Source organism: Rattus norvegicus, chromosome 10, assembly GCF_036323735.1.
Source record: "Rattus norvegicus strain BN/NHsdMcwi chromosome 10, GRCr8, whole genome shotgun sequence".
NCBI classification, from domain to species: domain Eukaryota; kingdom Metazoa; phylum Chordata; class Mammalia; order Rodentia; family Muridae; genus Rattus; species Rattus norvegicus.
The window spans coordinates 67,787,426-67,930,694 of record NC_086028.1 but is presented as its reverse complement, the minus strand read 5'-3'; the positions used below and the strand labels follow the sequence as shown (position 1 = coordinate 67,930,694).

Sequence of the window (143,269 nt, the reverse complement as noted above, 5' to 3'; positions counted from 1 at the left end):
GACCTGGTATGTGCTAGGCCACCAAAAATAGTCCCAATTTTCATTCATTTTTGTCTCGAGATATGGTTTCACTAAGTTGCCCAAGTGAATGTTGAACCCGTGACTGTCTTGCCTTTCAGACCCCGGGAGCTGGGGTTATAGGTTTGTGGCACCAGGCTTAATTGGTATTTCTCTCATGCCTCTTCCTATGGAATAGCTGCTGCCTCAGCTTCCCTGGAGAACATTCCCCTTGTTTCTACATAACCTTCTGGCTTGGTCAGATACTTCCTTGCCTTGCAGTCTACTTGGTCAGATGGGGTGGAGAAAGTCCGTTACATTTCACTGTGTGCATTTGTGGTGCTTTTCTTCCTCCCAACCGTTCCCCAAAGTCCTTACAGGCAGGAGCCCCATCTGCTTGTATTTACATCATTAACAACACACTGCAGATTGTCAGGGTGTTTGTTGATGGCATCTGTAACATTTGCATTTATGAGGATCAGGGCTTCCGTGTGGAACCCCTCCACTTTCGTCCATCAGATCCCTCTCCTGGGCCCCTTTTTGAGTGTGAAGCCACTGCTGCCATCTTGTTCTGCTCTGCAGCCCTCAGCTTTTCTTCATGGCCTCCCAGGTTCCTTTGCAATGCTTCAGTTCCCATTGCTTCCATGAGTTGGGGAGCAGCCATACCTCTCCCAGGAGCCCTAAACACATCTCCTAGCTGTGTCCCTGCTCTTGCTGCAAGTCCCCCATTCTTCCCAGCTGTGACTCGTTTACCTGGAACATACCAGGAGAAAGTCTCCCTGAGAGTATCACTCTTATAGATTGAAAAAACAACAAAAGAAAAGTGAAGAACAACAACAACAAACAACAAAAATCCCTGGTATTTAATGAGCATCTACTACACAGCAGGATCTGCAGCCACATTAGTTAACCATTACTCCTTTTAGAGGGCTGGTTGTAGCCTCCTTGTAAGGATGAGGAAATGGAGGCTTAATGGAGGCTTAGAATATCTAGTAGCTGACCTGCTAGGTGGAAATGTAATCCAACCCTCTATCTTACCTGGGAAGCCTTCAAGCCTGATTCCTAAACTCTCTCCTGTCTTCAGGGTGCTAAACTCATGGCAAGCCATCCTTATGCTGGCACTGATTTCCAGGAAGGCCATGTACACAGTTACCTTTGGCCTCTTCCCTCTCTGTTCCCGAGATTAGGAGTCTACCGACCATCTCCCATGAAGGCACACTTGCTAAGCTTCTGCCCTCCTTCAAATCTCATGCAACTCCCATCTGGGAATCCTGCTGGGTGGTACTGTCAGGGGAATTTTGACTCATTTTGATGCATTATAGACTGAACTAATGTTTGCATTTCTTCCTTTAGTTGCTGGTTGTTTAAACGCAGCGCATGGCCTTGAGGACAGCCTTCTGTATCCTCAGCTAGCACAGGGCTGGCAGAACAGATGATTCTCACAAGTGCTTAAGGTGGAGAGGGTTCTCCATGTATTTCATTTCTGATTTATCTACCCACTGCTCCTTTGAAAAAGCTGTAAGTGGCAGAAACTGGAGAGGGGACCAGGGATGAAGATGACGGTGGCAATGAAGGTTATGATAGCATTGTCTTCATCAAATCTGACTTCCGTACCAAAGCACCATAGGCAGGCTGAGTGCTCGTCAGCAAAAGATTTGCTTCTGTCTCAGTCATGCTCAGTGTTGGGGTGCAGCATTCTCGGGTGCTGAGGCATATCCTCTTTCAGGTCATTGAATACTGGCTTCTTGGTTCATCCGGGCAAAGGACTGGTGAGATGGCTCAGCACATAAGAGCACCCTACTGGCAGGCCTGATCATCTGAGTTCAGATCCCCAAGATCCACATGATGGAACAAGAGAATTGGGTCACAATAGTTGTCCTCTAATCACCACCCCTAAATAAAATGGGAGGAAGGAGAGAGCAGATAATCTCTCCTGGTTCTTCTGATTAGGGTGCTAATCCCATTCATGAAGGCTCATCTTCATGATCTTATTGCCCGAGAGGTCTCCAGCTTCTAATGCCCTCCTAATGGTGGGTAAGGGCTTCTGCACATAGACTGTGACCGTGAACATTGTTGATTAGGATGACACACTGCTAGTGAGCAAAGGGCTGGATTATTCAGATGGTTTAGAGGCTTCAGTCCTCACAACAACCCCAGGACATGATTAGCCTCATTTCACAGAAGAGAAATAGAGGCAAAGGAACTAAAAATTCCTCTGTAACTGACAAACCAGGAGTCAGCCTGGGGAGCCCTCATCCCTGGGTACATTTATTAATCCTTGGGATGACTGTGCCCTGAGTGTTTCATACTTACAAGACTCTGTGCTGGACACACTAGATATATTGCTTCATACTAGCCACACTAGATACATTGTTTCATAGTAGCCCCACTAGGTGCATTGTTTTATTTTAATCCTTTAGTTACTTTTTTGCTGCTGTGATAAAACACCAAGACCAAGGCACTTTGCTTTTGTTTGTTTGTTTAAGACAGGGTTTTTCTGTGTATCCCTGGCTGTCTTGGAACTGGTTATGTAAACTAGGCTGGCCTCAAATTCACAGATATCTGCCTGCCTCTGCCTCCTGAGGGTTGGGATTAGAGGCAATTTAAAGAAGGAAAGGTTTATTTTGGGTTTCCAGTTCTAGAGGAATAGGAGTCCATCATCGTCACGCCAGGCATGATGACAGGAACAGCTGCGAGTGCACATCCCAAGCATAAGCAGGAAGCAGAGAAAGCCAATTCAAAATGGCGTAAGTCTTTAAGCTCTCAAAACCTTTCCCCAGTGACACACTTCCTAAGCCTCTCATGACAGCCACCAACTGGGGATCAAATAGTCAGATGCCAGAGGCTATGGGGGACATTTACCATTTATCCCCCACCCCCTCTTAGTTAGGGTTACTACTGCTGTGATGAAATAGTATAGCTAAATGCAAATTGGGAAGGAAAAGATTTATTTAGCTTACACACCCACATTGTTCATCATCAAAGCAACTCAAACAGGGCAGGAACCTGGAGGCAGGAGCAGACCATGGAGGGGTGCTGCTTACCGGCTTGCTCCTCAAGGCCTGCTCAGTCTGCTTTCTGTAGAAAACCCTGGGGTGGCACCACCCCCATCAATCACTAGTTTTAAAAAAAATGCTCTACAGGCTTGCATACGGTCTGACCTTATGGACATTTTCTCAATTGATGCTCCCTCCTTTCTAATGACTCTACCTGTGTCAAGTTGACATAAAACTAACCAGGACACCCCCAGCGTGTGTGTGTGTGTGTGTGTGTGTGTGTGTGTGTGTGTGTGTGTGTAAAAGCATATATTTGTGCTTGTTTGTGTCCATGTGTGTGTGTAGATCCTTCCCAATGTCTTTTCACGTAATGTTTTAAGACAGGAACCTTCTCTGAACCTGGAACTCACCAATTTGGCTAGACTAGGTGATCAGTGTGCCCTGAGGACAGACCCTCCTGTCTCACTTCCCCAGCATGGGACCACTCCTGTGCTGTCATTCCCTGCTTTTGACAGGGGTAACAGGGATCCAAGCGCAGGCCCTTTGCCTGGCAAGCATTTTACCAAATCGTCTTTTAAACCCCAGTATTAAGATTCACATTTCACAGGTAAGGAAATGGGTTCAGAGAAAGTGAATTTGCTTGAGGTCACGAGCAAGGGCATCACAGAGCTGGGACAGAGCCCAGATCTATATAACTGCAAGGCAGTTCGCTACCCTGCATTGTGCTGCTGCTGCCAGCACCAGGTCTCAGACCTGAAGGAACCTCTTTAGAAGTTGCCCTGTGCATCTGTTACTTGATGGGCAAAATCATCCTGAGAATCCCTGATTGAAGATCTGCCAGCCCAACTTGAATACTCTTGGAGGTGGGACCTAATTCCCTCCAGGGTAACCCATCTGTGGCTGGACTAAGCCAAAAACTCTATTTTCTAATGTGTACAAAAGATGAATCCCCCCTCACCCTCACCCCGCTTAATCACAAGGAAGTCCCCTTCTTTTCACCTCCAGTTGCCTAAATCCTCTTTCTTAGGACTCCAGCTCTGTCTGTGGAAGGCAGAAGTCAAATCTCAGCCAGAAAGAGCGCACTGGCCTGCCCAAGTTAGTATGGTGGGGGTGGGTAGCCAGAGAAGTCTCAGGCCTCCCCGAGACGGGATGTGCAAGCGTTCTGGGCTTTTCATCTTAAGTGGTTTCCAATCTGTCTGGCTGAGCGATGGCCTGGAGCCACCCCTGTTTAACATTCATGCGGATTCCAGGCTGGGCTATTGCCGAAGTAAATCACTTTGCTTGCTTTCACCCCCCCTTCCCAACCCCAGCCCCCCAGGACAAGGAGCTCCTTGGTCTCCATAGCAACAGAGCCATCTGTTTCTAATGGCATCCCAGGCCAGGAGAAGTTCATTCTGTCTTAACTTCACTAAGTTAGGGGTAGCGGAGCAAGAATCAGGAGGGCAGAGATGGGAGAGGAGGGTGGGTGCACGACTTCTTCTTACTCTAATGCCATTCTGAACAAGGCAGCCGTCAGAGTTGGATAAGCCCACTGAGGTCGTGAACCCAGTGCATTCCCTTTGTGTGAGGGGAAACTGGGTTAGGAGAGGGAAATGGTAGACAGGAGCATTAGCAATACTGCCGGGTCCAGTGGGCAGCCGATAAACATTCATGGCATGAATCATAGAATCATAAAGAGTTAGAAACAGCCAACACATTATGCAAAACTCCTGTCCAGTGCAGGGAAGTGTCCAGAAATCATTCTCTACAACAGATGGCTGTCCAAAGTACCCTTGGATGCCTCTGGTGACGGGGAGATCACTCCTCTCTCTCTCCTGCTTCTACTGCCAGATACTTTGAATACAGGAATCTCTTCTGCATACTTGAATTCTTCTGGCCTGTTTCCCCAGATGGTTGTCCTTCAATCTCTTCATATATCCTGTCTCATTGTCTGACTTGGTAGGTTTCATAGGAGTCTGGACAAGGACAGCCCAGAGCTGGAAACTCAGGTGTCCAGTTGTCTGGGCCTGAGTAGGGACCAAGGAGAGAAGGGCTGTCTTCCCTCTTCACCTCAGGTTTCCAGAGGCTGGTTCCACCCACTTCTTGCTTTCTTCCCAACTGTAGAATATGTTTCTGATTTGTCCTTTTAACCTGCCCATGTTATAAATGTGCCCCACTCATAAATGCCTGCCTCTGCAAGTCAAGAAAGCACTTCTGGCCAACTGTGTGTGTGTATGCATGCACACTCATGTGTGTGCAAGTGTATGTGTGTGCATGTGTATGCATGCATGTGTGTAGGTGTGCATACATACACTCATATGAGCATGTGTGTAAATGCAGCTCTACATATGAGTGTATATTTGTTTCTTCTGCATTGCTTTGATAAACTATCCCATAGAACTGACTTACAGGAGGAAAGATGTATTTGGTTCACAATTTCAGCAGGTTCAACACGTGGTTGCTTCTTTCCATGCATCATGGTGGCTAAAGTATGTCACAGAGGAGAGTTGTTCTTGACATGAAAACACAGAGAGAAAACACAGGTTCTATGCTAGTATCTTCTCCTCCTTTTACTCTGTTTTGTTCTCCAGTCTATGGATGCTGCTAGGTGTGTGTGGGGAGGAGGGGAACAGGAGGGTCTGCAAACACCAGAGCATGCAGACTGCCATCCAGGGGGAGGCAAGAAGGAATTCCAGTTCAGCAGGACTCAGTAGCCACTTTGAAAATCTGACACCTGATAGCTTATTTTAGGCATATTTAAGCACAACACAATTTGGACAAGAGTTTCCTCGGGTGCACTCAATCCCGTGTGCACAGCAAAGCTGAGGACACTGATGTTCTTGTAAAGTACAAGTGAATCTTCCAATAAAATAGAGTCTATAGACTAAGGAAGCAGGCCCAAAGTAAATAGTACTCGAGGTCTCGAGGTAAGAGTCTGGGGAGCCAGTGTGGCCTGGGGAGACAGAAAGTACAGAGGTCATCAGGCTGTTAACCACCTCTGCTCCCAGTCTTCTCGGTGGAAAATAAGAGACCATCCCATGTGGTGAACATCCCTGGTTTCTGTAATGCTTATTTGTGAACACCGGTGTCCACATAGCTATACTATAGTTCACCCACATTCAGGGTAGGCCTTTTCTCCTTTATCCAGTCCTTTGAGAATGCCTCACAAGCATACCCAGATACGGGCTTTAACCTCCTCTGTGGCTTGAAATCCAGCCAAATGAAAAGCAAAGACTAACAGTCCAGGGCTAAAGATGGTTCTCAGCAATGTCCATACACCCAGTCATTGACTCCCAGCTCCCTAGTCATTGGGAGAACAGCCTCTGTCTAGTCACACAGCCTGAAGGAACCATTTTACAGCAGCAGAGAGATGGACTAGGCTCCTGTATGCCTCCTTGCCTTTCTTTTACTCCCCTGAAGCCTTGGATTTCCTTTAAGAAAGGGTGTCTAGGGCAAGCTGTGCTGGCAGGACCTGGAATGTAGTTGGCCTGGGGAACAGGGCAAGAGGAAAAATGAAAGGACAGAGCAAGAAAGGGCGGGGCAAGAGGTTTGAGTTAGGGCTGAGTAGAGGCAGGAGAGGAGGCTTTGGGAAATCTTTCTTCCTTTTTACCTGTCTTAAACTCTGTCCCTTGCTCCTGTCCTTCCAAGGAGTTTGGTTCTATTCAGTAGGCCATCCTTCCTAGCTCTCTAAAGGAGAGTTTTAGTGGGTAGATACCTGGGTTCCTTCTGCCTTAACTGAGATTTAGCCAATCCATGTGCATATGCAAATGAGAGCATCCTACATGGTCTTTATCCTGTCCACTCTAGCTGAGTCATAACCTTGGCTTCCTCATTGGCCCATCAGAAGACAGCTAGGGAGTTCAGGCTTCATTATCTTCTTTAATGGGCCAGTGGGCAGGGAAGGGAACAAAAGAGTGACTAATTAGAAAGAGCTGACAGCCCATTTCCCATGCATTACCACGCATTCTATCAAGTTTTGCATTCTGCTTGAGTTCAAGTCACACAACAGTTCCTTGACTTGTTTCCAATCAGGTGGAGTGGAGAGTGGGAGAGGGTTGGAGAGGTCAAACATGGGACCCGTAAAGTAGACATCACCCTTCTAACTGATCCATCATCCCACCTTGTTATTTCCCTTCTTTTTTGACTGATGCCAGCCTTCTGTTTGTCGCTCCCACCTCTAATATGTTCAAAAGGACCTTTCCAACATTTAGCATCAAGACCCCTTGGGTGTGCCCAGAGCATAGACTAGACTTGAAGATAGATTGTTCTCTGCAATAAATATCGACTGATTCATAAATCTGGTTGCCGGATTCGATAAGAGTCACTGCCTGCATAATCCGGAGCTGGGAGACGCTAGCTAATTCATGCTGGGCAGGCCGAATCCCAGAGGAAGATGTATAAACATAATGCTGCCCCACTGCCTGCAGCTGGGGGCTGTGTAAGAGATGGAAGGAAAACAAATGCTCCCAGCCCAAGAGGTCGGGCCTCTGAATGAAGCTGGATGGGCTGGTACAAAAGGGTTCACATTACATATTACTCTCCCTCCTTTTCCTTGGCTAGAACTCTCAACTTTCCAAGCTCCAGAAGACTCTACCACATCCATGCTCACGCTGAGCCTAGAGGGATGAACATCTGCAAGAAAAGTAGAATCAGCCAGCTCATCTTTCTCCAGATGTTTTTAAATACCCAACGCTCCATGCTAAGGGGTGGGGGTGGGGCAACAACAACAACAACAACAACCAAAGCAGCCCTTAGCACTGATGCTTTTCAGAACCTGGTGGTCCTTTAGTGTGTGTGTGCGGGGGCAGGGGTTCACATGTGTCCATATGTATAGGAGCATATACACATATATGGAGGTAGAAATCAGGTGTCTTCTATCACTGCCTGCTTTGTGTGTTGAAATAGGATCCTTGATAACTCTTTGGTAGAACTCCTCTTCTTGGCTTGGGGGATCCCTAGAGATCTCATAAGTAACCTCTCAATCCCTTTAGGTGTTTTGAGAAGTGTCTTCGGCGTGGTGGGAGTAACCGGTATGAGACAGAGTTGTCCTCACACTGTCCATTTCTCCCTCTAGACCCTTCACTCTTGTCGTCTGTCAGTCACCTTTCATTTTTCTGGCAGGAACCCTTGAGCATCTCCCATAGGGCAGTCCTGCTTTTCTTGCCTGCATCTTTCCCAGGACTCAGGACCATCCATCTGAACAGTTCACACCCCTTCCATGACTTACCCGCCATTACAGAAACTACTACAGGAAATCATCCGTGCCCTGCTCAGCCAGAAGCTGGGGCTCTTGGTGCTTCCTGACCAAGGAGAGACAGGGCTTCGAGGATTTCAAAGGCATAGGAGCCTGATGTGATTAGCCAGTATATAGAGAGGCCTGTGGCAGTCTCAGGAGCCAAGGGATAGGTTCTGAGAACTGCTGCACCACTCACATTCTCATGCCAGCTCTGCCTCCAGCTCTGTAGCCTTATGTGGGTTCTGGTCTTGGCCTTCCTGTTTGTTTCGGAGTGTGGAAACAGTGTCCACTTCAGGGCTTTTGTTGGAGAATATATTGGTTACTTGTCTCATTGCTGCAACCAAATACCTGAAAAAGGTGACTGAAGGAAGGGTTCGTTTTGGCTTACAGTTTTAAGAAATACAGTCTACTGCGGTGGGGAAGATACAGTGGTGAGAGCAGGAGGCCTCTGGTAACATTGTATCTTTTGTTGGGAAACATTGTATCTTCTGTCAGGAAGGAGAGGAGAGATTAGTGCCCAAGCCGGCTTTCTTTTCTCTTTCATTCAGTCAAGGACCAAAGCCCAGGGAGCTGCTTCATTCATATTTAGAGTGAGTCTTCTCACCTTCCTTAGCCCAATCTAGGAAATTCCTCACAGTCACACCCACAGGGTTCTCTCTACAGCCATTCTAGGTCTGTGAAGATGAGAGCCAGTGTTGACCGTTGCAGATGAAATGAGTTCACTCAGGGTTAGGCTATAGCTCAGTGGTAGAGCACTTGCTTAGCAAGCACATATGTCGCTGGATTCAGTCTCTGTCACCTACAACATATGTTAATACAAGCAAAAGTGTGACAAGTGTTTCCACCATCTAACCAATTCTTGGATTTTCTGACACCAAGTGTGGGTGCTTCAACAACTTCTAAATCTCACGGACTACCCAGAGAGAGCACAAGTTCAAGAGCTCAGTACTACAAGGTCCACCTACACTTGATATAACGGTCGGGCACTCTCACTTCTGTCTGTTGTGGCTACAAAACTCTCTATCCACAGTTTCATAAATTTCCACTCAAGGCAATACTGTACTGCCATTCCTTATTGATAGCAGGCAGCAGATGTGTCTCTGAGCTATGAGGAAAACTCCATCTCCTCACTCCGTGCTCTTCTCTAATTTGGATGTCACTAGAGCCCTGTTCTCACAGCTCTAGAGGGCTTTCCATTCAGATTTAATTGTGTAAGCATGTTAGGACTTTTTGGTGACCAACAGGCTTTGCATCTCTTTCGCCTTCTTAGAGATTGGAAAGTAGAACTGAAAGTTCTAGAACTTTTTAATCACCAGGGTTGCTCCTCTGGCTCTAAGCCTCTACCCTGCTACTATGTGCAAGAGCAGTCATAGTCTCTCTAGCAGGAGAGACCCAGAGATAGCTGAGGGTATCTTATTACAGACCAGCAAAGATGTGCCTATCAATCAGGAGACTCGGAAGGTTTTGGGAACTTTGTGCTGGGAATGAGAACCATGGTTTTTATTGTAGAACTAGGAGTGTGAAGACATGAGCAGGCTGTGCACTCGCAGGCTGACAGTACCTCTACTTTGACCCAGAACCCTCCATGTCTCATCCTGACACACGTATAGCACACCAATGTGTGCAAGGCCCCTGGCTGGCATGGAAGGCACATAGGTCAGCTTCAGAGTAAGTCTTTGACAAGCCTCCAGATGTTCACACTAAACCTAGCATAGGCTGGGACTGGCTGGGTCAGCATTCTGCTGGTTGGAGGCTTGGGGTTGGGTGTGAGGAGAGGCCCTGGTTGTTTGAAGTAGATTTGCTGCTGGGCTGGGAGGCTCTACCACATGGATAGAGGGAACACTTTGGAAATGAAAGCACCACAGGGAACTGGAGTTTTAAAAAAAAATCAGAGACGGTATCACATCCTGGACAGCCTAAAATACTGTGGGGGTCGGGGGGCTACAAACAGCCTTGTAGGCAGTGGGAGACACTGATGGTCCCAAAGGCAAATCTTGTTTATTCAAAGACACACTTCAGTGAGGTCTCTCTGCAGGGTATGTGTGGATGGGGTGAGAATGAGGTGAGCGGAGGAACCCTGGACACTCCTGGGTCTTGACATCATACATGGAATGGACAATGGGCTCTGTGTAAGGAAAGGGTAGATCCAAGGAAGCTGGAGACACCACATGGCAAAAGAGGGGCTGATCCCTGGGGCACACAATGAGCACCAGCAAGGAGCTTCTCCTCACTGGCACCTTGGAAAGAAAGGATAGCTATCGCCATCACTCTGAAGAGGCTCCCGGGGTTTGGAATGGAACCCTCACACACCCACATAATACTGGAGAAATACATGGATCACTTATATTGCGGGTGCCCCGAAGAGGTCAAGGGTGGCGAGGTGTGTTCGCATTGATGTTTCAGCTGATGAAGATCAGAGTCTGGGTAGTCACCGTTGTCCCCTGGTCCAGCTAAGGCAGGTGGCTTTCTCTGTACTAGGGCTTCCTGCTAGAGACTCTCAAGGGTCAAAGCCAGGTGACACTGTCCATATTTTTAAAGAGCCAGCACCTCTGCAGGAGAGACGGAGACAAACACACCTACCATACTCCCAAGAGACAATGGTACAGTGGGAATCCTAGCTGTGTGAGGTGCAGTGGCCCTGAAGCTCTGCAAGATACCCCAGGCAGCTCTGCCTCCCTTTCACCACCCCCCTCTATGGCTGTCATTGGCTCTGAATATAGTTATCAGGGTATTTTTGCAACACACACACACACACACACACACACACACACACACACACACACACACACTCCCATGCCCCTGGTATCAGCTTAGCTCTTCCTGACAGAACAGAAACATATGCTGTAGTAGAAACAAGTGTCAGGATTTAATCAGCACATTCGGGGAGGCTACTCAGTAGGAATGTCCTCCCTGCCTTTGCATCTGGGCTCCTACTTCCCTCGAAAACATTTGCAGCTGAGCAATTTTACAGGTGCCTGGAACTGACATTTTCTAGTGACGCTTAAGCACCGGCCCAGGTGGTGCTGGCCCCTGCCTGCAGGAAGCCACAGACCTCCATCTGTGATGACATACTCCCATACTGGGCTCCGGTAGAAACTCAGGGTAGCAATCAACATGGTGGACCAGACCTCTACCTCGTGAGCTTCTATGGGGAGACAACCAAACGCACCCAGACATCAGGACTATACAAGTTAGCTGGCCGGAGACAGATGTGAGAGAAAAGGCAGGGCTGTGGAGGTGGGACCATGGGGAGTGGGGTTTATTAGCACTCCCATGAAGGGGGAGAGAGTGAGGCTAGCACAGAGCTAGCGGGCTGAGATATCACAGGTTTAGAGGTCACACTTTGCCTGTAAGGTCCCCTGTGTCAGTGAAAACAGAGGCCGGCCAGTGAGCTTAGAAGCCCTGGGGGTCATGGGGCCAGATAGTCACTGCAGGAATCCTGGCCTTTATACTGTGTAAGCTCCAACTCCCAGGCAGTGTCCTTCTAAGAATGAAGCTCAAGACAGTGGCTTTATGTCTCACCCAACAGAGCCAAAGCTACCTTCCCTGCCTCCAATCACTACTGTCTGCAGGGGGGTAAAGTGTCTGCCCCCCACCACCCCATGCACACTATATGCATCTAGTTCCATTTTGAAGCCAGGGCCACCACTTCTACTTAGAGTGTGGTGCTGAAGAAATGTCTGATCTGCTAACACTGGTCAGGCGCACCCTTACATACACACAGATCTGAGTTCAGAGGGCACCTACCAAAAGTTTCAAGTTCCTGTGTCCCAGAACCGAGATTGGGAAAAGACATGTGGTCAGTAACTGTGATGGAGATGGTTTATGAAAGGAAACCACTTCTGAACTTGGAAATGGGCCAGCTCTGGAGAGAAGCCAAGAACCCAAAGAGACAGAGCAAGGGGCAGGTTGGGAACATTAATTTCTTTATGGTTCATTTACATACAGTGCAGTCTTTTTGCCCATGCTCCATTTTGTTACTCAGGGGTGGCGCGTCCAGTCTTCCTCGGCCATTTTGTTTCTCTCCAATCTTAATCTCGAAGTTTCTGGAATCCCTCTCTCCTCCCTACCACCCTCTTCTCCTGCCTCACCTTGGCTGTTTGCTTATTTGCATGACCAGTTTGCATGGCTGTGGCTGACGGTCTTGACAGACAGTTTTTCTCTGCCCTGGTCCTCCCATCCATCTTCACTTGGCCCCATCCTCAATTAGAGAGGAAGAGCTTGGGCTCTGGAGACAGGCAGTTTCCAGTTCTAGATTCTTATGCCTGCTGTGTGACCTACCGAATCTCTGGGTGTCTACGAGCATTGGTAGCCACTGATAGAGTGGTCAGAGTGACAGTGGTTTCCAATCTGTGCAACAGCTGGAAGGCTGGGTGTGACTGGCAGGTAATGGAGTAAGTGAGTAGAAATCTCCAGAGAAAGCTGTGTTTGTATTATAGCAGCAGCTGGAATGATGGCCCGTCATGGGAGCCTGCAGTGCAAAGTGTCAGGAAGCAAGGTTCCTAGAGTCATTAGGACTCAGGTCTCTGGAGGTTGGTGGGGCAGCCATTGTCCTAATACACTAGGCCAAGCCTCAGCTCTGTGGGTCATACAAGGACAGTCCTCTTAACTAAGCCAGTCTCTGTAAGAGCCTGTCTGGCCTGGTGTTGTTGATCTTCTCCAAGGTAAGGCTGCTTGGTCCAATCTCCCACTTTTCCTCTTTAGTGCATAGTTTTGGCAGGTTACAGAAAATGACTTTGTGCAGCAGGGTGAGGAGAGTCCAAACAGAAGGAGGTAGGACATTCAGGTCCTCACCCCTAATGAGCCTATGTGCCCTCGGGCAATGGCCTCCCCTTCCTGGGTCTCAGCAGTCCTTTTTGCTGAAGCTCCATTCGTGGCCCTGAGGACCAGGGATCTCTCTGATTGGAGAAAATCTATTCAGAGGATCAAAAAATAAATCAAAGCCAAGTTCCAGAGCCAAAGTTGAAAGCTGCTCATCTGTGAAAGGAAGGTTGAAATTACGCCGTGTTTTAAAAAGAAGCAGGGAGGGACATCAGAAAATCACGGGGTTGACAATAGGAAGCACAAGCCCATAAAGTTAGCCGGAGAAAGCCGAGGTTGCTGTGAGTGGTTGCTAAGCACATGGACGCTGTGATCCTAGACTGAAAAGGTCTACTATGGAGGGCAGGGGAGGAAGAGCCAGCAGGGAGTGGGGTTGGGAAAGCTGGAGGGGCAGCCAACAAGGTAGGGATTGGGTTAGTTGTTAGGTTGGGAGGAGAAATGTTCTCAGTCTAGGTAGAATGTCAGCTGGATGGTAGAAGAGGTGGGTAATAAGATCTAGTTACTTAGAGCATCCGTCCTGGGCACTGAGTAGAGGTAGGGAACAGACTGGGGTGATGAATGGGGTGCCAGAGCTAATGGTGGTAGCGGTGGCTCTGGGCTGGGTCAGATGGAGGACAAGCAGGTGACCAATATAGTATACGGGTGTGGAAGGGGTCACTGAAAGATGCTTGGGGGGCTGATACCCAATAGAGGATTAGAGAAATTAAATGATTCGGTTTGAACTATAAAAGACGAAGGTTTGTGGAGGAGTCCCAGGTTGGGGAGACAGCAGGAGTTGGAGCACAGAGGCTTGCACATCCAAGTGTGTGTGATGGAGGAGAGGCAGTCCAGTGTCATTCATGGCTTTCAGGTCTGCTGCCCTTTGCTAGAAAGACAGAGCCTCACACAAAGGTAGGCCTAACTCCATGGGGCGCCATACCTTAAGGGCACAGCCAGAAATGTTTGGGCCAGAAGCAAAGCCAGGCTAGGCTAAGCCCATCAGAGCTCTGTATCTGGGGACTAAAATTCGTATCCTGACAATTAGTCAATGTGAGGCAGTTAGCAGGTGAGCTGACAAGAAAGAGCTCAAGAAGCCAGAACCAGTGAACCAGTATCAGACAAGCAAGAGCCCTGTCAGCTCTGCAGATGAGGGTAGGTGGTGTATAGCAAGGAGCAGGCGTAGAAGGTGGTGTGCACAAGGGAGGGAGGGGACAGCAAAACTCAGGGACCCCATACTAGGACTTCCATTGGGTCATTATGTTAGCAGGAGAAAGTTTATATTCTTAGCACTTTAGGCTGTGATCTCTGGTCTGGTGAAGTCTGGTGAAGCTTGGTAGGAGGGTCTTCAGCAATCAGAAAGAAGCCCAGGGAGTTTGGATTACAATCGGGCAGGCTTTGAGGACCAGCTAGGTGAAGTTCACCTTAAGTCTGTTGGCTCGGGGAAGGGGTGGGGAGAGTTCAGTTGAAGTTGGATTAGCCCTGTAAGCTGCACTATGGTGGAGGGGAATGGGTGTCCTCAACAAGATAGCCCTGAGGATGGGGGACAGCTTTATCATGCAGGGTGCTCCATGCCAGGTGTGGATTATGATTCCCATAAACAAAGCGTCCCCCTCTTAGCAGACATTCTTTCCTCCAATATGATGTCCTCCTATCTGTGCTCCAACACATACCCGGTGAGCATGGGCCACCCATAGGTTCATCTTTGCCCAGTCTAGAAGCAGATGAACCCTCCACCCCCCAACATGAAACATTCGGGGCCCAATATGTGGATTCCCAAAGACCTGATGCAAATTCTGCCTCCCATTTGTAACTATGCAAATGAACACATCCTTCCAGCTGTTAGTGTTGCAGCCCACAGCTGGACAACACTCCTTCCTGGTTCTTCTGTACAGAGTACCTGTGAACGTTTGGCAAAGCGTTGAATGCCAGGGACCTAGCAAATGCCTTGTATACCTTACAGACTTAGTTCACCCCTACAAGGGGTAGGTGGGTCTAGCCTATACTGTTCGAAGTTTCAGAGAACAGTTTTGAAGCATGTCACAGTCACCCTTCTATTTTTAATGAGGTGCCTGGAACATCATGGAAGTTTAGTATGTGCTCAGTGGATAAACAGAAAAGTGTGTGTTTTCCAGACACCCGCCCGCCTCTGGAGGCTGCATCCTCCACCTACTTCTGAACCTCCAGGCTCACATATGAAAAGAGTGGTCTGCTCTCACAGCCATAGCACTGGCTTCTTTCCCTGCCCCATCCTGGTCCTATGGCCCTAGGCTAGTTCCTCAGAGCTTCCCTTACCTCAGTGGCTTCCACTTACAGGGGTGCAATGGATGACCTGTTCAGGCCTCACCCAGCTGACTCAAGGCACAGCTCTGAAAACAGCAGTTTAATGAGCCCACAAACACCCAGATATCCTTGCTTCAAAAGCCCCAGAAGCCCCAGTGTGTGGCTTAGAGCTGGGGCAGCCTCAGGGGTTTTCACTTCCCTCCTGGTAGGGTGGCAGATGGGAAGGGGACAGTAGAACCCTGTTGGGAAATGAGACTGCCCTGAACAGCCAGCCTGACCCATTCTTTCGCATCCGATCCCCTTCCCCCATAAGAGAGAAAAAGAACAAAAATAAACCTTGCCTCCATCGAGCAATTAAGTGGCAATCAAATAATCCTGAGGACAGGAAAGACGATTAATAAAGGAGCAATGAAAGCTCACAGGACCACAGGGATGCATGCAAAGGCGAGGACACACGGGTGGACACGGAAAGCAGCTCCTAGGGCTGCTGGGGGGTTTGGGGGAGGCACAGCTCTGGCCTCTGTAACCAGGAGGAGCCCAAGCCCAAGCCAGCAGAATAGTATACCATTCCTCACTCTAGTTTTTCCTTACCCCACCCAATGCTTGGTCCTGATGCACTAAGTAACCGAACCAGGGATGGATCCGATGTAAATGTGAATGCTACCACCTCACTCTGGCAACAGTTTCCACAGCTGGACCCTGGAAGATAGGTAAGTCAGCTATCTCAGTTTCTCTTACTGTAGTGAGAGAAAACAAACAAAAATAAAAAACGAAACAAAGAGCCCACCTTCACAAACAACAACAAAGGGCTCGTCCTGGCTCTCAGTTCAAGGATGCAGTCCACCGTGGCAGAGGGAAGTCAGTTCTGTGGGGTCTCATCACATCCAGAATCAGGAAGGAGAGGGTGCTCCGTTAATGCTCAGCCTGCTTTCTCAGTTTCACCGTCCTGCCAGGGACTGGTCCTGCTCAGGACTAAGATGGGTTCTCCCCTATCAACTCATACAATTAAGATTGCCCTTCCCCCAACACGCTCAGAGAGCCATCTACCAGGCGATTCTACATTCTGTCAAGTTGATGACACGAATCACACAACTGCCTTTACACCCCATACTGGGTATTAACTACCACAAGCCAGGCGGGTACCCTACCAGTGAGCTACATATCCAGTCCTCTTTTAAAAATATTTATTCTTCTCCCATACGTTGCCCCTTGACTGCAGTTTCCCTTCGCTCCTTTCCCTCTAGTCTCTCCCCCCACCACTACATTCCCTTTCCCCTCCAGATCCACAACCCCCTGCCTCCCCTCAATAAGAGCAAGCCTCCTAGGAGCAGCAACCAAATACTGTAGTACAATAAAACATCACATCAACGCTGAATGAAGCAACCCAGGAACAGGGTTTTACAAGCAGGCAAAAGAGTCAGAGACAACCCCGTTCCCACTGTTAGGAATCCCACAGGGACACCAAGCTTCTACAGGGAAACTGTGAGCCCAAATAAAGCTTTTGAGGTGACATTTTTTAAGGATTCATCCTTGTGACGAAAAACTAATACACGTGTTATGTCCCTGATATGTGTGGACTTACCAGGTTCACACCCGTCATCCCAGCTACTCCAGAGGCTGAGGCAGGAGGTGTGAATGCTCTGGGTCAGCCTGGTTAACTTTGCAAGTCCCTGTCTCAAAGATTAAAAGAGGGCTGAGTGTCACAGAACCAACTCATGGAGGCTCACAAGGATCAGGGAGACTGTAGGAGCCTGACCTAGTCCTCTGCATGGATGCTGTGGCTGAGTATGCCTGGTGATTTGGCTCCTCTATTGCCTGCTGGCCTGCGATGAAGCCAAGATAGAGGCGAGCTGCTCACCTTATAGTGGCCAGGAAGCAGAGAGCACAAGTCAGGAAGGGTGGAGACAAGAGACATCCTTCAAGAACAGGCAAATACTTCCTCCAACTAGACCCCATCTCTTAACAACCTTTCCAGCTATGATGTGTAGGTCTGCTGATGAAGATAGTATTCTCAAGAACTAGCAACCTCCCAATGGCATCATCATATGGAGGCCCTGCTTTCAACTCACGAGCTCTTGGAGTCATGGTATATCCCTGAGGCTAGGCCTTAATGGTCTTTCAGCATGGCCATCAGCTGTGTGCAGTAAGGACAGGTAGGGGGTTGGCACTGTTCAGCTCAGGAACTGTAGCAGGTTATAAATCATAAACTCTGAAGAGAAAGCTCACCAGAGTCCCTGGTCCCCAAGGGATGCACCCAGAGTGCCCAGCAATGCTCTATTGCATCCAGAGCTGCTGCTCAATCAACAGAGGGGACAGGGAACACATGGCAGAATCCACATCCAAGGAGATTCTTAGTGACTGTACCAAGTACAGAATCGGACCTGAGCAGTCTTAACAGGGACCAAGGGCCAATCCTACAATGAGTGGCTCAAGAACCACAGCTGGGGCCAGAAGGAGTGTCAAAGACATTGTCTTTGCAATGTCAGACAGGTGGTCCCATGTAGCTATTCTTTTTTTGAGGGGTTGGAAACCCACAGTCAACATTGTCTTGGGTTCTGTTAATACAAAGCCAAAAACAATGGAAAGTCAGTCCCTTGTGTAAGATTTAGGAGCACAGGAATGCTAGCTAGAGCCCTGAGACCTGTTTTTCTTGGAAACAGGGCTCAAGGTCAATCCTGAACGCTGGCATTTAGACACAGCGATGTGAAACTCCTTATTCCGACTGCATTCCAGTCTCCTCCGATCTCTGCAGTGGGGGAAAACTGTCAGGTGTAAAGACTGGAGGGCAGAAAATATCGTGGAGATTCAGGCCAGAGACAAAGAAGAACTTCCTCACTTCTTAGGCACAACAGCTAAAGGCTCACCCTCCCTCTCCCAGGCTTGTGCTAAGATCTTGGCCCACACGTGCTCAGGACGATCAGGCACGTGGCTCAGATGCCCAGAGTGCATCCCTCCCCAGAAGAGAGCAGTGCGGGCCAGGAGGGATGAAGGGCAGGGGACCCCAGCAGCCGCAGCTGGCACCAAGCTCTCCTTTTAATCGCTCCTTGGTCTAATTGGTCTTCCAGCCCCCTCACTGCCAGGGAGAGGCTTTTGTTTGCTTCCTGCATGTTTACTAAGCAAATGGGGTTTAAAAGCTTTCGCAGACACAGAGAAGCCATTTAGAAGGCTCGGCGGTTAAAATTATTTATAGAGATGAATTGCTATGCTCTCGTGTGCCTTCGGGAGATCGGGAGCCATATGCCAGAGCCGCCCAAGGCCCCTCCCTGCCCTGCAAAGGTCTGAATCAATCGCTGATCCTTCCTCCCAGCCCCGCAATCCGTCCTTCCCCTCTGCCCGACTCTGAGTCTCTCCTAGGACTCTGTTCTCTCTGGGTCCTCATCACACCCTTGCCATTGCTTCTCTTCACGTTTCTTCAAACTGTGCATGTGGATTTGGCCACTTGCTTATCTCCATGTTCCTTTCTCTCCAATGCACTCCAGGAAGCGCCCATCGCTCTGTGTCTCTGTCTCCCATTCTGTCTCTGCCATTCCTCTCTTCTCCATGTCACCCTCTTGATTCCTCTGTCTTTTCCCTTTCCTCTCCCTCTGGCTGTAGCCTGCGCACTCCATGCAGATACCACTTTGGGCTGTGGGTCTTCGACCTGTGTCTCTCCTCCAGGCTTGGGAGGTCTGGGACTGGGCCTTGGCTGCCTCTCTGGATAAGAAACTCATGAACACAGGTCCTTGAGGGACAGCCCTCTGTATTCTCGGCAGCAGCAGAGTCCAGAGCAGGGCAGCCTGCTGATCCAGGCCACTCACCCAGCACTGGAGGAGAGAGCAGGAAACCCTCCTCTGCTGACAGCCACAGGACCATGGTGGGCCAGGAGACTCTCAAAGGTTCACAGGGAAGCTCTTGGGTCTTGGGTTGAATTTGGACTTTCTCAGAGATCAGGCCCATCAAAACCTTTCCCACCTTACCTCCTCCCCAGCAGCCCAACCAAATGTCCTCAGCCTTAATACAGACCTCTAGTGCAACGTGATGCAGACCTTCAGGGACCTGAGCTTGTTTTTGAGACCTCCATGCCCAAGCAAGCAGCTAGTCTTTATGAAGCAGAGTTGTAACAAGCAGGAGCTGGGGAACCGAGAGCTGGAAGTGATGGACCTGATGGCATGGTCTCCACAGTGCAGGAGGCTGACAGGCTTGGGTCTGGGCCTGGTCCTGGTTAAGGTGTTCCTACCCACTAGTGGGGTGCTCTGACCTAGTCACATCATCCTCTGGAGCCGTGGTTTCCTTCTCTGGAAAATTGATTTGGTGATAATATATTCTTTGTTTGGGGGTAGGGAGGGGTAGGGATTGATACAATGTGGTGAGATGATCAGGACCCTAGCTTTGGCAGAAACTGCCACCATCTCATGGTGCCCTGCCTCCAGGTTATGTGGCCTCCTGAAAAATCTCACCTCTAAACAATGGTGACACAGAGCCCCTTAGAGTCAAATGTGGCTGTGCACAACTGTAGTCCCAATATTTGGGATCTAGAGGAAGAAAGATGGAGAGTTTGAGACCATGACTTAAAGTTCTTTATATCACGGAGCTATAGGAGGAACAGTTCAATGAGGTCTGGTATGCACAGTGCCCATCTTGGACAAGCCAATTGCTCTATACTCATTGGCTGTCTTGCAAGGGTGGTTGATAGGTTTAAATAAATAGCACATACAGTGTGTGGGGACCAGTGCTTGGGCGGAAAAAGTGTCACTTGTTTTCCTTAGCACAGTGTCTGACCTGTAATAGGCTGTGACCCACAGAAGCTCCAGTCCCTTGACTCTGGTCCTCTGAGCATTTCCTGATCCCAGCCAGTGACCCTAGAAGGTCTTGAGCCTTCCTGGTCTGGCTGTCTTCCAGAATTACTTGAGCTGAACCTAGAAGGGAGGAGGGCTGTGGTCTCCTAGGAAGCCTGGTCTGCCCTGCTACCCATATATTTCTCCATTTGCAAGGCCAGTAGAGCCTCTGCGGCTCAAGGTTCAGGGAGCTTCCCTAATCCTTCCTTCTGTTCCCTGCTGGCATGTGCAGTTCAGAGGGTCAGGTGCAGACAGGCTAACATTCTGAAGGCGGACTCTTCAGGGAGTGCCTTTTATCTCTGGGGAGGAAGGCTATTCTGAGAAGCTCCCTTCCTGCAGATAGACTGGGTCCTCTGAATCCTGTGGAAACCCTGTCCCCCTAAGGGGATGTGCTGGGCAGGGCATGAATGGGAATCTAGGGTAGCTTAGTTAAGTTTCTATTATGATAAACACATGGCCAAAAGCAACTTGGAGAGGAAAGGGTTTATTTGGTGTCCTAATCACAGTCACTGAGAGAAGCCAAGGTAGGAATTTAAGCAGGGCAGGAACCTGGAGGCAGGAGCTGAAGCAAAGGCCTTGGAGGGATGCTGCTTACTGGCTTGCTCTTCATGGCTTGCTCAGCCTGCTTTCTTATAGAAAGCCAGACTACTTGTCCAGGCTCTGATCCCAGAGGACTGGGCCTTCCTACATCAATCACTAATCAAGAAAATGCCCCCCAAAGCTAATCTGATAGAGGTTCTATTTTCCCAGATGACTGTAACTTGTGTCAAGCCAACAAAATAACCAGCTCACGGGACTTCTCTAGATATTTAAGCCCTTCTAGGGTTGCAACCTTAGTGACAATAGAGTAAAGGCCAACAGAAGGTGAGGGAGGGGCCCTCCAGCAGTCCTTCTCACCAGCAAGGACACAGAGTAGATGCCCATTAAGCCTTCTGGATGAATGGCTGACCGAGGAACCCATCAGAGAATCTGAAGCCCCCACTGCTGGCATCCAGAATCCCTTTTGGGGTTCAAGGGTTGCATGTGGTTGGGAAGACCAAGGACCCTTTGTGCTCAGATTGTGGATGAAGCCCTTAAAGAGAACACTGGCCACCACATGGGGAATATTTAAGAAGCGCTTGGGGAGTCCAGTCAAGCACTCTATACAGAAATGCAGTGAATGTACTTATCTCAGGAATTACTAAGAGTCCCTGTCAGATGTTGCCCATTCAAAGGAAAATCCAGAGTACCTCACCCAGATCAGTAAAGAAGTGATGCTGAGATGCACTGAGGGACAGGTCCATTACTGGTCATCTGGTCATTACCTGCAACAGAAGATGGTTGAATTCCACTCAGAGCAGGCCACAGTTCTGTGGAATCTTTTGCATCCATCTAGTTAAGGCCAGAATGCCAGCAGGTCAGGGATGTGGGGAAGGGAGGGTCCACTAGAGAAGACCTGGTAGTTTCATCTCCACACTGGGGACACTTCTTAGTGGGAGGTCTCCACCCTTGTGTGCTCAGGACTGTGCAACTGGCACTAGTCCCTAGCAAGTTGAATTAGGTGGCTTCTCTGATATCTGCAGTGGCTCGAGCACTGCATACAGGACAGTGAGGTAACCCTGGGGCCTTACACTGGTGGAAAAGGTATCCTCTTTGTGGGGAATAGAGGTGCTGGCAAGAATAAGTGGAGGCAGGGCTAAAGTGGGGGGCGGCGAGAGAGAAAGGAGGATGGAGGAGATTGGGCTAAGGGGAAGCAGAAGGGGGTAGGGGTGGAGTCTTGATGTTGTCCAGGCTTAGGAGCTTCTGCTGGTTTTAGCTACTGGGTTGGCAAAGGGGAAAGGAGGGAAAATCTACACAAGAAAGAAGAGGAAATGGGGCAAAGACATCAGTCTGAGCATGAGAGCGTGGACTAGGGTCCCAAGTTAGCACAGACTGCCAGGTAGATGGGGAAGCAGCCCGGTGTGCCTCAGCCTCCCACTTGCAAAGAATGGGTGACATTAGTGAGTCTGCACAGATCCCAGGGAATGCAGTTTCTTAGAGGTGATTTATGCCTAAGAAAGAGATGTCGCTGAACCTGGTGGGCACTCTCAGGCCTGGTGCTGTTAGTGTCTGGATCTCCTGGCTCCAGTTTCTTCCCTCCCTCCCTCCCTCCCTCCCTCCCTTCCTTTCTTCCTTTCTCTCTCTCTCTCTCTCTCTCTCTCTCTCTCTCTCTCTCTCTCTCTCTCTCTCTTTCTTCCTTTGAGTATACTCTTAGACCCAACCTACTACAAAAGCCACCTTCCCGTTAGTGTTCCCAGTCATCACAGATGACTCCTTCTTAACAGTTGTCATAGGAAAGTGTGGCCAGTGAAGGACAAGTACTTAAAGTCAGGTGGTCTGGGACTAACCAGCTCTGCCCCCATCGGCCATGCTCCTGCCTATGTCTAGCACAATGGAGAAACCCCTCTACTTCAGTACGCCATACCATGATGGTTCTAGAAGACGGTGCTTTTAAAGCCAAGACCTGTCCTAGGCAACTGTCAGATTCAATAAAGTTAGCTATTATTATGTAATTGGAAGGTAAGTGCTCATCTGAGATCCCCAGGTCAGGCTCTGCTGACAAGCCCTAGGGCTCCAGTCTATGTCCCAATAGACCGTAGCGGGTTCTTGGGAATTCCCATCAGAGTTAACACAGAAGACAAGAATAGGAACTAGGAAGAAAAAATAAGAAGAGGGGGACCAGGCTGGGCAGGGTGCACAAACTGTAGCTGCCAAGAGAGTGGGCCAGCACCCGTGTTGAAAGGCAGGGCCCAGCCAGGCGTTGGGAGATTTATTTCTCAAGGCAGGAGCACCCTCCAGGTGCAGGCTCTCCCAGACTCCCTGAGGATGGATGGAGATAGGAAGGGACACAGGTTGGGTTTTCCTTTTTTTTTTTTTTTTTTTTTTTTTTTAGAAAAAAACAAAAACAAAAAGGAAAGAAAGCATGGCATCCATTCTAAGCAGCACCCTCCAGAGATGCCCACCCTGTTTGTCTGAGATGGGGATATGGGTGGGAGTTGGGTATTATGTTAATGTCTTCTTAGTGTTGCCTAGGGCACAGAGAGGAGCAGCAGTATGGCTGAAGTCACACAGCAGGATGGGTCATGTGTAAAACACAGTCTTCGCATGGCCTCTTTCACAATTGCTGAGCTCTGGGAGAGAGGAGGAGAAAACTTTGTGTAATGAGAACATAGTTAGGCGCCAACCTAAGCAAACGGTGTCAACAGTAAGCGGTGGGTTCGAGGCTAAGACTTTGCCTGCCTTCTCTGTCTGGGAGGGGGCTGCTGCTGGGTCTTAGGTGAGGACTTTATTTTAGGATCGCTCGTGCTCAAGCTTGAGAGCCTGGAGTTCGGTGATGGTATGGATGAGAGACTTTGTTGTCAGGGCTCAGGCAGGGACGCCTCACCCCACTGGTGGCTGGCTGGGCACTGTCCCAGCTTCCTGGGCTGCTCTGGAAGTGGAGTTGTCAGAGGCTGCCAGGATGCTTGGCAGAGTGACGGCCACACTCTGGGAATCAGGAGAAGATAGGATTCGGGAAGCGCTGCTGGGCAGTGGTCCAGCATGCTGGATCTGTTCCTGGCAGGGCCCACCTGGATCCCGGCTGCTGTGAGCCTGTTCTGTCCCCACACATGACCACCATAGCAGCTCACTCCCAGCCTGGATGCTGCCAACAGGTGCACCTCTTTTCCACTCGCAGCTATCTTGTAGATGGGAGCCACACGGGACCCATCTTCAGCTTCCCCTGCCACTCTCATCCCCTGTCCTAGCTGCTTCTCTGTACTGTGGTTCTTCTCTGGCTCTAAATACAGAAGCTGCGAAGCCAGTGAAGGGTGGATAACCTTGTCAAGTAGGTCTTGAGCTTCCCTAACAGAGTGACAGGGTGAAAGACATTGTTCAGCATTATCTGTCAGCTGTGGCACCATAGGTTCTCTCTGAAGACCCAGGAAATCCTTACACTGTTCCCCTAGGCAAACAGGGCCACCATCACCCAGGTAGGAGACCCCCTTGGACTCATGGACAGGAGCTCCTAGGTGGTGGAGTTGAGACTCAGAGGCAGTCTAGAGAACATCATCTCTTCCCTCACCTCCAGATTCCTCAGAATTCTTCCTCAAAGTTCTTGGTGGGAGAAGGTACAGCGGCAGAGATGGCCACCCAGCAGGGTGCATAGTGGAAGGAAGGACAGATGGGCTCAGATTCAGAAGGGAGGCTCCGGGGATGATGTGATGGTGTATGGAGGAGGAGGGAAGAAGGAGGGAGGGGGAGAAAGGAGGGGAGAGAGACAGAGAGAGAGAGGCAGAGAGAGAGAGAGAGAGAGTGAGAGAGAGAGAGAGAGAGAGAGGAGAAAGAGACAGAGACAGAGAGACAGAGACAGAGAGAAGTGACCACCAGAGTTGGAACAGACAGAAGAGCATGCACACAGAGAGGAGTCAAGTACAGGAATGACTGTTCCCAGGAGCCCAAGGCTGGCGCTGTGAGTCTGCCTATTTCATTAATATCTGTCTCTTTCAACAATCTGTGAGCTACATAAGGCCAGAGGAGACGGGTATCTCATTGATTTATTTATTTTGCCACAATGACTCTAAATTGTGGCATACCGAGGCCAAATGCTAGGCGCTTGGAAATGATTTGTCAAGGCCTGGATGTGGCTCAGTGGGAGAGTACTTGCTTAGCGTGTATCGGGCTCTGAGTTTAAGCCCCAGCACAGAAACAAACAAATGAACCAATAAGCAAGCCAGCCAGGCAAGATAGTACACATCTATACTCTTAGCCTCGAGGAGGCTGAGGCAGGAGGATCGCTGTGAGTTTGAGACTACCCAAGGGTACAGAGATAGTCTGTCCCTCAAACAGCAAAGCAAAACAATAAGACAAAATAAAGCCTACAAGCAAACAAAGGTGTATGTGGTGTCATTGTATTGCTGTGACACAGTCCCTGACAAAATCAACTGAAGGGAGAAGGGAGGGAGAGAGGGAGGAAGGAGAGAGGGAAGAAAAAAAGGAAGGAAGGAGGGAGGGAAGGTAGGAAGGAGAGAGAAAGGAGAGAAGGGAGGGAAGGAAGGAGAGGAGGGAGGGAGAGAGGAAGGAAGGAGGAAAGCAGAGAGGAAGGAGGGAAGGAAGAAAGGAGGAGGGAGAGAAGGAAGAAAGAAAGGAGGAGGGAGAGAAGGAAGGAAGAAAGGAAGGAGGGAGAGAAGGAAGGTAAAAGGAAGGAGGGAGAGAGGGAAGCAAGGAAAGATGGGAGAAAAGAAAGGAAGGAAGAAGGAAGGGAAGAAGGAAAGCAGGCAGGCAGGCAGGCAGGCAGGCAGGAAGAAGGAAGGAAGGAAGGAAGGAAGGAAGGAAGGAAGGAAGGAAGGAAGGAAGGAAGGAAGGAAGGAAGGAAGGTAGGTGGCTCATTTTGTCCCACAGTTCTGGGAGTAAGAGACAGCTAGCCAACATTACACCTATAGTCAGGAAACAGAGCAGAGTCAGGAACACCCTCTTTCTTCTTCAGCTTTTTCTCCTTCACATTCAGTCCAGGACCGCAGCCCATGGAATGGTGCCACCCACAAGCAGGGTAGGTCTTCCCAGTTCATTTAATCCAATCTAGACAGTTCTTCAGAGACATGCCCAGGTGTCTCTGCTAATTCTAGATCCTGTCACTTGATCAAAATTGTCCATCGCAACAGTCAAATAACCTGTGCCTGCTTCAGTTGGCATGGAGACCCTTCCTCTGTCCTCTTACATTGGTGTAGAGCTTCTTAGTCCATGCTTGGCTCCTCAGGTAGCTGGGGGAGTGCTTGCCAGGCTCCTGGGCTGAAGCAGAGACTTCCTTACAGCACTGGTTCCTTCCTTGCCATCTAGGCCATCCAAGTGTACACAGAGCAAGGGTGTAAAAGAGACACCTACACACTGTAAGCCAAACGTCTAAAAGCTATTCATTCAGTGACTAGACTGGTAAACAAAGTCTGTTTACCACCCAACCATGCAAGAGTCCTTGTGCCATGAGAAAACTAGAATGCATGAAGAAAGTCAGTGGCAGACACCCACAGAAGACACCTGCGTGGATGTTCTTCCATGAGTGTCCTGGCAGGGGGAGTCCATGTTTAGATAACTCATGAAATAGACTTATGGAAGAAGCTAGACTGGAAAGAATAGTTATTATATGATCTTACTTACACGGAGGTCAAGAAAAGACAAAACGAATCCATGGAAATCGGAAGCAGAGAAAAAGTAGTATGGACCTGTCACCTTAGCTATTTAAGAGGCTGAGGCAGAGAAGGATTGCACATTCAAGGGCAGACAGGGCAAAACCCTGTCTTAAAATGGAAAATAAGAAGAGGGTGAAAGCCAAGCGTGATGGCACAAGCTTTAGTCCCAGCACTCAGGAGGCAGAGGCAGGCAGATCTGAGTTAGAGGCCAGCCTGGTCTACAAAGCAAGTTTCAGGACAGCCAGGGTTGCACAGAGAAACAAAGAACAGAGCAAAACAAAAAGGTAGAAGCGATCTGGGGATATAGCTCAGCGATAGACTCCTTCCCCAGTACTCTCCGGACCCTAGGTTTAGGCTCGAGTGCTACAAACAAACAAACAAACAAACAAACAAACACACAATAAACTCCCTGAACAATGGAAAACACCAGAAAAGTTCAGTTTAACTGCAAAGGGGTATGGGGAATTGTCTGGGTGATGGGGTCTTTACATCTATACTGGGAGGCTGCAGAATGTGTTTGTACTACACTCATCCATCAAGACACTAAGAACATGTTACTGCCTACAAACTAGACCCCTCCCACAGCCAAACCTAATGATGCCAGACTCACAAGAAATTTAGAACTACTCATTCCTAGGAACATACAAGACAAACATGCACCCTGCTTTCATGGTCATTTACTAACCACTGAACAATACTTTTTGGCAAAATTGCCAATTCTGTGATTAAAATTGGGATTTTCATATGCTTTGTGTTGTACTAATAATACAAAACCATCCATTCCAAAGTAAGCTTGTCCAGGGGGAAACTTGTCATAAGCGAAGCTACCTGTCAAGTTGAAATAGTCAAAAGGAACACCAGGAATTAGTTTTAGCAATGTACTGAGTCAATCAAAAAAGTTTAAACTGTTATTTCTGCAGGCAATCAACATAAAAATATCATTGTTGTTATCATTATTATTTTGAGATAGAGTTTCATGTAACTGTTCTCAACCTGCCCTGGAGGATTGCAACCCCTTTGGCAAACATCTATCTCCGAAAGTATTTACATTATGATTCATAACCGTAACAAAATTACAGTTACAATGTAGCAATGAAAATATTGTATGGTTGGGGGGTCACTATAACACGAGGAGCTGCATTAAAGGTCAGAGCATTAGAAGGGTTGAGACCCACTGGCTTCGTGTATCCCAGACTGCTTTGGAACTTACTATGAATCTAAGGATGACTTTGAACCCTGTCCTTCTGCCTTCATCTCCTGAATGCTGGGATTGCAGGCTTGCACTACCATGCCCAGGTAATACAAAGATTACTGCATCTGATCTTGTGCCTGTCTGTGTGTGTGTGTGTGTGTGTGTGTGTGTGTGTGTGTGTGTGTGTGTGCGAGCACGTGCTAAGAGAGTGTGTGTAGTTCCAAGAATAATGGATAATGTTGGGTGCCTGCTCTTACTATCCACCTTGTTTGAGGAGGGGTCCTTTTGTTCTGTGTAGGCCAGGCAAGGGGCTAGAAAATTTCAGAGATTCTCCTGTCTGTACTTCTCATCTGTATGTAGGAGTGCTGGGATTACAGACACATCCTCATCTGGGTTTATATGGTCTCTGAATATTTGTACTTAGGTCCTCACGCTTGCATATCAAATACATTATGCACTGAGCAATTGCCCCAAGCCAAATATAAGAACATTCTTATTTAAAGATGTACTTTTATTTGTGTATGGGTGTGTGCAGTTAAGTGCCAGTCACCATGGAAGCCAGAAGAGGGTGTCTGATGCTTTGGAGCTGGAATTGCAGCTCCCTATTGGGTAAGTAGGGAACTTGATAAGTAAGTCACCATACTCAGATGCTGGGAATTGAACCCCAGTCCTCTGCAAGAGCAGCAAGCATTCTTAACTGCTGAGCCATCTCTCTAACCTGTATGTCCTTTGTAAAGCACCAGATTTCTTAGTTATGGTGCATACTTTACATTTAGAGCATATCTCATTGCAAACTAAACATATTTCAAGTTCTTGATGGTCCATATGTAATCAGTAGAGTTGCAGAGGATCACTCAGATAAAGTATCAGGGAACAAAACACCATTTATCCTATGTCTAAAATTTGAATATACTTTCATTAAGCATCAAAGATCAAGTAATGGTAAAAAAAATTAAAAAAAAATCAGATCTCTCACATATGATTTCAAAATAGAATTCCAAATGAATTATTAAAATTAAAAGGCATAATTTATATTACAAGGAATTAATATCAACCAACTAAGTAAAAGTCATTTATATACAGCTGGCATTTTACTTTAAAAATTTAAAGACTTAAATATTATTAAATATTTTAGTAAGATGACAAGGTCCACAAGTCTTGCATTGAAAGTGGGATTTTTGGTTACTGTAGCAAATCCTATTTTCTACGTCTAGACCTATATATGCCCAACCCATATGATATATGAATTGCTAATGCTGCAAAGTGTTTCTTGGCTGTGATGTTGAGGGGAGCAGTGCTACAAATAATAACCTGATAACCCATGGATACTTCCAGAACCACTCATTAGAGCAGGAAGGCTGCCAGAAAATGGATACTTGGCATTCTTGACAATGATGCTTTGTTTCTCAAGACTGGATGACATTCCTGCTATCAGCAAGCAAGGGTTTGGAAAGCCAATGCATCGCTATACTTTCTTACCCCTGGGCTCCTGGGGCTCAGGCCCTCTCCATATGCTGGAGTGGAGCTGGTGTCACCAGCAGCGGGTCCTGGCAGCCTTTTTCTGCATTTGAACTCAGTAGTCTTGACATTAAGAACGGAGATCCAAAGATGGAGAGGAGGAGAGAAGTCATTCCCTGGAGTGTGAGCACTGTGAACCCTGAGAGCAAAATGCTTAGGCTACTGGATTATAGCATGGCAGAGCTGGGCGTAGGACCCTGTATCTGTTTCACTGAAGGTGTGTGTGCATGTGTGTGTGTGTGTGTATACATGTATGTGTTTGTATGTCTGTGTGTATAGTCTCTGTGTGTATGTATGCGTGTCTGTGCATGTATACATGTGTGTATATCTGTATGTCTCTGTGTGTATAGTGTATGTATGTGTGTGCATGTATGTATTTGTATGTATGTGTGCATGTACATGTGAATGTGTTTCTGTGTGTCTATGTGTGTATATAAATGTGTGTTTGTATGTCTGTGTGTATATGTGTGTATAGTGTATGTGTGTGTATATATGTGTATACATATGTGTGTTTGCATGTCTATATGTATAGTGTATGTGTGTATATGTACGCGTGTCTGTGTGTATACATGTATGTATCTGTGTGTATAGTGTATGTATGTGTGTGCATGTATGTGTATGTATGTATATGTGCATGTACATGTGAATGTGTTTCTGCGTGTATGTATGTGTGTCTGTGTGTGTGTATACAAGTGTGTGTTTCTCTGTCTGTGTGTATAGTGTATGAGTGTATATGCATGTGTATACATGTATGTGTGTTTGTATGTCTCTGTGTATAGTGTATGTGTGTGCATGTATGTATGACTGTATAGTGTATGTTAATGTGTGTGCATGTATGTGTGACTGTGTGTAGTGTGTTTATGTATGTATGTGTGTGTGTATGTGTGTATATGCTTGACGTACATATGGGCATGTATGTATGCATTCCAGCAGATGGTTTCTTCTTTACAAATAAATCCCTAATGGAGTACACTCCTGCCCATTTGTTCAGCTGCCGTTTAAGGCTGGTTTTGCCCTGAAAGGATGGAGTGATTCCAGTAGAGACCATGTGACATATCAGCTGGCCCTTTAACAATCTGCTGATCAGAGCCCTTGCTTCCTGGCTCTTAGTGATTCCACTTTGAAGAAGGTTCTTTGAGTTGAGGCCTTCTGTCCATGAGTCTTGACAAGCTACTTCTGCTGCAGTTGCTGGCAAGGCTCGAGAAAGGGGTTCACAAGGTTCTCATCTCAGCGCTGTGAGTTTTGTTCATATCTCACATCTAAGAGGCCAAGATTCTGAGAGCAGATGTTCAGTCTACGAGGCTGGCCATCTTACCAGTCTCAATTCGGTACTGAGGGCCTAGAGGGTTCCTGGAGTTATTCTTGGAACAGTGAAGAAGTTGGTTCTATTACCAGTGAGGGAATGTTGCCGCGTCAGAGTAGGCACGCTTCATGGTGAGAATGAAGGCAAGCAGGCAAAAAGGAAAGCTTCCTTCTTTTGTATCCTTTTATCTGGGCTGCCAGCATAAGGTGCCACCCACGTTTAGGGTGAGTCTTCCTGCTTTAAATAATCAGATCAAAAAATACCTCATAGGGGTGCCGGGCAGCTTGTGTTTTAGCTGTTGCAGATGCAGTCAGGTTGACAAGCAAAGCTAATCATCGAAGTCTGCAGCGACTGGGACAATGGTTTTCCACTAATGAGCGCAAAGGCAGCAAGGGGTTATGAGAACGGTTCACTTTCACTTTCCACTTGTTGCTAGCCCTTCATCATCTACTGGAAAAGGCAAGAGGGAATTCCTACAATCCCGCACTCATCTCTTAAAGGGCACAGCTGCTACTGAATCTGGATTTTCCTTTGGTCCTGGTGTCCTGGATGGTGTTGGGAATGGGCAGGAGGCCAAGGGGAGCCAGGCCCCTTGTCTGTTGAGGATCCCAACCTATCTGTGGTCAGTGTGGATGTAAGAAGCACTGTGCTATGGGGGAGATGTTTACCCCTGTAGCCATGGTTACAGGGGCTTTTTTGCTTGTTTCTATATCTGTGCCCTCCATTAACTACTTGATTCTTTGTTAACTCCTTGTATTTGGCACATGGTGGCACTGGAGATTGTAGTCATAGTTCTTTTTAGCTCACTCTGTGTGCCAGGCCAGGGATGGGGAGACACTAATTTAGAGGGCCTGTGGCAGGTGGGCAGGACAGAGAGACCAGCAGACTTTCTCCGTAAGGACAACAGCCTCAGGGACATGTTCAATCTGAGGCTTCCAAGCAAGGCTCCATAATTCAGCCAGAACAATCTAAGAGCCTCAGCAAAGAGCAGACAAATGGAGCCTCTGGTTGAATGAAAATGGGAACCGATGCACCTCACGCTCAAGCTGAGAACCTTAAAAATGAGGGACAGGATTGTCTCTGAAGTTTTCAGCAGAATTGCTATAAAACATCCCCCAGAGAAAGCAGGATAGGGGAAGTTAGCAGGGAGGTCAAACATGGACGGTTGTTGAATGCTGGAGGACTCACTGAGGCCAGGCACAAATGACTCCCACCTGCCCCTGCTGCTCCTGCAGAGAAAGCTTGAGCCATAGCTTAAGGAGGCTGCTGATCTCGGAGCAGGAACTAGCAAGATGAGCTGTCTCTGCTTGAGGACAAATCTCTTTTAATTTTGTTCTCTCGAGGCGAGAGTGGGGGTGGGTCAGCACGAGAGCAAGAGATTGGCTCAATAAGTAATGGTCCTGCTGGTTCCACTAACACCCCAGCTGAGGGATGAGAGGAAAGCCTTTTCACAGCTTACTAATGCTGGGCCTAGCTGCCAAGGAATGGGGAAGGACCAGTTGCTTTTCCCACTTGCCCTCTCATGGGACATGCAATGGGGGAAGGTTCTTAAGAACCATTCCATAGGGAATGTGAATGTGGCCTCTGTGGGGCTTTAAGGACAGTCCATCTGGCATTTCTCAGTGCAGCCCGGACAAGAACTAACAAGAGCTGCTCCATGGAGTTCTCTGTCCCACTTGTAGGCAGCTCCATGGTAGAGCCTCATCTGCCCTAAGCAAGTGTTCTCTGCTTATGTATCTTTGGAGAGAACCACCGCTGTAAGGAAAAGAGAAGGTGGTGGGGAAAGCCAAAACCCAGAGCAGTTGGCAAATGCAATTTGTAGGAGCCATTGATTTGTACCAAGGTCGGGTACTGGCCCTGTAGACCAAACCAATATGGAGTTACTCTGGTTAAACCAAGCTAATGAACTTCGGAATGCAGTCATGTAACAAACAGCCATGTCTCCGTCAACTGTAGTAGTTGAGTGGCAGTCACTGCTGGAAGGCCAGACATTTCAAGTCAGGCCGAAGAAGTCATACCAATAAAACTTTGTATCTCACTTCTATCTCTATAAATCCCTTCTGCTTCCTCTCCTGAAATTCCTCCTGACTACATGTAGTGTGGTGTTCTTTAAAACTGCTGTGGTTCTGAGGGCTACTCCGTTCTAGAGTCATGATTAGGAGACAAGAAAGATCTTTATGCTGAACTTGTGGTAATGCTGACTTTGGACAAGTCAAACTTCACTTGGTCTCTAGTAGAAAGTTCACTACTTCTGGTGGCTTCACATTCAACGTCTTGACTTCTTGATGGTGTAGATGAGGTATGGAACCACTGGAAAGGCCTCTCTCTCTCTCTCTCTCTCTCTCTCTCTCTCTCTCTCTCTCTGTCTCTCTCTGTGTGTGTGTGTGTGTGTGTGTGTGTGTGTGTCTGTGTCTGTGTCTGTGTCTGTGTCTGTGTCTCTCTCTAGTCTTGACAATCTCATGTATCCCAGCCTAGCCTTGAACTTGCTCCACAACTGAGGCTGGCCTTGGACTCCTGATTCTCCTGCATCACCTTCCAAGTACCCAGATTACAGTCATGTGCTGCGCACCTGACGTATGGAGTCTGGGGAACCAGTGCAGACCTTTTACACATTAGACAAGTGAGTGCTTTATCAACTGAACCACCTCCTCAACCTGAAACTGTACTTTGAATGTTGATGTTTGCCCAGTCCAGAGACATGGACTGGGATATACTATCAGGATGCTGGACAGAAGCCAATGCTCCCAGTTAGTCATGAGATCATCAGGGGATACATGACACTCTCCTCTGCGTGGTGTGCCAGGACATAGCATTTGGTGGATTAAATGCACTTTCATTTTATGATGTTTTCAACTTATGGTGGGTTTAACAGGACATAACCCCACTATAGATGGAAGAACGCCCGTGACTTAGTCCTTTCCTGGAAACACAATGCATCTGGCATGTGTATTTGACAGCATCTGCTGGGGGGTAGTAGACTTTGATGTGGTAGGAAGCAGGGAGTTTTAGCTTTAGATGTGTTCCAGCCCACCCCTGCTTGCACTGGGATATGAGTGTTTCCATACTGATGATACCAAGGGGGAGGGGGTTCAGTGTTCTTAGGGACTGATGAGATAGCTCAGTGGTTAAGGGTGCTTGCTACTCTTTCAGAGGATCCAAGTTTCATCCCCTGCACCCATGTTGGACAGCTAACTAGCCATAACTCCAGAGAACCCAATGCCCTTTTTCTAGCTTCCAAGGCTACCGTCATCCATATGTGACACACAGACACACAAGCACACACGCAATTAAAAATAAATCTAAAAAACACATATAGGGAAATGATGTGACTGGAGTGGAATAGACCATTCCACATCCCAGAGCAGAATTCAGTGGCAAAGTAGACACTGAGTGCTGATGGGGATGACTGGCAGGCTCTAGATGAGGTGCTTATATAACTGGTTCTGGCAAGACTGCAGGAATGCTATAAAAATGGAGAAGACTGGGGTCTCTTCTGTGGAAAGGACAGAGAGGCCAGGCTTTTGGGACACTGGGGGAAATAGGCGGTTTTTCTCCAGGATCTTCTTCTCGGAGAAAGGTTGTAGCATGAACCATGGACTGTGAGTTTCCAACATTTAGTTCTTGAAGGTGCAGGTACCTCTGCTGAAGGTCTGACATGGTGTACACCCTTGGGAGTCCTGTCCATCCTGGTCAGCAGGGAAATCAGTCCTGTGCTGCCTCCCACCTCCTGGCCCTGTTCACAGGCTGCTGAGCTGGGCTGGCTGGGCTGCTCTCTGCAAGGCTTTCCTGCTTGCCACTTTGCTGCTGAGCAGATGGATGGCTTGCAGGCCCCATTTTTCTCCCATAGCAGCAGGGAAAATGAATCTCGCCAAGTGTTGCCGACACCATCCTACCAGGTTGCACATCCATCGCAGACTGGGGCCACTGACAGAGCACAGGCCCATCCTTCAGCCCCACACTGAGGCCCAGGGGACAGACTGGTGAACATTTAGCATCTCTCCCTGCTGCTGTGGTCCTCCCCCATCCCTGCTGACTGCCTCCACAGGCCGGGGTGACCATGATAGCTTTGCAAAGAGCTCTTGCAACATAGGATAGGTAAAGTTGGGTTTGGCAAAGTTGGAAGGATGACAGTGGTCCAGCCCTGCTCCCCTTCGTAGACAGCAGAGTGAAGGGTGATATCCACTGACTTCTCAAAAGCCAATTCTGCAGAGCACAGTGGTCAGGGGTCCTGACTTTGAATCCCCGTTCCTTTATTCTACAAATGCTAGTGCTATGGACCGGTCGCTACAGGCTCAGGGTCTCGGTTTCTTCCAGTACTGGAATGGATTCTTTCCACTGCTTATTCCAGACTAGTGGTATGTGGGGCATTTAAAGGCAGGACACTAATAATCCCGTTTAGGAAGCACTTTACTGTGTCTAAGTTTGTATGGAAATGGCCACTGGTTAACATAACCTGGAAGGGGGAGGGGACAGCCCTGTTTTATAGATTAACTAATAAAGATTCAAAGCAATGTGCAACCAATGGCAGAACCAAGACTCAAGGTCCCTTCTTCCTGCTTGGTGACACACCCTTAGCCCTTAGGGAACCTTCCAAAGAGTACAACATTAAAACAGGGAGCTGGGGAATCTGGAGATAAAGAAGCTCTTGGCCCTCCATTCCATGACTCAGTTAACAGTAGCGTGGCCTTGTTTCCAATCCACCCAACCGTCAATCTTTCCTCACACCATGGCCAACTTCCTGAAACCCAATGGGAGAATCTCCTCAGTCCACCCTGTTTTTACCAGCTCTGCTGGGCACACATTAGGTTGGGATAAAAATCTAAAGTCTTGGTCCTTGCTGGGCTAGCCTGGATCCTGTGGCTGTGGCTCTGGCTTGCTCACTAAGTTTACTAGGAGAATCTTTGTCTGCTTCTACAGTCCCTAGGTTCTTCTGCCTCTATTTACTTTCCCCTGCGGGGTGTGAGTCTTCCCTCCTCGGCCTGAATGCTATCCACAGGAATTTTGAGCCTTTCTAATGTCTTTTCCATGCACTGTCCATCAGATTTATCCCTTCCTGACCTACACACTGGAAAAGACTGCAGGAAAAAATGTTTCACTGTAGACCAAGTGTGGAGGCTTGTACCTGTAATCCCAGCACTCTGGAAAAGAGGTAAGAGGATGAGAGAGTTTGAAACAGCCTGGACACAAAGAATTCAAGGTCAGCCTCAGATATATAGAAAGACCCTGGCTCAACAAAACAAAGAAGGTTAAGGTAGTTTTTTTACAAGAGACAGACAGGTTTGAATAGGTTTGGCTGGCCCCCATAACTCATCTGTTTCAAAGTTTGGCCATAGGGAGTGGCATTATTAGGAGGTGTGGCCTTAATGGAGGAAGTATGTCACTGTGGGGGTGGGCATTGAGGTCCCACATATAAGCTCAAGCTACATACAGTGTGGAAGACAGTCTCTTCCTGGCTGCCTGCAGAAGAGAGTTTCCTCCTAGCTGCCTTTTGAATCAAGATGTAAAACTCTCAGCTCCTCCAGCACTAAGTCTGACTGGATGCTGCCATGCTTTCTCCTATGATGATAATGGACTGAACCTCTGAAACTGTTAGCCAGCCCCAATGAAATGTTGTCCTTTATAAGAATTGCCTTGGTCAGGGTGTCTCTTCACAGCATTAAAACCGGAACTAAAACACAGACGCACAGACTGTGAATGGCTCTGAGAAAGTCTCTCATTTGCTTGGAACTCACCAAGCAGGCTATTCTGGCTGGTCGGTGAGCCTGAAGGGTCCATCTCTCCTTTCCCAGTGCTGGGATCACAAACACGTATCGCCATTCATTGCACCATGCCTGGCTTTACTTTTATCCCCACCCCGACCCCTCTGGGAATTGAACTCGGGTCCTCATGGCACTTTACCAACTATCTAGGGTTCTTTAATGTTTTCTACTGCCATGCCTTAGTTAGGGTTTTACTGCTGTGAACAGACACCATGACCAAGGCAAGTCGTATAAAAGACAATATTTAATTGGGGCTGGCTTACAGGTTCAGAGGTTCAGTCCAGTATCATCAAGGCAGGAGCGTGGCAGCATCCAGGCAGGCATGGTGCAGGAGGAGCTGAGGGTTCTACACCTTCATCTGAAGACTGCTAATGGAAGACTGACTTCTAGGCAGAGAGTCTTAAGTCCATGCCCACAGTGACACACCTACCCCCCAAAAGGTCACACCTCCTAATAGTACCACTCCCTTGGCTGAGCATATACAAACCATCACACGCCATAATGACTACCTAGTGAGTGGGTTATAGGGGGCCAGGACATCAAGTCCTCCTGTGCCAGAGATGTGAATTCTGGAGGCCTTCCAGCCTGCATAGGCCCCCAGAAGAGGGGAACTAAGAGTGGGTGCCCCTCTATCAGATGGGCGGCATAGTAGAGTCTCTCAGAGTCTCAGTTTTGTAACCACGTTGCCTGGAGTGCATGTGGAATAGTTAGGGCTAGAGGTTTGACTGTAACTTCGACTCCCAGCTGAGACAAGAGAGTGGTCTCATTTACTCTTAAAAGGAGGCCCTCCTGATGTGACTTGGGAGGGATCCCTGCTCAGTTTTGGAACTGAAGAACAGGAACAAAAGGGGCCTGGGATAAGACTTAATGTTGTCATCCTGAAGCTGGTCTTTGTGCAGTTTGGGCCTTCCTAAGAATGGAATGAGTCAACACACACACATCTTCCTCCCTCTACACACCATTTTGGGAGGCTGTGGACTACTCAAAGCTCATCCCTTGGGCCTGCCTCCCTTTCAGATGCTCTGACTATATAGGAACCCCTGCATGTGACCCCTCACTCCTGTATCACCTTCTCCTGCTTCCCCTAAGGCTGACCATCGTTGGGATTCTGGATTCATACTGTCAGTCCAGATTGGTGGCAGGCTGTCCTTAGTCTTAGCACATCTCTGAGATACTTCACAGACCCAGAGCCACTGGGAAGATGGTGGACTGCTGGGTAGAGGAGCGTGGGTCCCAAGTCTTACTGATTGTGTTTCCATTCAACCCAGAGAGGGAGAGTGCTCCCCAAAGCTACACTCTGGCTGGAGTTAGAGCTGATCCCATGGTCCTCTACCTGGGGGTGCATGTGAAAAGTAGGGCCTCTGTTCTGGATCCCCATCCCCAGCCAATACACTGTGGCCTTGTCCAAAGCACACACATGGTGACATGCCTCTGAGTCCTGGGCCCCAAGGCTGATGGAGGATCCAGCATTGAGTAAAGAAAGCCAGTGTCCACAGGGAGTTTCACTCCAGTGTGGGAGTTTGCGTCAATTCCAATCCACCTGTGCAGCCCTTGTCTGCTGGATCTTGTCACCTGGCGTCAGAGGACCTGAAGGGACAGGATGGATTGCAGTCTAGTGCTGTGCACAATCGTACTTCAGTTTAGTGTACTTTTATACACAAATGTAACAAAGAGAGTAATGAACCAAGGAAGTTTGAGTTCAGAAAAACGTGATCAGGAAAAAAAATGTGTAAATAAACGCCAGTAAGCACTTACTAAATATTACCAGAGCAGCCCTTTCCCAGAACTCTCTCAGGACCGACCAATAAACACAATTGCCTGGCACGTACTATAGATCATATCTGGGAGAACATGAAAGCGAGGCAGAGGACCATACCCAGACTCAGGTACACTGACCAGATTGGGTTCTACAGCTGTGTTCGGACATCCAACAAGAATTAATGTGCCTTATAAATTGAATGTAAATGTTTGTCGCAGGAGGCATGAAGTCATGTCCAAGAACAATCAGGGAACAAAATGCACGTTAGGTAAAAGGCCCTATGCATTTTCTCCTTGGAGCCTCTCTCACAGGCCCCCGAGGTATTGTTCACCATGCAAAGTTCTTTTGACCCCATTCCAGCAGTAAGGGCAGTAGAACATTAGTTAAATAGAAGGTCGGGGTTGGGGATTTAGCTCAGTGGTAGAGCGCTTGCCTAGCAAGCGCAAGGCCCTGGGTTCGGTCCCCAGCTCTGTAAAAAAAAAAAAAAAGAAGAAGAAAAAAAAATAGAAGGTCGAGGCGGGGGTGGGGGTGGGGTGAGAGGGTTGGGGGGTGGGGGGTGTGAAGGCCTGCTGGAGGGTGAGTTGTGTGGAGGTCTTGGTGAAAGCCCAGAAAGGCCCCCTGAGGTATAACAGCAAGCAGTGGTGAAGTCACCACTTTTCCTAGCAGTTCCCAGGGCTTTGGGGCAGCACAGCAGAAACTGGGTTCAGTGGCCTGGTATGGGTCTGGAGGAGACAAGCAGGAGACAGCTTCCTGAACTGTCTCAGGGATCTTGAAGCCTGGTATACAGCCTGTGCATATCCATGGCTAGGAGTCGCATTTCACCAGGCTCATCCCCAGGAGAAAGGGTTTGTGGGTAAGGCAGATACTCCCTGATCATGCCCTGTTGTAGGGGAAAAACATCCTACCCCATTCCATCCAGAGCTTTTAGCTCCTGGTGTTATTCATCTCTTTCAGCACAGCTAGCGTGGCTGCAGAAATCCCTCCTCCTGGAAAGGCCCCTCCAAGAGGACTAAGATGCAGCTTTGGGAAAGGAGGACAGAAGGACGGAGTTAGAAGAGCTGGCAGCCTGCCACCAGACTGTGTCCTCACCAGCCTGTGAACACAGACCAGAGAAAAACCGAAAGGGAGAAGCTGCCCGGCTTGGGACTGGCCTTACCTGCTCCTCACCCCGCAGATAAGCATCAGTGCCCTCAGAGCCCGTGCCAGGCTGGAAAGGGGAAGGGAGCTGAGCGCAGTCCTGCATGACAAACAGCAGCTGGCCCATTGTATCAGAGGCCCTGGCTCTAAGTATCCCAGGCCTGTCCTTCCTAAGCACTGTTTCCTGTGATAGAATCTGGACTAGGAAGACTGACAGACTGTCCCTGCTCTGATTTTGGCTTCTCATTTTAGAGGAATTCCAGGGATTGAGGAGCTCAGAGCAGGGTATATCTTGAGGAACGCTTAAAGTAGACAATGTTACACCAGCTCACAGCCACCCTCTTTTGAGTCTAGGCTAACACACACACACACACACACACACACACACACACACACACACACACTGCGCACGCACACACACACACACACACACACATTGTACACACGTGCGTGCTAGCATACCATACCCCCAACATCTCTGTAGTAAAGTAAAATATCAGTTTCTCTCTTTTAGAGACTTCCAAAGTCTTCTGGGAACTGTTCGAGTTCTCTGGGAGACGACTCAGGTCAAGAAGGAAGATCTATCTTTAAATGCCAAGAAAAATAAATCAGCAGCATTAGGTAGATGCTGAGACCAGACCTCCATGTCTCCTCTTTCGCTTTAGGGATGCATCCTTCTTTAAAGATCATGAAGTGATCGTTGGGACTTACTGAGGTGATCTGGAGGCTTAGCCAATCTCTGTTTTCTGGGCACAATGAGTGACTCATTTAATTCTCTCAAGAACCCTCTGGGATGGGCATTTTATTTATGGCTAGAGAAACCAAAGCTCTGGGAAGAATCAGTCTGCTCCTCCTGTGGCCCAGTGAATTAAGACATACCACCTGGCAGCCTTTGCTTCTGTCAGCCTCACTGGGGCTCCCCTCCCAACAATCCTTTCTGACTGTTGTGCAAAAGACCAGGCACCCTGAAGGAGGGCTTCTGTCCCCAGGTTCCACCTCACCAGGCACCACCAGCCCTGAGTGAATCGTTTCATTAGAGTTAATAACACAGCCCCTTTAACTGCAATGTTTCCAAATAGAGGGCCCTCCAGTCACTTTAATGAACAGATAAGAATCTTTGTAATTAACTCAGTGATGGCTTGCATGAGAATGGCAGTCTTCTGAATGCTGGGAGAGCTTTTATTTACTGCTGTAAGTATGGGTTGTTTGCTTGGCCCACCCGCCCCTGCCTTCCACAAGCTCAGCACACATCGGGACCCCTGAAGGTTATTTATGCAGATGGGCTGCAGCTCCTGCCCATAGGAGAATACTGGAGCTTCGAAGGCTGCCCAATTCTACTCTACCTCCCCCACTAGACCCAAGCTTGTAGTGACCTGTGTCTTCACAAATTCAGCCCGACAGTGATAAAATGAGGGGGCAGCCACTGCTTCTTAGTACAGCTTGGGTGCTGTGAGGAGGCTCCCGATGCCTCTTCGCACACATGCAATTAGGACATGTGCATATGCATGGACGTGAGGAGTGTACGGGAGCATGTGAGTTGTGTGCTTGAGCGAGTCCTGTCTAGGACTGCATAGGAAGCTTGTACGCACATTGTTAAAGGGGTGCATGCTTCATACAGTCATTCTGAAAGGAGGAGAGGATCTCGGGAAACTTAGAAGGTTCTGAAAACTCAGGGAGTTGCCAGATCCTCAAGGCTCCTCCCCAAGGTGACGGAAGCAGTCACTGGGGCAAGTGAGAGGGGACTCTTCTTCCTGCTGAGCTCTGCAGGGAGATCTGAGGATGGAGATCCGTGCTACAGCTGCCTTTGAATGCCCCATTGGAGTGCCTTATGCTTGCTCAAGTAAGCTCAGTAAACTCACGGGCCCATCAAGCAGGATTGGGATGGAGTGGATTCCCATGCCTGCCATTGGCTCACTGTTTGGGGTGACCAGTCTCCTTTGTTCATACCCCCACTCCCAGGAAAAGTCACACAGCATACAAGGGTACGTGGGAGGGTGTGCACATGTGCATGCATGGAATGTGTGTGCTTGTGAGGGGTGTGTGCACTTGTGGATACACAAGGGAGAGGCACCCGTTTGTGTGTCTGCAACACTGGCCAGTGTAATGCACTTGTGCTCAGCTGACCAGCCCCTCATGTCTGGGCTTCTATCAAAGGCTACCTACTGTTTAATAACCTGACTGAACCAGTGGCTTCAAAGTGGAATTTTCTAAGGTGCTGAGAACCAAGCATTGCTGAAGATTTCCTAAAAGAGTTGCACTGCTGGAATGTTCTCTCTTCAGCCCCTGGGCGACACAGTCCCTGCACGGTGGACTAGCTGAGTTTCATCCTCACCCGCTCCAGAGCCAAGCTTCCCACAGGGTGGCGGAGGGGACCTGGATCTGAAGCTGAAGGGTATGGAGAACACAACGTCACTAGCGTGCAGGAGTGTGTCTGTGCAGGCAGAGGGAGGGGAATGACATTCCGGATTCCTGTCACTTCTGAGCAATGGCATCTCCTCTCCACCTCTGCCTCCTGGAGAGTGAAGTCTGTGCCCAGGAGTGGGTGGGGGGAGCTGGCAAATATCCAAGAGGAACAGCAACAAAGAGTAAAGAGGAAGCCTTAGCCGCCCCCACACCACCACCTTTTACTTCCTAGGTTACCTCTGAGAGGTGGGATGGCAGGTTCAGAGTAGGTAATGTGCTGTCCGGCTCCTCTGACTGAGTGAGGAGTGGGAAGCTCCCGGGACTGCCTCACTCTCCTTTCTCTGTCCTGTCCAACCCCTCCAACAGGCAGGCCCTTTCCTTATGGAAGTTGCCCCAGGGCCCCTATCCCAGCCAACTCAGAGGAAGCCCACTGAGAACATTTTTTACAGTAGGAGCAAGACACTGCCTGCTAAAATGACTCTCGGAGGACATCCTGTCTCGGAGGTAGGCCAGACACCGGAATGCCCAGGGTAGTCACGCCCGACCCACTTCAGCTCTCTTCCTAATGGGTCCTTTATCCAGCAGCTTCTTCCACTGGTTCCTCCTTCAGGCTGTGAATCAAGAAGGAATGGGGCTACAACCTGTGTCTAGAACGACATTTTAGCCATCCGTAGACCCCCAATGCTGTTTCCCACTCTGCTTCATGCTGCCCTTCTGGATTACCTGCCTGCTCTCTGCCTTGTATGGAGTTAGCATGGCCATCCCTATGCACCTCTTAGGATTCTCTGAAGGCTGGAGGTCATTTCCTTGGGATGGAGAACAGGATGCAGGGCTGGATGGGACTTGGGCTTCAAACCTTGGGGCCTGAGGACCAACAGAGGCACTGAAGGGACATCTGGGCCTGGGATTTTAGAGGAAGGTCTTGTCTCTCTGCACATGTGAATAGCACAAGGCTCATAACCACACAAACATCAATGAAGTAAGGATTCCTATTGCAACCATGTATTTCTGTCTGGTACCCTGGCCACTGCCAGAATGACTGAGCTCAGAGTCTCTCCCCAGGAGGCCAGTGATGTAAGTTGCCTGGGCCTCAGTTTGGTCACCTCTAAGATGGGTATAAGGGGACCTAGCTGACATGGCAGCTGGGAAGTTGGTAAAATGATAGTTCTAATGCACTGAGTAGGTAGCAAATCCCCAGCAAGTGTTAGTAACAATTTCTTAACCTCATTTCTTCTGTGCTCGCACCCTATGGGAGCTAGGACATGGTGGCACCCTCTACACCATTGTGGCAGGGATGGGAGTCCTCTGTGATGCCTTCAACTTCGACCTCCAAGTTCTGCCTTGTCCTAGTGCCCCAGGGAAAGGGCAAGTAGAGGCTCACTCTCAGTTACTTGCACTGGCATCTGCACTGTATCATCAGCTCCCCACAAGGGGGCCGCGCTGAGGAAATCCCATGGGGTACTCTGCCCTGATGGTTGTGTGGTTGCTGGGTAAGACACCCAGCTGAAAAGATTCCAAGGGGAGAGGGATACGTGTCCCTCAGAGGATGGTTCCAAATACTTAGATCTCTTCTGCCTATGCTTCAGGTGAGGTCCTGCAGCCTTACCCCACAGAGTCCATATCCATCTTTCCCTCACACCTCTCAACCTCTCCATCACAATCCTCTCCAGCTTTATATAACCACAGTACCTGCTGATGTCACCAGTTGCCTCGGGCGGGGGTGGTGGGGAGGAAGAAGGAGTTTCAAAGCACTCACTAGATGACATCTAAGCCGGAGACCTTGAGTAAATGCCTTGTCGCTCCTAAGTCTGATGCCCTGTGATGAAGCAGTAGGGACCTCTACTCTCCACTATTCTTGGTAGAGATATGCGTGTTGGACCTCTGGGGCCACTTAAGAAAGGGCAGTAGATATTGTCTGGTAGATATCTTTCACAAATGGGAAAAACGAGGGACCAGAGGTGGTGACACATTAGCTGGAGTTCACAGAGCAAGCACAGCTGAGCTATAGGGGCCCCTAATATACCTACCTGCCTTGGGAAGTTCGTTCCCTTCAAGGGTTTCCATGTTTTCACTTGTTGTGGTTGGAAGTTTCTACATTTGGCTTGTAGACCTTGCCTGAATGATCATTGTGTAAAGGGGAACACATGCTTAGTGTTTAGTGAACACCCAATTGGAGACAGGTATGCTCCATTGGCTGGAATAGGGGGACTCTGGAGCCTGTTGTTGGGAAGAAACCAACTGAGTGTTTTCAGCCCTGCCTCTCTGCTCTGGCTGCCTGAGAAATCACATTTTGCCAGTGAACTGGTTCCTGGGCCCAGTTCCTCAACATCCTTTAAGTATCCCTCTGTCAATAGCTATTCTGTACAAGGTGTCTCCATTCATTTTAGGGGTTGAAGACAACTTTTTATAAAAAGAGGAGTTCAGCGCCTGGGTTGTTTCAGAGCAGCTGTTAAACTTAAGGTCCTCACCTCATTCCTGTCAAATCTGCTCCAGCTTGAATCCCTCCAGGGTCATGCAAAGTGGTTTCTAGTGATTGCTTCTGAGCTCCTGAACGTGGACAGTGTGAGAGATGAGGGGAAAGGGTCACAAATTACAGGACAGGATGGCAGGCACAGCTGTGGGCTCGGTTCCAAAGCCTACTGTGTGGCTCTGGCCCTCTTTGCGTCCACTACAGGCCCTAGTGTCTTGGCTGGCAATACTGTGAACAAAGACCATTCTAACAGTGTCGGACTTGATCCTGCAGCAGCCTCAGCCCCGAGGAATTGGGGGAATGAAGGCTCTACAACAAAGTGGCTGCTCATTCTTCTCCCCAGTGTCTCTACAGGGGAGGAAGCAGTTGGTTAAGTTCTGATTCTGCACACTGCTGTATGCACCAACTCTATCCTTCTTGCCTGACCCTGGGCTATATTCAATCTGCTGCAGCTTCTCACAGCCTGGTCACTCTGTTATCCTTCCTTCATCCAGGAAGAGCTTACTGCCAATGACTTAAGGCCAACAGGAGCAGCGACATGGCTACAGCGCCGAGCAGTAGCTTGGGTCTCCATATTGACTGGGAACGTCTTTGACTATCCTCTGCCTTCACAACCTTCTTGATTGACCCAAGGCAAAACTCGATGGCCATTCCAGGTAGCAGTGGGGTGCAAACCTGTGGCACCATTGAGGACTGGTCCACATGGTACCCCAGCCTCCTAGCAGAGTCCAGCACACAGTAGGAAGTTAGTGTGTTAAATAACATTTAACACTAGTGACTTTTCACCCACCACTCTGGAATATTCTGAGGACGCGTCGGTGTCTCCCTCACCTCTCTCTCCCTGAGAGCTCCAAGGGGATGCCTGAGGCATCTGTGACTTCCTACACTGATAAATATGGTTCAGGACATCCCTGACTGTTGCAGGAATGCTGGCTGTAACACCAGTTAGTCTCTAGGAGGCTTGCAAGTTCAAAGCCTGCTCAAGGCCACAGGGTGAGTTTGAGGTCATTTTGGGCCACTTATTACTTCGTGAGGACCCTGCCTCAAGCAAACAAATCAAAAGAAGCATGGGTTAGTGGCTCAGCAGCAGAGGGCTTGCCTACTATGTGCGAAGTCCTCAGTTCAGTCCCCAGTACTGGAAACATGAGCCAAGCCCAGGATGATGAGCTGTCGCTGGGTGTGCATTTGAACTTTGTTCAGCAAACATTTGCTGATCTCCCAGTTCCAGGTACCATATCAGGCGCAAAGGGTTAAAAAAACAATGGAGACTCCCATAGTTCTCTAAGGCAGTGGTTCTCTCAACCTACCGGTGGTGAGCCCTCTGGGGGGTCCCGTATCAGAGACCCTGAATATCAGATATTTGCATTACGAATCATAACAGTAGCAAGCTTACAGTTATGAAACAGCACGAAAATAATTTTATGGTTGGAGGTCACCACAACATGAGGAGACCATACTAAAAGGGTGGCAGCATTAGGAAGGTTGATAACCTCTGCTCTAAGGATCCTGCATGAGCTGGATACAGCTAGGTGCTTATGCTCTGGCTTCTGAAGAGGAAATCTGACCTGAGCCCAAGTCCCACCCAGTGCTCGGCTTTTGGGGTGGGCCTCTCTAGCCACCGAACTGTTAACAAACACGTGGTGAGCTACTGAAATTTCAGTTTCCAGTCTCCCCAATCTGATTCACACCTGTCTCAGATGTTGGACTCTGGTCCCACTTACTGAGACTCTCTGAGCTTGTGATCTCAGCTAGGCGCAGACTACCATGTGCACTGGATTAGAGACCTGCCCAGACCTGCAGTGATTATGGGACAGAGACATGCAAGTCAACTGGCTTTCGGTGGTGAACCAAAAAAAAAAAAAAAAAAAAAAAAAAAAAGTTCTGGCAGTTACTGCAATCTCAGTTGCTTCCACAGGGCCTTCCCTTCTCAAGATGGCTACTATAGCACTGTGTATGGGCTGGCCAGCTACCCTGGCAGGATCTTCCATGTTTCAGGGTCCGTGCCTGGCTTGTTGCCTAGGGAGGGCCTCGGGGGCCTGGGGAGCTCTTGTGCATGTTCCCAAGCCCAGAGGAGCTCTGTGCATTCAGAGTCAGATCCTCATCTAACAGGGCTTTCCTGTCTGGCCTACAGGTAGGAAAAGATGTGCTCCTGCCATAGAGGATGCAAGAAAAGACTTCCACTACGCAGGCGAAGGAAACCGAGATGTTCTGGCAGGCATGCAAAGTCAACATACCTCTCTTTCCTGTCCCCTTCCCCCATAAAACCTCTTTCCTGAGCCAGCCTCAAGGCCAGCTCCATCCTGCGTTAAGCACTGAAGACTCCCAGAGAAAACCCGTGTTTGAAAGCCACCTTTACAGGGGAGTAGATCTGTTGTTTCCCCTTAGTACCCACGTGTCTTAAGAGACACACCATGTAGGGAAAAGGATACCCGTCCTGTGGTGAGCACACAAGGAGGAGACAGAACCAGCCTGTGTACCGTCTGTTTGCAGGGAGCTGCTGTCCCCAACCCAGGCCAATGCCTTCCATTTATTTATGAAAAACTGACACAGTGGTGGGTAGAACCCAAGAGGTGTGGCTGGGGAAATGGGCAAGGCGCTTGAGCAATAGCTTCCTTCTGCCTTCACCCACCCCATGGGCCCTTGCAATACTCCCGGTCGGGCCCCTCCGCCTCAGGGATGCTGGCTGTGGTTGCCTGCCCTTTGGTGTGGAGGGAAGCAGGAGTGAGCAGAGCCCAGGCTAAGGCGCGGTAGTGTTGATCTTGCTGTGGGGACAGGCTGTCCCTGCGCTTACTGTGTGGGTGGGGTTTGGCCAGAGAAAAATGAAAGCCCCTCCTTCTTGAGCCCTCCCCAAGTCAAAGAAGCAGTGGAAGCCACAGAAAAGTGCCCACTTCAGACTGGACCCTCTGCAGTCAGCTCCATGCTTGGGAGATGCCCAGAAACCAGCAGACATCACAACTGTCCCCCAACACTCAAATGTTCTGTCTGCAGCAAGATCCTCGGCAAGGCAGGCAGCCACCACTTCCCACCCTGCAGGACAGAAATCCCTGAATACTGACTTAAGAAAAGTCTTTGTGCAGCCTGTGACACAAGACCCCACTCGGGTCCCCTGCACAGGGGGCACCAATTGGGGACATGGGAGGCATAGCAGGGCACAGTGTGGGCCCACCTGGCCCCAAGTTTGGCCAATGGTGCCACAATCTTGGGGCAGTGGGGATGTCTAAGAAGGAATGAGGTTGGAAAGGGTGAACGGGGCTGAACGGTCTCCCTGCTTCACGCCGGGTTTAGAAGGAGCCTTCCACCTGTAAGGGGCAGAAGGTCAAAGTGGATCTGGCTGCAACCAGCCAGATCAAAGCTGCAGTGGCAGGGACTATAACATCCATTCAGCTGCCCCAAGTCCCTGTGAGCCGGGTGGGTCCAGGCTGAGTCCCAGCAGAGGCTACCACGTATGTGTGGGTTATCCCACCACCCCAAGTCACCATTATGCAATGTCTTTGATTCTGCGCATGTAATTGTGCAGGTCCGGGGGCGGAGTGGGCCTTGTGGTTCCGGCCACATCTGGACAACCCCAACCCAAGTCCTCTTCATCCTCCTCATCCTCTTCACCAGCAGGCACTGAGTCATAGGCCAGCTCTTCCGAGGGCAGAGTGGTAAAGGTCGTGAACTTGACCCTCTTGCGTTTAGAGGTGGGCGAGCTAGCAGGGTCCTCCGTCTGGTCCCTGGCTGAGCCCCCAGAGGAGCCGTCCCCACGGCCGTGCACCTGGCTCTGGACGCTGGTCTGGGAACTGCCGCTGCTGTGGTGATCACCATGGCAGCAGGCAGGCACGGTTTCCAGCGCGCTCCCTGCAGGTGGCGACAGTTCACCTTGCACCCGCAGTGGCTGCCCATTGCCCAGGAACACCCAGTGGTGAGAATGGTCCATACTGGTCTGGCCCTCGGGAGGGATGCGCTTGTGCCGGTATCGCAGCACGAACACAATGCAGTTGATGAGGAAGACAAGGATGGCGAGGCAGAAGACCCCCAGCAAGGCATACATACCAATCTCTAGGTCCGTCAGCCCCCGGGGCATTTGCAAGAAGCCGGTGGGCAGCGGCAAGAAGTCTTCTGTGGGTGGCATGGGGCCGGCAGTACCCAATCCAGGGACCTCACCAGCCGGAATGGCAGTGCCTGGTGGACCAGCTCCGCGGGCTTCATCCTCGCCCCCACCAGGCCCGGGTTGGCTGGGCCCTGGGTAGTCATATGTGGGGTCCTCCTCGTCCCGCCCAAAGTGTACGCGCAGGCCCACAGGAGTAGTAGCCAGCACACTCTTGCGCTTGGTTTTCTGGCAACTCTCCGAGATGGTGAGCTCCGCACGGAGCAGATCTCCTGCCCCCTCTGCCTCAGCCACTAGCAGTGGGAAAGCCTTGTCCTGGGTCACGGTGGCCACCCGCTCATCCAGGCTGTTCACCAGAAGTCCATAGTCTCGGGGACTGTATAGAGAGAGTGGGGCTGTGGTTCCATCACTGTAGGAGAGCCACAGACTCAGCAGGGCTTCCTGAAAGAAGAGAGTGGAAGGGAAGAGAAGGGGCAGGAGTCAAAGCCAGTCCTACCCTTCTCGGATAAATACCAGTTCTGCCCCACTCAGTACCGAGACCTTCTGTCCCCTCTTAGGTTCTTTGCATTGGAAATGCTAGGTCCTAGCTGAGACCCAGGACCATCTCTGAAGTATAATGTGAGGCCCCTTGCTTGCACTGTGTAGAGGGGAACAGAGAGACTAGGGCTTCGGAGTCTTAACTACCACACTGAAGATCCCTCTCTCCTCTTGACCTGAACATAAGCTCCCCCTTGGGGTTTATCTCATCAGCTACAAAGGTAACCTCACATCTGTCTTACCCTTGGCTAATAAAGCCCAGAAAAAAGAGAGGGACCTGGATCAAAGAGAAGGGGACAAGAGACTACAATGGCCTGACACCATCTTTCCACCACTCTCCTACAGCTTATACCAATATCACCTAAGTGGAGATCCAGGGATGAGTTTGGAAGGTGTGGAGGTGAGAGCCCTCTGAGAAACCAGGAGAGGACCCTTATAGGGAGGCTGGGACCCTGTTCACCCCTGTAAAGCTCCTGGTATATCTAAAGGACTAGTCTTTAGGTTGATGTTTAAGGATGGGGCAGAGCCTCCAGGTCTGATATCTGACATGCTGGTTGGGGGAGGAGTTTCAGGGAGTCAGTTACCTGCTTGACAGAGCTGAGGGTGGGCTGTGCAGCTGTGGTGGCCAGGATGGTGTGGCTGCTCCCAGGGCTGGGTCGAAGGGATAAGGTGAGACTGGCTACCACCTGGGCCTGCAGCTGTGTGATACTGACCTTCTCCTCCGTCACTGTCAGCAATGTCTCCCCCAATACAGCCTCAGTCAGGGGGGATACCACCTAAGACAGAACAGGTGGTGGGAGGCAGCTGGGAAACAGCTGCCTGGTTCAGGGTCCCACCCAAGGGGGATCTCTCAGCATTGATGGGCAGGAGTGCATAGTTCTCCTGGCTCTCCCACACATGTCTGTAAGAAGGAGCAATGGAGAGTCAAGGGCTCTGGGGGGGGGGGGCAGGCAGAAGTGCAGCCACAGATAAGAGAGGTGAACGGTGAATAGGAACTGGTGTGAGCTGAAGGATCAATTGTTTTATAAACAAAATACACCTGTAGGGTGTGGTCATTTATAAGCTTACAGATGACTGATTTCTACTTGGCCATCCCACTGTCAAAGGGGGAAGGCAAGAACTAAATTCTTAGACTACCCATAGATTTCTCCTTGTTACTCAGTAGCACCACTTGTCTCTCCACAGCTGTAGTCCCAGATCCTGTTCTGACTCCCCACCCCCACCCCCACCCCCACCCCCACCCCCACCCCCACCCCCACCCCAAGGATGGCTATGAAGGCTGATGAAGCTTGGATGAGAATTCTACCAAGACGTAAAAAGAGCTTGTCCTTGGAAGGTGCAACCTCAGGCAGAGGGGAAGAAGTGTTTCTTAGGGGCCACGGGGGTGGCTTTCAGAAGTGAAGGTCCTGGGCACACCCGGTTCCCAGGTCTACCATTTTGTACCTGGATAGAGCCCTTTCCTACCTTAAAGGGTGTGGTGCCTGGCTCCAGTCCTGCTAGCGTGTTGCTGTCCACCAGGTGGGCCACTCGGGGGTCACCCACCCGCATGAAGTCACTAACCAGGTCAGTGACCTCCACCAGCCAGTCGGGGCCCAACATGGTGACCACCTGCTCGGTGCCCTCAGAGGATGTCGTATGAAACTGGGTGAAGACCTGCAGGGTGGCATGCTGGTATTGCAAAGTGCAGCCTCTGTTGGCACTCTGTCTTCGCTCCTCTTCCTCTTCCTCCTCATCTTCGCTCTCTCGAGCTGACCTAGGGAATGCCGAAGTCAGGGCTAGGGGGTTAATAGTACCCAACCCTGGCTTTCCCTGGCTCACACACATCTCCTCCCTTGAACTTGCCCTGACCTCTTGGCCAGCCTACGCACAAGCCCTCCTTGGCTTGTGCTCTCTATGACTAGGTATAGAGCCAGCCATCCCAGCATCTCTCACATGGAGAGATTTCACCTTTGCAACCCATGCCTACCCACAGCTGGCAACCAATCCTAAGAGTGAGTGTGGCCACTTCTTCAGCACTGAGCATGCCCATGGCACTGTGCTGAACCTCACAATAGAGAAAGAAGGGGTCCTGGTAGCAAGCTCAGCTGATGATGTGCCCTATGGTCAGGAGTAATGAATGTGACCAAGTCTGATGTGTAACTGAGGAGATTTCCAAGCAAAGGGTAGAGGTCAGTTTCTTCTTGGTGCTTTTTATTTTATTTTAGAAGACAAAGGCAAGGTCTCACAGCTCAGGCTCGCTCTCCCTTCACCTACTCAACTCTGTCCTCGGACTGCCGGCACGCACTATCACACCTGGTTTTGTGTGGTGCTGGGGAGGGGATGCTGAAGCCAGGGCTTCATGCGTGCGAGGCAAGGGTTCTACTGCATGAATTATACCCCTACTCCCCTCTCGTTGCTCAGAGCAAGACAAAGAAAAAAAAGGGGGGGGGGAAGAAATAGGGCATTAAGCAAAGGGCAACCTGGACTTGATCTAGGAAAACCTCAGCCTACATTGCTTGGAAAAGATGCTAAAATCAGGGATACTCCCTGCCAGGAAGGTATGCACTAGTGCTTTGTCAGAATTAACCAACCATCCATTCACACAGAGGTCTCTTTTACCTGTTTTAACTAATTTAATCCTCACCGCAGTCCTGTAAAGCCTTATACTGCCCACTTCACCGTGAGGTTGTACTACTAGTGAATGAAACTAGTGAACTCAGGATTTAAACAAGGCTACTTGGCCAAAAGGCTTACTACACCCTCAGGACTCAAAGCTGCATGGCCCTAGCTCTGTAGCGGTCAGCAATGCCGCATCTCAAGTCTGGGCCCCTGCCCTTAAACAGAAATGGGCACTCGGACCAAAGCCCTGGTATGGAAAACCACATCCAAGCTGGAGGGCTCTGCTACTGTTCCTGCTTTTTGAGTCACTGCAGCCCTGAATGCAGCCTAGTTCTCCCCCTTCCCTCCCTGCTCCTCTCCATAGCCCTGGCTACCCATATGGGGCAGCTCTGAATGGCTGAGTGGAAAGTGGTAAGTATATATAGGCGTGGCCCACAGGCAGGCAGGCACTGAGATGTGGAAGTCTCCATCTTGGCCTGGGAGCTGGTCTGTACCTGTGTGTTATGGTGAGCCTGTGTCCAGCCAGGGAGATGTAGTGTATGTCTGATGTTATTTGTGTGGGTTTGTCTGCATGGGGGTCACGGGTGTAGCAAGTGCCACTGTGTTCGAGGGTGTATCCAGTCCCCTGGAGCCTTTGGGTCCCCAACTGGCCTCTATCCACTTGTTCTTGAAGACTTAGCTCAAGAAGCAGCATTTTTAGGAAGTCTGGTTTGATTTCTGGAGAAAAAGAGACTCCCTCCCTCACACCCCTTCATTTCTAGTCTACAGAGATTCCTATCATACTCTGGAATGTGTGTATGAGAGCCTGGCTGGCCATATTATTCTCACATCTCAAATGCTATCATTGCCCACAGACCGTGTGCACCCAGGGCCTTACACACATGCAGATAAGATTGCTGTCCCATGTTTACACTATGTGCTGGGGCTGTACCTTCTGTCGGGAAGGATAGGCACCCTCCATCCCTTCACTTGGCTGAGGCGAGCATCTGAGAGCTCGATGTGCAGAGGTAGCTTGGGGACCCAGACTGTCATTTCCAGGGGGGCACTGAGGACATCATAGCGGAAGGTGACTCTGGCGTTCATGGACCCTCGAGACTCCTTCCCGCTTACAAACACATAGTCACAGCTGCTGGACACCTGGGGAAAGGCAGGAACATGTAGCATGGGCATGGCTTGCCCTGCAGGTCCTCCTGCTGGGCAGTTCAGGGTACTTGAGTCTGACTAAAGGGGCCAATGAGGTTGCTGGTGAGGATATGGCAAGGACTGCTAGGGGAGAGGCTTCCCAGAGCTGTTCTCTACTGCAGCATGCTTAGGGGTGTGGAGCCAGAAGTATGAGATGGAGTCCTCCACCTTACAGGGGACATTTGACTCTTCAGAGCTGGAGTGAGGGACAGGTCCCTGCCTCCTCCATGCCATGGTAGCATGGATTTGCTAGGTGAGTGGGCAGCTGGCTAATTTCAAATAAAGGGCTGTTCCTGGAAGGTTTGGTGAAGAGGGAATGAGGAGAAAAATCTAGGATCAGGGAAGTATGAGCACAGGTGGGTGGATGGTGGCCATTGATATATATATATATTGCTTCTGCAAATGTGTGCCTACCTGGCTAGCAACCCCATGTCTAGAGGCTCCTTCTTGGAATCTAGATGCCTATTGGAGATGTGTTGCTGGGAGTAGTGTTCAATCTTTCCAGGGTGGTATTGTCAAGGTGTCAGGGTAGGTACAGGTGTCTGAGAGTACTTCAAGAATCCATGTACACATCCAACACACCTTAGAATGGATACACATATACCAGGACACTCCCATCAAAACACACCTTGGGGCACCTTTGTGAGTCTTGGGAAAGTTACCATGGCTACACTCCAAAGCCTCTGCAGTGGTAAGAGTGTTGGGTTATACCTTGCGGTGGTTGAAATGAGAATGACTCCCATAGGTTTATATATTTGAAAACTTGATTCCCCCATTGGTGGCACTGTTTGGGAAGGATTAGGAGGTGTAGCCTTGTTGGAGGAGGTGTGTCACTGGGGGCAGGTTTTGAGGTTTGAAAAGACTACATCATTCCCAGCCTGCTCTCTCTGCCTCATGCTTTGGACCGTATCTAAGCTTTCAGCTATTACCACAGCACCATATCTGCCTACCAGTTGCCATGCTTCTCACCATATAGTCATAGAATAACCTTCTGCAATTGTTAGCCCCACCAAAATTAAATGTTTCCTCTTTTAAGTTGTCCTGGTAATGGTGTTTTGTCATGGCAATAGAAAAATCAAGACTGCTCCCAATAAACTCTTCTATAAGTTGCCTTGGTCATGGTATGTTAGCATGACATAGAAGAGTAATTAAGACATGTCTCAGCCACATTTATGAACCCTGGACCATCCCAAACCCTTGGCAGTTACTTCTTGAATTATCTTAGCAGTGAGGTGGAGAGAAACAAGAAAGTCCCTTTAGTACCCTTGAAGGCAGGGGATTCCAATCACAGGCTAGGAAGTTCCACTAATGGCCTCCATAAAGAAGCCTTATTTCATAGAGATTCGTAGCAGTTCGTTTAGAAGTCTCTGAGTACTGCTGGTGTCCTAGCCATCACAGGATAAGGAAATGTGGTGGCTGAGCACAGACTCTTGGGAGGAGCTGAATCTGGTCATCAAGTCATATGTCCTGGGCTAAAGAGGAGATGGACAGAGCTGGTCTCTGAAGAGCAGCTGTGGGTAGGAGGGAGTCACAGACGGGAAGGGTCATAGGGAGGTTGTAGGTGCTGTGGTATAGCAGATCGACTCTTGCTAAGGCTGCCCTCCTTAGCTCCAGATTCTGTGAGCTTCCTGCCAAGGACTCAGGGAATATTTACCCACACCTTGCCTTATTTGAATCTCTCATATACAGGGCTTGATAATGACTTGCTGGGTTGAGGATACATGCCAACACTGCCTGTCTCCTTCTGGCCTGTCTTATTCTGCCAATATGTTCACCAGGTTTGGACGGAATAGTCCTTTGGTCTAGGGGAGGGAACATGAGTCTGAAGGAGAATATCCACGTCTGTGGGACTGAGTTGTTTGTGACACTGGGGTGCTATTTAGAATGGCAGAGAGGAGGGGCAACTGCTAGTCCACAGCAGGACAGAGGCACTGCCTAGTTCCAGGATGACCTAGAAGAGCTTGGGGGCTCTGCTCTCCCTGCCTGGAAAACTCACCTTGATGATGTCCTCTCTGTGAGACTGGCACTCCACGAGGTCAGAAACATCCAGGACAACACCAGTCACCTCGATAGCAATGACTTTAACGGGAATGGCTACAGTCCGCCCCGTCAGGATGGCAGTGTTGATGATCTCTGTGTCCTGCAGGGAGGGCAGGAGTGGTAGGTGTTCTGCTAGCTGCGTGTTTCTCTCCAGGGACACGTCACCCACTGCCCTGGTTCCTGGCTGCCACCACTGCTCAGATAGCCGTCTTCCTTTGGGGAAATGGCACACGTGTGCAGGGGCCTGCCTCTGCTCACCCTCAGGCTCCTCCTCAGATGATCAGCCCAGATGGATTGCTACCAGAAGCTTCACTCTGCATGCAGGGACCATCCCTTCCCCTGAGGCAAAGCTCTCAGAGTGACATGAGCACGTCCTCCTGGCTGCTTACAAGCACTCTGGGTGGGTCACAGACATGCTCCCAGCCTTCCATCCCACGGTGCTGCCTGCATCCACTGCCTCTTTGAACAAACCTCCCATATTCCTCCCCACGTGGTTTTTCCCTACGGGAGCTGGGTCCTTCTGAAGCACATCTCTCTCTTTACCTCAGATGGGACGAGTGTTTCCTCTGAGGGCTTCCAAAAACTTAAGGGATACCCATCGTCCCAACATGCCCTCCCAAGCAGCCCCTTTCCAGAAAATTCTTCTCTGATGACATCACCTGGGCAGCTCTGCATTCACCTCCCGTGAGTGTGCCCAGATTTACAGGCATTTCCTCAGGAGCGTTCCCTCCTCCCCGTTTCCCACCTTGCCCCTTCCATATGTACATATGCTCAGCCCTGCCCATGTGTGAATTCATAAACTGTGTTGGGGGAGGTGCTTCTTTTTCAAGGCTTGCTTACCATGGCTAGAGGCAGGATGGCTTGGACATCCCTTTGGATGACCGTCAGCTCAGTGACAGCCCGCTCCAGGTCGGGCAGGGCACTGTGGCCTCGGTAATCAATGTGCCACATGATCCTCCGCTTCACTGACTGGCTGGTGAAGTTCTCCATCTCAAAGTCCAGCTGCAGGATCTCCAGGGGTCCCTGGCTCTCCCTGCAAGGCCGGGCGGGAATGGAGGTTGGAGAGCCAGGCTCTGCAGCCCTCATAGGAATGTGCCTTTTCTGAGTAGCTGCTCTCCTCAACCTCTGGAGTCTCCCCAACCAACCCGAGTAACCCAACCCCAGAATCCCTCTTCCGATTTTCAGAAACTGACTCCCACCAGCACCGGGAAAGTCCATCTTTCTCCACAGAGGGTAGTTACCCAGCCCCCAGGGACCTATTCTGCAGAAATGGAACTCACCAGGGGGGTAAAGGTGTGCCCTGGGCCCAGGCCACATCCACAGTGGCTGTTGAATGCTTTGCCCCCGTCAGCAGCTCTGAAGTCACATGCCACTGGCCATTTCGGGACTTGGTGCCTAAGAGAGTCACACCCTTCTTGGCTTTCACCCTAGAACACAAATGAGAAAATGAGCCAGAGGTCAGAAAACGATCTGAAACTTGCTCGCTTGGTCACCAGCCCTAGGCTGGAGCTAAGTGAGCGAAGGGATCTGAACTTGGGGTTTACACTTAGCATTGGGGTGATCGGTTCTCTAAAGCTGAAACTTTGGAATTGTCATCCCTTCCGTCTTGTCCCTGGCCAAGCCTCTACTCAGTCTCTTCATACATTAGTAACCTCAGGATTTTCTCAGGAAGCCCATTAGGACTTAGAACATACCCATGCCTTTTATAGAGACAGAATCTTATGTAGCCCAGGCTGACTTTCAACTTGCTATGTAGCCATGGTGACCCTGAACTTCTAATCCTCCTTCCTTATTTTGGAGCCCTAGGATTACAAGTGTGCAACATGGTACCCAGTTTCTGGGTACTGGGGGTGAAACCCAGGTTTCATTCATGCTAGGTGAGTACCGGGCTAGCCCTAGAACCTCATCTTTTGGCTGACATGAGACACAGTAACACCCACTTCCGCTGGGGCAAGAAAGAAAGAAAAAAAAAAACTCATCCATCTTCACTGTGACAGCTTTTCAGATAGACACGGGGTGGAGGTGTCCTTTGAGTCTACAGCTCCAGAGCCTCCAATTTCTTTTTTACCATGACTTCAGAAGACCTCAAAGCCTCACCACCCCCCTCTAAATGCACCCCATGGGAAATAGGCGTCAGCTGTGCCCTAATTACCGCTGCCTAAAAGCAGGTTGATGGTCTGCTCCTTAAATCTGCATGCTCTGCTCCTGTTAATGCAGCCCAGGATGGTTGGTAAAACTCATTCACATTTAAGTCTCCATCACAGAGTCAGGTACAATACACTATAGAGATCTGTGAGCTTTGTGGGAGTGTGCCCAAGGAGGGGGTCCAGAAGGAAGTTGGGAAGCTCATGGTGATAATTCCGTTTCTAGACATATTGCTTATGCAGGGGAGCTGTCTGGTAGGACCTGTTTAATGTCTTCAGAACCCCCGATCTGACTCAAACCATATATTCCTACTTAAAAAATTATGATGTCCAGTGGAAAAGGCATCTCTGAATGCATGATGTTCTCTATAATAGACAGGGCCAGGCATCCCAGCTCCAGGAAGGTGTCCCAGAAGGACATCTCCTGTTCATCCCTAAGGCACCAACTCTTGGCTGTTCTCAGTTCTCCATGTGCTGGACTCATCTGTGATCTGGGCCAGTTACACCAGCTTGTGCCTGAGCACCCTTCCAGTCCAGATCCTGTCTTCCCCACAACCATGCTAGTAAAAGGGTTCATGTTTATTCATGTTTATTCGTGTTGCAAATCTTTCTCTGTGAGGCACAGAGCAAGAGGCAGAGGCTCTGGTCGGTAACTGGGGATATGACAGTGGATAGAGGTCCTTTTCATCAAGTCTATCTTGAATTGGTTCCCTAGAATCCACATGATGGATGACAGAAACAAAAACAAACAACAAACAAACAAACAAAAACAAAAAACAACTCCTGAGAGTTGCTCTCTAACCTCCACAAGAGAGCCATACCAGACAGGCCTCCCTCAGACAAACATGTTTTCAAAAGAAATTGTTGCATTGGACAGCAAGGACCAACAGGCTTTCAGAGATGTTGTGAGCTGTTTTGGTGAGATGACCCTGGAGATGGGATGAGGATGAGGATGCTGAGATCTTGCAGGGTCAGAGATGCACTTGACCTGAGTAGGGGAGCCCCTCCCCTCTCGTTCCCAGGACCCTTACCTAAGTGTGAAGTGTTCCAAGCTGGGGCTGGCAGCTGAAGAGGAGTTGGGTGCCAGGTAAAGGAGGATGCTGAGTACCTCTCCAGGCCTGAGTGGCCGGTCAGGCAGGCGGATCATCAGGTTGCTGTCTAGCCTGTGCTCCTGCATGGCCCTGCGCGGCGGCGGCCGGAACAGACTGATGCTGCCGATGCGCAGCAGCGGGTGCTGCGTGGGGCTTTCGGCGCGCGCGGCTGGTCCGGGCCCGGAGCCGCGCCGCGCGCTCCCGCAGCCGCCCGCTGCATCGGGGGCGTGCAGCGTGTAGTAGAGCTCAACCTGCTGGCTCTCCGCTGTCGCCTCCGGCTCCAGTCCGTCGGGGGACTTGCGGCGGGTGCTGGGCGGCGCGGCAGGGGCTGGGGGTCCGAACCAGGCCAGGGGCAGCTCCGCGCGCACCAAGCAGGTGGCCAAAGCCCCGCCCAGGCGACAAGAGCTCCGCACCTCGCGTGCGTCGCGGAAGGCGTGCAGGCGGACACAGGGCAGCCGCTCAGTGACCCCAAAGTCGTCCCAGTCGCGGCCAGCCACATAGAAGAGCACCTGTGCTACGGGCTGCGAGGCGGGCACGCGGGCGCGCACGATGAAGGCGCGCACTTTCCAGTTGACCGTCAAGCGCTCGGGGATGTCTAGGGTGCTGGACGGCTGCAGAAGCTCCCGCGCTACCACCTGGCTGGTGCTGAAGGGCCCCAGGGACACGTTGAGGACCGGCAACTCCTTGGTTTGGAACACCACGAAGGGCTCCGAGCGCTGCAGGGAGCCGTTCATCGCCGTGGGTGTCGGCGGCCGCGCTTCCTTTAGGAAGAAGGCCAGTCGAGTGTGCGACAGGCGGTAGCTGACTGGTAGTACAGGGCTAGCCTGAGGTCCAGGAGGGCTGGGGCTGGCCGGATGAGAGCGGCTGGCGGCTGTGGACAGAGAGCACAGAGATCCAGACAGGTCAGAGGAGGCTTCTGGGAACATATCTCCTGCCGAGAGCCTTCAGTGAGGTTTTATCCCCTGGTGTCCTTAAAACCTGCAAAATTATGGGTCCCCAAGATAGCTCAGGGGATAAAAAAACTTATTGCTAAGCCCGACAACCTGAGTTGGACCCCCTGGACGATCGTGGTAGAAAGGAGAGAATTGACTCCTGCAAGTTATCTTCTGACAATACTAACGCAACCTGCGCCCCCCCCCAAAAAAAACCATACAAAACAAACAAACCGACCTTGCAAAATGAGTAAACGGTTGCTGCCTCAAAGTGTGGGTTTGAGGACCTGCCAAAGGGTAGGTGCTCTGGCACAGGGGAGCGCTGACTTAGGTGATCTTTGCCACTGTATGCTGGGATAGCATTCAGCACTTGTCAAGCTTTAAAGTGTTTGATCTTCAGATCTGTCTTATGAATAGCATTGTGATCTCCAAACACTCAGTCACTTGATTTTACAGATGAAGATTACACATGTCACCCCCAAAGTACATGGGCAAAGCCAGGAGCAAAATTCAGACCCAGTGTGGGATTTTCCAGGAGCCCCTGTCACTCTGATTCCCTCCTAGCACACACTATGTAACAGGGAGCCTTTGTCCTTAGTCCCAAATGCAGTCCCTCTCCCATCTACTCAGGAAGCTACCTGGTTCTAAAAGTTCTGTCTTGGTCACTGCTGGGTCCTGTCCCCTGTCTCCCTTACCCAGTGCTGGTCTCATTATGTGCTGGTAATGAACCAAAGCAGCTCAACTGGGTTCCCGTTCCTCCCCTCACCCTGTCTCTCTCTCCCCTTCTCCTGGGCACAGATGGGACAAACCATGGTGTCCTTCCCTGCTCAATTCCCAGGACAAAGGAGGACGGCAAATAAAGGGCTACTGGTTGGAAGTCCTTCTGTATATCTTTCTGCAAGCTTTTTGAGTCTTGTTCCTCCCCACTTGAACCAAGAGGTTACAATACTGATGTGTGCCACTTGTCACTTGCATTTGAGAACAACAACAACAAATGTGGGATTTGTGCAACACAATGCAAATTCGTTTAGGTATTAAGGGTTTCTCTTGCTTGCTCTCATAATAAAACTCCAACTTACCTGGTGCCTAACTGTGACATTCAGTGTCTTTGACATGTGACAGCAGGGGTACCCTGGCCCTAGTGTTCCTTCCTAGCCTCAACTTGTAATGGGACACCTCCCTGCCATCCTCCCCCTACAGCCTCCCTTTGTTCACATCTTCTTCCATTTGACTCTCTCCTACACAAGCAAGGTCCAGGCTCCATGCCACCTTCTCCAGGAAGCCCTCCATGATGCACCCTCCACCCTGTGAAATTTCTTTCTCAGAAGGTGGCTCTCATCTCTTGCCTCATGTGGTGGTTACTTATGGGGCCTAGCCTAAGTAGACAACTACTTAGGAGCCTTCAACCAGTTACAAGTACTCTGCCATGAATGACTACAGGATCCCCCATGTCCGTCAGTAGAGACCCCAGTCAGTGCTTGGCATGCCATGCAATTCTCCCATATTCATCATTTCATCAATGTCCTTTAGACCTTGCCAGATCTACAAACATCCACACATCCTTACGGAAGCTGTGAAGGCCAAGTGCCATGGCTCTGGTGTCTCTAACCTACCTAAAACCTGCAGTTTAATTTCCTACTTCAAAGGCTAAGGTAACGGGACTGAGGAGATAGCTCAGTGGCTGAAGTGCTTGTCGTGCAAGCACGAGGATCAGAGTTTGAATCCCCAGAGCCTACACAAATGCTGTGCTCAGGGAACCCGCCTGTAATTCCAGCCTTGGCGGGTGAGGACAGCATCCTCAGGGCAAGCTGGTTAGTAGACTAACCTTATGGGTGAGTTGTGAGTTTGGTTGAGAGATCTTACCTCAGTGAATAAGGTGGAGGAATGACCATGGTTGATTTCCAATATCAACCTCTGGCTTCTACACATACATACACACATGTAAGCATGAACCACTCTTCTGTATGTGCCCATACACATGCAAACATGCATATACACACATGGATGTCACAGATACACAAATAGAACAAAAAAAAAAGGAAAGAAAAATGTTAAGGTAGCTGAATCTGATGTATTGGCTCTAATCCCAGCACATCAGAGCTGAGGCAGGAGGATGGTAAGTTTGAGGCAGCTCAGGCTATATAAGAACATTGCCACAAACCAAAAAAACAAGAAAACAGAAATGAAAGCAGCAAGGCTCTTGCTGGTTCCCAGAATCTGCTGTGGTGTGAGGGGCACTTGATCTCACAGGGCTTCTCACCAGCAGCCCATAGGACCTGCTGGGATGCCACTGGTCCCTGGAAGTCAGTGATTTCTTCAGTTCTCAGGGTTGCACAGAGCCTAGCAGCTCATCGCTGCTGGACACACTGCTCCCTGTAAGAAGTCTTGGTACTCACTGGCATAGATGATCTGAGATGGCGTCTGGAAGGTGTTTGTGGAGATGTGGGGAGCCCTTCTGCCTGGCCCTAGGTCCTCTCACACAGAGCTGCTGAGAGCTGGCTTCTAGGCAGTGTGGGAGCTCAGGGTGACAGCCTGAGTCAGGGCCCAGCAGCTGAGAACAACAGGAAGCCAGCGAACAGACACTGGCCTAGACACCAGTGGTTCTCAACCTCCCTAATGCTGTGAACCTTCAACACCATGTTGTGGTAGTAAACCATAAAATTATTTTTGTTTGTTACTGTTATGAATCATAATGTTAAGTATATTTTCTGATGGTCTTAGATGACTCCTGTGAAAGGGTCATTTGATCCCCAAAGGGGTTGTGACCCCGAGAACTGCTGCTGTTCTAGGCCAAGACTTCCAAGCATATAAGTGGCTTCCCATTTTGAGCCTCTATCTCCACTTCTGAAATTGCAGAGGTTGAAGGGCCTCTGGTCACGCCGAGTGTGGCAAGCATGGACCATGGCTCTCCCAGGCTTTGCCCTTTCTCTGCCTTGCTAAAACCCACTAGATTACATTCCTCCAGCTAGCCATTGAGGTCTATTCCCTTATTTGGCCCCTTCTTCCTCCTGAGGCTGACTATCGAGGTCCAGCAATCAAAATCTCCCTTTGGCTCACCGAGCTAACATGCTTAATTAAAATTAAACTCCTCATCCTGACACGGGGTTTCCCTTTGTACCTTTATAAACTGCCATTTTCTATGTGCCACGTCTGTCTCCTATCCAGAGGCAGTACTTCGTCCCTCTGGGACAAATACTCCGTCCCTTTCTCTTGTTCCCTTCCCCCATTCTCTATCTCTTATCTTTGTCTCTTACTCCCTGCCCTCTGCTGGGACAAGTGTTTCCATCATGCTGAGAACTGGGCTTTGGGGTTCCTGAGCTGATTCTTTTCCTTTCAGAGGCCACATCAGCCGCAGCCTTAACAGGAAGGCAACCTGAGAGTGGGGAGAACAGCTTCAGGAGTGTGGGGGCACTGCTCTCTGTGAAAGGCTTAAATACTGCGGTTATGGTGGGTATGTGCCATGCTTGACCCTCTAAGCTCAGAATCAACAATCAGTGGGTGGTGCTTCTGAAGGTAGACAGGGAGAGTCAGGCAAAGTGGAAGGTCACAAGGCTGCTAAAATAGTCCCATTTGCCCCCTTTACTCTCTTCGTGGCTGACCATCTGGAGTCTTTGGAGGCAGCCTGGGAGCGGAGGCCACCAGATGGACACTGGACTCTCAGAGGTGTGAAGGAATTGATCGGGATGAGTCGAAAGGCACCTCTGCCTCCTGGGGTCAGGAGCTAGCCTGGTCAAGCCCAACCATCAGATCTTCCAAAAAACGCCTTCTCTGCCCCAGGAATCTGAGGTGCTCTTTCTGCCTCAGGTGTGCTTGAGCTGTTCCCTGGCCTGGAGGCCCCTCTTGGTATGGAAGCCACTTCTCTGGCTTCTTCCCTTGAGTTGTGTAAGAGTTGTCCCAAGATCAAAAAGTTCCATCCTGCGGGGGAGCTCTTTAAGAGGGAAGGCAAACAATAAAAAGTAGCTGAGACCCCATATGAACAACAATGCCAGCCAACCAGAGCTTCCAGGGACTAAGCCACTCCCCAAAGACTATACATGGACTGACCCTGGACTCTGACCTCATAGGTAGCAATGAGTATCCTAGTAAGACCACCAGTGGAAGGGGAAGCCCTGGGTCCTGCCAAGATTGAACCCCCCAGTGAACGTGATTGTTGGGGGGAGGGTGGTAATGGGGGGAGGATGGGGAGGGGAACACCCATAAAGAAGGGGAGGGGGAGGGGCTAGGGGATGTTGGCCCTGAAACCCCGGGAAAGGGAATAACAATCGAAATGTTAATAAGAAATACCCAAGTCAATAAAGATGAAAAAAGAAACTGATCATCCAAAGAAACTTATAATTCTAAACTTGTCACTTTGTATACTGGTAGTATATTTGTGTTCATGAAACTGGTATTTTTTAAAATTTAATAAAACATTAAGTGTTTGAACAAAAAAAAAGTAGCTTCATGATTCCCTGAGATGGACCAGATTCCCTAGGCCTCTCCCAGCCTGAATAAACAATAAAGGTAAGCCACCCTCTCAGAGGAAAAAAGGGTTGAGCTGCCAGGACTCAGACAAACTGAGTTCTGCAGAGAAAAAGCTAGGAGCAGACACTGAGCTGCCAGCAAGGTGTGTAGACCAGAGTCATTTGGAAAGGACACTCTCCAGCCCATTGAGCTGCCTGCAGGCTGTGCAGTGTGCTCCAGCCTCCCTGCCCCGTGCACCATCACCTATGCTGGGGTGGACCTCGGTGAGGGTGAGGCAGCTTTGAGTCACTTCTGTACCTCACTCTCTCCTTCCTCCCTCTCTTTTCAAAATAGAGTCTCAAACTTGCTATGTAGCAGGGGATGACCATGATCTTTGATTTCCCTGCCTCTATTTCTGGAGTGCTGGGGTTACTGGTGTGTAGCATGTACTGGTTTTTGTTGTTGCTGTTTGGGATTTGTTTGTTTGGGTTTTTGTTTGTTTGTCTCCCCCCCCCCTTTATTTAGAGGTGCCAGGCAGGGCGCTGAATCAAGAGCTTTCCCCATGCTAAGCAAACGCTCTACGAATGGGGCTGCATCTCAAACCCAAGCACAGAGAGCCAGAGAGCCTTTCTTGATTGAGGTCCCTCCTAGGCTAGGTGTGTAGTACAGAATTCTGCTGCTCCTGCCCACCAGAACTTAGATCAGCCAGGACAATCACATCAACAAGTGTCCTGCATTACTCAAGCACATAGGATGTATTCAGCACACAGTAGGCCCTCAACCAATGTTCACTGAAAGGGTGAAGTGCTCTGAATAGTAATGAGCTTCTTGCTGGTGAGGCATCTGAGAGGAGCCTGGATGGCTCTGAGGGAGGGCTTCAGGCTCTGGGCCTTAGTGGCGTTTATCCTCTTTCAGTGACCTTGTGGATAGGGACACTGTTCTGAAAGGGGACTGACAGCATTCAAGCTGATTGGAGCACTGCTGTTTTCCTGTTTGTGGCACGGTGGCCCACAGAAGCGCTTGTCACCCCAGAGAGACACCCAGTCACTGCATCCTGCTGGGGCCATAAGTCTCCTGTGTGGTGGAGCAGGGTTCGTCTCTGGCCCGGATCCTGTCTTCACCCAGAAGGAAGTTGTCTGGCCTCTAGAGGCTCTGGTTTCCCTCGGGAAGTAGGAGAGACTCTGGAAGATTTTTGCTTGTTTTTGTTGTTTGTTTGTTTCATTTTTTCCTTTTGGTGGCTGGAGAGTGAAGAGTACAGGAAGGGGGGTCACTAGGTCACTGGGGGGCCCGGGGTTTCAGGGATAGTAGGTAGTATATGTGCCAGCATACACAGTGGCCTGAGACTTAACACAGCTCTAAATATCAGACTGCATGGAGCAAGGAACAGGCTTGGGAAGTAGAAATACTAGACTCTGTTTCTCTATCTCTGTCTGTCTCTCTTTGTCTCTGTTTGTACCCCCCCCCCCGTGTGTGTGTGTGTGTGTGTGTGTGTGTGTGTGTGTGTGTGTGTGTGTGTATGTGTATTTAACACAGGGTCTCACTATGTAACAACCAGACTGGCTTTCAACTTGGGATCCTCCTGCCTCAGATTCCTGAGTTCTGAGATTACATACATTTATACCCCTGTATCTGCTTTGGAGAGGTCCTGGAAGACAGCAGACGCTGGGTCATCAGATGTAGGGGAATCCACACAGAGACGCAGGTCAGTAGTGGGAGAGTGACAGGTGCTTTAGGGTAAGACAGTGAGTGGTAAGGGCAGCTGGGAGCACACACAGAAACTGCCCATGGGGGTTGGGGATTTAGCTCAGTGGTAGAGCGCTTGCCTAGGAAGCGCAAGGCCCTGGGTTCGGTCCCCAGCTCCGAAAAAAAGAACCAAAAAAAAAAAAGAAAGAAAGAAAGAAAGAAAGAAAAGAAACTGCCCATGACCTTCAGAGTAGCCTGAAAGCCCACACATGCCCCTGCCTTATGCACACATGCATATGCAGAAGCCCACCCATGCCTGTTCAGCCCCTCAGCACCCCCAGCAGGTTGCCCACTGCAGTTCTCTGGCATGACACTAGACTCTAAGGTCAGCTGCCTCTACACTACAGTGTGCCCCACTCTGCCTTCGTGGCTTGCTTCCTTCTACTTTAGGCCACTGGCCACATTTGGGTGCACGGGACTCTTTCCCTTGTTGGTATCTTCTGCACAGGGAGATTCTCTCTGTCATTTTTGTCTTCTGATGGGGTTCATGAGCTGGACTATGTTCCCCTAGTTGATATCACCAAGATCTGAATGAAGCTGTTTGCAGAGAAGGTCTCTCAAGAGGCCCTAAAGTATTATGAAGCTGTGGGGCCAGTGTGGCAGATGTTGTCATAGGAGACTTTATAAGGAGACAGCGTACACACACACATACACACACACAGAGGCAATATGACATAAGACAGGAGAGGCCAGCAGGAAGAGCCCCTTACTGCACTAGACTCTGTCCACAGAATCTCCTTTGTCTGCCCTTAGAACTGTGAAATGACACATCTCAAGTGCCCAGGCCACTCTCCTGCTACACCTTGTCATGGTGTCCCTGGCAAACGAATACTTGAAAACTGGCTGCTTCTGCCCCTCACAGCCTGTTTCCTCTAGTAATGGATTGTGCTGTGTGAGGGAGGGAGGGAGAAGACAGGCTGAGGCTGTCCAGCTTTTGCACAGGGATGACTGCCACCCAGGGCCACGCCAGCCCCTTTTCAGACTAACCCTCAGGAGGGATCCTTACTGTAAGAGCTGGTCCAGGTCTATCCTCTGCACACTGGAAGGATGAAGCAATGAGAAATACCCCGCTGGAAGGGTATCCTCTCTACCAGGACCCAAGGGAAGGCTTGCACATGGGGTGGGCAGCTCGGGAGGATGCATTTTACTCAGGCTTGGCAATCCCCAACTCCCAAAGCTCTTCTTTCCACTGATCTCTCTGTGCAGCTCAGGCTCTGGATCCAGTGTCGAGCTGATGATCAAAGGATTCCCACATTAGCTACTTCTGTGATTATCTCCCTGGGACCAACGGAGGCTGGATCACATGCCAGTTGGCCTGTATAGAGTTCCCACAAACCACTTCCACTGTTACACCCATGAGCCTGTGTTTTGCTGCATATGCCTTTGCATCTGACCTAGGACAGGACAGATAGAGGGCCTGTGCTGGCTTTGTGCAATGCAGCGAGGCTCCCAGTGGATGCTTGACAAAAGTCTCACTCCCCTGTATGATGATAGAATACATGGGGGGGGGGAGGTGGGAGAGCAGAGTTCTCTCCCTCTTCATTTCAGACTGACCCTAGGCACATGGGATGGCCCTCTCTTCGGACGCGGAGGCTAACCCTTTCCTCTTTATTGAATGCATAAATAAATCTTCCAGGAAGCTCAGGGTTGGGGGCGCTGGCCGCCTCCTTGCATCTAATCACGACCAGATGCCTCCTGCCTCTACCTCTAATTGTCCCTAAATCAAAACTAATCACTTTGGAAAACAAAGTGTCATTAAGCTTTGGAGAGTTTGAGGCAGTAGAGCCCAGCTGTGCTCATGGGTGCTGGACTGTTTGCTAGCAAGTGTGTGTGTGTGTGTGTGTGTGTGTGTGTGTGTGTGTGTGTGTGTGTGTGTGTGTGTTTTCTCTGAGTTAGAATGAAGAATAAGATCAGGCAGGGCCTTAGGATCCAGGCAGGCCAGCAGGCCAGCAAGTCAGGATTCCAAAGGAGAGTTTTGGACTCCTATGTCTACCTACGCCCTGGATACATGAGGTCGGCATCACAGATGTTTTAATGAAAAGAAGGTAAGGGCACCAAAGAGGCAGATTCTCGTGGTCTATGGGCAGTCAAGACGACAGTTTATGATGAGAAATATCCAGAGCCCATCACAGTTCCTGGACTAAAGTGCCAAAGGAAGCCTGTGTTGGTCAGACCTGTGAGTGGATTCACGCATGGGTGGATGAATGAATGGGAGGGGGCAAGATCCACCACTGAGGCAGGTGATGAGCTCCCTAGGGACCATGTGTTCCACATTCAGGGGTCAGCCTGCCGCCCATTTTCCCTATGCTGTAAAGCTGGCATGGAAGAGAGCTCTGTGTGGAGGGAGGACTGCGCCCTGACCGGCTCTCTTTGGGTTGAGCAGCAGGTTTGGCTTGGTATGCCCTCTGTGACCTATGTCCTAGCAGGTAAAAGGAAATAACCAATGGCAATGTGTGGGACAGCAAGGAGAGCCTTGCTGCTGTGAGGAGAGCCTTGCTATAGAGAAAGATCTTTCAGCGAGCGAGTGAGTGAGTGGGTAGCAAATGGTATCCACTGTTCGCAAGGAGTTAAAGACATGGGGTGTTCCCCTGCTCCACAGGAACAGTGTCAACCACATAAACTGTGCAGGAAGCAACTTCAAAGTGTTCTCGCTGCTCCTTCCTCCTCCTGAGCTCAGGATGAAACAAAGAGCCTGGCCCTGGTGTGTGTTAAGCAGCTGCCTGCCACTGAGCAACATTCTAGCCTCAAAATGTGTTATCAAGGGACTGGGGGTGCCATTCACAGCCCAGCTTAGCACAAGCAAGGCACCAGGTTCAATGCTTAATGACACCAGCACACACACACACACACACACACACACACACACACACACACATGCACATGCAAACGTGCACACTCAAAATCATACACATAAATTATCATACAAAATTTGTATGATACTTACATACACAGTTACACAGTCATACACATGCACCCACATGATGACTCATACACATACACACACAATCATATGCACACACATCATGAGCACACACAATCATACACACATACTCACATGCACATATACTTATACATACCAATATACACATGCATGAACATATGTGCAGACACATACACAATCACATACACACATGATCACACACACACACACACACACACACACACACACATGATTTTAAAGGACTTGAAACTATTCACATCTTTTTTGAACCCTCCCTTGAGAGAGTACTAGGCAGGACCACGATGAGGATTAATGCAGAAAGACGCTTGCAGCCATGAAGTGCTTTCCCAAGAAGACAAGAATCAACTTAAAATGTCTGACAGGAGGGTTGGGTTAGAAATGCAAATGTATGGAAATAGATACCTGGATCGTGTGTGGATAACGTTTGCAAAGAGGCGGTTACTCAGGGGAGATGCTCAGGATGAGAAGGGCTGCAAAGTACCAGGGACCACATGGTTTGTCTGCGGAAGTAGACAGACCAGAGAGGGGATGCGTCAAAATGCCAATATGTCATTCTAAGAGGGAGTTATGAGTGATGTCATTTTTTTTACTTTATCCTTTTATTATAAACAATTTTATTATAAACAATTTCCCAGTTGTTTACAATGAACACGTGTGGCTAATAAATTGAAAAAGGATAGATGCCTTTTTAATGGAAGAAAAGTGGTAGGAGCTGTACTAAAGTCTTTCAAAAGGAAGGAAGGACAGAAGGGAAGAAAACCTGTATGGCTTTGGTGCCATACAAACTCATATTTAAATGACAGCTCTGAGGCTTCTAGCTGTGTGACCTTTGGCAAGTCACTTAACTTTTCTGAGCCTCCACCTCTTACATCTGTAAAATGAGAGTCATAGTCTGTTTCACAAAGCACTGTAAACAAATTGGGGTCCTCAGGGATGGAGCTGGTGCACGCACTCATTTCCTCCTGCGTTTACATTCATTGACAGTCATTGGTTAGCTCAGGAGGCGGGAACTGACCCTGTTTCCTCCTCCTCAGAGCACTGTTTGGCCAACATTCTGTCAACTTCTGTTAGGTTAAATGGGAGAAGTTAAGAGGTGACAGGTGCACAATACAGGGTCCCAAGAGGCACAGAGGCTGGAAGGAGTACCAGCTGTTGGGGCCCTAGAAGCCAGCCAGGAGGTCCAGCCAGTGGCCTGCTGTGTGATCGGTGTCAGGGCCAATCCTCTCTCTGGATCTCAACCTACCAGCCTGGGAGAAGAGGTAAGTCCTGCCTCATGCCACATGGATGAGCCAGGGAGGCCTATTCCAAACAAGGGGAAAAGCAATGACAGCCGAGTCCCTTCCTCCTAGGCAGGGTTTCTCTGTGTCTGGGAACAAAGTAACTCCAGCTTTGCCCACTCATGCAGTGACTAGCACACGCCTACTTCTGGAGGTTTGTAAGTGCCACGAAGATGCCATCCCTAAAGATGTGTTCTCACGGCAGGCTGGGGTGCATGGAGAAAGAGAGGCTGCAGAAGCTTCCAGCATCCCAGAGCTCCCAGGTGCATCAGTAGCCTCCTTGTACCCCTAAATCCTCAGGTGGCCTTGAAGACTGCCACTCCCCACCTCCTACCCCATGCTGGCAAGAACCCAGGGCTCCAGAGTGTCCTAGGTTGGGCAGAGGGACGATAGGTTCTGCTCTCTGCTGCTCTAGCCTTTCAGGAACCGCTGTCCCCACCTGCTGGGGAGCTCCCTTCTCTCCACTGCAAGGGCATCGGGAAGAGGGCATATGTCAGGAGGGCTCAGCAGTTATCAGCTGTGTGGCCCTGAGTAGGAGGCTCTGCACTCCACCTTGGGATCCTTCCCACTCTGTAAAATGGACTGAGAACAGTGCCTTTCAGGGAGATGCTTCTAATATTTCTAATGAAGGATTGTCCACCCGGTGTCCCCAGCCTGGCTGATATCTGAGTGTGATTATCATCTCCGTCAACTGCATCCCCACATGGCCTCAAGGGTCAGGGCTCAGGCTCTCCAAGCCCCAACTACTGAACGTCCTACTGCGTCCTCCCTCCCAAGTGGAACACCAACACTAGTGCTCCTGTGCTGACAGTGGGGTTTTCCGCTTTGGTAAGGCCCAGCTTTTTCCTTGATTCCAGCACAAAGTCTTATACCATTTCTTGTTGGATAGAGCACTACAGAAATGAATGAACGGATGAATGAATGGATGAGGTGATTTGGGGAAGCTGTACCTATTAACATTTACCTGCATAGTCTCGGGCCCTCTGCCAGGTTCCCTGCCATGCCCTCTCTTGGCTCATCAGTCCTGAACTGGCTACTCCTTTTGCTATTTTATCCACAACCCTCCACCAGCAAGCAACAGCTGCTCCTTAGAGTGAAGGCCACTGGGGCAGCCAAGACAGGGCATGGGGAATGCTTCTAAGATCTAGGGAGAGGATCGGGTACCCAAGGAAAGGTGACCAGGGGCCCACAAAGCTGCTGTCGAGACAGCCCTTGCAAAGTAGAATCAGCTAGCTGATGCTGATTTGGGGAACCCAAGGTCCAGTGGGCAGAGACTTGTTCACAGTACACAGCCACACAGCATCAGAACTAGCACTTTCTGGGTCCCTGCCTGCCAACCTGGAACCTCACCACCAGACTGAAAGGCTCTCTCTCTGGTCCTGGTAGTTGGCTAGTCTGTTGTCCCTTCCAGTCTCTGCTATAGCGGGATTCTGGGAGAGTCTCTCCTGGAGGGTTGGGGACAGAGGAGAATGAGAAAAGGAAGCTGGGATGGGTGTGAGTATCTTGTAACTTAAAGTACAACCCAGGCTGCTGTTCCTGAGCGACGAGGCCCAAGGCAGAGAGCCCAGAGGCTTAGGATCCTGGAAAGAAGTCTAAAGGGGCAGGGTGGGGGCAGTGGCTAGCTGGAGAAGAGTCTTCTCGTGCAAGTGCAGTAACTTTGTCCCCCCTCTGTGTATGTGTTGAGAGCCTGTGTCTGCCCCTCTGCAACTGTGACGCCAGGATTGCCTCCAGAGGCCCATGAAGACAAGAGACTTTGTGTTTCTAGCCCAGCAATTTTTTGCCCTGGAGCTACTATTGTGGAAGGTCCAAGGCCATGGGCTCCCATGTGAGGGCCCTTCTGTGATAAAGGAGATGGGCAAGGATGGAGGAAGTGGGGTCAAGGGGCTACAGGCCTTGGGACTGGGGTCAGTCAGTCAGTATACATCTAGAGATGAAAGGACTCCTTCAGACTCCGGGACTAGCCCTTTGTCTCTAAGTGTCCCCACTACCTGCGGCCCCTGTCCAGGCCAGTCCCTAGGGCATGGAAAGCTCCATGACCAGCCTTCACTATTTGAGACACCACTGTGACCAGCCAACAATCGAGTTCATCCATTGTCAGAGGAAACCAAGGTAGCTGGGGCTATGAGACAACAACTGGCTTGCTCAGCTAGCATTCTTTTACAATCCAGATCACCCGCCCAGGGGTAGCACTGTCCCTGCCACATCAATCATTAACCAAGAAAATGCTCCCACAAGTTTGTCTACGTGTCAGTCTGATGGAGGCAATTCTTCAAGTGGGATCCCTTCTCCCTAGTTATGTCTAGGTTTGCTGACAAAACCCACCGAGCACAGGGATGCAACCAATCACAGACGCATGGCACTGAAGGACCTTTGGAGACAAAAGCCCTGTCTTGGCCAGACAGGAAGGGGGCACACACAAGCAGCAAGGTCAGTGTGGGAGCGAAGGACTGAGGGAGGGATTGAGTCTATCTGCCACAGGCTTCTGACTTGCTCTGGAACCCACCTACCTAACCCAGCAAGCTAGGCAGGGTCTGGGGAGGGAAAGAACCTGAAATAAGACATATTGAGAAGAGGCAGGAGGGAAAGCCCGAGGGAGGGAGGGAGGGTGAGTACAGTAGCTGCTGTGAGGAGAGGGAGGAGGGAGCCCCGGCAGGAGGAGAACTGGGGAGGACTGAGAAGGAGGCCAGTACCTGTGCAAAGCTGCATGCCTGGGCTGGAGCTGAGCCTGCGGGGGAGGGCGGGGGAGGGTGCAGTGCCGAGAGAGTTATGCTAAATGACTAATGTGCATTATCCTAATTATAGCGGAGCAAGCTGAGCCCCCCACCAGCGTGGGCTGCCTGCGTGTGTCTTCTAATAAACAATTAGCTCCGAACAACAGAAAAGGAAAGTGTGCCTCTGTGTGTGTGTGTGTGTGTGTGTGTGTGTGTGTGTGTGGAGAGAGAGAGAGAGAGAGAGAGAGAGAGAGAGAGAGAGAGAGAGAACAAGACCCTATATGTTAGCATGCCTGATGGAGTAGGGGTGGGCCTTGGCAAAAAAGCTCTGGGAAGACAAGTCACCCCTCCAGCCTGTTGATGAAGGCTGAACAAAGACAAGGATTACAGCAAATGGCAGGGCCCTATCTGTGCAGGGATAGGGTACGGGAGGATCCAGCTAACCTTCGGAGTTGCATCTAGAGTGCTAGGCACTGGGCCATGCCACTGGCCCTCACTATAACCCCTGTGGGAAACAACAGCATCCTTAGTTTTGCCAGGGAAGTTCACAGTGGAATGCTCAAGGACACACAGCTGGAGTGAGGCCCTGTCAGCCATATTTCCTCAGGGGCTTCCTTGGCACATGAATAAACTGGGGGTCTCGACGGTGTACCGAGGGATGAGACTAGTCCTCACTGTAACTGCAGACTGGAGACTGCTCTACTAAGGTTCTAGAGAGGTGGGAGAGAGTGAAGACTGAGCAGCCCAGCTCTAGTGGGGCTCTGTGGGGACTCTGGCAAGGAGGGGATACAGAGAAACAAGGACTGCTGGGGAACACCAAAGAGGGAGGAAAGTGAACCTTGCCAGCTCCAGCAGGCCTTTGTCCTTTTCCCCCAATTGTCCCTAACCCTGTACTCTGCCTGGGCTGGTGTCCTTACCTCAACCTCCCAGCTTGGGCCAACTCACAGAAAGCTGGAGACTGTGATGTTGGGAACAGCAGGCGTGTGTACCTTGAAAGGGAATGAAACTCTAGGGGACCTTGTTACCTGCTAGGGGAACTTGGGCCTGTTTTCAGCTTGTAAAATGGAGAAGGTCAGCAACCAAGATGTCCTAGGTTGCCTGGGACAATCATGATCTTGATACCTGATGCTTCTCAGGCCTAGAATGAGGTAAACCTGTAACCCTTCCTTCTCTCCCACAGGGTAGTGGGCATGGCCTAAAGAGTCTTTACATGATACAGTGAATGCACCACGTTAGGCCCTAGGTGGTCTGGGCCAGTTTTCCAAGCAGGAAGGGGAATGGGAGTTCTTGAGACTCATCTGCCTATGAATGAGTGAAAAATCACAACACATTGGACTTCAGCCACTTCCTTGTTGAACTTCATCAGCAAAATGGTTTCTGTCCTAGTTAGTGTCAGCAGTTAGCGCGCCATTGCCTACAGTCTTCTGAGGGAGTCTCAGCTGAGGCATTGCCCAGATCAGATTAGCCTATGGCTACATTTTTGAGAGATTATCTTGTCTGATAATCTATGGGAAGGTCCAGCCCACTGTGGGTGGCATCATCCCTAGGCAGGTGAATTTGGATTACATAATAACATCTAGCAGAGCCAGAGAGTGAGGCAGTAAGCAGTGTTCCTTTGAGGGCTTAAGTTCCTGCTGTGTTTCCCCCTCAGTGATGGTCTGTGACCAGGAAGTGTAAACTGAAATGAACTCTTTTCTCCCCTACACTGCTTTGATTGTGGTGTTTACCACAGCAACAGAAAAGCAGACCAGAACAGGCTCACAAAGCCCTCTAAACACAGCTGACCAGGGATGTGAGGGATGCTTTACAAATACCCTGGCCTACCAGAAACACCTGCAGGCTTACTCCTCCACTCATCACGGAGCCTTCCTATTGGCTCTGACCCCCTCCAGGCATCCCTCAAAGCCAGCAGGTTTTCTGGCTACCATGCAGATGGACAGTGGGCTAGCTCCTGTATTCTCAGCATCTCTAATGTGGCTTAGAGCCTCTCCCGCTTTTGAACTGTCCACCTTACAGGCACAAAGATGGGTCCAGAGAGGAGGAAAGCCCTCCCACCAGGAGCTCTGCCTCACTGAAGCTCCCCTCCCTGTGTGGTGCTGACTTTCTGCTCCCTAGACAACAGTCCTAAATATCTCAGTAATTCCTCCATGCCCTGCAGTGTCAGTCCCTACCCCTCTTCTGTCCTCTCCCCAACCCACACTCCTGAGCTACCCCCAGCCATGGCTCCCAGGCCTCTGGGGGCTTGCACTTGTGCTTCACCTGTCTGCTGAGCTGGGTTCCCACATCCTTACATCCTTCTTGCAGATGGTGCATCTCCCCTGAGGCTTTCCTTGCTTTCTCCCCAGGAGCGGGCTGGGCCTTGTCCTCTAAGAGCTGCTCATACCCACCTCTCTGCCAAGGCTGGTTTGCTGTCTCCAATTTCTTATAGATAGTGGCCTTGCTGAGGACAGGGAGTGGCCAAGCTTTTATGGAGCGGCCAGCTTGAAGTGCCTTGTGAAATATTAGGGTTTGTAGCTGACTTTCGCAGGCATGCGCCAAATAAATATTTATCCAGCTCAGCTCTTCAGAGACCCTGCTGGGAACCGCTGCAGAGAGAGGGATTCAGAAGGGAGAGACCTGCCCTTAAGGAATTTGCTGGCTAACAGGAAGGCCAGACAAGTACATAAATAGCCTGCTAACAGGTGGGAGTCTTCACGGGAGTGCCTGGCTCAAGCACCAGCATCCCACACGGAGAAACAGAAAACGTGTCACAACAGGGACATCAGCTTCTGAGACTTCTGAGTGCTGAGGGACTGACTGGGTAGGAACAGAGAGACTTCAAGAAAGGAGAACAAGGTCCCAAGTGTGGTTAGGGTCAAAAGGCAGTTTGGAAGGAGGGGCATGTGGTAGAGATACACAGGCTGCTGAGACCAGACAAGGCAGCATGATGTCAAGAAGCCCAACTTCTTAAATGCCAGGCTGGGGAGTTAAGCTCTGAAGGTTCTCCCTGGGGCTCTGCAGAGGGTCCTCATTCCCTACAGCGGCTTTACTGTGGATTTTTGCACAGGCTCTTACCTGTCTCTTAGGTTCTAGACCCTTAAGGATGCTAATCCATTCAGATGTAGCAATGGGGAGCCACTTGGGCACCTGAGCAGGGGAATGGCACTGTATTCTAGGGCAAGCCTCTGCCTGTAGATGCTAACAGCAGCAAGGAGAAGCTAGGGACCTGGGCTGCTGCTCCCAGGGGCCTGCCAAGAGGCTAGAGAAACCTATGATATAACGGTATCCAGAGCTCATCACCCAGGTCAGCTAGGCAAGAATGGCAAGTCTCCCCACCTAGGGTGCTGCTGGCATGAGGTCCAGGGTACCACCCACTGCCCTCCTGGGAAAGGCTGCAGCCCATCTGACTCGCTCCACTGTGCTCCAGTCTACCTTGCTCTCCCACATTCCTGCCCCTACCTATTTCTACTATGGGGGCCTGGAAACCCAGCCTGGGGGCACAGTTGGGAGGCGGGGAGTCACACACGGAACTGAGCCCAGTACCTCCCCCAGTCTCCCACAATGCACTTCTCCACTCTTGCCTAATGTAACTCGCACACCACATTGTAAGACTTGGAGGTCCTCTGCCTTCAGGAACCCTGTCCTGATTTCACAGATGAACTGGTTCACTGCACAGCCAAGCTGGTTCACAGATTCCCCCAACCCCCATTCCAAGAAGCCTGAAATGGCAACAATTCAAACTCGATCCCCACCCCACCCCCACCTTGGGGGAAACAGTCAAAACTGATGCATGGTGCTGCTGTGAGGGCCCTGTGGGAGGGAGGGTAGGCTACTCACTCAGTCATGCCTTTACCACCCTCTCTCTCCAGACTCCAAATGTCAGATGGAGTCTTCAGTTACAACATTTTCGAGGTTCCCTGAATCCCACATTTCTGCAAAGACCACAGAAAGCACCAACACCTCTTCATGGCTAAGGCCACCTGCTCCCCTGGCTCAGCCTAACAAGATAACCCCCTGCCTGTGTTCTGTGTGTTTGAAGTGCCCACAGTTGGCTCTGGTTGCCAAGCTCCAGGCCCCTCAGTTATGAGGAGAGACCAAAGGCAGAGAGGTTGGCAGCCAACACTCCCGACTCAGGGGCAAAGGGAAGGTCCCACTCAGAAGGTCACAGTTGTGGCTGGGATGTAGCTGCTTGGCTGATTGTTTGGCCAATCTGTATTGCTGTATAAGCTCCACCTTGGGGCCCTGTCAGCACGATGACAAGACAAGAGCATCAAGCTGTTACCTTCATGACTTCTGGGCTACATCCCTTCAGACCAGAGCCACAATCTCAACCTTGGACAGAGGACAGAGCAACTCAGCTGCTTCCTAGGTTCTAGATCTGGGACTCTGGTCCAGGTCTACTGTCCTAGGGAAGGGTGACATTAAGATACGTGTATTTTGTCATCTTTTCTTGTCCCTAAAGGGACTGTCCAGACTCTGGAATTCCTCTGAGAAGCGAAAGAGGAGCAGTGTTTGACATTCACAGCAAGCTCTTCCAAACACACCAGAGGTTATCTATGCTAATACGATGATGTGGGAGGGTATGTTCATTGGCAGGAAATCCGACCACAGGTTGGAGAACTGACACTTTCAGTCCCGCCCACTGGCCCTAGGCATTTAGGAATTGTAGTGTGGGTTGAACACCAATGGCTGAGGGACTTCACTCATTGTGTCTACTTAGGGGATCCTCCATTAGAAGTCTACAGTGTGGGGAATGGGAAGCTACTGGCTTGGAAAATACAGCCATGTGACAGGAAGGTGGTGCACCCCAGAAGAAATGGGGCAGATTTCACTTGTCGACCCCCTTCATGGGGCTGTTGTCTGTGTTCTTGATTAATTTCCACAGGAATCAAAACAGTGAGTAACTGCCCTGAGGCTACATCAGCAACCTGCTGAAGTCGAGGCTCCCAAAAGTGTGGGAACCTTGGGCTCCTTCTACTTGCAACTAGAATATAGAATTGGGAGTGGAATTGGGGCATGGAGTCCTTAGCCTGTGAGGTCTGCATCTCTCTATAGGAGTTAATAAGAACCAAACTGAGTTAGAGGGCATCTTTTTGGTGTTTTCAGGAAACTGTAGTATTACTCGCTTACGTTTGAGCTCCCTCTGCTTCCACCCCCTCCGACCCGTGTGTGCGTGTGTCTCTGAGAGAGAGAGAGAGAGAGAGAGAGAGAGAGAGAGAGAGAGAGAGAGAGACTGAGAGAGAGAGACACTGAGAGAGGGGGCAGGAGGAAGGAGATGGGGAGGGGGGAAAGGAGACGGAGAGGGAGAGGGAGAGGGAGAGGGAGAGGGAGAGGGAGAGGGAGAGGGAGAGGGAGAGGGAGAGGTATGGTGTCCAGGTATTATAAACAGAATAACAGATTCCCTTAGGGAAAGAAGTGTTTGCTGCCCACCAAAGATGAGGAGTCCTCGTCAGGACAACTATGAGCCCATCTTTCTCCCAACTAAACACCTTCCCCTCACACCATGCTGCTATATCAGTCTGCTTCCCTAAGGCCCGAGGGCTGCAGGGACCTTTACCTCTCCCCAGTCCCTAAGTGATATATCTTAGGACCTTCCTAAATCCCAGTTGAACTTGGCTAGAGAATGGCACATCAGGGAAGCAGTCCTAAGAGTTAGAAACGAGTTAGCCATTTCTCAGGTCAGAAATGCCAAAGAACTGCCTCACAGTGAACTCCCCATCCCCAGGAGGGACCCAGCCTTGGAAGCCCTGAGCCTTCACTGAGGAAGTTTCACAGCCCCGGTGATCTTCCATGTGATTGGCTACCACTCAGAACACTCGGCTTCATCTGGATGTGGGATACAGCTGGAGACTAGGAAGGACGGGAGTCGAGGAAACAGAAACAGCCATGGCTCTGCTCATTACGAGGTTGGTGGGATCCAGAGTGGCTATGACTCGGGTCCGGTGGTAAATTCAAAGGCTCAGCCCTCAGCCTGGCACTATTAGGAGGTGGTGGGACCTTTAGAAGGTGTAGCTTAGCAGGGTGATTACTGGGGAGGGATCCTTGAAAGACTTACTGGGACTCCCCCCCAACACATACATCAACCTTTCACTTTCTGACTTGGAACGGGGGTGGTTTTTCTCTGTCATGCACTTCCACCAGAAGTCTAAAGGCAATGAATTTACTCAACCACGGACTGGAACTGGTAAAGTCATGAATGAAAAGCAAGAGTTTCTCTTCTGAAGGTGATGCTGGCTACTTGCTATAGCTGCTGGGGACTGGAGAGATGAATGGAGCACTGGGTTACTACAGACACACTTGCATGCCACCGTGTAGAAAGAAAATCAGCACGCACACACATACACACCATTAACAGTTTGTTCTGTGTTAGCCTCCTGCTTCCCCACACCAGTCCACACACTCCTGAAGGAGTACAAGGCTGACGCTAACTAGATTCTCGGTGTTCTCAAAGTGCATAAACCCAGATATGCAGAGAACACAAGAGATGATAGTGAGGGAGGTGCGTATTGTTAAGTTTCAGAAAACCGGCTAACCATCTCCCCAAACCTAGCAAGGCCCAGTTCTGGAATGACTGCCTGCCTTTTCTCAACTCCCTCCCCTAGCTCCCTATAAAGCCTGCTGGCAAAGATGTTAATCTGCTGCCTTCTCTGGTTGCAGGCTCTCTGAACAGAGTACAGCTTAAAGATCCAACTCCCATCTCCGTTCATTGCCTCTGTGGGACAGGCAGCACAGCACAAGCTGTGACGTCTAGTTACTCGTGATGGATGACTGACACACTGGGTGGTACACAGATCTAGGTTAGGCATCCCGTCCCCTTTCCAGCAGTCTGGGAGGCGGCAGGCAGACAGGCAGAGCCCACAACCAGGCTTGTGGTTTTTCTGCTCTGTCCAGTCCTGCTGTGTGATTCAAGCCAGGCATGTCCCTTCTGTCCTTGGACGTCAGTTCCTTTATGGGTGGCTGTTTTCAGGCTCTTTCCAGTTCTAACCTTTAGTCTACTCTGTTGCTGGGCAATAGGGTCACTATTGGTCTTGATTCTGTAGGTCCTAAAACAGTAGGATAGCTACAGCCTGGTCCTAAGCTGTAGGAGACACCACCATCCTCCCTGGACTTGGAAAGTGCTTGGACTTATAGTAACTGATGCTTTTGGTCACTGGATACCCTAGAGGCTTGCAAGACAGGAGAACACACCAGACTGTAAATTGGGCTGTGTGGTGGTTTGAACAGGTATGGCCCCCATCCTTATGTGTTTGAATACTTGTTCCATGGGGAGTGGCACTGTTAGGAGGTGTGGCCTTGTTGGAGGAAGTGTGTCACTGTGAGGGTGGGCTTTGAGGCCTCAGAAGCTCAAGCCAGTTCTCTGTTGCCTGCAGATCCTGATGTAGAACTCTCAGCTCTCTCTCCAGCACCATGTCTGCCTGTATACTGCCATGCTTCCCACTATGATGATAATGGATAAATCTCTGAACTGTCATCCAGCTTCGATGACGTTTTCCTTTATAAGAGCTGCCATGGCCATGGTGTCTCTTCATAGAAATAAAACCCTAAGACATGACAGGCATGTAAAGGGTGGGAAAGCCAGGTGTGGCAGTATAGACTTGTCACTCCAGCATTTGAGAGGCTGAGGTAGGTTGCAGATGCATAGCTGGCTTTAGATACATAGGTTCGAGATCAGCCTGGACTACATGAGACAATGTCTCATATAGCAAAATCAAAGACGTTTCCATTAAAAGCAGTCCGTTGATAGCTCAGTGTGGTGGCACAGGCATGTAATCCAAGCTACTTGGGAGACTGAGGCAGAAGGGTTCTAAGTTAAAGGCTTGCCTGGGTTGTTGAGCAAGTTCAAGGCAGTCTAGGCAACTTAACAAAACCATGTCCCCAAATAATAAAGTAAAAGGAGGGCTGGGAGCCTTGCAAGATGGCGCAACAGACAGAAGTGCTTGTTGCATAAGTCTGGCAAACTGAGTTCAATTGCCAGCCCAGGATGGAGGGAGAGACCCGACTCCTAAAAGTTGTCCTCTGACTTCTACACATATGCCATGGCATGCATGTGCGAGCACACATTCACACACAAAGTTTAAAAATATTTTTAATGTAATTTCAAAAAGAGGGCCGGGGATGTGGCTCAGTGGTAAAGACCTCAGGCTCATTGTCATGCAAAACACAAGCATGCGCGCGCGCGCGCGCACACACACACACACACACACACACACACACACACACACACCCCTACCTGTAGGAGAAATGTAGTCAGATGACTCCCAGTCAAGCAAACAGAGCCCAGCCTCATACAATCAAGCTTCAGGCACCTGCTGACTTCCTTTGTTTCAGATCAAGGTACTTCTTGAGTGTGTCTGTGTAGAGGATCCATGTTATGTGGTACGTCTATGACAATATATGACTTAAAAATCGTTCATAGATGTGTGGAGGAGCCTCTGAAAGTTGGCCTGCTCTCCCTCTCTGCCCAGAGGTAAGGCCACAGCATAGGATTACCTTAGCATGGCGTTGTTTCATCTTCTGCCAGAATGGGACACAGGCCCAGTCTGGGCAGTCACAGGGCTGGGGCAAACTAACTTCAGTGGGGCAGAGCCTTCCACAGGCATTGAGATACTCCCTACATGAACACACACACACACACACACACACACACACACACACACACACACACACACACACACACACACACACCCCTGCTGCAGAGCGGGTTCCGGGGGCATCCAAACTTCTATTCCTAAAGGAGCGGCTTTGCTACGCCCAGCCTTGACACATAGCGTGGTTTCTCAGCTGGGCCTAGCAGTACCTGTCAGACTCTTCATGCTCTGAGGGTCTCAAATGACCATGCCACGGTTGAGAACAAGGGACCTGTGTCTGCTCACTTAGGACGTCACGGCTGATTGCATAAGGAAATACAAATGCTTTCCAGACAGTTGAGGACCAGCACGGCCTGCTTTTACAACTTCCAAGCATTCTGGTCCTTCTCAGACTATCTGGTTCCCTGAGCCAAGCAGGGCAGCTGAGCTCAGGCTCTGGGAGTCTCAAGCTTCCTGTCTACAGCTGGAGAACCCTGTTTCGAATCCTAGTCCAGCCTCTTTCCTGCTGTGGGCCTTTGAGTAACCTCTCTGGACGTAGTCACCTGTGCTTCACAGTGCCAGCCACCTTCCCATCATGCCCCTGGACTGGCAGTAAGAAGGGCTTCCACAGGACTTGATCCAGAACTGGCTGGGTAAGGACGGTTGGCAGCCGCTACAAATAGGGATCCTTCACCCAAGTCACCAGGCTTTCTCTCCTCGGAGTGCATCCCTTCTTTGATTTCTTTCTTCCCAGCCCTGCTGAATGCCAGGGGGTTCACAGAGAGGTCACAACTGGTCTCTGAGGGGACAGACCTGCAAACAACTAACAGAGCTGCTGACAGCATAGCACAGGGTTGAGGAACTCCATCCAGGGGGCCTGAGCAGAGCGCCCAGCAAGGAAAGAATTTAGGAATTAACTAGTTGTAGCAGTGCCAACTAATAATCCCAGCACTCTGGGGCAGACGCAGGAGGATTACAGTGAGTTCTAGGTTACCTGCACTATACACTGAGGCCCTGTCTCAAAACACAAAACACACAAACAAACAATGCAGCCAAGAAGAGCGAGTGGAAGACGCTCAGCATGAGAGCCTGGCCCTCGGGATTCTGGGTTTTGACATCACCAGGCACTTGCATGTGTGTTTGTGTAAGGAATGATGCGACACACAGAAGACCTAGGTGGTAAGGGCAGGAGACAGGGAAATGGGGGTCATTAGTTGGAGCTGGGAGCACCTCCTCTCCTCAAGGGCAATGAGTGGCAAAAGGGGTGTGGACAGGTCAGCTGACCATGTGAGAAAGAACTCAGAGCAGTCTGCGGGGAAGATATCCTGAAGGGGGAGCTCTAAGTATGTGGTTGCCTAAATCTAGCTGAGTGACATAATTCCTGAGCATGAAGAGCGGCAGAAGAACCTTCCTGGATGCTCTCTGAGGAGCCCAGACGCCAGAGTCCACAAGAGCTACCTGACCCTGGGCAACTTCTTGCCATTTCTGGGTTTGCAAAGTGCTGCTGCTGCTGCTGCTGCTGCTGCTGCTGCTGCTGCTGCTGCTGCTGCTGCTGGCGGCGGCGGCGGCGGCGGCGGCATGGTGACACGGTGGTGACATGTGTTTATAAATGAGCTAAATATAAAGAGTGCCCAGGCCAGAGCCCATGACTATCTGGGCACTCGGTGCATGGTGTTTACTGTATCTTAGGTTTGAAACTTGTGTTTTTAAGAAGAAAGCGAGGAAGTTTCTCAGACCATGGCCTGTGTTGTTACGCCTTGAAACTGCATTTAATACTCTCTGCACTGGATGTGCTTTGCTTTGCTATGGGAACTCAATTTGCCATTATTTCCCTTTGCTTTCACACACACGTTTCCCAGAGCACAGTAATTCCGCTCTTTTTTTTTTTTTTTTTTTTTTTGCCAACTTTACACCAATGGAAAATGGACATGCCAGGAGATCTACTTCTCATTACTTATTAATAAAGCAATATAGCAAAGAAGGGTCAACCACCCTGCGATGGTTGGTTCTGTCTGCCCAGTAAGCTTTCCCATCTGCTTCACTTCAGCGGCATGCCTGAGACACCCATCCATTCTCAACGGTCCCAAGCCTTGCTAGTGAGAGCATCCCGTTCCCCTCTGTACACTCATTTTAGGTTTCCTGGAGACAGTCCAGACACCAGATGAGCTACGGCCAGGTACGGAGGGAATGCTGGGAAGAGAAGGATGCAGGATCAGTTATGGTTTGTATTTGACATCTGAGTAAAGGCAGGGACAATGTGGACTCTAGCCTGGGGGGAGGGCAGGACATTCACAGGGGGTCTGCTGGATCTTGAGGTTCTCAGCATAGATGGGATAATGGGAAGGGCATGTTAGCCAGGGGTCTGGTGCTTCAGAGGAGCCTTAGGAAGGTGGGAAGTCATAGCCCAGGAGCTGGGAATACCCCCCCCCCCAGGAAACGGATGGCTGGAGGAGGGTCTTGCCCAGATCACACCCGGGGAAGGAGAAGCTGTGAGGGGTCTCCATGGTCTAAGCCAATATACTCGCAGTCTCCCTGTATGGACTCACCTAACAGCCTCTTATACAGGCAAGCCACCACACACTTCTCTATGGCTACACAGAACAGCATAGGTGTCCATTGAGCATGAATGAGGAGGCCACTGGGCCAGAAACCATGGGCTGGCCTCTATGGCATACATCTGTACAGCTTGCTGTCTGGAAAGCACCTGGGTCTCCATGTCTGCACCAGCAGTAAGAGAAGGGACTGAGACAGTCCTTCCCTCAGGTCCCTGCTAGGGCTCTGCATTGTCAGGGAGCTCGTGAGCCTCCAGCTTCACATCCTCAGTACTGGTGCAGGTGAGCATGTCACGCATCTGGCATGACTCGTGGGCTTAGCGTCTAGGAGGGAACTTGGCATAGGGAGGGAGTACAGGTCTCCTTCACTGCGACCGGACTGCACCTTAGCCTTCCTTACTCTTCCTTCCGTCCACCTAGAGATTCATCCACTCAGATGAGCACTTGAGACTTAGCATTGGAGACCACTGGGCACCCATGAGAGAGCCCAGGCTGAGGATCCCCAGCTGACGGGAAGGAGTCCTTGATGACACACGGGACCAGTCCAGTGGGCTGACTTTGGGGAGAGAACGCTCCAAGAAATGACTCGCACCCCAACTCCACTTGCTTCTGTCCCCCTCTGACCTGTTCCCAGCCTCACCTGTCACAGGGTGGGCTGAGGAATGTGATTCATCCCACGTGTACTCAGTGAGGAGGGATCCTGCCAAACTTGATTCTCTGGAATTTTTTTTCTCTGGAAACTGTTTCCCTTTGTCCCATGACCAACTGCTCTGGGCTGTACTCTCCCTCCACTGATTCTCTGGAGATGACGCAGCTTGTTTGGGGGACGAGAGGAACATGTGGTCCCTGGCTCATGGGCCCAGTGTGGAGCAAGAGGCAATGCTACAACTCCTAGGCAGGAGAAAACTGCCCATCATACCACACTATCTCTAGGCCAACCCTTTAACTATGAGTGCTATGGGAGCCCAGGCCAACCATCTATGCTTGCAGAGCTAGAGAAGGGTAAACTGAGGCCTGAGAAATGAAGGGGCATGCCAGTGTTCACAGCAAGAGGAAACAGGACTGCATGACAGTCTGATCTCTGACCTTTGCTTACCCAACCCCACTGTGGGGAGACCAGGCTTCAAGGTCGTCTCACTAGAACCCTACAGCCAAGGACACTCTTAGGAGCACACCCAGTGCCAGGCGGCACTCTTCCCTCTGAAGGCATCAAGTTTTGATTATTTTCTCCTACCTCAGAAGTGAGTTTCCAAGGAAACCAGGGGTGGTGGTGGTGTTAGGGGTGCCATTAGCAGCTGACTAGTTCCTGTAGCAAGTATCTCAGGGAAAGTGCGGGTCAGAAGGTACTGGTAGAGTAATACTGAGCCTGGGACCCTTTGGCTAGGTTCAGCCCCCTTCCGTGCTGACTCTGAACAGTTCACATCGCCCCTCTGTGGGGTGAGGTGAAGTCTGGGGCAGCTGCCAGATGAGGCGGCTGACAAAACCCCCAGGACAATGGGAGGATCACAAGGTCCCAGAAAGCCAAGGGCTTTGGGGTTTTGTGGAGAGGAGGAGAAGAGCCTTGTAGTCAGGAGACTCCACCCCGTCTTTTCCTCACAGGTCCCAGAGGGGCCAAAGCCATTACAAAGAAGGGACATCCAGTCAACAAAGACAAATTGGCTTAATTGACCCAAATTAGAGGCAGGGAGGGCCCGATGGCCCAGCTGCTGGTGCATTTAATCACTGTCACCCTGTGTGGCCAGGGACAGCCCCTCCCCCCAAGGCCACAAGGGTCATCTCCCCTGTGAATGGCTGCTTCTCTGAGTCTTCCCTCCTCAGGAAGCAGGGCTGGGACTTTGGGGACAAAAAAAGGCCTCTGGTCAAAGACCATCACTACCCCACAGCATTGACGGAAGAACTGCAGTAAAGGCCCCAAACCCCTTATTCTGAGGTCAATGGCAAAGGCCTGGAAGGGGAGGGGCTCTTCAGCTCTGCACAGGATCGTTGCAGTTGGGGCTTTCTAGAGGGTGGCAGAGCCTCCTCTCAGATCTGTGTGCTACTATGTTTCACTCTCTTAGCAACTTTCGCTCTTCTGATTAATGAAGGGACAAGTTAACTGGGGGGGGGGGCTGAATATCTATACGAAGTGACAGCTCTGAGTCCCCTAAACAATTTTGTCCACAGGATGCCTGTGGCTATCTTTGCCGGAAATCTATATTTCAAGAAGGCAGGCGGGTCACCTACCAATCAGATCCCTATGGTCCAAGCTAGAGATCATTTTCTCTGCTACAGTGAGCATCAATGGGAGCCCATGCAGAACTAGGACCTATGTGTCCCAGCCCCCACAGACCTCCTGGCTTGGCCTCACAGTACCCCCTTTCTAGCTGCATACTTCCTTTTCTTGCTTGGAATCTGATTTATGAGGGCTGCTCTCTTGGGATCTCCCTTCAGGCCTCAAGAAAAGAGTCCTGTGCTCTGTACACACACTCACCCCCACCCCGATTCACCCTGTTGGGTCAGAGCCAGGCCTGCTCTGCCCATCAGCTCTTCTCTGGCTGTTTTTGTTCCCCAGGCCTCTGTCAACACAGGTGCTAAAATAACATTTCAGAGAAGACCCTTAAGGGACTCCTGCTAGGATGGGTCAAATGGAGTATCTATTTCTCCCTGTGTCCCCCTGCCCCCTGCCCTTCGTGTTCCACTCAGCCTCTCCAACGTTTTGTTTTGTTTCCCAGATGGGGTTCCTCTGTGTAGCTGTGGCTGTCCTAGAACTTGAACTTTAGACCAGGCTGGCCTAATTCTAGACCAGATGCTGGAATTAAAGGTCTACACCACCACTGCCCGGACTCTCAAACTTTTACATTGGCTGCTTATGAACAGTTGATTGGAAATTGGCAGGGGGAGCCTGGAAACATTTTTCGGGACCAGAAGGGTCTTGAATTTCAGATTCTTTTAGGTTGGAGATATTTTAGAAATGGGACCTAAGAATAAACATGAAATTCATTTATGTCTTATATACGTCTTAAAATGTATCATCAGCATCTTGACTGTGGTCTATTTAATGAGTAGGGTATGGAATTTTCCACTTGAAGATGGCACATCCGTGCTCAGAACATTTCTAGAGTTCAGAGTATTCAGATCTTGTGGTATCAGTATCCATGGTCCCAGGCTAGCCCATCAAACATATGTTATTCACAATGAATGCATGCACTGAATTGCTCCTTCTACGTGCACAGTGAGATTCAACCATGGCTCCAGGAGGCCTTTCCTGAGTACTTAAGAGCCAGAACAGAGAACCAAGTGTGAAAGGTAAGGGCAAAAGCAGCAGACAGAAAATGAAAATAGTTTCTGCCCAAATCATTAAAAGATAAGTCTGGGGACTGACCTGAGGTAGCTCAATTGGCTAAGTGCTTTCTGTACAAATATGAAGGCCTACATAAAAGGCTGGGTTTAGTGGCAAGCACCTTTAATTCTAGCACTGGGAAGGCAGATACACAAGAGTCCTGGAGGCTTCCTGGCCAGTCAGTCTAGACAAATCAGTGAGTTCCAAAGTCAGTGAGAAACCATGTCTCAAAAATTAAGGCAGAGAGTGAGTGGTAAAGCAAACCATCTAACATGGACCTCTGAACTTTACATGCATATGCACACATGCATATACACACATGTACACGAACCTGCTCATACACACAAACACAGATGCACACACACGTGCACATACACACGTGCACACACACACATGTACATGTGCACACCAAGCATGCAAACACATGCAGGCACAGGCCCATCTTCAGCACATTTTCTTTCTCTACAAGTCCCTGTCCCCTAGCCCTGAGAGTCCCCGAGATCTCCCCAAAGAGGTCATTCAGCACTGGGGAACTTCCCTGGGCCAGTCTCAATGCTGGGAGCAATGCTGGCTTCTGGGACGCCCCCCCCTTCTACTCCCTGCCTTGCTTTGGTATTGGGTTGCCCCAACAGTTACCTAGGAGCACATTCAGATGGACGGCAGACCAAGTGTGTAGCCGAGATCAACGTCCTCTACCTAAGCAGCTCCTGAATCCAGATAAAGCCCAGGCCCCAGACAACCTAATTCAACCCATCACATGGTTGCAAAGGAATTTGCCATTCGTTTTGTGTCAATCATTCTACCTCAAAAGCCCATGTGGGGTTGGGGATTTAGCTCAGTGGTAGAGCGCTTGCCTAGGAAGCACAAGGCCCTGGGTTCGGTCCCCAGCTCCAAAAAGAAGAACCCCCCCCAAAAAAAGCCCATGTGCAGAGCCTGGCGCCAAATAAACCAGCCCGCCATGGTTCTACTGCGGAGAGGACAGTAGGTATGAGTGATGTCAGCAAGTGCTTATGGGATACTGGGTGCTCACTGCACAGGCTTGCAGGGCGCTCCCTAAAGCAAGTCATTTATTTTCCATGCTCTGATTCTCCAGATACCTCTGACCTTGCTCCCTGTCAGTAGAGACTGACTGTGGACAGTCCCAGGAGCACACCCCCTTCCTTAGAAAGCTTTTGCCTGAGGCTTTAGATGTCCCAGTTGGGTCTCTCCCACTGTTCTCCATGGCACCCATCTCTCTGTGCTATTGATTTACTTCCTCTGCATGTGTGGCACTTATGAGGGGCGAGGTCCTCCGTGCAGATGTGTGTGAGCTCAGAGCTAGTGAGCCATGCCTGGAATAGAGACGATCTAGCTAGGTGTGAATATCTGAGAAGAGGCTAAAGCCCGGACGGATTACCCGGCTGGAGCGGCCGTGGTGGGGGCTGACTGAGTTTTATGGCAAGTAATGGAGTAAGGCGAGTAGGGAGCTCTGGAGATCAACACTCTCCACCGTGGGATCCAAGTGCTATGGTGCTACAGTAGCAAGACTGTCTCTAGAGAGGCCTGCAGCTCATGCCGTGTTCAGGCCGCATCCCCAAGCTGTGGAAGGTGATTTCACATTTGTAACAATTATTCACTTAATTGGGTTCCAATTAAGTGAGAGAAGGAGTGGAGGCTCTGTCTGTGTTCGTCCTCCTTCCTTCTCGGCACATCAAAGGGAGCACATGAAGATGACAACCGTGGTTCTGTGGCATCTGGGACAGTTTGCCTGCTGGGGAGGTGGACAGGACTGGTACAGGCATCTGTCTGCTGTCACCCAAGCCTTTCTGGTGCCTGTGGCTCTAATCCCACTGGACTCCCCCCAGTGCCCATGGCTTCTGGAGCCAGCCTATCTCCTTGGAGCTCATCTTCATTGGAAAACAGAGTGGGGTCTCAGGGAAAGGGGGAGTGAAGGTCTAGGGATACCCCTAACAGTTGTGCCCTGTGGGTCCCCAGTTGCCTGAGGCTGGCAGACTCAGTGCCTGTCTATTGGCTCCATGGGCGTGATTCAGGGATGCCACTGGGTCATGGGGAAAGTGGGACTCATGGAACCTTGGGAAGCCCCTTCCACTTTCCTTCACCCAGCTGTTGGCTTTCATCTGTGTCACCTGTCATCTGTATGTGACATGAAAATGTGACGCTGTTGTTGCCTATCATCTGTGATATACATTTCCCCTGCCTACAGTTACAGAAAGTCACTGATCTCATCCAATCCTATATTTCACACAGAGAAAGTGGTCCAGGCGGGGAAAAGGACTCAGAACTACATGACCAAGTCAGGGCTGGGCTACCGGGAAGAAGGTACCCTTGTTTCCAGCTCCCCATACCAGGCAATAGTGACACTTCACAGTAGCAAGTGTGGTGAGCACACAGGAGAGACGCTGAAGGAAGTAGGACACAACGGCCCCACCCCCACCCCAAAGCTGATGGTCTCACTCCTGCCCTCTGGTCCCAACAGAGCTGTGGTCATGATGGCATAGGGGTGGCCTGGGTTGAGCCTAGGTCCACAGCCATAGGCATGGCTTCCATTCTGAGTCGCTAGCTGCAGGGCCTGCTCCAGAAGAGGCAGGTCACACACCTAGAGCCTGGGGCTTAGTTCTAGATCACCTCTAAGGCGCCAAGCTTGCAGGAAAAAGTAACCACCCACTTTCTTACTGGGTTTAAGGCCCTCTTCTCCGAATGGAAATCTTGCCTGGTACAGTTAAGAGAAACAAGAAGCCACGGCCGGAAAGGTCATCAGTCCCAGGGGCACCTACAACTATTAGTTTGCTGACTGGACATAGTATCTAACTGTGTCTGAATATTTATCTTCTACCCACAGATTAAAGTATCTCTCAGGCCTTATCAGGGAAGCTTCATTTTGAAGGCCTGACAGAGGTACTGGGGGATGCTTGGCAGAGCGAGTGATGACCCAAAGCAACTAGCATATGCTTGGGAGAACCAGTATTCGAGGTCTGAGAGCCGGCCTGTGCTGTTTCTAAGCTATGGTGGAAGAAACCAGGCTCCAGAGGGTGTCTCAATGCTTCCCACCCCCCATCCTTGCTTAGAGGGACTCCGACAAATCCCTCAGACAGGCAGGCCCAGTTTTTTCCAGGATGCCCCTAGACGGACAAGAAGGGCAGTTCCGGGTTGGGGATTTAGCTCAGTGGTAGAGCGCTTGCCTAGCAAGCACAAGGCCCTGGGTTCGGTCCCCAGCTCCGAAAAAAAGAAGAAAAAAGAAAAAAAAAAAAGGCAGTTCCTCTAAGAGTCCTAAGCTGAAGAGGGAGGCATACTTCCCCAAAGAGACCTGGAGTGGCAGACATGGATGTGTGGGGGGGGGGACTTCCTGTTTGATGGTCACCTCCTGCCTGAGGGAAGAGACCAAGTTTGGGTTTTGTGGCCCTGAAGCCCAGGGCAACCTGAGTTCCAGGACCCCGTGGGAAGGAGCAGGTGGAGACAGGAGAGTCATCAGCATTTCAGTCAGGCAGCTGGCACTGACATTATTATTTCTTTCTCTTTTTTCCCCCCCTCCTTTTGCTACTTAGGACAATTTACAGAAACCATTTAGGGGCTGTTTGGAAAAAAAGATGAAGACTTTTAAAGGCAAGGCCCCAGGGATAGTTTTATGCAAACCAACCGGCATGGCCTTAGAGCAGGAATGTGAGTCTTGGGGTGATGGCTGTAGGGTTATGGTTCCCTGCAACAGAGGAGGGGACCTGCGGGACAGCTGTGGACAAGGACAGGGAACAGCTGAGACAGGAGGATGTCTGTCACTCCAAGCCTCAGTTTCCCCTTTTGTATTGAGATGCCTACAGAACACCTACCGTCTGCTTCTGGAGCCCCCAGCTCCTACTGGCTCCCTTGACTCCCGGTTGCCCCACCTTACAATTAGAAGGCTAAAGCCAGGGAGCAGTAGTCCATCCCTTAATTGGAAACACGCTCTGACTTGGAATACCCCTTCCATGCTATACAGCTCAGTGAGCAGGCTCCAGACAAAACCCTGTCTGTCTGTCTGTCTGTCTGTCTGTCTCTCTCTCTCTCTCTTTCTCTCTCTCTCTCTTTCTCTCTCTCTCTCTCTCTCTCTCTCTCACACACACACACACACACACACACACACACACACACACACACACCCTCTGCCAAGGCGCTGCTGGGGTTCAAAACACTGCTTGGCCCAGAGTTTGGCAGCTGCGGCTTCAACGACAGGAAACCACCACTGGCCCCCTCCAAACCCAGGTGAGACCAGGTGTTCTGTAGGTACCCCTGCCACCTGGCATCAGCTGCGCTGCACAGAACCTGCTTGCACACTTGCCCCGTGCCAGCCCATGGCTGTCACATGGCTGCCTGGTGTGTGCTACACACTCAGCAAGGGGAAAGCTTTCAACAGCATTAAGTTAACAATCACCACCATTTGTTGAGCATGCACCATAAGCCAAACCCTCCTCCAAGCCCACATCATCTCCTTCCTTCCTTCAATGGAATGACTAAGAGGATCGCACTGCCAGTGCACCATTATGTAAATGTGGAAAGCAAGTTCAGAGAAGGTACGTCATTTCTCTAAGATTACACAGCTAGGTTTGATAGATAAATGTGTGAATGAGTGAGTGAAGGAAGGAGTAACTTCTCCACCTCTGGCTCCTGTCACCCATTTAAGGAGTGGTTTGTCTCTCTAGCGATTCTCTAGGTAGGAAGAGTGAGAGAGAATGGGAGGGAACCACACCTACGATTTATTCCTTTCTTACCGAGAGATATAGAGTGAAACCCCCTGTGCTGGGCACCAGTCCAGGTGCTGGGTACAACACTCAACAAAACGAATGTGTTTCTTGCTGGCAGGAGCCTCCCTTCAGCTGGGCGCTCAACCTCTGAGCAAGTAGACACGTAGCTCTGTACTATGTCATAGGAGAAATCCAAGAGCTGAGCGAGTGGACAGAGGAGCCCTCGGAGAGCTCTCTGGTAAGGAGCATTTGTTTGGGAGATAAAAGGACAAACTGAGGGGCCAGAAGATCAAGTCTCTGAGGCACCACACCCAGCATGCAGAGGACAGCTAGGAAGTCTATGTGGCTAGCGCTGAGGGATCAGAGGCAGGGCCGGGAGAGAGGACCATCCTGGAAAGCATTGGAGCTGCTGCAAGTTCTCTGGCTTTCTCTCCTGCTGAGGTGGTATGGGAAGGGGACTCTGAACAGAAGGGGGACTGCACTTGGTCTTGATTTCCAGAGTCTGGGGAGTGGCTGGGGTTAAGGCACAGGAGCTACTTCTAAGAGGGGTCACCAGTGCAAGCATGAATCACTCCAGCTGAGAAAGACAAAGCCAGCTCTAAGTGGGCAGAGGGCTTCCAGGAATCAGGAGGACTAGTGGGGACCTCAGAAAGCAGGGATTAGAAGTGCTTCTGAGGGAAGGGGGTCCTGGATACACCCGGTCAGCAGGGTGAGATGTGTTTTGGAGCCACAATTCCTGGGGGATGATGGGGCTCAGAACTGAACATAGCCTGCTGCTGGCAGAGTGGAAGGTCAGACTTCTGAGGCTGTGACCCCGCCCTCCCCCTCCAAACAGAAGGAAGCAAGAGCTACAAATACCAATTCACAGCTTCCTTTGGGCTTCCACAAGGAAACAGCCATCTTTTGGACAGATGGATTGGAATGCATTGTCAGAATTACTTTGCAGCATAAACATACATATGTCTTCTGCTATCTATTGGGCAATAAAGTCGGGGGCCCTAAACCCCACCCCCAAGCCCTGGGAAGGTATGTGTGTTCATCCGTGCCATCACTAGAGGACAGGTGAAGAAAGACAATTGCAGAAGAAGAAGAATGCAGGTGGTGGGTGTGAGGGCCGCTGGACAGGCCTGCACAAAGTGACTCCTGAGGGTTCCTTGGTGCCGATGACCCCATGACACCACTAAAAGCAGTGGCTCTGTGACTCCGTCATAAAGTGCCAGGCAGGGTAGGCTGCTCTCACTACCCACATTCAAGGACCCTTTAGGATGGAGGAGATTTTCTTTCCATTGATTCACACAGTGTAAAGAGTCCTTGGGGACTCCTGTGTTGTTCCTGTGGGCTTTCAGGCTGCAGGATCAAGGAGACCAGGGTCCTGAGTCAGACACCATCCATGACCTAGGCGCTGGCAGAGGTAACCCTTGTCTACCTTAGGAATTGCCTGATATGGATGTGGATCCCGAGAGGCCATGGCCCCTCCAGGCAAATGCCATGCTTGTGCTACAGCAGAATCGGACGCAGGGGGTCCTGGTCTGCAGAGGAGATCTGGGGAGGGGGGAGGGGAAGATGGAGGGAGGGACTGAGATGGCTACTGTGGTCCTAAAACCCAACAGTGTGTTGCTAAGAGGCTCCAACAGAACCAAACAGAGAACCCCAATCACCAGAACCTGCTCTCTGGCAAGTCTTTGGCACATCCTGAGCATGCTTCCTGGAAGGCTCTGGCTTACCCATGGTTCTGGACAGAAAGAAAGAAACCCGTGTTTACTAATCCCTGTGGCAGATGCTCACTGTTTTGTTCTGGGCGTTTGCACAGTGGGCTCTGCCCCTGCACAGCTTCCTGAGAGGTGGCTCCAACACTCCCATGCTGTAGGTAGAGAAGCTGATGGTCTGGTGGCCAATCAGTCAAAGTCTCCAGCACTCAGGCCACTTGGCTGCGGTGTTGGGAAGGGTTGGAACTGCCTGGGTGCTGTGGAATCCTCCCAACACTTCCCCGTGTGCCTGGCTCCTGAGGTCTCCCTGCAGGCCACAGACTGGCAGATGCCCCGAGGAGATAGGTCTCTGCCTTTGGCTAATGGGTGGGGTGTGAAATGAAGCTGCCTGGGCCTCCATCACACAGTGAGGGCGATTAGGGTCTCTGGGCTTGGACTCTGATGTATTGTCCAGGAGACCATCCCGCAAGTGCCTCCATGAACTCTGGGCCTTGACAGTTCCACGTCCTGAGCCTTGGGTCACAGGCTCCCCACCTTCCATTTGCACAGCTGCAGACCAACATTGTAGACACAGAGTCCTGCCATGCCAGCTCCCCGGGTCACCACAGAGGCAGCACTCATCCTCACATGCAGCTCTGAAAGTGGCTTTTCACCATCCAAGGTGGTCCCTGAGATGACTGCTAATGGACACTTTCCATGCCAAGACACACAATTGCAGATGGCAGCCCTACACCTCCCTTCCACACTCTGGACAGAACTACAGTTTGTGGAACGTAGGGTCACCATTTTGAGAGGCCTCTAGACAGAAGATCTCGGTAACGAATGGCTACTCATGCTTGGCATTTAGTGTCTCACACTGCACCATAATAGGCAGCCTTAGTTCACCTGCTCATCTCACCTCTAGGCTCTGAGCCCTAGGCCAGCAGCCATCTTGCTCCCACTCTCTGTCTTCCCCGGGGAAGAAGACACTGACTGCCTCATTTCCAGAATAGCATTCTGGAACCAGACAGGGGCTCCTGAGACACCTTCTCCCAGATGGCTCCCCTGATCTCTTAAGTCACACAGTTCTCTCCCACCCCCACCCCACCCCCACCTCAGGCAAACAGTCTCAGTCCCTTCCACAGTTGCTCCAATTGTTTGGTCGCCTTCTCTGCAGACCAGTCTGTTCTCCCTTGGACATCACATTACAAACCTATTTAAGAACAGATTAGCAGAGGCAGGCAGGTCGTTTCATCTTCACACTCAACATGGCGCCCGGCATACGCTAATAACATTAGCAACGATAATATTGACAACCGTCATTTTTACGAGTTTGCTCTGAGCCGAGCTGAGTGCAGTTCGAAGTATTTGGCGTGTAGTAACTCACTGAATCATCACAGCAAAGCCTGCAGGTGGAGTGCGGGCAGCGGGCTGATCATCGTCGCTCGCAGATGAGGAGCTTAAGCACAGAGTAGCTAAGTAACTTGGACACAAATAACACAAGGGGCCATGGAGTCAGGCGATTTATTGCCGAGTGCAGGGAGAGGGTGGATGGAGGCAGAAAACTATGGATGTCACAGACAGGTGGAAACGGAACAGGGTCCTGGGCTGGCACCAGGGGATAGTTTGGTACCCAACCCCAACTGCAGGGCACAATTAGTGTTCAGCACACAGCAATGGCTGCCCAACACAGGTATGTGGCCAGCAGGGGCCAAGGTTGGGGAGAATGTCCCTAGAAGGGCTGTCAGTGCCCCATGGGGGGCTAAGCCCATCACTGCCTGTCTTTCCTACCCTCTCAGCCCTCACACTCATGGGTTGGCTAGTGCCAGCTTTTCCCTCTCTGAGAACAGTCACAGAAAATTGAGATCATTTTTCTGCTGTGTTGGCAGCAGAGAAAATGGCCATTTTTCCCCATTTCCAACTGAAGAGTTTCTTCCTATTAGACAAAAGCCCCAAACATCTACAGTACCAGAGGAAGAACAAGGCAAGAGACAGATGGACCCCCCTTGTGGGCACCAGGGACGATCAATGGCTACTGTCTGCTTGTGAGAGGCTAAGCTAATAATACCAAGACACTTGCAGGTCGGTGGCGAGGCAGGCTGAGAGGTACCAGAGCAGGTGACCTAGAACAGATTAGGCTGCAGGTTGCTTAGGGACTGACATGTAGCAGGCTCTGTGGTCCCTGAATGTTGGCAGAGCCAACACATCTTGATCAACACACCCCCAAAAAAACTGTTTAAAATCAGCCGAAGCAGGTGCATGTTATGCCGAGGTCCCAGGGAGCAGAATTTTTGCAGTTACATAATTAGCCAAAAGATGAAACTGTGAGAAAGAAAGAGAAGTCATATGGCACCTAGGGTCCTATGAGATAGTTTTTAATCTCCTGGGGTTGGCAGGTGCCCACTCCTTCCCAATTCTCTATCCCCTCTTCTTTTGTTCTCTCTCTAGCTCTTTCAAACCCCAGTCTTGCTGGCCTCTTACCTTCTCAAGTGGCCGTGCTATTGAGGGCTCTTCATCATGCTCCCTCCATGGAGGGTGGAGGCTTGTAGATGCTGATGGTGCCCCTTCATCTCCTCATCCCTTGACATTCATGCTTAATGATGCCCCATTCAGCTGGATCTCACTTTGTATGACAAACCGGTCAGCACCTCTGGAACTCCCTACTCTCTTACAGGACATTTTGTCTCTGACAAGCATAGCATACCCAAGGACCATGTAAACTGCTGACTACTCTCTCTCTGCTTGAACCCAAGGACAGCTCTCCAGCAGTCTGAGGAGTTTCACCCAAAGACGGTCAGGCCCCATGCAGTAACCACCAACTGAGTAGTTTCTGAGTGCTGAGGACATGGTCTATGTATGTGTGGATATATGCACGGCTTTGTGCACTGGTTCATTCCAGACAAGAGGTTCTCAAACTGTGGGTCATGACCCCTTGGCGGGGAATGTCAAATGACCCTTTCATAGTGGGAGCCTAAGACCATCAGAAAACACAAATATTTACATCATGATTCATAACAATAGCAAAATTACAGTTATGAAGTCGTAATGAAAATATGTTCTGGGGGTCACCACAGCAATAAAGGGTCACAGTGTTGGGAAGGTTGAGACCAGCTGATAGACGACCATCACTCACTCACTGTGCACCGGGGTGTTTCTTGAGACACAGGATGGCAATGGCAAAGAAGGGGTCATATGCCATCCAGGGACATTTATGATCATGGCTAGGAGGGAAGCCAGGCAGCGTACCTTTCCAATGGGGGCAAGCATTAGTGGGTCTTCTGTTATCTGAGAATCAGGGTGGCTGTCCTGTCAACTTGACACAAGCTAGAGTCATCGGAGAGGAAGGAGCCCCCATTGAGAAAATGTTTTCACAGGCAAGTCTGGTGGGGGCATTTTCTTAGTGATTCAGATGGGAAGTCTCAGCCCATTGTGCATGGGGCCACTACTGGGCTGGTGATCCTGGGTTCTGTAAGAAAGCAGGCTGAGCAGGCCAGTAAGCAGCATTCCTTTCTGGTCTGTGCATCAGCTCCTACTTCTAGGTTCCTGCCCTGTTAAGTTTCCTGCCCTGACTTCCAATAATAACAGCAATATGGAAGTGTAAGCCAAACCCTTTCCTCTGTGACTTGCTTGCTGGTCATGGTGTTTCACCATAGCAATATAAACTCTAAGACAGTGGCTTTCTGGATGGAAGGAGTGTATGTGCTCTCTCTTGACGACTAGATTGGTGAGTAGGTAGAAGAGTGTTCTAGTCTAGGGAACAACATTTGGAAAAATGTAAGTCATGAAGAGTCTGGACACACCTAAGAGACCAAGGGAGAGAGGGGAGCTCAAGCAGCCTGGGCATTCACCAGCTCCTGCATTCTCTCCCCATCCCATGCCAGTGCGGTCTCTGATGCCAAGAGAGCTCCAGGTGCAGAGTTGGGAAGCCTGGCTTTAGGCACAGCCAGGACTGCTCACTGGGAAGTGGCTTCACACCTGGGAACACAGTGGGACCACTAACCACAGTGTGGACAGGTAGGGAGGAGTCTTATGTCTCTCTGTTCTTTAGGAACCCACAGTGTTCCTGCTTGGGATAGATAATGAAGACGTCTCCGAGTATCTGACCTTTCTAAGAGATAGCCAACCATCCTGGGGACCCTGAGCGTGTCATTTTCCCAGGCCCAAAGATGGGGCCAGGGAAACAGAGAAAGGCTGGCAGGCTCTACAAGCCAGTACATCACTTCCCAGAATGGAACTGGAAAAGCCATTTGAGGGGCCAACTACTTGCCTATTCTCATGGACCAAAAGTTTGGGAGAAGGGAGTGCAAAGAGAAGGACTCAGGTTTGATAAAAGGGGAGCTTTCTAAAAGCAGATAATTACCTAGATGATTTTGTTAAAAAAAGAAAAAAAAGAAAGGAAGAAAACCAAGGTTTTCTTCAATTACCTTTACTACTCTTGCCTCCTTTTTTTTTTTGAAGCAAATTATTCATTTCTGCATCCATTCATTCATGCAACAAGCGTTGAATTATCTAGATAATTGCTTCCATTTTCTACTCATCCTGCTGGGTGCTGAGAGCCAAAGGGGCCTGGTCTCCCCCTCTCCCTCTCCTCTGTGTGTGTGTGCGTGTGTGTATGTGCGTGTGTGTGTGTGTGTGTGTGTGCACGTGTGTGCGTGTGTGTATGTGTGTATGTGTGTGTATGTGTGTGTATGTGTGTATGTGTGTGTGTATGTGTGTGTGTATGTGTGTGTTCACACACACTCATGTTGAAAGATGGCAAGGGAGGAAAAAGAGCTGAAACGGATATAGAGCAAGACACAGCAATGATTTATGGGTTCCAAGGCCATGGGTGCTGGGCTACCCTGAAGGTTGGCTTGCCTCTGGGCTCACCTGTCCCTCTCTAAAGTCCTAGTCATTCTCCATCGACAGCATCTGGCTGCCTGAGCACGGGAATGTCTTTGTGGGATGTGTGGCCTAACAGTGGGGATGGTGAGGCGGAGCTCAGCCCTCCTGAACGGATGACAAGGCATGCCCACTTTGCTTTGCAGCTAAAAGGACAGAGAAGGGGAAAAGACATTTATTTCCTTAAAAATACACACACACACACACACACACACACACACACACACACACACACACACACACACACGGCTCATTAACTTCTTATTAAAATTCTGTGTTGAGTTCAAGCAGGGAAGAAGGGAGGATGGTAGGGAATAGGATAGAGGGGCAAGGAGGGCAATCAGAACCTCGTGTTGGCATTTGCTGCAGGTGGAGGAGTGGAAGGGAACAGAGAACCAGGAGGTTAAGAATGGTCTCTTGACAGAGGAGAAAAACAGGCATGGGAGGAAGTGAGTTCCCCGGGCTAAGGCACACTGAATATCCTGCAGCCTGCAAACTCCGGATCATACTACCTTACAAAAATTGTTTTTGTGATGCAGGGTGGCAGGAGGTGTGTATGTGTGTCTCAAACTTTTGGCCTTGCACAGGGTAGACAAGCATTGTGCCACTGGTCTGTGACCTAGACTTTTCCTTCATTTTATGAGAGAGGGTCTCACCAAGTTGTCCGGGCTGGCCTTGAACTTGGTCTGTAGCCAGTTATCTTGGTTTTGGGTTCCTCCTGTCTTAGCCCTCTGAGCAGCTGGAGTGATAACAGATGAGTCTGTACAAAATGTCTTGAAAGGGGGGGGCCAAGGTGGGGGTCTTTTTCTGGGCTTCATGGTGGGGCTGGGAAGTCCAATAGGGAATGTGAATGAGACTCAGCCCTCAAGGACACAGTGGCTGTCCTGTGCTGTGTGACCAGGGTTATCAGGGAAGGCTAATAGGACAGAGTGTTAGGATGGCTGTTCATGATGGGAGGGGCTAGCTTGGGACTGGCAGGATCTCTTGGGATGGCAGAGGTAGAAAACACCTCTGGGGACTTGGGCTAACCCAGGATCCCCATTTAGGCTCCCCGAATGTTTATTTTCCAGCATTAACTTGTTGCCTGAGTTCCAGGCTCTTTCCTGCATGTCTACCTTCCACATCCATACAATCCCGAGGGCTGGATTTGGCCGTGCTGGGGTCTCCTCTTTCAGTGATGAATGCTGACAAGGTCAGACCCTGCCCAGGGATATGGACCACCTCCTGGGGGCTGGAGGCAGTACCTGTTGCCTCCTGTCCCACCCCAACCTCCTGGCTGCCTTTACAAGGCTCAGTCTCAGTCTGGCCTTCCACGGATCCTCGCCTCGTGAAGCTGGAGCCCAGCACCCAGCCATCCTCGGAAAGCATTCCAGTAAAGCTCATTTTCTGCCACCAAGTTTAGAACACATCCCCACCTACTGGCCTCACGCATTAACAGAGCCGAGCTCCACAGCCAACACAGGCCTCTCTCCCTGGCCTGGTGCTTGCCCAATCCTTCTGAGAGACGCAGTAGGGTTGGCAGATACAACGTACAGGAAAAAGTCTTGGTGGTTGTCAGACAGTCTGTGGCCTCCTAAGACCATGGCCCAAGTGTGTCACCTGGGATGTGCAACCTGAGAGAGTCACCCAAGCAAGGAGGACAGCTCCAGCCTGTTTCCCCTTGCTCTCTTGTAACCACCGGTGCTTCTCTTTCCCTACCCTCTCTTGCTCCACCCATCCATTTCTTCTGAGGTGTGTATGTAGCACTGGAGATGAGACTAACATGAGGGAGTCTGTGTAAGCCTTGGGGTTTGGGAGGGGTGGGGGGCTTAATGCATGCAGATGCCAACTGTGAACTGGGGCCAAAAGGCAACCAGCTGGACGTACCAGGAGAACATTCAGCAAAGGGCCCCGAGGAGCTGGGGTTGGTCTGAGAGTGTCCCTTTGGGGGCTCAGCTTTAAAGGCTGGGTTTCCAGAGCCAAGGTGTTGTCTACGGAAAACTCACAAGTCAGTCAGAGGTGTTCAAAAGGCACAGGGTAGAAGGAGAGAGAGAGAGGTTGGGAGCATTTTGGGGGAGATGTGCATGGGACCAGGACCAAGAAGGACCTTGATACCAGGGCAGAGAGTAGGTCTTTGGTCCCGTAGGAAGCCAGTGAAATTGTTTAGTAGGAGAACAGGCTCTCAAGCTACCACTCTGACTCCCAGACTCCTCTAACTAAAAATGAAGGATCATCTCCCCAAAGACAGATACAAGGAAGCCTTCTTAGCTCTTCCTCAGAGGTAGTCTTAAGGCTGAGAATGGGTAGGAGATAGCTCACGCTGCCCACCTTGAGCTGGGCCTACAAGGGATGTGGGGCTTTCTCTATTCATACAAGGTCTCTGCCCAACAGCCTGGCAGAACATGAGGAGGGACGTGGTGGATCAGAGACCACGTGCTGTGGCTGGGGGAGAGGAGAGGGGGGTCACCGTGCTAGGAAGGCAACCCAAGGTCATCCTGCCCAATGGCGCTGCTGTCAAACAGCAGCCCAGGCTGGTTGGCCTCCTGTCTGGCTGTGTGGTCGGAAGCCTTCAGCCTCAGTGGCCTGCCAGGCATTATAAATCGCAGCCCTCACAACCAATCCCTGAATCTTAGAGCAGCCTAGAAAACCTATTATTGAGAGTTAGCCTGAGTGACAGTATGTCCGTGTACCTTCCTCTAACTGGAAGAGTTTCGCAGGACGGCATTGGGCAGTCAGTCCTGCAGGATGAGGGCCTGAGGCTCAGGTTTGATTTGTTCTTACAAGACGCATTCCTTTCATTTTGCTCTTGTCCTTGTTGTTGGATGAAAGTAAAACTGAGGCATGGTTTAACAAAGGGACTTTAGATCTTAGGGGACTTAGCAAGGGAGCTAGGAGAGGGGACAACGGGGTGTTGCTCATCCCCCCGAATAATCTTCTCTCCACAAGTCAGCCCCTCTGTCCTGAGCATGCCTACACAGTGCTAGCTCAGAGCTACTGGACACCCTAGGCCCAGATTCAGCAGGGAGCCCTAGATAAAGGTTCACAGCAGGCAAGACATTCCCGAAGGCTGCCTAGGCAGAGGCTTAGGAAGCAGACAGCTCTGGCAGGCCCAGAAGGAGAACAGATCTTTATAGTCCGGCCTGAGAATATGCTAGCAAGTAGCTGGGACCTAGAGACAGCAATTGAGCTACCCAAGGGTCAAAACCGAGCTGGGAATAGAGCTCCTCAGGGGCAAGAGCCACGCTTAGACAGAGGCCCGTTAGGCTGAGCTTCAGGTCACCAGCAGCAGCCACATAGCTGTCTTACCCTTAGCCACTATCAACCCCCAGCCCCACCCTGGGATGAAGATTTTTCTCTGGCTGCATCCCTAGCCACCACTCTGTACCTTATTCCTGTGGGTCAGTGCCTGCTCATTGCTCCCGGGAAAAGACAAGAGAAAAGCAATCCCCAGCGAATCCAACCAAAGGCAAAACAGCTTAACCCCACAGCAGGAGAAACCCAGCCACCCAGAGGAGCTACAGCTCGTTCCTCTCTGCCTACTAGCCCTTGGACCCTACGATTCCTCGAGACCATTCTTTCTCCTTACTCTTTCAACCTTGAGTATACACCGTACTCAGGGCTGAGCGAAGCCTTTGGTTGGAGACCTTGGGTAGGTTCACAGCACACTTAATCGGGCTGTCAGGGACTGGGCAGATTCGGGCAACCACTGCAAAGCTGACCACTACAAACGAAGGTTTTCTCAAACCTCCAGATCGCCCGGCTCCACTAAGGCCTTCTCCAGTTCTGTCCTTGGTTCACCCCTCGGGAGTAGGGCATCAGAGTCCTCTACCCCTAGCTGGGCCTTTGCTGGTTGGGGAAATGTCCCGGGTCAGCTGGTTTCACGCTGGGTGCAGCAGAGGGCCGTCCCCCTTCCCCCTGCTTCCCCAGTTCCCTTTCTCCGGGTTTCGGTCGGCGCCCCTCTCCTCCTGGAGCATCTCCAGCTTGCGGAAGCCCGCCGCAGCGTCCTCCTGGCTCATCTGAGTTCCCACTCTAGGTGGGAGAGGCTGTCCTATGACCCCCTGCCTCCAACCTTCATATCTCCCGTCTCACTTCTGGGGCTCACCGCCCCAGGTTCCTCCCTCCGTCATCCCTTTCCGGCAGAGCCCGGAGCCCAGGGCGAGCCTGGGGAGCAGACGCAACAGATTGCAGAACGCTGGAGCGCGGCCCCGCTGCCTTCGCGCGCCGCCAATCGCCCGGCCCGCGCCCGCTGCCCAGACCCCCGCCCGCCTTGCTCTGCGAGCCGGCCGGCCATTGAGATGCAGCTCACAAGCCTCCGGAGCCCCGACAGTGCGCGTCCCAGTCCGAGGCCCGCTGCAGGAAGCCAGGCAGCCGGCCGCACGGCCCCACACCCGCCTGCGCGCCGGGGCCCGGAAGCCGCGATCCCGCGGGTCCCAGTGGTCCCCAGCCCCTCGCGCTGTATGGGGAGCTACGGCCGGGTGCCCGGAATCCGATCTAGCTGATCTCTTGTACCCCTCTAGATATCCATGAGCTGACACGCCCCCAGGGTTTCGGTTCTTCTCTGAATTCTAACTCTGAGACAGCGGGAGCTACCCCCTCCTCCAACCTCCCCTGGATCGACCTCGGTCCCTTCAGCGGCGGTCGGGGACGCCGTGCTGGTAGCGCCAGCGAAGAGTCCAGGGGAACATTGGGATGAGGGTGCTCCTTCCTCCGGTTCTCCCTGAGCCCCCTCCAGGGGCGCCCGCCGCATCTTCACCCCGAGTCTGCGCCGCGACACTTACCGTGGGCGAGCAGCACGGAGAGGCAGAGTAGGGCGGCGCCGCGGCGGCCCAACATCCCTGGGGCCATGGCCGAGGCGGGGGCAGGAGAGGTCCGAGGGGGCAGAGGTCCAGGGCCAATTGGTCTCAGGCTGGACACGGTCGCCTCCAACTCACTGGCGCCCAGCTGTGTCTGTTTAGGCTTCGGGGGCCAGAAAGCGCAATTCGGGGACACTTTGAGGGGAGGGGCGTCCCGGGCACCACCGGCGACACCCTCGGAGCCGACGGGGGCGCAGCTCGGGGCGGGAGGAGTCTCCACCTCCCTGGGCTGGTGCCCCCTGCAGGATCTGCGAGGCGAGGGAGGAGCCGCACGTGCGGTCCCAGGGCCCCGTGGCCACCGGCGTCCCGGCGGCTGCCGAGGGCCGCGTGTCGAAGCCCCTGGCCTCGCCGCGCCTCTCAGATCCGTACTCGCTCGAAGGTACAGATCCCCAGCGCGAGCTCGAATCGCCTCGGTTTCGGTGGTAACCCCACATACAAAGCGCAGCTTTCTTTCTCTTCCAAGCTCCCTGCAGCAGTCGGGAAAATCCCAGGTCGGGAGGAAACGGATGATTTCTTTCGCAAAGAAAGAGAAAATCCAGGCAACTTTAATCCATCCGGGGGAGGAAAAGTTTCCTTGCAGGGATGTGACAGGCGACGCGGATCGCCACCACCCTAGGCGACGCCCAGACGAAACGCCTGAGGTGGGTGACCAGATGTTTGTCCCTTCGCAGTGCTCGGTCTTGGACTCCAGCGCTCTCTCCAGTCTCGACCCTGGTCTGCGCTAGCACAGGCCGACTCGGCTCCGCCTGGCCCGGCTGGGGTTCGATGGCTGGAGCAAGGGTGGAGCTCTAAACATCCGCTGCCCCATGGAGATGGAGCTTGAAAAAGCGAAGGAGCGGAAGCGCCAGCTAAGGCGCCCTGCTTCGAGCCATTTCTTCCCGGAGCGTCTCCTCCAGTATCCAGCCTGTAAGCGTTGTAGGATGGGAGATGGAGTGGTCAGCCTCAGCAGCACGGGGCTACTCCTTTCTTTCCTCTCGGGTAGGGTGTCGCTGTCTCAGCATAGGGGTGCTCTGCCCCGCCTCGCACCGCTCCTCGCCTTCCCTGGGGGAACCTACACAAACCTTGAACTTTTCGGAGGTTCAGAGTCTCCGTCGCCTCGTCCTCCCCATCACCCCTTCCTTGCCCCTGGACACCCGCTCGCCCGTTGCTTCTGTGCGGCTGGGCATAGGCTTTCGCTCTTTCGGAGTCAGTCTGGGCCAGTAGATCTCTGCTCCAGTCCCGGCTGCGGGTGTCAAGAAGCGGGAGCGCAGCCAGGGGGCTAAGGCAACCGCACCTGCGCAGCCCCGGGCTGGAGAGACAGCAACGGGTACCTAGGAGGCCTAGAGAAGAAGAGCGAGATGCCGGTAGGGGTCCAGCTCTCCTTGGACGTGGGGTGGGGAAAGAAGAAGAATCAAGGAGCAGGAAAAAAAAAAAAAAGAGGCGAGAGGAGGCACAGTTGACCGAAGCAGTCGCTGCCGCCTCCACGGCGGCAATCCTCCGTAAATGGTTCGAGAGAGAGAGAGACACATACACTGATGCTCGCCGCTCTCCTCCTTGGTCCGACATCCAGCGCCCACCAGGACCTTAGCGGGCGGGCGCCCAGCTTGGCGCGCTCGCTCCCTTCTCCTTCCTCCCTCCCCTCCCAGATTCCCCGTGATCACGTGGCCCTGGAGCGCGCGGCCCACGGCTCGCGCGCCACGGAGACTCCCCCTCCCCCGGCTCCCCTCTCTGTCCACGTGTCCATTCCGCATTCCCAGCCTGGGGGCGCGCGCGGCTCCTTAATGAGAGTCGGCCCAGGGCTAGCCTAGCCGTTCAGTTCTACTCGGCTTTACATTTAATTTTTTTCCCTTTGAGATTCAGGTTGGTGCGATCCTAGTGCAGCCGGCCGACTGCTGTGACTGCGGTTCTCGTGGGGTAGACGCCACAGCCGACGCTGGCCGATGTCCCTTTTCAAAGGATGCCAGCTCCCCGCCGGGTGCCGGAGATGTTTTCAGTGGTTCTACCCGAGGCGCGGGTAGGGGGCAGCCTCCCACAGCCTCTGAGTCCGCTTGGGTCTGCAGGGCACCCAGTGGGAATCAGGCTAGCTGCCGCGCCCAGCTCCTCTGGTTGGAGCTCCTCAGACTGAAATGGGCAAGGGGAGCCACTGAAGGCCAAGGACAGACTTGCCTCTGCCTACAGGTTGTTTTGCAAATCTCTGAAGGGCGTCGGGGCGGGGGTTCGGAGGATAGGAGAAACTGCCCCTCTGTACTCTCACCCAGTCATCAGCTGAAGAGAGAGGGGTGCAAGGCAGACATTCACTCCCACCATCGTGCCTTTTCCTTTAGAACGCAACCCAAATCCGACCCGACAGTCACCGGCCAATCAGGCATGGGATCAATGGCAACGATTTGACAGCATTATTAGATGTCATGAGGGAATCCTGAGAGGGTTGATCTCAATCGGCCATGCTCTGGAGGGACGTCTCTTGTCCCGTGGGCATAGCCCATACTGAGAGAATGGAACTTGAGAGTCACCTTTCTATACAAGATCAAGTATGGGGCTAGACAGATGAGATAATGGTTGGTGGGGACACTCTGCTCTGTCCACACCTTGTCTGCCATACTCAGGTTCTACCCAGGCTTCCTAATCCTGTGAGTGTCCTTTTTGGACACTCCAGAAAAGGACATTTTTGGAAAATGGGCTTGCATGACTATGGGAACCTTCCTTCCCCTAGCTGCTGACTGTCCCTGCTTAGGTTTCATATTGGAACCTGTCTAGCTGTTCTTGCTCCTCCCCCATAGCTCAGAGGTTCAGTAGGGAGAGCTAACAGTCTATTGGAGCCCCTGGGGACAGACTATGCTGTAGTAGTCAAAGAAGATGATTCTCATTAGGTCCCTAATGCCTGGTGGCAATTAATGTCACCTAAGGGCTTATTAACCATCCCAAGGAGAGGCAAGCCAGCTACTAGCTCTCTCTCTCCCCCTTTCCCTTCTCCTTCCCCGATCTGTGGTGTTAAGGCATAGAGCACAGGGCCCACTAAACACAAGCAGAGTCCTTCTGGCCCTGACCACCAACCCACTGGGGACCCAGGACTTAGGGATGGCCGGGTTAAAGAGACAGTTGCTTCCCCTAAGATGCTGACTGACCAGGCTGCCTTTCTCCACAGCTTCTGTAGCTGACTCAAGAGCCAATGAGGTTGGAGGACCCACTACCCTCCTGGCCCTAGCTGGAAGCAGCATACTGTCTTGGGCAGGGTGCTAGTGTCCTGGCATCGTGGGTTTTTGTAGACCCCCAATTCAGTTTCCCCTCCTTCCACCCCAGCTTTCACAGCAGTACTGTGGATGTCTCCAACCCCACAAGACCCTATCCAGAGCCAGTACTGCTGCTTCCTCCCTGTCTGACCAGCCCTGGTGAGCGTGCCCTGGCTTTTAGAATGCACACCACTAGGAGGAGACAGGCCAAGGTGGGCATTCCTGGGACCTCCTGGGGCTTCCCATCAGATTCCCTAAGTTAGCCCTCACTCTTGTTACCATTTCAAACATCACACCTTGCTAACTCTGACACTTTGTTAATTACTTTGATTTTATGAGTGTGTGGTGTCTGTGTGTGTATAGGGTACACTTATCCCCACACCCACTGCCCACTGCTCACTCTCTCGATTTCTCTCTGTCTGTCTCTGTCTCTGTGTCTCTGTCTCTCTCTCTCCCTCTCCCCCCCCCTCTCTGTGTGTGTGTGTGTGTGTGTGTGTGTGTGTGTGTGTGTGTGTGTGTGTGTGTACGTTGCTATAGCTATCCAGGTTTGTTTTGATTTGTTTTATATATTGGGAGACAGCATCTCTCACTGAACCTGGAGCTCAGTGTTTGAACTAGAGTAGCTGGCCAATGAGCCCTGGGCTCCACTTACCTCCATCCTGCCCAGGTTATAGGTATTCATTGCTACTTCCAGACTTTTACATGGGGATCTGAATTCAGGTCCTCATCTTTGCACAACCCTTTAGCCACTGAGCCATCTCCCTAGGCAGGGACAAACCCTTTTTATTGGGTGTTGTGCTGGGGATTAGAACAAATAGGCTGAGCAAGACAAATGCCCAGATGGCAGCAGTTAGAGCCTCCAGACCTCAGGGACCCAGTGGCACCAGAAACTATCATCAGAAGTGCCTCTGCTGTGCTGGGCACTGTGCTTGGGATTTCACATGAGTTCCGGAGGTGCTTGCCTCGCCCCTGTTAAGTAGACACTGTTAATATTGCCATTTCTAATTGGGACTCAGAGAAGGGATGTTTTGTGACTAGGATCACTTGGCTAGAAAACAGCAGAGCCAAACCAAATGTGTGATCCAGAGGTCAGATACGTAGTAGCTACCTGACCATTGCATCCCATTGGGCTCCATAGATAGCAGGCCTCTGCTCATCCCTGGTTGTGCTTATGGCCAGGAAGGTTCTAGGTATACACAGAACTTTCAGCTTAGAGAAGCCATTGCAGCAACAGATCTGGTGCAGGATGCCTGGGAGCAAGGGGACACTGTTTCCTGTGGCCCTGTCCTGTCCACAACAACTCAGCCTGTTGTTCCCTCATCCCACCCAGCACTGATTCACAACTCTGTGCATTCTCTGTGGAGTCTAGCCCAAGGTCACACATGCATAGGGTTATCATCACCATCACCCAGTCTCTGGCCTGCAGGCTCCTCACCTCCCACTGCCTGATGGGACAATTCCAGAGTCATTACTAATCTCCGTTCCAGAGGATGTCAGCAGCTAAAGGCAGAGACCTGTTTCCAGATCTGTAAGGCAAGCTCTGCCTAGTCCCCTCCAACTTCTGTAATAAAATGTCACAGGCTGGGTGAATTAACACATTTACTTCTCCTCTTGCTGAAGGCTGGAAGTCCAATATGAAGGTGTTGGCAGGGTTGCGTCTTTGGAGGGCAGATGGATGTCTTCTGTGTGGTCATATGGCCACTTCTCGGTACTCATGAATCCTGGGTTTCTTTTCTTCTAATAAGGACAATAGTCCTTTGGATGTGAGCCCCACGCCAGCGGCCCCATTTCAATTTAATCACCTGTTTAAACGCCTTGTCTCCAAATACAGCTGCGTTCTGCTACTTAGAGGCAAAACTTCAATGTGTCAATTCTAAGAGTTCACAATTTAGCTTCTAACAGCATCTGTAACTCACCATCCACACTGGGGTGTTCCTGAGAGGAAGAACAATGCTCAGAATAATGATCTCAGAACGGCAGCCTGTGAGCAAGCAAGGGAAAACAGAACACTGGCTGCTAGTGGGTCTCATCACTCATCTGGTGACTTCGTTTTAAGCCCTGAATGCCTCCTGTGCTCTGAGCATTTTGCCCCTCCCTGCTCAGTTCTCCTCCCTATCTGATCATCGATAGTAGGTGATCCCCACCCCACCCCCAGCAAGCATAGTGTCATGCGATCAGTTTAAAACTCTAGATAAGAATCTTCCTTTTGGGGTTGGGGATTTAGCTCAGTGGTAGAGCGCTTGCCTAGCAAGCGCAAGGCCCTGGGTTCGGTCCCAAGCTCCAAAAAAAAAAAAAAAAAAAAAAAAAAAGAATCTTCCTTTTTTGTTTGTTTGTTTGTTTTTCAAAGTTGGGGTTTAAATGCCTGGCTCTGTGTGAGCTATACCAGTGCTCCACCATAGGGCTCGGGCCCCAGCCCTCTTTCTTATGTTTAAGGACAAGAAATCCAAGGCACACAGAGAGCTAGTGATGGACCTCGAGACCCACAGGTATTTACTTGACAATCAAGAAGATGACAGACAAAAAGATGAACCTGGCTCCTGCCCCTCTATGAACCCATTGTGACACACTAGTGTCACTGCTTGGCCATACAGTAGAATTAGGAGCTCGTCTCCTCTTTCCCAGACTGCACGAGGCTCTCTGTCTCATTGCTCCCTGGCTCAGCTCAGACCTCAGACCTCAGTAGTTTTTTGTTTTGTTTTGTTTTTCATGTACTCACTCCCAGGATGTGTCTTCCTCTGTGAAGCACTCCCAGTCATTGTTCAGGCTCAGTCCTATGCCATGCATTACCTAAGGCCCTCTGCTTCCTGCAGCTATGCGTCTTTGGGGTTGTCTCAATCTGCCTGACTTTCCCTGCAGAGAGGAGACCCAGGAACGCAGGCCATCTGTGTTGTTCCCCACTGTGTGTCATCGGCTTGATGTCTCAGTCAGTGGCCACTAGGTTATTGAACTATTACTCTCCCCTAACCCCCCAACACACTATGTGTCCAGAGCTCTGATACACAAAATGGCCCCTGGCCTTAAGGGACCCACCAAGTGTGGGCACTGCACTCCAGGTGCAGTGTTCTTGGCAGTGGGCGGGTGTCATTACAGAAGGAAGTCCAGGTCCTCAGGAATCATGCAGGGGAAGGAATGCTTCCTGGAGGAGGTGACCTGGTGCTATACTGAAGGAAGGATGAGTTGATATGGGAAGGCCTGGCAAAGAGAGGAGGTGGTACCGGAAGAGAGATCAGTTTTCTTAAGCAGGAGGTTGGGGGTAGCAGAATGTTTTCATTATGCCCAGGGCACTGGACTAGGTCAGTGGACAGAGACGCTGAAGAGGGCAGCAGATGCAAAAGTGTGTGCCTATAAGAACTGTCCAATTGCAGCTGCCACATTCAGTCACATGAAACCCCATAAGAAAAGGCAGAGACATCAGGATTCGTACATAGTCCCATCACGATATGTATGTACATGTGTACATCCATCCACTGCCAATGTATAGCATATATATCATCTTTCTGTTTAAAGACTCTTGGGCTCATATTTTCCTAGAATCTTCACTCTGTTCCTCTCTCAACACACACTCCTTCCAGTCCCCATCCATGCCTGGCTGTCCCCTCCCTTCTTCCCTTGAATACACATGGCCAGTAAGCTGGGACCACCCTGGGCTCTCAGCCAAGAAAGGATTTGGATTTGGGCCAGGCAGGCTGGACTCCGGGCTCCCCTCTTTCTTTCCACCCCCACATAGCCTCATTTAATTCCAAAGCAAAGTGGTGCGAGCGCGCGCGCGCGCGCGTGTGTGTGTGTGTGTGTGTAGGGGGCCAGAGAGAAGATACATGCAGAGAGAACACTGTGTGTGTATATGAGAGAGATAGAGACAGAGACACAGAGAAAGAACACTGCATATAAGCAAGACATACACAGAGAACATTGTGTGTAAGAGAGACAGAGAGCACTGTGTGTGTGTGTGTGTGTGTGTGTGTGTGTGTGTGTGTGTGTGTGTGAAGGACAGAACATTGTGTATGTGAGCAAGAGATAGACACACAGAAAGAGCGCTCTCTGTGTATGTGTGGGCGTGCGTGTGTAACGCAGAGACAGAGAAAACCCCCTATCTGTGTCCCAGCCCGTTGACTAAGTAGTAGTAAAATCTGAGAGAGGAAGAGCAGGAGCCTCAGTGTCCTCCATAACCTCTGTTGTTCTTGTGCCTCACAGGACTGTTCATCCATCAGTGCCTGGCTCTGGGGTTGGCACAGCCAAGTCTTCCTGCCTTGAGAGGAGAATTTCAGTCCTCTCTACAGCCTCCATGTCTAGACAGCCATTAGAGGACTCATTCATGTGTGCTAAGAGGGGAAGACAAGCCTCAGAGATACAGATAACCTCGCTGATTTCATGTAAGAGCTCGGTCCAGACTGGACGTGGAACCCAGATTCTCCTTCCTGCTCCCCTAGATGAGTATTCTTGCTTCAAGTTCCCAACTTTCCTTTCAAATCATCATTCTCATATTCCTCGCCACACTCTTGCTGTATGGCCATCTGTGGCTCCCTCCTGCCTACACGATTAATTTCAGCCTTGCATTTGGGGCTTTACAGCCCCCCTCCAATAGGGCAACATCCCCTTGCTTGGTTCAATTTGCTCTCCCCATCTCTGGTGGACTTTCTCCAAAGGCTGCTTCTTCCACCCAAGGTAGATCAGTCCCTGTCTCCTAGTTAGAATTCACCCAGCCTCTGTCCCAGCTACCTTTATTCAGTTGTAAAACCCTTAAAGGCAAAAGCTGTGTTTCATTTATCTTTAAACCTCTCACAACACTGAATACAGTTTCATATAGAGAGGCGTAGATCTAGGCATCTACTGGTCAAAAGAACGCATGAATGAATGACGAGTGAATGGCAGGCATGAGGTGAAAGTTTAGATGCTGGTGTTTGGCACCTTGTCAGGTATTTTCTGTCTGTCACCCCTTTGTATCGTCACTAGATACCAAGTGTAATCAACACATTTATTATGTCCACTTAGACAAAAGGTGACTGATCTCAGTGGGACAAAGTCCCACTCTAGGTCACGACCTCCAGAAGTGGGAGAACTGTGGTTCAATCCCAAGTCTGTTAGCTCCCAAATAAAGCGTCTTCAATATCCCTGCTTGGACCATGTCTGACTATAAATGCCTCTGAAGCTGATCTCCCTGGGACACATTAAGCCTACTTCACAATCCACCGCTAGCAGAGCAAGGAGGTTAGGGAGGTCCATACGACCCTACCAGCATAGCAACTAATCAGCTTGTGGGAGGAAGATCAGGAACCTCAGTGTGTCCCCAGAGATCTGACAAGGACCCTGCAGATCCTTGGAGGTCCCACTGCTTTCTTCATGCCAAATGAAGCCATATTAGAAGCTCAGGAGACAGCAAAGGAGTTATCCATGGTCACGGACGCCCCATTTCTACCTCAGCCCTATCTCTTTGGGGGCATCTCAGGGTTTCTCAGCCAGCATTTACTGTGCAATTTGAAACCAAGCTCTGGATCTAGGTTGCTAAGTTCAAATTCTAGTTCTCTAGCTGTATGACCTTGGAGAACTTCCTTACCCTCTCTGTGCCCAGGTATGCATTGCCCCCTTGGGACTGTTGATAGCTCTCTGCTCAGCAATGCAGCATCTTGCAGTAGAGGCTTCCCCTGGTGCTCTGTATAGCTGGCCAATTTCACCCTTTATATATCACCCTCACCTAGACACAAGAACGAAGGGGTCTACCCTACCCTCCTACAAGGATCCGTTTGGGTGTACTGGACAGGCCTCTGAGCTCTCTGGGCCTCCCATGTAAGGCAAAGAAACAAAATTGGGCTGGGAGAACAGCTCGAAGGAAAGCCGAATCAAAGTGACTTTTGTGGTGACAAATGCTTAATAATAACTTTACAAATCTAGTTGAATTACTATGAATAACAGCCTCCCTTTTCCTTCTTCTTTTGTATGGATACGGCTCCCGTCTCCCAGAGAGCACACAGCTACAACCCTGAAATTCACCCAAAAGAATCATTACTGGGAAAACAAACTAAAAATAACCGCAGAGGAAACAGCGCCGGCTCAGAAGCGGTGCTCGGGAGATGGGGGTGAACGAGGCAACTTTTTGGTTGCTCCCGGGGTAATTGAGTCTAATGTTTAAATGTAAGGCTGATTGATAATGTGTTCTGTCTCCAAACCTGCAGTCTTAGCCCCCAGATAACGGATGGGGTTCCTCCTAGGCACCTAGTCCCTTTCTGGCTGTCCACGCTTGTAAATTGGCCTGACCCAGACCCATTGTCCACAGAAGATCTCTCATGCTCCACGTCGCCAGCTTTCCTTGACACCTTCAGTCAGGTCCTATCTCTCCAGGTAAAGAAAGGAGGCTCAGAGAGGATGGGTGACTGACTTAAGGACACGCAGGAATCTGCACTCATATCAGGTTGGCCCAAAGGCAAAGATCACAAAGGCTCCTTTGGGTAACCCTGAGTGGAGGGCTCAACTTCTCCAGATCCTCAGTGGATGCAGAGAGGTTGCTCATGATTGGACAGAAATCATGCCTCCCCTTCAGGTACAGCATCCCAAGGCAGGTACATTGTAAAGGTGGTTGAAGAGGGACTTCTATTACCTGTGGTTTAGACTGGGCTCTCTACAGGACAAGGATGACTCTCCATGAGAAAGCAGTACCCAGGGGTGGGACATCTCTCTGATGTGTCTGCCTCCATAGCAGGTTGGAGTTCTGAGACAGAGGCCCCTCTCCTTCCTCAGATTGCCTTCTAGAATGGCTGCATGTCCCCTATCAGACGAGGGTCACCTGCCAAGGGCCATGAGCCCATGCCCTTGGTATCTCTTCCCTGCACTTGTTTCCTGGATTCCAGACTTTCGGGCAGGTGGTGACAGGTGACTGATGGGAAGGGCTGTGGGATAAATGTAGGGTGCCCCTTGGCGGGGACCAAGGCTGTTTGTCTCCTCCACAGAGATGGATGCCTGTCCCCGAGAAGGCTGACAGCTCGCTCCCGGAGCATGCTGCGGTTCCCTGTGATTGAAACGTGTCCTCGTGATGCCAGGAGTGGCTCTGGGACTGTGTGGTTGCTGGTCCATCTGTCTGCCGCATGGTCTCCATCTCTGTTTGTCTGTCTGCCCATCTATCTGTCCATCAACCCAGAGAAGACAGATGATGTTATTGTAAGCCGGGATGACGCAACCAAGGTCAGAGGGGAAGTGTTTAATTGGAATGTCAGAGGTTTGGGATTGCTCTGCTGCTGTGATTGATCCCCCAGAGGTCCTGTCAAGCACACAGTCACTGCAGGGGAGGAGTTAGGGGGGTTGTGGGCTGGGGAGGACCCTGGAGAGGCCAGGGTAGAAAAAGGCTACCAGGCTCTGCCTGCCTCTGCAGAGAGGCTACCCAGTAGACTTCTGCCTTGGTCAATGGCTAACCTGGGGCACCGAGGAGAGGCTCTGAACTTGGCTTTTGGTTATCTAGCTGTACTGTTTGCTCCCTCCTTCTTATCATTGTGGGTTCCCTGGTTGGTTCTGCATTGAGAAGGGAGAAGAGGAAGTGTCTGTTTCCTGTCATAGAAAGATCACTGTCTGTCCATAGCATCTCTGCTCTGGTTGAAGCTTAATGAGGACTGGCTGGGGGGCAGCAAGGCTTCGGAAGATGACATCTCATCTATACCCTGTGGAAAACTTTTCTCAGAGAGCTGGGATTAGTATCACCCTGCCCCAGGAGTGGAGAAAGCTAGTGTGGCAGTAGAGGGCTCTATCCTGGTGCCTCTTGACAAGTTGACTGGGCAGAGCTGAGTATATTGAAGCCCAGGCAGTACTGTGCATGGCTCCTAGGGAACGAGAGCTATGGTAAGTGTGTTAATGTTCTTTGCCTGGAACAGAGGAGTGAGTGACTGAAGGGAAGAACAAGGGTGTATAGTGTGTGTTGGGGGCAGGACTAGCCAGGGCAGGGGGCTGAGGATGCAGAGGCAGGAACATGTATAGGCTTGATACAGGGTAGACCCTACAGGGAAGAGCTTGGAGGAGATGGGCCCGGTGGTCGGAACCAGACTCTGAGCTCTAGGATGATGTGAGGTAGACGGTGGGCCTGGTTGGTCCAGAGAGAGGTGAAAAGTTCCTAGTGTGCAATGGGGCAATGGCTATTCCCTAGGCATACCCACTATTTCTTGGTTCAGTGCTGGAAGCTAAGTCCAGGATGCACTGTGTTAGTGTAAACAGAATTACCAACACTGACAACTTCCCCACTGCCACCACATCAATATTGCCCTCACCACCACCCACCTACTTTACCACAGTCACCATGATGACTGTCATCACCACCATCTTTTCCATCATTGCCCTCAGCACCATAGCTCCCATCATTATAATCACATTGCCACCACAGCACCATCACCACACCATCATCATCATCACCAACACACTATACCACCACCACTACCACCATCAGCACCACCATCACTATTACCAACACACTATCTCCATCAGCACCATCAGCACCATCAGCATCACCATCATCACCATCAGCACCACCACCACTACCACCATCAGCACCACCATCACTATTACCAACACAACACCTCCATCAGCACCATCAGCACCATCAGCATCACCATCAGCACCATCAGCACCACCACCACTACCACCATCAGCACACCACAATCATCATCAACATCACCATCACCCATCACTATAGCCTATCACCACCATCAGCACCACCATCAGCACCATCATCATTCCACCATTATCATCACTATCACCATCACAATCACATCACCATCATAATCATCACCGTCATCATCAACACCGCCGCCACCATGATGGCCTCCACCACTGCTGTTACTGTCCTTGCTCTGTTCTCTATTCCTGCATGATGATTTTTTAATCTTAAAGCATCTCCATATCCCTCCTCAAATAAGAAATTACCCAGAGGTTTCTAAGCAGGCAGGGGTGATCTAGATGTCTTCATTTCTCAGAAGAGGAAGCAGGTTCAGAGATGGTAGGTGATGCATTCAAGGTTGCACCTCACGTTGATGGGCAAGCTATATCTAGAGTTGTCTTCTTTCATGCTGGTCTGGAGCTTGTCCTGCTGTGCCTCACTGCTGTGGGCTTCCCATCCTAATCCTCTTTCTTCTCCTGGGTAGCAGTACAGGCTTCTGAGAAAGTTCTAGTTTAAAAAAAAAAACAAGAAAGCTTTAAACCATAACTGAATGATGTGTGCTCACAAGCGAGAGCTCTTTTTTGTAGTTTGGCTCCAGCTCTTCATCCTTACCATGCCAAGTCTGTACCCAGTAAAGCTGCGCTGTTTCTCATTGTCTAGCCTATGACAGAACCACAGAAAGAGTTGTAGAGACAGGGAACAAGATAGAAAAGAGACACTGACGTAGACATTTGAGACACAGGCAGGGACCTGGAGAGAGAACTGGGAAGACCCAGACCGAAGGCTCATTAAGATCTGGGCAGATACAGAGTAGAATAGACAGAGATCAGGGAAGGGAGCTGCAAGGGAACCCCCACCTACCAGACAGGAGGTGGACGAGGCAGAGGCCCAGAGAGGAACAGATTTTGCAAACGGTTGAGAGCTACTGTTTATGGGGCAGAACCACAACTGTTCTGTGTTCTGTGTAACGGTCTTGACTGGGGACCCTACATTGTTTGCTGAAGGCAGAACTGAGTAGAAACAGCCCACTGTGGGGACAGAGATGAGGCTCAGTTGGTAGGATGCTCACTTATCGTGCACCAAGTCCTGGTGGGTGGAATCCTAACTTCACAAAACAGGGATGGTAGCTTGTCCCTATAATTCCAGCACCCAGGAGATGGAGGCAAAATGGTCAGAAGTTCAGGGTTGTCCTTAGTCATGGTGTGATGTGAAATCCAGCCCAGCCTACATTAGGCCCTGCTTAAAAAAATAGAAAGAAAGAAAGGAAGGAAGGAAGGAAGGAAGGAAGGAAGGAAGGAAGGAAGGAAGAAAGGAAGGAAGGAAGGAAGGAAGGAAGGAAGAAAGAAAGAAAGAAAGAAAGGAAGGAAGGAAGAAAGGAAGAAAGGGGAGAAAAAGAAAATCCAGAGACAGAAAAAACCTAAACCAGTCAGTCTTGTGGACTCAGAGTGTTTATGGAGGGTTTGGGCTGAGGTTGCAGTGCCTGTGTGTTTATGGGTACACATGGGTTTCTGTGTTTCAGATGTTGGCTTCAGGTTGTGTTTTTTAAGGTGCTTGGGAGGGGGATGTCAGGACCTCTTCCAGAATCCTTGTCTCTCCCCTTTTTAGAGTCCTTGTCCTCCCTTCTCATGATTTCTCAGGTCCCATTGCCTGGCCCTCCCAGCAGTGACCATGCCAAATGTTTGAAAAATGCACGGTGAAAGAAGCTGGGCTCCTGGTTTCAGCTGCATCCACTGGGCCACTATGGCGGAGCGACACTTGGAATTGTTTCCTTTCCTGGGATGGCCCTTATCCACCTATAGTGAGATACCTAGCCACATTAGACCGAGCCCAAGCCCAGACAGTGTCCTCCACTGTGACCTTAAGCAAGGCTCCTGTCCCTGTTCACAGGAGAAGGTGGAGTGTAGGTGAGCTCTGCCTTCTGTGATACTAGGATGTAAGACGGACTCCATCACTTCCTCTGTGCCCAGCATCCCTGGTGTTCAGGATTGATTCTGAACACCCAGGTAGAGCTCACACTGTTGGGAACTTACTCCATCTTTGTATTGTCTGTTCAGTTCGCAAATCTAGCTGATCCTTGCCCTGTTCAGGGAACAATGGCCTCCATTCTCTAAGGGTTTCCTCTGATGCCTTGGGGCCTTGATAAAGCACAGACTAGAAGGTAAAGGCCTTGTCCAGCTCTTCATGTGTTTCTGGGCTAACCTTACTGTAACAGGCAGCCATGGGCCTCCTTGGAGTCTAGCTGCTGGACATGGGGTAGACTTGACTCAAGGGTTGGTGACTTCTGGCTGCAGCACGGGGAGAGTTCATAGAAGAGACTTGTGGAAATAAAGAGGAGTTGGCTTCAGGGGACAATGTCAGGACTAGGCTGCAGCTGAGAGGAAGTAGAAGATACTTGGTCTGGTAAAGGGTTTCTCACTGGTCTCTGCTAGGGCCTGCAGAGGTCTCTGCAGAGACCCTGGATGCTCAGACAGAGAGAGAGAGAGTTCTTTCTGACTGTGTCACAGGAGACTGTCAGCTGCTGTCCCTTGTGTTGTGTAGCTCTCCCACCTACCCCAAGACATGTCCTCTGTCAGGTTGCCTCCCTGGAGAGTTTTTCTAATTACCTCTGCCTAACCTGCAGGGTTCATCACTGCTCTGTTCCCACACACCCCGGCCATTGCCCTGCAGAGCCTGATCCTCCTCTGCCGTCTACTGACACTGAGAACTTGCCAAAGGCAGAGACCAAGCCTTTCATCTCAGTATCCACAGCTCCCAGAACAGTGCCTGCTCCAGAGGGGGCATTGAAGTTGTGTGGAATGAATGAATATATGGCTTCAAACGTTCCTATGTAGACATTGCAAATATGGGAAAACCATGTGAGGTGAGAGAGAAGATGAGTTAAGCTCACACACACACACACACACACACACACACATGCACGCACATACACACAGACACGCACATACACACATAAAGACATGCACATACACACATGTGCACACACATATGCACATGCATGCATACACACAGGCAATAAGCAAGCTCACTGCTCATCATGGCTCCATCTTTCATGGGGCTAAGGATGACCTTGGGACGAGTGCTCTGATGCCTAGGGTGGGAGTATGGGATAAGCCAGATGGTGTGGACTTCAGGCACAGGGATTTGGGATGCTTCTTTGTTATTGCAGTGTAATACAGCTGAGCCTAACTAAGATGTAACTTGTTCTCATTGATAGAAAAGTCACAGGCTAGTTTGCTTCTGAGATGTTGTCCTGATGGCTCCCTGGCTGGCTCCCTGAGCACATTATTCAAGAGGATTCTGGAGCTTTAAACATTCCCAGCAAGACAAAGCAGAGGCAGATGCTCAGGTGGTGTTCTGAGCAGAGAACTTGGCAGACAGAGCTTCTTTGAGTGACCCAGGGCCCTGGTACTGCTATCAGACAGCATCTGGGGAGAGCTTCGTTTGTTTTTCTAAAGCCAGCCATGCTCTTTGCAGATGTCTGTGCTTGCACCAGCTCCTGTGAGGGACACACAGTCCTTCCCATTTCACAGATGGCCTGGATTTCTAGGAAAAATAACGCCTGGAAGAATTCCTGCTATAGTGAGAAAAAGGCTGCCGTGAACAGCGAGAATAGTCCTGGAAATGAACCCCAATATAACTCAAGAGTCCTAGAGTCTAGATGGAGGTGGTTGAGGGCTTTTTTTATGTATGTGTGATAAATGTTCATGTGGGTGTGTGCATGTGTGTGGGTGGATGTACTCACCTATGTATAGAGGTCAGAGGTCGATGTTAGTTGTTTCCTCAATTGCTCTTCACCTTTTTTTGAGACAGAGTCTCTCACTGAGCTTGAACATCCTGTTTAGCTTAGGACGGATGAGTGAGCCCAGGTTCTGATCGTCTCCACACACCCTTGTCTTCCAGATCTGGGATTACATATGTCCACTGTTGTGCCTGGCTTTCAAATGGTTCTAGAGACCTGAACGTATGTCCTCAGCTTGTGCAGTCAATACTTTACCCACTGAGCCATCTCCTAGGCCCTAGCTATCTGTATGTGTTGGGTGTATATATATCTGCGTGTCTAGGTACTGTGTGTGTAGCTTCACATGTTTAGCTATATGTATATGTCTAGTTATGTCTCCATATGCTGGCATGTGAGCATGTGTACTAGTGGGCCATGCTACCTAGAAGTATCAAGGATTTGGATGCTGTAGGGGCTGGCAGCGCCGTGAGTAGTAGAACTTGGCTGACTTCGTTTACCTGCACCTTTCCCTGCAGCCCCCCTAGCAGATTCTCTGAGCTGTATCCACATAGAGATTAGCCCTCTGGATATTTACTCACCAGCCTGGTGGGACAGTCTGCATTGCCTCCAGTCTCTGATCTGTGTATAGAGTCCCAAGTGTGAGTGCTTGCCCTTCCTACTGATCCCTGGGCTCTGTAGCCCCAGGTCTTCTTCTGGCCTCCCAGGAGTTAGCAGGGAGCCGAATGCCAAGATGCCTGAGGAGCTAGAAGAATCCTGTGCTCTTGACTACCCTCATGCCTGCCGGGGGTCATTTAACTCTCTGCCTCACCCAGAATGCATGATGCACCAAAGAAGTCTAGGTTTGGCCTAGCACCTTCAACCATCCTTTCGTCTGAACATTCTCCCAATCACATCCACCCAGGGCCCTCTTTTTTTTTTCTTTTTTTTTCTTTTTTACCTATATTGATCCCGAGAGTCAATTTAGTGGACTTCCTTTCCCTCAGAGAAAGAGGCTCTTCTAGGGCCTGAAACTCTGTCCATGGTACTGAACACGCGCGCGCGCGCGCGCGCGCGCGCGCACACACACACACAGAGAGAGAGAGAGAGAGAGAGAGAGAGAGAGAGAGAGAGAGAGAGAGAGATGAAAGAGGTATAAAGGAGACAAAGCTTGACAAAGAACCCCAAGCAAGCCACAGACCTACAGAGAGACAAAGAAGAGACGCAGAGACAGTGACAAAGACAGAGAGACAGGCAGATACACAGACAGGCAGTGGGCAGGCAGGAGATGTCACTGGGATGTCAAAAGCTCTAAGAGACTTCAGAGAAGAGGAAAAGACTTGTGTTTTGACATCACTTTCAAATAACTCTACTTGCTAAAAAGACACATTATTTTCCTCTGGGAAGCTGGGAGAGTATTTGCCCTCCTGATTCTCCATGGCGGAGCGGCAACCTTTAGATATTGCTGCTGCCTGCGGTGGCCTGAGACACTTTCAAAAGGAGAAGCTGACAGCTCAGGTTTTGGATCCAGATTTGGGCCTGGTGTCTACCCTCAGCAGGGGCTGGCATCTTGGTGGGTCACTGTCATCCTGTGCCATCCGGGCTTGCTGATGCCTCATCTCCCCACTTGGCCAACTGAACCCAAGCCAAAGCTCTGAGGCTTGAGGTCATTGGAGGAAAGAGGTGGCAACAGATATACTGTCAAGGCATGGGAGCCTGGAGGGGACAGACACCACCCACTGGCTCAATCCTCCTTCAACTGTGTTAGTTCCTCTCACTTATGCAGGTGGCTCTGGGGATTGCTCTCCTGAATCAAGAAGGAGAAGAAATTTGCCTGGCACAGGAATCACATGTATAGATAATTCACACAGAGCAATTAAGTCACTCACTCAAAGTCCCACAGCTAGTATGTAGCTAGGTTCAAATGTAGACAGCCTGACCTCTCTGAATACAGCTTCTCCAACGGCTATGTGCACCTTTCCCCAGTTCTCCGAGGGTGATACCACGTGTTTTTAAAGCTGGCATGATCTCCCAATTGGGAGTCCCAGAAATGTGACCCTTGGGGTTTCCATGTGTTTTGGACAGATTCAGCTTTCCCCTCCTTGGGTCACAGTCAAGGAACCTGAAGATTCAGGAAAGGGAAGTGGGAGTACCACTCTGGCTTAGGCAGGCTGAATGGGTTCAGCCAGCCATAAAATGCCACAGCCTCTGGCTGCAAATGCCCCTGGCCAGAGTGGCTAGGCTGCCTGGCAGGGTGGGAGCCAGGCTAATGGCCATGTTTATAGCTCAAAGCATTATTAGCTCTTAGGAGCGCTCAGCCCTCACTTGCTGTCCGCAGCCGAGCTTATTGATTGAGTGAGTTGATGTTTTTGCTTATTAAGTGCCCAGAGTGTAGGCAGATTTGAGCCAGCCTTGGCTGGGTGGTGGAGAGAGCATGAGTCCGGGAGGCGTCTGCTTGTGAACACCTTTCAACCCTGCTCATTTGTTCAACATGCTTGCATGCGTGCGTGCATGTCTCTGTGTGTGTGTGTGTGTGTGTGTGTGTGTGTGTGTGTGTGTGTGTGTGTGTGTGTTTTCTTGGTGCCTGTGTTTTTGAGTGAGCTTTGGAACCAGTACCCCATCACTGGCACAAGGAGGAGCTGGGACTTGGATTGGGATTATCTGGCTTTGAATGCTGGTTTTAGCTTTCCTAGCTGTGAGCTTGGGCAAATCCTCTACTCTTGGGTTGCGTATCTGGAAAGTGGAGATTAAAATAATGCTGGCTCTGTCTACCTATGAGACCAAACGTTAATGAGGAATAGCGGTTTCTAAACTGTAAAGCCTCTCCCCACCCCCCCCCACCAGTCAGGAGTGTAACTGTTGTGAGCTGAGCTGTGACACTGCCATTAGGTTTGTGCGAGGAGGGAGTTGGGAAGACAGAAAATGCGCCAGCGTGGGGCCCCAGGGGAGTGTGAGCGCCCACCTCTGGGTTTCCAGTACCCGCCTTTCCTGCTCACACTTTGGGGACTCCTTCGACTGAGCCCAGGAGATTTGGGTTCTTGGTCTAATTCTGCATCAAAGTGCTGTCTAGCCTCAGGATAGTCAACTTGCTTCTCTGAGTTTTTCTTCGGTATATCACAAGGCAGGCTTGGGGTGGGGCACTGGGGAGATAGCTCAGTGGATAAAATGCCTGCAGCACAGTCTGAGGGTCTGAGTTTGGATCGCCAGCACTCATGTGAGAAACCAGGTGTGGCAGCATAAGCCTGTAATACAGTGCTGGGAGCCAAGACACAGGAGGATACCTCCAGGGCCTTGCTGCCCAGCCAGTCTAGTCAGTCAGAGAGCTCCGGGTTAGCACAAGACGGAGAGTAACAGAGGATGACATTTGATGTTGGCCTCTGACTTCCACAGGCATGCATGCACAAATGTGTGCACCCCCATGCACACACACATGCATACATCATACAGACTTAACACACCAGTTTTAAAAATTAGGAGGTGAAAGGAGGATTGGATTGATTGTTCTTAAGGGCTGTTCTTTGCTCTGCTAGTCTCTGAAAGCAGGACTCACTGGTTCCCTTCTACCCTGTGTGGACCTTAGTGGCTTCATATTCAAATGTCTTGGGCTTGAGTCTCTGTTCCAAAACAGAAATTCATTTTTTTATTCTCTCTCTCTCTCTCTCTCTCTCTCTCTCTCTCTCTCTCTCTCCAACCCCGTTCCTTTGTGTGTGTGTGTGTGTGTGTGTGTGTGTGTGTGTGTTGAGCTGGTGTTTATAGGAAAGTGAATAGCCGTACTTCCTCCAGTCCCTGCACTCATACAAGGGCCTTGGAAATTGGCAACCTCTCTGGGTGCCAGTAGTTAATGGGCGAGCCCATTTTAGTAGCTGATAACAAGATGGGTCTATTAAAAGAACAAATTAACCGCAAACCCAGAGATTACTTGTGTTCTGGAGCTCAGTGAAGAGCTGTTGAATGCTGGCTCCATTTGTTAAAGACCCCCACCCTTGCTTTGGAGGAATGGCTGCTGCCTGGACCCGGTGGTCGGGCCATCCTCACCCTGTCAGCAAGTTCTTTGTGCCCCATTTCAAATTGTTTCTCCCAGCTACTTCCTCAGTGGGAGCCTGATCAGCCTTTCTCTTTAGTTGAAGATAATCCAGCCCCTTCTTTCTTGTTTCTTGCTCCAGTACTCAGAACCTGGAGAGGAGGCTGGCCTCCATTTGCTGGTTCCAACCACATGGCTTCCAAAGAACAGCATCTTTTTTGTTTTTGAGTCACCCAGTCACCACTTACCAGTATTTTAAAGGATGTACTTTCTGGTCCTACTGAGTGCCAGATCATGCAGATGGGCCCAGGCTCTGCTTTATAGGGAAGGATGAGTTGAGGAACTCAAAGATCTGGGGAGGAATGTGCAGAGCAGGGGTGTGGCATCACACAAAGAGGCTGAGCAGAACCTTCCAGAAGAGGTGGTGTCAATGGCATTTCAAAACAGCTGCTGAGTATTTTGAACAATGACAAGGCAGTGTCCGGGTGAGTCTCAGAGTGGGGGAGGTTGCAGAATAAGGGTGGGGGTATTGTCAGGATCTACTGGAGAGCGCTAGGCCTGCTTTTGTACTGCTTTCTTCAGGCCAGCATCTACACAATCCATAGTATAGAATCAGCAGACATTGATTAGATATACTTCTGCAATGGAGCAGGTACAGACTAGAAGGCTACAGAGCAGAAACAGTGCAAATAAGAAACTGTATAGTTCCATTCTTTCACGCATGTATTCTTACTTAATGGATCATCCCCCAATTTGATTTCCTTTCCATTCTTTGGAGGTTGGGGTGTTGCACAGGCAGCTCGTGCCAGAAGAAGATGCAAAGCTTGGGTGGTCGGATCTACCAGTATCCCACACTCTTTCCTGTCTCTCCTGCCCACGGTTAGCATCCAAAGGCTCACAGGACCTCTGAGCTTTCACCTCAGTGCAGCTGCAGACACAGCATTCGCCTACCCTAGCGCTAAAAATTCCTCAGAATAGCACACTAAACTCTGCTCACTGCATTCCAGGGCGACTCTAGCCTGCATCCCCAAAGTCTTCTTCATTCCTACCACAAACCAATTCCAAAGGCCTGCTAGCCTCGTGGTCAGGCTCATCATTGCAGCTGTTCACTCCTTTGTATTTCTACTTAAGTTATTTTTCTTATCTCTGTGACCAAACAAAAAGCAGCAAAAGGCAGGAAGGGTTGATTCTTGCCCACAGTGTGAGGGTACTGCACATCATGGTGGAAGTCGGCGTGGTGAAGTGCTGGGCCACAGTGATGGGTATCATCGTATTCATATTGGGAAAGATGCTGGTCCTAAGCCTCCTTCTTCCGTTTCCTTTCTTTACAGCCCAGGCCCCGAGCCCATGGGATGGTTCTACCCACTGTCAGAGAGGGTCTTCCTTTCTCTATTAAGCCTCTCTAGAGATCCCTTAGCAGCATGTCCAGAGGCACATCTCTTAGGCAATTCTGGATCCAGTCAAGTTGACAATCTACTTTAACGGTCACAGCTATGCTACAACCTCATTGTCTAGCCAAACCCTCACCAAGGATTCTTTACATCCAAATAAAGTCTAAAGGCTTCAGCAGGGTTCAGGTAACCCTGAACATATCAGTTCTGCCAAGGGTCCCCCTTCCCCTCCTACACCTCGATTCCTCCAGTCCACGCCTACCCTTCACTCCTACGGAACTCTTGTCAGTCCCTGAGCACACCAAGCCTTCCATTTTGTACATGCTGCTCTGTTAGTTCGACACATTGTCCCACAGTTACTGTCACTTAGAAGCCTAGGACCATGCTTCTGTCAGTTTGGCTGTTATTTAGTTGTCCTTCAGGACCTATCTTCAACTTCAAGAGGCTTCCTCCTGGAGGCCCCTGTGAATCCTGCCCTACACCCAGGCCACACCCTCGTCTGTCCAGGGCCCTGTGGGGACTCTGAGCAGATATTACAGGGACCAGAATCATGTGTCATCTGTCCTTTTTGTACCAAGTTCCTATACAGTAAGGATTTATCTTGTGACTGTATTCCCAGGAACTTCAGGTACTTGATACACATTTAAGATGGGGTAATATCCTTAAAGAATGAATGAATGAATGAATGAATGAATGGACAGGCAAACATTTGTTTATGCTCAGTTACTCATTCATTCATTCACCAATTTGTTTAAACTCATTTATTTATATTCATTTATTCATTCATTTCTTATTCCACTTATTCATCTCAGTCATTCGTTTATATCCATTCATTCATTCATTTCTTATTCCACTTATTCATCTCAGTCATTCATTTATATTCATTCATTCATTCATTTATTCATTCAGTTCTTATTCCACTTATTCATCTCAGTCATTCGTTTATATCCATTCATTCATTCATTCATTTCTTATTTCACTTATTTATCTCAGTCATTCGTTTATATTCATTCATTCATTCATTCATTCATTCAGCTGACTACTTACAAGAAGCCAGAGTCTGAAGACCCAGACTGACTGTGGCAGGAAGACCCTGCCCACAGGATGAATCTTTTGGGGTCTTGGTTGTTTCTTCCATCAGAACTAGTGAGCAATCCTAGGATGTGAAAATAACCTGTGCCTCCAGGGGAGGGAGTAGAGCTGGGTGCGGACCTGCCGGCTCAGAAGGTCATCTTTGACCATTCCCTGGACCTGACCTCCCTCTCTTCTCCTCTTCCTCAACTCTTCTATTTCCATCGAGAGAGCTTAACTGAACTTCCCAGGTGGCCTTTTAATTTGGATTTATCGCTGGCCAGGACTGTTTGTTAAACAAACTCTGTGTGATTATTAAAATGTGATGATCGTGGTTTATTGCCTTGCTGTGGTCCTCTGTGGGTGTCCTGGTGTTGAAAGGTAGCAAATTCTCTGCAAAACAGAGGGTCCCCTCCCTCCCACCAGCCACACTCCCAGGAGCAGGCGGCAGTGACACTTCTGAGGCAGGACATGGCCAGGTGCGGTGCCTAACCTGGCACCTGGTACCAATGCCACTTAAGATTCGTCTAGGCTTCAGGTCCAGCCCTAAAAACCAGAGTTGGACCAGTTTGGACCATTACGCTGAGAGCTGCCACTGAGCTGGGGGACACCATTGTGTTCCATAGAATAGCTGAACCAATGGCACCTACCAGAATATTCTGGGCTGAAGGGCTGACAAAACTCCAGTCACATCCCAAGTCTGGCTGTGCTGATTTATGAATACTACCCCTGTGGTATGGCAGGCAACCCTTTGCTGTGTCAGTGGTAGAAGGGGGTGAGGGCTAAGAGGTGAGGGATGAAGGGTAAGGGGTGAGGGCTGGGGTGAGGGGATGCTGTCAGTGAATCCCTGGGACAAAGGAGTTGGCCAGGTGCAGTCATAGAGAGGAGATCAGCCCTAAACTGAGGACTAGCGCTCTGGGTTCCAATCCTGTTCTGCCACTGACCAGCTGAGATCTCTCTTTCCTCCAGGCCTCAGTTTCCTCCTTTGCTGACTGAAAGGGTGGGCTCTCCAGTGACTTGGGAGCTTTAATAATGAGCCCTGCCCTACCCTTTGTTAGAAACAGAATTTTAGTGGCAGCCAAGAGACTGGTAAGAAGAAGAGCTGTTAGAAGCCAGGAGAAGGAACCTGGTGGATCCTCTCACAGGTCTCAGAGGCCATTGGCAAGGACAGGTGCACGTAGTCCCCTTCTTGTAGAATTCTTCTCTTCTGAGACAATTTTATGCAACCCAGGCAGACCCCCAACTCTCTGTGGAACCAAGAATGACCTTAATGTTGTGACCCTCTTTCCTCTACTTCGAGAGCACTGGGATCACAGATGTGTAGAAACAGGTCTGCTTTATGAGGTGATGTGGATGAACCCTGGACTTTGTATATATCAGCCCAGCCCTCTACCACTGAGCTACACCCTCAGTACCCCTTCTGTTAGGTTTAAACACTACAGTGCAGATTATGGGTAACCCATTACCTCACCGATCTTGCTTCCAAGAAGGGAGGGCATGTGGCTGGGACTCTTTCTAGGGAGGCAGGACATTTCCCTGTCTCCTGCCTCTCTCTCCTAGTGGGCTTGAGGGATTAATAAGACCTTGGCAGAGCCCCAGTGCCTCTCCAGGTACCCTCCCCATACCTGTAACTGTCTGTTCTTCAACCTCCCTTCCAGACACTGCTCCCTCTACAGAAACTTGTGCCAATCCCAAGCCTGATGAATCTTTGATGAATTCTGACTAAAGGCACTTTAAAAAAAATCCACAAGGATAGGAGACGCAGGGAAGGAAGAAGGTGATATGATTCTGCCCCCATTTCTTCTTCTGCTATCTGTTAACAAGGCCAGAGCCCTTGCATGTGACTAGCAGAGGTAGTAGGTAGGATCCAAAGCCCCAGGTCAAGGAGCTTGCCCTGTAAAATGGGCCGAGTCCAGCTTTTCTGATAGAAATGAGCAGGCTCCAGAAGCAAACCAAAAAAAATGCCCTAGAGAAGGAAGAGGCTTAAATCATCACCCGAACCAGCCTCCGTGTGCTGAAGGAGGTCATGTACTGGGTGGAGGTCATGTGCCCACTGTTGGGTTCAACATGGCTAAGAGAAGACTAGAATTCAGTCCTTCTGGCTCTCAGGAAGGATGATTCTCCCCTTACCATCCCCCCAAGGCCCAGTTATGCCATCTTCAGGATATTCAGGACCCAGGGGACAGCCTGCTCATCAATCACCAAGACCTGGGAGGGCAGAGAGCCACAGTATAGGATGAGAAGGAAGGAAAGCAGTCCCTCTCAACTTTCAATTTCCACTGAGGAGGATCACAAGTCATCCTCTTACCTGCTCCATCCCTAAGGTTTCTGGGGCTGAATTGACTTTTCTCATCTGCCAGAAGTGGCTTTTTCAGCCAGGTGTACTCTGGATATACTGGTCATGAGTATATCCAGGGTCCTTCCAGCTGCTCCCCAGGTAAGTGAAGCCACTGCAAAGCTGTTCTCTGCCTTCTTCCTTCTAATCCTCAGGCTCCAGTTTTAGGAAAGTTGATCTGTTCCCCACATTCTCCACCACCATCTTCTTTGATGCCCCTCCATTTTCTATCCCCTCAGAATATGGAGGTAGGGAGCCTGGCCCACAGCATGACTTGGTGTCAACACACAGACACCGAGTGAGTGAGTGGGGGCTCTGGGTGCTGCCCTGGCAGGATCCCTGGTATCTGGGAACTGTAGGGTGAGTATCTTGGGATGAGCTTCCTTGCATTTGTCTCCAGAGCGATCTCTTACCTCATCTGCTGGCTATGACATCCTTCTAGGATGGAGCTTTTAACTCACTTCCTATAATTCAGATTTCAGTTTCTGAAACGGCTTCTCCCTTCACCGGGGCATCTTGCTTTGGTTTCTAGGCACGTAAGATTCTTGAGACACATTTTTTTTGGTCTATTTCAATCGCACATTCATAGGACTTGTAAACATAAAAGGAGCTGTAAACTGGGAGAGGCTGGCTAACAGTCTCAAAAACAACGCGTTTTATATCAGCACCTGAAGGGGAGTCCCTAAAGCAGGCATCTGGGCTTGTGCCCACCCCCCAGTCGTCAGATCTAAGGTAAGAGTCTGATGTGCTTCACGGGGTATCTGGCAGGTTATAGCACACAGACTTGGAATCCTGCTGCATACGCAGATGCACATCAATAGTTTGAGCCCATGCATACCACTTGCTGGTGTGTCTATACCACTTAGACACATCGCACAGCTTCTGTGAGACCTGACTTCCGGGTACCTTTCTATCTGCCTCAAAGAGCTGAGAGGTCTGCAGAATGACTGCAGTGAGCTCGACCCTGACACATTCCTCAGTGTCTCTTCCAATCCCAGAAGAGACAGCAGCAACTCCAAGGGGTCAAGTTAGAGTTACCAAAGAATGTTCCAGCAGCTGGGATCCATGGGATCTGGCTAACTCTGAAGTTCATGGTTCCCTTGTTAGCTTAGCTTTACTGTAAAAAATATATTCATTGTGGTAAGAGGAACATTCACTTTTCAAATAGTCTCTTTTAAACAAGGTAGTGCGTGCATGCATGTGTGTGCGTGTGCGTGTGCGTGTGTGTGTGTGTGTGTGTGCGCACGCACAGATGTGCAATGGCAAGTGTGTAGAGATCAGAAGACACCTTTCAACAATCAGTTCTCTTTCTGCCATGAGCCATGTGGTTCAGTCAGGTCAGCTTTACTCTCTGACTCATCTTGGCAGATCAACTTTATTACTTTTATTTGTCTTACAAATACCGAGGATTGAACCAAGGACGCTGTGTATACTAAACAAACATTCTAGCATTAAGCCACACCTCCAGATCCTGAATCCCTTCTAAGTGTGCAACGTACAGCCATCACCACCATCCATCTCCCGAAGTCTTGTCTTTCTGAGATGAAAGCCACGTCCACTTAACGAGGACTCCTCATCACCCTCCCTCCAAGGGCAAGCATTCTGCTTCTTTGATCATGACTTGGCTAAGTACCTCATATAGGCCTGGTTCTCTGGGGGCTCGTTTATTTTACTTCCTAGGATACCCTCAAGGTTGAAGCCTGGGTCAGAATTTCTTCCGTTTTTAAAAGATTCTGTGTATGGACATACCACAGTGTGTTTTGGTGAAGGTCTGTGATAGAGCTGGTACCCAGTAGGCTCCAACCATATTATACTGTAACTGTTGTCAGTTACTGTTATTCAGTTGGCTGACTCTTAGAAGCATTTGCTATAAGACCGGGTTCTTCAATAATGCGAACAATAACAATGTCAAAGATTAACTGCATAATAGAGAAGTCTGTCTTTCTATTCCATCTCAAGTTCTCCCTCACCTGGGAGGTCAGACCCTGACTGCTCCCCACCTGGGAGGTCAGATTCTGCTCCCCACCTGGGAGGTCAGACTGTCTGCTCCCCACCTGGGAGGTCAGACCCTGTCTGCTCTCCACCTGGGAGGTCAGACCCTGTCTGCTCCCCACCTGGGAGGTCAGACCCTGTCTGCTCCCCACCTGGGAGGTCAGACTCTGTCTGCTCCCCACCTGAGAGGTCAGACTCTGCTCCCAGCATTACTCCATCTTCTACATGCTCATAATCTCCCAAGCTTCCTGAGTTCCCATTGTGAGGACAGCCTAAGGCCTTTTCTATGGTCTTTGTTCTTTCAGTGACCAATTGCCTTTAGGTATTTGGAGAGACGCTATGAGACCAAAGTTAGCAGGATGCAGGGTCAGGGATCAGAAGCCAGGTGCTCTCATGCAGCTGCTCCCAGACCACAGCCTCAAGCTTTGCTTCCTGTGTAAATGCCAAGTATTAGAAACATCTCTTCAGACCTGACCCTCGGTTAGAAATCAGTATCTTTGGGCTGGGGTTTTTTTGGCTCTAGGCTGGTGCTATTAGTGGACTTGGGATGCCGGTTGGATGGGGTTCTTGACTTACCATTCACCTGAAAGAGTTCACAGCACCCTCTTCCACAGGAAGCAGACAGAGTGCTTGACTCAGAGTCCTCCTATTACCCTCCCCTACTGAAGTTCATCTTTGCTCTGCTCAGGTGTTCTGCCCCGTTCCTGACACCGGACATTAAGATCAAAGCTGGTAGGGGAGGAAACACGTCACCGCTTTCAGCATCTCTTTGGACAAACGCAAAGGAGAGATAAAGTTTACAGAGCTACAACTGGGGGATGCGTGGAAATGGTCTCGGTCTTCCAACAGTCTGTTGGCCCGCTCCTCCTTATCCCTGAGGGTGCCCACACAGTCAGTTCCTCTGGAGAGGCCTCCCTCGTCCTCTCAGTCAGAGAGGACGCTTCCTCTCCCCCACCCACCTGGCAGGCTGTGGATCCCATGGGACTTGGAGTGGAGATCATCACTCATTCATCCTGTTGCTCATGGGCAGGTTTGTTTTGTTTTGTTTTGTGCTTTGTTTGAGAGGTGGAAAGTGATTGCTCTCTCAAGGTAGACTGACTTGTTCCTGTTACCAAGGTAGAGCTACATCGTGTGCTACAGTGTCTTCACAAAACCATGCTATTTTTTACCCTAAGAATCATGGTTTGTTTCAGAACCCTGTGATGTCCTGTGAGGTCCAGCCCCCCGGGTAAGGTCATGTCTGTTGTGTTGGTCTGGTGATCACGGAAGGGTTTTAAACATGACTGAAGTAAGGCTGTGGACAGACTTCAGAATTAAGTGAGGTGGCTCTTCTGTGTCCCTGTTGCCCAGTTTCCCTTTAGGACATAGACAGGGGTCCTGGATAAAGTTCAGCAGTGTACTATGTATGCTCTTACTAGAAAAATCGTGTCACTTTTAAATTAATAGTTTTGAACAAGGGGGAAAAGTCAGTTAAAGTTCAATGGCTTCATCAAAATGGTCCTCCCAAACCCTGCTTCTATAATGCCTCTGAATTCTGTGTGCCCAGGGACAGAAGCCCATAGACGTAGGTGAAATCGTCAAGTAATTTTTGCCAGTTGACACAGGTTAAGATGTCCCCAGTGCCTGTGGTTATCTCTTGGATGTGTCCTCAGCTCCGAGCCAGCATCTTTTAGACTAGTCAGCTCTTCCTAGTTGCTGCTCATATGACCACCCAGGGTTAAATGTTCATCAACTGACATTTATGGAGGACCTACTATGTGCTCTGTGCTGTGTAAACGCTGCTTCCTGAAGGCACAATTCAGAATATTATAATCCTGTTGGAGGCAGGTAGTGCCTGGAGTACCTGGAGCCATGATTGGCCTCTAAATGGAGACTAAACATTTAGAACAACTTGCAGTTTACAAGTGTTGTACTGAAAACCACACACGGAGTCACCATCCGTATCCCTAGCTCTAGGGAATTTTCTTTGCCTGTGGGCGGAGGGGAAATTCTCTGGGGTCCCGGCTCAGGATGGCTTGCGTATCTCTAGTGACACCTGTGTTTTCTCTTCCCTACATTTTATAACTCCAAGGATTTCTCCTTTTCCATCGACTGCTAGGAAGCTCTCGTGCAACTGTGTGACTGAATTCCAGTAAAAAGTCTCAGAGCTCTCTGCAAATATTTTGAGTGTTTACTTGGGCTCATTTTCATCTCCGCCACCGTCTCCCTCTCCTCGCATTTGTCACTTTCACTGTGAGCTCCACTGGCCTTCTCACATCATTTTTGGAACAAGATGGGGGCGCCTACGACTGGATAACCAAATAGATACTTCCTGTGTGTCCCCAAGGTGCCCGCTTCTATTTTAGCACTTGTCATAGTTATCGTAATTGCTTGTTTACACGTTTGACTCCTCCACTGGGCCACCTGGTTTCCCTGCAGCTGGGCTCCTCTGCGTGACTGAACACCCCAGGGTGGGCTGCTGCATCACCAACAGCCTACACCTGTCCTACATACTGGAACAGTGCATGGGCTCAGAGCCAGCTGCAGTGTTTCCCAGCATCTCGCCTGCCCTGATAGACGTCATCCAGAACCACACTGGGACATAGGCGGACAGGACCAGGACGTGAAGCAAACAGGGCGCCAGAGAGCACCCTCAGTCGGTAGAGGTGGGCCCTGGAACTGGAGGGGGAGTGACACCATGCACTGTCCTGTCTTGGTCCCTTCCAAGCACCCTGTCTTAATTGGGGCTTTTATTGCTTGAAAGAGATACCATGACCAAGGCAACTCTTAGAAAGCAAAACATTTCATTGGTGACTTGTTAAAGTTTCAGAGACAGCCCATTATCATATGGTGGGGAGCATGGCACCACATAGGCAAGTGTTTCGTTACATCCTGATCCTTACTCAGACAGCAGACAACAGACAGAGAGAGGGAGAGAGAGGGAGAGGGAGGGGGAGGGGAGGGGGAAGGAGAAAGGAGAGAGAGGGAAGGAGATGGAGAGACTTTTTTTTTTTTTTGGTTCTTTTTTTTCGGAGCTGGGGACCAAACCCAGGGCCTTGCGCTTCCTAGCAAGCGCTCTACCACTGAGCTAAATCCCCAACCCCGGAGAGACTTTTTGATTGCTGGTGAACAGCCTATAACCCTATTACTTGAGAGGCAGAAATGAGAGGATGCGTTTTCAAGGCCAACTTGGGCATCTTAGTGAACACACACACACACACACACACACACACACACACACACACAAACACACATCCATGGTACACATGAGGAGGCCAGAGGATAACTTGCAGGAGTTTATTGCCTTCTATTGTATGGGTCTGCTGGCTTAGCTACAAGCACCTTTTCCCACAGAGCCATCTTTTTGCCCACCTCCAATCTTTTTATTTGTAGTGGGCTGGGGATATAACTCAGTGGTAAAATGTTTGCCTAGTGTGTACAGGGCCCTGGGTCGAATCCACAGCATCATAAAACAAACACACAAACAAAATCCCAAAACAACCCCAACCCCAAAAAGACAAATAAACAAACTAAAACAAACAAACAAACAATCCCAAGGAAAAGTTGAAATCAGGAAAGTGAAGCAAACTGCTTCTCTCTCTGCCTACAGAGTGAGAGTTCTGGGCTCTAGGAACAGTAAGGGAGCTGGTAGGAGAGGGAGTGTCCAGCATGAGGCCATTTGCATAGTCCTGCTCATGCCCCAGTTCTCTGTCCCTGTCCTCCTGGAGCCAGGTAGAGAATTTGCTGATGGAAGGGAAAAGAATAGGAGGAAGATGGGGATGAATGAGAAGAAGAGGGGTTCGAAGGGCCCCAAGTAATTCTGTTGCAAGGTAGAGGAGCCCCAAATGCAAATAATAGGAGACCCTGCTGTTAGAGGAGGACTTATTTAGGGTTATTAACCTTTTAACCTTCTAGTACAATGTTACCATTTACAGGATTCAGGCTTGAGAAGTGCTCAGTTGAGTTACAAAGAAAAAAAAAGCTCCCCAAATAACCTCTTGATGTTAGATCCACTTCCTACGCATTCCTAGCTTTTCCCCTGGGCCTCACAAGGTCTCCAGGTTGGACCGCAGCATCCATTGGCTGCCCTGGAGATGGACCGAGGAGATACCAGCTCCTCCAGGATTTTCTTTCTCAAGAGAAGCTGGAAACTCGATGTTTATGTGAAATCCAGATTTGCACATGTTGACAACTAATTCAAAAATTTAGAAGCTGTGTGCAATACAATGTGTAGATTTTATTTGGATCCTGTTTCAAACCACCGGTTTTTAAGAGAGAGAGAGAGAGAGAGAGAGAGAGAGAGAGAGAGAGAGAGAGAGAGAGAGAGAGATTTTTGAGACAATTAAGGGAATTTAAACACATACAAGGTACAAGACACTAATAAGGAGTGAAGCCTCCTTTTGTTAGGGTGATAATGGTTTTGAGGATGTTTTGTTAAAAAAAATCCTTCTCTGTTAGAGAGATATACTGAAGTATTTATGGGTGGAATAATGGGATGTCTAGATGTGCTTTAAAGTCTTTCAGAGACAAAGAGATGTGTGTCAGGGGACAGATGACATGGGCTGACGAGAATGGTGACGGTTATTGGAGCTGGCAGGTGGGTGCACACAGGCTCATCATGCCTGTATCTTCTCTGGGGTGTGCTTGCAAATGTCATGAAAGAATCGGGGCCTTGTTTGCACTGAGTGAAATTTTGCCAGATATTGAGATCCGTCCTCAGACCACCATTCTTCTGCCTCTGGCTCACAGAGGTTTCAGGGCGTCAGTGATGTGAGAGACCCCGGAGGGAATGTAGGTCAGGGTTGGCCAACTTCTACTTGGGAGCCGAAGCTGGCATCCCACCTTTTGATTGTTTGTTGGTTGGTTGGTCAATAAAGCTTTATTGGGACAAAACCAGGTGCCTTTGTTCACATATTGTCTATGGATTCTTTGGGGACAATAATAACAGAGTGTAGTGACCCTTTAGAGAAGGAGTTTGCTGACCCTAGAGCTAGTAGCCACCTCTAGTGTGAGTTCCTTCTAAGCGTGGGAAGGTGGGAGTGGAATAAAGCAGATATGCTGAAGAGGAGAGACCTGGGGAACAGATCGAAGGGCACACAGGGAGCAGTGGGGCAGGATAGGATGTTTGAGGGGCTATTCTGGGGTATGCTGACATTCCAGGAGTTATCAAGGACCGCTCTGACCAAGATGCAGGATGTAGTCAGGCAGCTTTCATGCCCAAGCCTGGACACACCTGTACCTTTCTTTCTCCTGAAAAATAAAAAAATAAAAGAATGACAGAGTCCTCGTGGGGAGGATTAGAGGTGCTGACACAGTGCGTCCCCAGTCGTGGGTACTTAATAAATGACATGTATTATGTTACTATATCCCGGTGCTATCATTGAGATTTTTGATCATAAAGAGACAATGTTTCTAAACTTTACTGTTAACCTCAGAAAGATCCTCTTAATAAAAGGAGACAAATGCTGATTGTAGAGAATTCACACGACTTTGGATAAAGGCGAAACAAGATGTTTATTGATCTCCTAAGGGAAGCAAAAGAGGAAAGTGCACTCTTTGCACATATGAAAACGATCTGCCTCCACCTGAACAAAAAACTCGCTGCTCAGGGCCGCTGCCAACCATAAGTAAAGTTTACAGGAAGGTCTGTTATGTAACAGCTTTTGATGTGATTCCATTCCAGTGGCAGTAGGCGGAGTCTGGAAAGCATCACATCTCTCCATTACCTGTCGCCGATGTCACTGATGCTTACAGGACTGGCCCAAAAGTTATCTGATGTACTGATGTACAAGAATCGAAAGCTAGGGTGGTTTCAGAGACAAATGCATTATCTACTTTTCCTGTTGCTGGGACAAAAATGCCTGACTATCTAACTGGATGTGTAGAAGAATGCAAATAGATCCATATTTATCACCCTGCACAAAACCCTAGTCCAAAATGGATCAAAGCCCTCAATGTAAAACCAGACAACACTAAATCTAATAGAGCAGAAAGTGGGGGATTAGCCTTGAACTCGTCCGTACAGGAGACAACTTCCTGAACTGAACACCAATGGCTCAGGCACTAAGGTCAAGAATTAATAAATGGGACCTCATGAGACTGAAAAACTTCTGTAAGTCAAAGGACAATGTTGTTAGGACAAAATGGCCGCCTACAGTTTGGGAAAAGATCTTCACTAATCCCACATCTGACAGAGGACTAATATCCAAAATACATAACGAACTCAAAAAGCTAAACACTAACTATCCAAATAACCCAATTAAAAGTGTGGTACAGGGGTTGGGGATTTAGCTCAGTGGTAGAGCGCTTGCCCAGCAAGTGCAAGGCCCTGGATTTGGTCCCCAGCGCCGAAAGAAAGAAAAAAAAAGTGTGGTACAGAGCTAAAGAGAATTCTCAACAGAGGAATCTTGAACAGCCGAGAAACACCTAAAGAAATGTTCAACATCCTTAGTCACCAGGGGAATGCAAATCAAAACGACTCAGATTCAACCTTACACTAATAAGAATGGCTAAGATAAAAAACTCAAAGGACAGCACATGTTGGTGAGGATTTGGAGCAAGGAGAACACTCCTCCACGGCTGGTGACAGTGCAAACTTATACACGTTTGGAATTGGAAATCAATTTGTTGGTTTCCCAGAAGACTGGAAATGGTGCTACCCCAAGATCCAATTATACCACTGCTAGACATATACCCAAAAGATGCTCCCTGATCCCATAAGGACACTTGCTCAACTATGTTCATAGCAGCTTTAATTGTAATAGCCAGAAATGGAAACGACTTAGATGTCCCTCAATTGAAGAATGGATACCAAGCATGGGTTTCATTTACTCTGCCATTAAAAACAAGAATATCGGGAATTTCACGGGCAAATGTATGGGACTAGAAAATATCCTGAGAGAGGTAGCATAGGCCCCGAAGGACATGCATGGTATATACCCACTTGAAAGTGGCTGTTAGCCATAAAGTACAAGATAACCATGCTACAATCCACAGACCCAAAGTAACTAAGTAACAAGGAGAGCCCAAGGGAGGAAGCTTGAATCTTTCTCAGAAGAGGAAACAAAATAGTTGTCAGAGGTGGATGGACAGAGGGAACTGAGTGGAAGACTGGTTGAGGAATAGAACGGGGGTCGGGGGAAAGGGCGGTAGAGATCGTGTGTAAGGAGAGCAGGGGAGAGAGAAGGAAGATCAGGGTGGGGAGGCAATCTCTAGGACATGCCAGAAACCTATGGGGAGGCCCCAGAGGATCTATGGGGGGAACACTAGCCAATACTCCTGGCAGTGGGGAGTAGGGATCCTTAAGTGGCTACACCCTGTAGTAGCCAGACAGGACTCCCAGTGGAGGGATAAGGACAGCAACCCACCCACAAAACCTTCAACGCAAAGTATGTCCTGCCTACAAGACGTGCAGGGCAAAGAGCAGAGACTGAGGGAATGGCCAACCAATGACTCCTTCAAACTGAAATACATCCCAGGAGCAAGAATCTCCTGAATAGTATCCCAGATACTATTCATGATACTCTGTTATACTTGCAGACAGGAACTTAGCATAACTGTCCCATGAGGGACTCCACCAACCAGCCAGTGGATAAAGATACAGAGAGTCACACCTAAACATTGGATGGAGCTTAGGGAGCCTTACAAAAGAGCTGGGAGAAGGATTGAGGGGCCCAAAGAAGACAGGAAGACCAACAGAGTCAGCTATCCTGGACTCTTGAGCAATCCCACAGACTGAATCATGAACCAAAGAACGAGCACTGTCTGGACCTAGCCCCCTGCACATAAGTAGCAGATGAGCAGCTTGTTCTGCATGCGGGTCCCCCAACAATGGTGCAGCGGCTGTCCCTGCCTGTGGATCTCGCACCCCTAAATGGACCGCCTTGTCTGGCCTCAGTGGGAAAGGATGCACCTAGTCCCACAGAGACTTGATGTGCAGGGTGGGAGGGAGGGATTTGGGTGGTGGTAGAGTGGAGGAACATGATGGAGTGGGGTGGTAGGGGATAGGAGAGTGAGGGGTGTTAGTGGGTGGGTGATGCCCAGAGCAGGACCTACCTCCTTAAGGCCCTCCAAAGGTCCACCTTACTTCATGTTTCAGCTCATTTTCTGTTGCTATCATAAAATATCTGGGGATAGATAATTTATAAAAACCAGAAGTTTATTTGGCTCTTAGTTCTGGAAGCTGGGAACTTCAAGACCCATGTTACTGGCATCTGTTGGCTTCTGGGAAAGGCCTTCTTGTCACACAACACAGTGAAGGACATTGAATAGGGAGAGAGAAAGGTCTTACTAGTCCTTGGACTAAAGCCACCAAAGGCCATGGTATGGACTCCGTCATCCTCCTGATGTCCTTGAATTCTGTTACTTGCCAAAGGTCCTGCCTCAAAAAACAGTGGGCATGGATTTGGAGATTCAATGGCTAATTTCATCAACTTTTAGGTGGCCTTCATCCAGCATCTCTAGGTGTCTGAGTCAGCATATGAAGTTTGCATTTCCTTCAAGAATGTTCCTGAGTTATCTGTGGCTGGCATAAACAGACTGTTGTTTAAAGTACTTGACAAGAATTGATCTACTATTTCTCACTTGTCAACAGCATGATGGACTATTATATACAAGGAAACTGAGGCACAGAGAGAGTGCTCTAGGGGTAGTAAGTGGGATAGTGAGGATTCCAACCATGTCATCTTGGCACTGAAACTTACATGTTATAGTACTTGATGAGGTTTGGAAATAAAGCCCACTGCCTCCTGGGCTGTCATTTCATCAGTATGGAGTCCAAGGACATGGCCATTGGTGGCCAGAGACACCATGAATGAAACTGTTCTGCAGGAGTGGACTGCATTGCTGCCCACAAGCCATTTCAGCTGTTTAGGGACACCTTTTGCTAGGTGAAAGACAGTCCCTCTGCACAAGCCTGTTCAGAGACTCCTCAGGTGTGGAGACTGAATGATGGGTGTATGAGCTCGTTAGCCTCCTAATGAATGCTCCAGCCTCTTTCCAGGGAGAAACAGCCCACCAAAGAATGGCAGGGAACAGAGGCAGGCAGAAGAGCCTCTGTCAGAAACTTTCAGTCTCTGTCAGCCAGCCCAGGGAACGCACTTGCACAGACAGATAAAGCGCAACACCAGCTGGCTGTCCGTCTCCAGCAAGACTGTGGAAGAGGAAAGACAGCGTGCCACTTGGGTTTAGAATTTGAATCTCAACTCAGCCACTTTCTAGTTTCGGGAATTTGGGTAGCCTGCTTGGCCTCTCGGAGTTCAGTTCAACTTCTGTAGACTGTGGTGCTAACACCTGTCTTGGGGCATTGGAGTGCGAGGAAGACCTGTGTGTGGGGTGCCTGGTAGGTTCTGGGCATTCAGCAAGCAGAGAAAAAACAGGCTGGAAAAAAATCACCTAAGGCAGGTCCTGGGAGACGTGGGATGCTTCTTGGGAAAGTTAACAAGGTAAATTGTGGAACGTTGTTGGGTCTATCGATGCAGTAGGGTTCCAATGTCTGTGGAAGTTACTTTTGCTAGTCCATGAAGCGTAGGAAGGAATGCTAAGCCCAGGATTATGGGCCATTTGAAGCTCGGGGTGGGATCAAACTGTCAGCATCTAACCCTGAGAGTCTGTAATCAGACAGTCAGGCAGAAAACTGTCACTATCCTTGCAGATGACTGAAGTGGATATATTTAAATCTAGCACTCTCCCGATTATTTTGTCTACACCTACTTAGCTCCACAGAGAGACTGTAAGGCAGGGGTGACCCACAGACAGAGCTGTGCATTCATATGAAAGGGACTTCCCCTGGTTCCCCTGCTCCCACCCCAACTTCTCTATGATACCACCCATGGATATCTTCTTCGACTTCAGTTCTCTTGAGCTGTTTTTGTTTGTTTGTTTGTTTGTTTGTTTGTTTGTTTTTTCACAACAGTTACCCCTAAGAAAACTAACTCCAACACAGTTCTTGTGAGAGATCTGGGCAAGCTACAGAGAATCGCCAGCCAAAGACAAGAGGCTCCAGACCCAGGCAAAGGCGACCCTCAAATGAGTCTCCCAATTCATTTGCTATGTTCTCATTTGCATTGACTGCTCACAGCTCCCCTGCTGTTTGTCTCAGTGCATTCTATAGTATTCTGAGGAGCCTGAGACATACATGGCTTAAATCCTATAGCAGGAACGGTGCTGTAGCTCTGCTCAATGGGCCTTATTGACAGATTCTGGATACTGGTCAAGATACCCATGTCCGAAGCTGTAACCCAAGTCAATGCCAAGTCATCAATGTCTCCCTGATTGGATGTGAGCTTCCAAGAGCTTCTGGACCATACAGCTGAGCAGAATGCCAGTAGTTTGTGAAGGGTGAGAACTGTGTGTGTGTCTAAGGTAAGAGAAGACCCGCCCCCAAGCTCTTTGGGTGGAACAAACCAGGGAGGTGTCATGTAGTTCCTAAAGTGACTCCTTGGTGCCCAGGAGTGTTTTGATGGGAGAACCTTGAGCATACCACATGACAGGAACAAGGAAATGAACCTCTGTATGGGACCCAGAACTAGAGCAGCAGGAGGAATTTCACAAAGCTTTAACAGAAGCTAGAGGTTAAGGGACACAGAGTTGTAAACAAGGGAAGGCTTGGTATTGCTCTTGACCACTTATGAGATGCTTTCTGAGTGAAGTTAGAGACCAGGAACAGAGGGGGCTGGGAGGGGATGGGCTGGGGGAGCAAAGCTGTGGAATTATGTGGCTGCTTTGGAAAACACAAGGCAGCTCCTCGGGTGGTTCCCCCTGCAATTCTATGCCAATAGAAGTGATGGCACAAGACTTGTGCAGGCTGGAGAGACGGCTCAGCCATTAAAGGCTAGGTTCACAACCAAAAATGTAAGCGAAGGCTTTTGTGTGTACACTCATACATCATTATTCACGAGAGTCAAAGAGTAGAAATAAGGGCCACTGCTTATTTCACTGAGCAATGGCTCATTCAGTGGAGTGGTTGTCACACAAGTGTTAGGACCCATATTCACCCCAAGAAAAATTGGTTTTGTGGCACATGTTTACAGCCCCACAGATGAAGCAGAGAAAGGAGCATGTGTGGGACTCACTAGCCAGTCTAACCAAGCTGACAAGCTCTGGGTTCAGTGGGAGACCCTGTCTTACAACGAGGAGCAATAGAGTAGTGTACTGAACATCAACCTCAGACCTCCTCCTCAGGTTTACTCACGGGCACACACGCGTTTGCGCGCGCGCGCGCGCGCACACACACACACACACACACACACACACACACGCACTACACATACAAAGGGAAGAAAGTGAAAATAACCCAATGTCTATCAAATGATACAGGATAAGTAAAATATAGTATAGCTGTCTAATGCCAGAAAGAGAGGACGGGAGGAAAGGAAGGAGGAAAGAGAGACACCAACGTAAGCTACGACATAGGGGAAGCTTGAGAACACTATTCAAAAGAGAAGAAGCCAGTCATAAAGGCTCACATACTGTGTGGCATCATTTATGTAATGGTTCAGAGTAAGCATATCGGTAGAGACAAAAGCAGATTGCTCTGTGCCAACTGACTGGTCAGGGCTGGCCTGGGAGTAGGGGGATGTGGAGCTGGGAATTGATAGCTTAGGATGTGAGGATTTCTAGGGGAGTCATGACAGTGATCTGGAACTGATGGCGGTGATGAATGGGAAAGTCCGTGGATACACTAAAAGCCACTGGAGCGTGCGTTGTAAGTAGGAGATTTGTGTGATGTGTGGTTTATGTCCTAACGAAGCTGTTGAAAGTGTTCATCTTAGAGAGGAGACGGAAAGTCTCCTCCAGCCACGTGACTCCAGCTGTGAGCATCTGGGACACAGCGGAAACCAGAAACTAGAATGAAAACCTCACAGCTATCTTTAAAAGAAAGGGGCAGCCTTGCTATGTATTGTTATCCGCTATTCAGTGGAAGATACGGAGATGGAGACTAGACAATTTACTCCAGGTCAAGTTGCTAACAAATGGAGGTCCTAAAACTAACCCTCGAGTCTGCTTGATTGCTAATTGTTAGCCATTTTTAGGAGCCTCTGTAAGGAGGGTCTGCAGGCTCCTTACATTTCTGGAGCACTATGAAAGGGCAGTGGACAAACGTGGTGGAACTTTTCCAGCCAATGCACGCCTCCCACTCAGCCCCAGTGATTTGCAAAGCCATAGACACCCACCTTGACCTGCTAGCTGGAGGGCATGCCCCAAATCTGGGTACAAGACAGTGTCCTGCTCAGGCTGGTATAGGATGGTTGGGGAACAGGAATGCAGGATGATAGGAACCTCAGTCTTACATCTCAAAGTTTCCCTTTTGGATTTCAGTTGCTGCCACTTTATTGGCTTCAAGAGGGTGCTGATTCTTTGGTGATATTCTGCCCTCCCCCCACCCCCCAACAAACAGTCCATTCTTTTGGCCTTCATGGCAGAATGCAGGAGAGACAGGATGATATTAAGTAAAGGTTGTAGAGCAGTGATTCTCAGCATGTGGGTCATAACCCCTTCGTGTGTGTGTGTGTGTGTGTGTGTGTGTGTGTGTGTGTGTGTGTGTGTGTTAGGGCTGGGGAGGTATCAAATGACCCTACCACAAGGGCTGCATATCAGAACTTCTGCCTATCAAGTGTTTTATATTATGATTCATTACAGTAGCAAAAATATAGCTAGGAAGTAGCAGTGAAAATAACTTTATGGTTGGGGGTCACCGCAACATGAGGAACTTTATTAAAGGGTTGCAGCATTGGGAAAGTTGAGAACTGTTGTTGCAGAGGGTCTCCAGCCTAGGGAGAATGGAAAGAAGGTTCAATTTCTTGAATTCGAGCAAGTCATAGCATAGTTCCAAGTCTCTGGTTTCTCAACTGTTCAATGGAATCCAACGTGCCAAGGTTACAGTGTTATCACACACAGCAGTGGGCTCCTGCAATAGTTACTTCTGTGTGCTTGTGAGATAATTCTTCATGAGAACAACTCAAAGAGGTTGGTTCTGGCTCATGGTCTCAGAAGCTTTCACTCCTCCATGGTGGGGAAGGTTTGGTGGAGCTGCTCGAATCATGGCCCAGGAAACATACGGCACATACTGTGTTCACAATGTGGTAGACCAGAAAGCAGAGAGTGAGGCCGGGAGTGGCTAAGGATAACATATCCCCAAGAGGAAAGTGACTACCTTCCCAAGTCTCTATAGCTTTCTTCAAATGGAGCCACCAGCTCCAAGTGTTTAAAACATGAGCCTGTGAAGGGCTTTTCATATTTAAACCATAACAACGCCCAGTTTTGTGTTCTTAGGACTGTGGAGTGGAAGATGATAGTGGTCTCTCACTTTTGGGAGCTTGACATTACTGGACCATTACTCAGAAATGATCTGGATGCTGTCATGCCTGGGGCCAAGTGAAGGGCCCCAGCAAGTGCTCCTGCCTCCGTATACTTCCCAGTGGCTTCTCTGAAGGGAGCTACCTTGAATGGCAGCATCTTCCTCACACTGAGATTATGAGGAAGGCCTGAGAGGCTATCCTGCTCATCAGTCTAACCCTACAGGCTAGCATCAGGTCTGCCTTCCAGTAGGCACTCAAGAAATAGATCCAAGGACGGGAAGTAGAATGTCAAAGCCAAAGCGGGCCTCAGAGGACAGCCAAGATAGTCATTCTCCATTTATTTTTAACCTCAAAACCCTGGCTTCAAAGAGAAACATTAAGCAGACACAAGGCTTATATATAGATAAGAGCCGAGCTGTGCTGAAGGTGGTGGGGGTGGGGTGGGCCTGTCCTTGCTGAGGCCTTGAGGGAACCCTCAAAACAACCAGGAACAGAACTGGGAGCTCATACATCCCATCTTAGCAGCTCATTGTACAGATGGGAAAACCAAGGCTCTGGAGGGAAGGAGGAGAGAGTGAGAGTCTCTTCTGTTGTAGAGAATGAGCTCTGAGCTTGCCACCTGGCTCCTGGCTCTGAGGCTGCAGAGTTTCTCCTGGCCTGAACACCTCAGCTATAGTACTGATCTTGACTTGCCTGGTGACAGACCAGTGAGGGATGTGTGTATAAAGATGGTGAAAGAGAGGAGGCAGGTGCCTCTCAGGGGCCTGCAGGGGTATTGCTGATGTCTCTCTCTGCCAATCAGACATCACACAGAATCCTTGCTTTTGTTTTCTTTGTTAATAAAAAACTGGGATTTTGTTTTTTAGCCCTGTCAAAGAGCAGACAGACTTGCATATTATTCGTCAACATCCCGTGAACAACCTCAGGCACTCCGGGCAGTGGTTTTTGCTTTTCTGATACTGACCATCATCTTCCTCTAGGGAGTAGGGCTCCAGATGGTTGTCTAACTCCCTCCCTGGCAAGACAGGAAGTTCCCTGAGAGCAAGAATAAGATCTTATTTATGTTTATTTTCCCATCCCCTCCAGTGCCCTGCACAACCCTGTAGAATGAGGTCGGGCTTAAGCAGGGCTTGTTGAATTGAATTATTGAGCAGACAGGCTTCCAAAGGGAAATAAACAAACAAAAGAATGGCCCCCTGTGACTCAAAGCCGCAGCAACCTGTCACTTGCAGATTAAATCGCAGGCTCCTCAGATGGATGAGAAAGGAGCTCAAAGCCTGCTCTCACTTCCGGTGCCATGAGGGTCACACTCAGCCCTCCCACGCCCCACCGGGAGGTGGTATGGAGAGTGGGGATGACTCCTGATGGCTTGCCTGGGCGGTCCCCTTCCTTCCCAGCTAGCACTGGGTACATGTTGTGGTGATTCCTCCCTTACCCAACCCTTCACCTCTCATGCCTCCCAGAGACAGGCTGCAACCCTTGCCGTCCATCCTGATGAGATGAAATCAATGACCAAGGAAATAACATCTTTCT

General features: G+C 50.1%; 1 protein-coding gene across 1 annotated transcript; it reads right to left on the bottom strand.

Annotated features, from left to right (window-relative positions):
* Positions 1-46,296: 46,296 nt before the first annotated feature.
* Positions 46,297-102,220, bottom strand: Tmem132e (transmembrane protein 132E). Its single transcript, NM_001414334.1, has 9 exons — positions 102,025-102,220; positions 57,445-58,375; positions 55,550-55,696; positions 55,110-55,302; positions 54,226-54,369; positions 51,979-52,184; positions 49,914-50,202; positions 49,034-49,225; positions 46,297-48,353 (listed from the first exon to the last, which is right to left on the bottom strand). Exons 1-9 carry the CDS (start codon positions 102,089-102,091, stop codon positions 47,301-47,303), a joined length of 3,222 nt encoding a protein of 1,073 aa, NP_001401263.1. The 5' UTR covers positions 102,092-102,220; the 3' UTR covers positions 46,297-47,300.
* Positions 102,221-143,269: the final 41,049 nt, after the last annotated feature.

Bases quoted from the DNA above. Each gene is read 5' to 3' on its own strand.
- Tmem132e (NM_001414334.1), bottom strand. From the start codon at position 102,091: ATGGCCCCAGGGATGTTGGGCCGCCGCGGCGCCGCCCTACTCTGCCTC. The intron at 55,697-57,444 runs GTAAGGGTCCTG...TTTGTGTTCTAG, and splicing joins TTGGAACACTTCACACTTAG to GGTGAAAGCCAAGAAGGGTG. The intron at 50,203-51,978 runs GTACAGCCCCAG...GGCATTCCCTAG, and splicing joins CCTATCCTTCCCGACAGAAG to GTCAGCTCGAGAGAGCGAAG.